This window comes from Achroia grisella, unplaced genomic scaffold, assembly GCF_030625045.1.
Source record: "Achroia grisella isolate CSIRO2021 unplaced genomic scaffold, CSIRO_AGI_Agris_v1 utg1064, whole genome shotgun sequence".
Lineage (NCBI taxonomy): Eukaryota > Metazoa > Arthropoda > Insecta > Lepidoptera > Pyralidae > Achroia > Achroia grisella.
This window is the reverse complement of record NW_026712568.1, coordinates 1,020,350-1,154,573: the sequence shown is the minus strand read 5'-3', so window position 1 is coordinate 1,154,573 and position 134,224 is coordinate 1,020,350. Positions and strand designations below refer to the sequence as shown.

The window sequence follows — 134,224 nt, the reverse complement described above, 5'->3', positions numbered from 1 at the left end:
AGTAAAATTTTGTCAATAACATAATAGCAACTTAAACATTAAATCTCGGTATATCTATAGACTAGCTGGCCCCAGCGACTTCGTCCGCGTGAAATTTTATTTTATTTTTCTAAAATAACAGTAGCGTAAGTTACTCCTTATTACATCAGCTACTTGCCAAAAAAGGTCCCGTCAAAATCGGTCCAGCTATTTCAGAGATTAGCCGGAACAAACAGACAGACAGACAGACTGTACTATGCTATACTATGTATTGATTGATATACCTAAAATAAATATAATATCTGAGGTTTGAACAAAAACTCAAAGGGTAATTTATTTTGAAAAAGTATTTTGAAAATACCTATTTTGCTTTTAGTGTTATAGTACTTTAACTGTTATGTTTTAAGTAACAATGTTTAATTATAATTAATACTACTGCACCAACACTCCGATCGTGCAAAAAAATTTGCTGTTTCATTATTTTTTAGTTCAATTAGTGGTCTACCTAAGTTCTGGGCTAAGGGGGGGGGGAGTCATGACGCCCCCATGACTCCCATGACCTCCATGACGCTCCCCCCTGGATCCGCCGTTGCGTCTTCTCTTTATTCGCTCAGTAACGTTGTTACAAAAGAAAAGATTCCCATCCAAAAAATAACAAGTATTGAGGTTTGATCTGGAGTCACGTTACTCCAGACTGATTTCTATAAATATTTAGATTAGGTAGACTATTATTTTTGAAATACTAGCTAGACATTATTAAGTTACTGTAGCCATAATGTAGTAGCCCAAACGTGCCAATGAGGAAGCCCTTGGCAAATGCTGCACCCTGATTGGCCCGTTTGAATTGGATCAAGAACTGCTCGTATGCCAAAAAGGTGGATTTGTATAAAATCGTGTATAAATCGCTTAATTATTATTATTACTCGTCGTGACAGTTGTGGCTCAAAACGGATCAACATTTATATATGGTCATCTGGCATTAGATCAACAAAAGGCCTCCGGATCAACAAGTGAAAAAGGATCAACAAAAAACTACCTATACGGCACGTCTGAGCCACAAAGTGCCCAAGGGGATATTTATATATATATATATATATATATATATATATGTATATATATACATTTATATATATATACATTTGTCTTTAATTCAAAGGAAATATAAATAATGAACGCATCACATTTAAAACAGTATAAATAGTTAATAATTTAATAATAAGTTAATAGTTTAATAAGTACGTACGTAATATTATCACATGGTAACAGCACGTATTATGGCAAAAATAAACATCGGCTGATTTGAAAAGATTTATTATAGTAATAATAGTAATCTCAGGACAATTCACACAGCTTCATCTAGACCAAAGTTAAGCTAGCTGAAGATTATGTTATGGGTACTGATATAAATACAAAGATTTTTTTCGTAAATACATATATATTATCTATACATAGAAAACACCCAGACCGTTACAAACAATCATACTCATGAATACAAATGTTTGCAGCGTGCGAGGAATCGAACCCTCGACCACCAAGCAGGAATCAAAGCAGTGTGCTAGCTAAATCGCTAGACTACCGACAACTAGCTGTACACGCGACTTCGTCCGGAACAAACAGACAGACAGACAAAAATTGTAAAATATGTTATTTTGGTGTATGTACCGTATTTATATTCATATGCAAGTAGTAAAAAACGGTTATTTCAATATTACAAACAACAGGCTTCAACATTCTCAAGTACCACAAAAAAGATGTTTTTTTATCAAATAAACAGTTTTTATTAAAAACAAGCTGTCCCCGCGACTTCGACCGCGTGGAATTAACTTTATTTTTCTAAAATAAAAGTAGCCTAAGTTACTCCTTATAAATCAGCTACCTGCCAAAAAAAGTACCGTCAAAATCGGTCCAGCCATTTCAGAGATTAGCCGGAACAAACAGACCGACAGACAGACAGACAAAAATTATAAAAATTGTTATTTTGGTATATGTACCTTATATATATTCATATGCATGTAGTAAAAAACGGTTTTTTCTATATTACAAACAGACACTCCAATTTTTATTAAATGTATAGATGTATAGATTATTATTTATTTATTTATTTATTCATCCAAAATAATACAAATTGTGTAGGATAACGTAATAGTAACATTACAGTAAAATTTTGTCAACAACATAATAGCAACTTAAACATTAAATCTCGGTATATCTATAGACTAGCTGGCCCCAGCGACTTCGTCCGCGTGAAATTTTATTTTATTTTTCTAAAATAACAGTAGCGTAAGTTACTCCTTATTACATCAGCTACTTGCCAAAAAAAGTCCCGTCAAAATCGGTCCAGCTATTTCAGAGATTAGCCGGAACAAACAGACAGACAGACAGACAAAACTTGTAAAATATGTTATTTTGGTGTATGTACCGTATTTATATTCATATGCAAGTAGTAAAAAACGGTTATTTCAATATTACAAACAGACACTCCAATTTTATTTACATGTATAGATGTATAGATTAAAAAAAAAGTAACAGTCATAAGGCTAGTCGTATGCCTAATATATATAATAATGTAATAAATTCATTTAAACAGAAATTGCGGGAACATTATTTAAATTTGTAACTTTTTTACTGTCCTTCTCCTTTTTTCACATCTTTCTGTTATATCCATATAGTTCTCTCTATATTTTCTGATTTTCTTACTTTCAATTTGAGACTGTACTTATAATTTGATTATCGGATCATTATGTATTTACTTATATATAATATTTATACATTTATGGGTTATACTTAGATATATATTTATGTATGTATATTGTTATTTTTTTATAGAAATGTATATTTTGCTTATCTTTATTATCTTTATAAATCTTTTTTTGACATTTCTTATTTATATTAGTGCACCGCCAATAATCTTTCGCTGCACCACTCATGGTTGCCTGGTAAATAACGCGGCAAAATATTAAGTCCGCCACATGTACAAATTTTTTTGTGCATTAAAGTTAAAGAAATAAAAAAAAATACAATACTGTTTAATGAAAATGCGTGTTGTCTAGTGCTTTGAGATGTATCAAAATAAGGTCAACAAAAAAGTCCGTGATGGTATATGTCTATCTCTTAAGGATAACCAACAATAACCATTTTTTATCTTTTATATTTTACGGGATTTTTTTTTATCGTATGTTTCCCTTAAAATCATGTAAACTATGTTATTATGTCATAATCTAAAGAAATAATAATATTTTATAGTGACATATCCACTATAAAATACCAAAAAGTAGCAATGTAATTCGTTACGCGCGAATCAGGTGTTATAAGGTCAAAGGTCGGTGCACCCCGCGTATTTGATAAATAGTGCTTCTCTGGATGTCTTTAAGAGAAAATGGCAGTATGTACGTGTATATGTACAAGTCCTTAAGTGTTAAGTTTTTCAAATGTACATACAGTAAAGAATAAATATTTTTAAGTACAGTACTTACGTACATTAATATAATACCTACTTTTTACTTGTATCTATTGTTATCAAAATTAAATTATAAGTTCTTAACTTGACCACGACTATGTGACCCTCTCTTGGCGCCAAAACGAGTGAAAAAATGAACAGCATACGACGACGACGCAGTACCTATAGAGTGGAGCAACTGCTTATTCAGTTTTATTCAACTATTTAGTCCCTCCACCGTTACAATGAATGGAGGCGGATATTACAATGTACGTAGCATTGCGAATATAAAATATCTAGATTAGGTATAATAAATTCATAATTCATAGGCCGTTACGGTATCAGAGCCAAAGTCTTCTTTCTTTGTTTATGTACTGTTAGATGCGACAGCGACTTTGTTTTTATATTACTATGTAATGATTGATATACCTAAAATAAATAAAATATCTGAGGTTTGGACAAAAATTCAAAAGGTACTTAATTTTTAAAAAGTATTTTGAAAATACCTATTTTGCATTTAGTATTTGAAATACAAAACACAAAACTATTTTTGTTTTTAGAGTGACATTTCTATGAATTCACTGTCGATAGCGAGCGGTGCGATGGAAAAAGATAACCGTTTATAAAAATATAATAAATAACCCTGGACAATTAACACAGACTGATACTGAACTGATATAAATAGATATTTTTATTTTGTAAATACATATATAATATACATATAAAACACCCAGACCGATGAAAACAATCGATGACCGATGAGTACAAATGTTTGCATCGTGCGAGAAATCGAACCCGCGACCATCGGATGTAAAGCGGTGTGACCACCGAGGCAGTCGAAATATATAAATAATCTTATGAATTTAATTTATTCTAATTTGTTTATGTGCGCGGGGTGCGGTGTACGGTGCTCCCCCCTGCCTCCACCGTTGCTGGAGCTTGCATGTATGGAGCATTGCGAATATAAAATATGTAGATTAGTAAATTCATAATTGATAGACCGTTACGGTATCTATATATATTCGGATTAAAATAAGTATCGCAGTAAGGACCAGTATATAAAGTGATCAACACAATTAACTGATTTTTGAAATATATATACAGAGCCAAAAAGTCTTTGTGTATTCAAAAAATATCTAATTTGTTTGTGTGCGCGGGGTGCGGTGTACGGTGTGTGTGTAGGGGGGACCCTGCCTCCACCGTTGCTGGAGCTTGCATGTATGGAGCATTGCGAATATAAAATATCTACATTAGTAAATTAATAAAGTCATAATTGATAGACCGTTACGGTATCTATATATATTCGGATGAAAGTAAGTATCGCAGTAAGGACGAGTATATAAAGTGATCAACATAATTAATTGATTTTTGGAATATATTCAGAGCCAAAAAGTCTTTGTGTATACCAAAAATTTAGCCGTTCGGAGCCATTCAGTCACGAATTATTAGTAAAAAAAGTGTCGAGTATATCGTACTATCGACGAATATATATGGCCACATCGCAAAATAGAATGCGACGTTGCCATACCGCCTGAGATATACGCGATAGGAGTCAAGTTATTCAGTGCAAAAGGTGGAATCAGCAAGTGTGTAGGTTGTGGCGTGATCAACAAAGTGCCCAAAGAGGTGTTTATATATATATATATATATATATAATACATGTACACCCGTGCGAAGCCAGGGCGAGTAGCTAGTTGATTATAAAAGTAAAAAACTTCTGAAAAATACCTTAATGCAAACGATTTGAGAACATCCTTTTAAACGGAATAAGTTGAATTAAAGCAAAAGCACTTAGAAACATCGCTGGTTCAGTTTATACACTGTATAGGTACTAAATACGATATACTTCAGTATTAGTTAAATCTGGTTATGTAAATCAAATAAATAATACTTAGATAAAGCAGGTAGGTATGTTAATTTAGAAAATATCTAAGTTTGTTACTTAATTAAAAGCAAACTATTCTGGTGACAATAATAATAGCACTTAGGTAATTGAAGTGATTTGTGTAGGCTACTTCAGATTCGATACCTCTATCTAAAAAGGTATTTCACCATTTGATATATACATTATTAAAATTATAATGTATAATATTTACAATAAATTGTAACGTAACTCATAGCGCTGTCAATATTATATGATTGCACAAAAATCGAGTGCGTAACAATTTCTATCTTGATTGTCCCATGCCTAATTCTTGTTAATGTGTATTTACTGAGAACAACATTTATTTAAAAGAGTAACGCAGAAGTTTCTTTCTCATTCTTCTTGTTATGGGTGTGCATTCAAGATGAATGGTAAAATAAAAAAAATATGACTATTCAAAAATGCTTATGTTAAATTTTCTTGTATAAAGATTATTTCTATCTTTATATGAACAGACTGAAGTCTGAATGGGTCGGAATAATAAAACATTAATATTGTAGAATGTAGAAGAAGAGACGTCCTTTTCCACAAGTATTGTAAAAAGAAGTAACCAGTTGAAAGTTAACGGTTAATACCATCACACACATGTATGTATGTATGTTAGCCTTGCTTTCAACGCCAATCCAAATCGCAATGTACAAACATTGAAAACTGGTTTTGAAAAACAATTACAATATTATCGAATTTTGTGAAGGTTCTTCCAATTAATTGCGAAAGTCGTGCTAACTGAATATAGATAATTTGAATTGCTGAAGTGGACTAATTTGATTCTAGAAACAGTATATATATACGTACATATATAATGTATTTAAACACAGACTCCATACTAGCATTGGTTACGTGCGATGGTCTGTTTTTTTTAAATAGAACATGGTTTCTTAAGGCTACGCACGCGTGATACCTTTGCTGTTGGCTGTGTTTTCCATCATCTTAGTATAAAAATATGTGTGTTATTGTGATACCTTCACAAATATTTTTTCATTAAAATCTGGTCAGTCGATTTTATGTCAAAAAGTAACAAACAAACCGAAACATTCGCATTTATAATATCTCTACAAAATATACGACGAACTAGTAGGTATATTTATGGTAATAGTGCAACGTGATACCTTTTTATTAAACCTGCTGTTTCGATTTAGAAGCAAGTGGACGTAATAATATTCATTCACTGTCGTTCATTATACAGGATGTTTCGAATAACAAATTAGGTTGAGCAACCCAATAGTTGCAAAGAAAGAAGCGACCTGATTCCAAGATGCGATTGTTTTACCTCATCTCTGAAATGTTTCTCAACTGATTAATATTTGATTATACAAAACGGTCGAAAGTTGACAATTTAAATTCCCTTGCAGATTTACATGTCATGTTAAGGGTAAGAACACATATTGTGAAGTCCTGTTCGAAACTGGTAACTGACTATACATTCTTCAAGAAAGTTAGTTCGAAACTTGAAAATAAGGTAGCAGTTTAGGAAATACAATGCATGCATTCGTAATTACAAAAATTAAAGGTCAAGATAGTTTTATTATTTGAAGGTGAGAGGATACTGTTGGTCCTGGTGAAAATATATGGAAAACTACAACTACATACAGTAAAAAAACCATAGAGGTAAAATGGAAATAAACAAATAAAGTAGTTTATTGATGATCGAATATGTAGATGATAAGAAAATTACAAGTAATGATTTATAATAGTAAAAATATAATAGAACATTTGACTGACATCAAAATAGATATATATTTTTGTAAAATTATAACTAACTTATCTATTGTTTTTACAACTTTTAAATCATCTGAATTTATTAATAAAATAGTGATTATAATTATACCATATACTAGATTAGGATGTAACAATATGATAATCTACCATAGTACTAGGTAGACTAAAACGGTCTACACGGGCCACCTCAGTCTTAATTATTTCAGCTACTTTGTATTTTATTTGTACATTGCAAGTTAGGCCCGGAAATTAGAGGATAATAGGCATAACGTTTTAGCCCTCCGGAATGGCATCGTATCTTATGAGTAATATCACGGGTGTATCGCATAATAACATTCGTCCATTTACACAAAAAAGGTATATTAGTATTTTTTAAGTTTATTATTGTAAACAAAGTCATAGGTCACTGGTAGTACCCAATCACACCACTTTATTGTAACTCAATTATAAAATGCAATCTCGAACTTTATAGTTGACCCAACAGAAGCTTTTGCTTGGATTATAACTCTATTAAAACTTCTACAAGAGTAACAGCTTTAACTGGATTTATAGGAAAATATGTAACGTCATTTCCGCATGTAGGTCAGGCTTGAGCCCTTACGAGAAATAAGGTCATCTAAGGAACAAATTAGGTCGAACAGACTCGATGGATTTTGTTCCTTATTTATAGCATAAACCAACAACGTTATCTGCTTTAGTAGATTAGTATTTATTTATTCTTCTGTTATCATTCACTATTTTATATGCGTTATATATTTAATAACTATAAATCACCAAATATTGACCGCGTGGACAAAAGTTGTGATTGATTGATGGGAATAAAATTTTAATTCAAGCTTATATTTGCGAAATAATATATGTATTAAATTTAAAATTACGTAATCATGTCTTTTATCAGACCAACACAGTACAGTGAATGCTTTCGGTAAAAAATATCGAAAAAATATTGTAGCAGTGAGTTGGGAAGCTTCCCCTTTTTGAATTTAAAACTGTTTTAATAAAGTGTGCCCGCTATGTTTTAATATCGATTTCAGAAGAACCTACTCATACAACCGAAGAAGCACATTATACACAATAGTTCGCTATATTATTTTATTATTTTTTATTGTATAGAGTCATTAATATAACAATGGAATTCGATCTTTATAATTTAAAGAAGAAATAAAAAACTGTGTTTTCAAGAAACCTTATAAACAATATCAGGTACCTATAATTTAACTTGACGCTAGATCTTACGTGATCGGCAAAGCGCTACTAACCTTACTCTCAACTACATTTTCTTTAGTAAATACAACTAGTCTCATGCATGCACGCGGGTCCCGGAGACTTGACTTCTCCATTAGATAACTCAATCAATCTGATCATTGTACGATCTTTATATAATAATTTATTGAAGTAGTTATATAGGATGTTCCCAATAGAACAATATTGTTATCATTTTACGAAAGAGATGCTAAAATATAAGTTTTATTTGTTTGGATAACATTGGTTCAAGAGTGGTTAATGAAGTTTAGTCCCATAGTTACTATTATTAATTATTTTGAGGTTTTTATTCTCATTTTCATAAAAAAATCGACTTTATTGTTGATTATAATTGTATATATATTGAATATCTTAGTACTTACCAAATGTATATTAAATAACAATTATAAGTAACTAGTAATAACATATAATGTTTACAACATTTAAACTCCTTGGCTGCTTAGCTATGGTAGCAGTCCACCGTAGTTGCCGAGTCAAAAATATTCTCTTGACTTCCTATAACAACAATGTCTTTTACCGGAGCATTTGTATTGAGAAATACGCACGTTCCTATGCACGTTTTAAGTACAAGTTGTTGGGATTTTATATATTTTATTACTTCCGTATGCTTTATTTAGTATTACTTCCGTGTTGTAACTGGGAACACGCCCGCACGAGCAGGGGTTATGTTTGAAATCCTGTCAAAACGCGCTGCTACAACGGAACATTTTCTGTCTAATATGTCGATATTATTACAATGTTGCGTAGGTACTTGCTAGAAATTCCGCAATTTCCAATGAAGCATTACAATAGGCGATATTTCTAATGTACCAAAAAACGGTTCGTCTCCAATACTCATGCTTAAAACAAATATTATTTGTATTGACTACATTTTCAAAGTTAGTCAAAATGTGTTTATTCATATAGGACAAATTCAACCAAGTCCACTTACAGCTCTAATGCATTCCAAACGTCATTTGTATTATCTGAAAATCGAGCAAAACATATATTAAAAGTATTAAATAAACTTTCTCAAGAAAGTTTAGTAATCGATAAAAAAACCTCGAGTACACAACGTGTCCCATTTATTTGGAACTTACGTTGGAAAAATTGTACAATATTACCGTAACATGTTATGTTGAACAATTGATTAAGTTAATGATGCCAGTTGTCATTCGTACGTTGTTTACAACGTTTTACAATTTAGGTTGTTACCGTTCTTTGTTTCTTTTATCTATTTATTTTATTTTTATATATTTATACAATTCAGACTACTAATGGCTCATATTATAAATAACCTTACAAACTACCATACATATGAAAGATTATTTAATAATTTAATAGAAAATATAAAGATAAATTTATATATACTAGAGGTCGTCCAATGGTCTAAATGTGACCATAAAACTAAAAAGTACAAGTTATATTTAACATTATTATATTTCTATTACCAAAGACTATGCGTGTGTATGTTAAAAAAATAAATAAATAATTACACGCACTACGCGTGTAGTTATTTATTTATTGATTCTTTTATTTATTTGACGCATATTTAAAAGAAATTCTGCACTCCTTTTCCATAAAAACTATAACTCTGCGAAATTTTATAAGTCGACTACTTATAAAATTTCGCATTCCATCTGCTTAATCTTCGTATAAAGAGGTACAAAGTTTTTGCTTCACGTATAATTATTCGTATCTCGTATAATGATTTAATTTTGTGTGTCAGATTATACTATTAAGTACAGTTATTTCAATAGAAACAGTTATGGCCCTAATATCCATAGAAATTCTATAATTGCGAATACTCAAGTTAATTAGTGCAAATTAAAAAAAATAATTGAAGGTATTTAAAAATGTAAATCATTAGAAGACTCTTTAATCGACATTAAATTATAGTTTGATATGCATTTGATAGACAGTTTCATTAATACCTGCGCTCGAATATTCACATACGAAATTTGTAGGGGTTGTTGTTGACCCCGTGGCCTACTGCACTTGACTCAATAACCCGAAAATCCGCCCTCCCCGCACCTCAACCACCCTTCGTGTATATGTAATTGCACGTTTGGCCGAATTTTGTGCCCTATATAACTTTGTCAATTGGTGAGGTGTTTGAGGTCTTGAATAATTTATGTGGCGTCGTTCGAACACGTTAACAAAACTTTTCGGTATTATGTATATTTATTGTCATTGAATTTATAGGTACAGAACCACAGCGACTCAGCAAAAAAAAAAAAACTTCGTTATTAGGTTTACATACTATGTAAAACTTATTTGATATAAAATAATATTGTGTCATTATACACAAATAAAGGTGTGCGTTAGCGGCAATACTTCTATATTTGTATACTAGCTGTATCCCTCGGCGTGGTCTGCGTACAACCTACGTCACTAGGTGATAAAGTAGCTCTTCATAGGTAAAAAAAATATCTGAATTTGTCTATTCAACAGGCATACAAAAAATATTTCCTCTTTAAGTTCGTCATTGTTGCTCCTCAGAATACATAGTATTTATCTTCTCTCTTCATCATATTAAATATTTTTTGTTACGAGTCGGCGTGTGCTCTCTTTACCCAGCTTGCTTTTATTTTAGTTATTCAATGAATACGTACTATTATAAAAATAAATCCGTCTAAAGGACATATTTTATCAGACTATATACTTGATATAGCTTGCTCTAACGGTCAATGTCTTTTGAAGACTGTGATATATATATATATATATACATTTAACAAGAGAGTAGATACATAACTAGGGTACCTATAATATCTATTAGATTTAGGTAAAAAACAGTTGTTGTACTCCAATTCATTGTGAAAGAAAACCTTAATGTGTAATGTATAGGTAGTTAAAATAACTTTAGCCTTTTATTAGGGCCAAATTAATATATTACTTACGACTTAAACTGTATATGTAAGTATTAAGGACTAAAAAAAATAAATATAATTTTCCTAAATATGCAATGAAAGATGTAATAATAAAAATTTTATTCATAAAAGATTTTAAGTACAATACATATATGATGTTAAATAAAAGTGGCCCTTGCAAAATCTGCTTATATCAAGCGTGTGTGAACACTTACTTAGAAATTATTTATTGTATTGTTTTGTTGTATATTCTTGTGAAATTATTATTCACATCCGCTGTTGTGTCGAAAATCATTGTAATCTTCCGTGTCGACATCTCTAGCACAAACGATTTTTGGTCAATTATATTAGAAGGTTAAGGTGGCAATTCGAAATAATCGAAAAGTTTACAGTAAAAAGCAAAGCAGCATTTATCTATCCTCTATGTATTTTCATACAAGCGAGCCTAAAGCCATATGGAATTTATCAAAGAAATACTGTATAGGTGTCATCATATATACATATATCTTGCTTATACTTTTGAGTTGGTTCAGAAACACTGACGTTCCACTGCATCCGTTCCAAGTAGCATCTGTGACTAAGTACTGACTTACATTTCTCTTCGCATGTTCTAAACTTGTATTACAAAGTTCTGAGGAAATGTTTGACGTCAGTTCCAACTTAATTCAGACATCCTAGTGTAGTTTTAGACATGTTTCCTTCAGCACACAGTCCGGTTGTGGAATAAACTTATTCAAAGCAAGTTTTCCTTAGAGCAAAGGCTCTTGAAGTTATTTCATCGTGCTTATCTCACTTTGAGAATAAATTATTTTCTAGCCCTATTTTGAGGGACATAAATAATCAAATTACATACATAAACACCGTCACATCAAATATTTACTATAGAAAATGAGTGATGAGAAAAAGCCGATGCGATGTAGATAATAATGTCATTATATTGTATGTACAAATTTATTATAGAACAACCGAAACAAGTTACTATAGCAAAAATGAAAAAATGTAATATACATTATATGTAATAAGAATTAAAATGTACATTACATGCAAAACGTATAGTCCTATATATTAAGACTATTATTATAAATTAAAAACATCATAAACTGCTGAATAAATATTCATGGATTAGAATCAAACTGTATCAATCAATTTTACATCAACAGAAATAACAAACTATGTCCCGCATAAACAATTCCATGTTGAACGACGTTACCAAGCCGCGCGATAAAGTCAAGCACGTCTATTACTAGTTATATTACATTACGTTACAATGCGTTACATCAACATGCGTCATTGGATATGGAGAAAGTGTGACGTCACTTGCGCGTGTGCAAAGAAAGAAATGGTGCGCGTGCGACTCCGCGACCACTTTTGCTTTCGTAGGAGGCCGCGACGTCTGCGCGATAGCGAAAACGACATACTTCGTGAGTACACAATATTGCTGTCGCTTTTTCATCCGGTATTCAGGTCTCGATTATGAAATCGAAACTATTGAGTCATATTGTATTCCACTTTTCTTGTACAATACAAGGAATGCTTTGTATATAATGTTACCTTTATAGGCTACAAGACCCATTATAGCTATCGTTTACTAGATAGTTCTTGATTATTAAAATTGATAAAGAAAATATAAATGCATTTTGATAAGTAACTTTAATTGAATCACCGATCACCGCGAAATTTATCATGTTCTCCACCTTGACACAGATAATTTTGTAGCTCTGAAAAACGGTAATTAATATAATACTTATTATACCTTGGTAACTTATTTTTTAGAATATAATTAATTTAATAATAGAGCTATTGCGTTGTTGCATGTACCTACTATTTTACGAAATCGTGGACAACAGCTCAGTGGACGCATGTCGCTTAATCCTCCCTAAAGTGGCGGTACATATGTATTGTATTGTTACGTCGTTTAGTGTTTTAGGAATAGAATCACATTACACAGCGAGTACAAGGCTGTTACTGACAGTCACTCGGTCATGACCCGTTGACTGATTTTAACAAAATCCAGGTCAAGATCTTTAATTTATTTCGGTTTTGATATTGAATAGCACTCATATTATAGCCCAAAATTGGCCGTTTTTGTTTCTTTTCTGTTTTTATTAAGTGTTAATTGCAAATTTGCTAAAAATATGCTGCAATATTATTCAAAACGCTGTGTCAATAGTTGTATTTGTATAATCAACTTAATTATTTTTCTACTTAAGTTATATTGATATGTCCAACTTCATCTAATTGACTGATTCGGGTCTATATTTTCCGCAGATATTATGTCCTCTGTCCTCATAGCTACAGGTGTGGTAGATTAAACTTTAAGAAACTGATGTACTTTCTTCGCAATTATCACAATTGCTTGCTTGATTTAGTTAATAATAATCACACTTTTTGGTGTGACTGTTATTTAATATATATAACTGTAACTAATATAACTGTTTATGCTTTATTATACTTTAGTCTACTCAGAATCACAATTTCACTAGTAGAACTTCTTTTTAATATATCCTATTCATATTATTATTGTCTCCTTTTATTATAGGAAAGTAAGGATATATGAAATAGTTATTTCGGTACCTAGTCAATAGTCCTTGCAGATGCTCGAAGTTTTTTGTTATAATTGGGTGTTCATTGTAGTAAAGGTGTTGTATTGTTTGTCCTTGGTGTATATGTACACCAAAGATGCCGATATTTCCTTTAGCGATGTCTGTTGATTGTTTTGTGTCCTAACGGGATGTATCCACTGCCTAGTGTTTTTACGACTTCTTTTGTGAAAATTTGAGTTGCATTATATATTACGCTACTGCGTTTTAAAACTTTTTGGGTTTACATTTTTAATTTTCTTGTATAGTTTAAGGCAATTAAGGGTTTTGTTTATGTATAATAATTTATAATCTTCGTCGGTATTACCCTCATATTTTTTTAAAGCATTGATGTATACGTGGTTCTATATGTTTAAACAGTTACTTTGGCAGTTTAAATTTGTGTTATTGTAGAGCTGCAATCATATCTATGGAATATCTCATGTTTAGTATTATAAGGAGGTGGATCAGTGGCATATTGCGCCGACGCAGCCGCTGCGTCATTGGCGATAGCTCCATCCTTACATTGCGCGTTATTAGCGAACGAATGTCGTGCGAACATAAACACAAGCTCGCTGTTCGCGGCAACCCTGCCCTGCTGCGGCACTGCGCGCAACTGGGTCAGTGGGCCGCCCCCCGCGCCGTCCTCCCGCGCGGTGGCGCAACCGCGCGAACGCGCACTAACATAGACCTGGATCGCGGGAAAGTGGGTCACCGACTCACTTTCACTTATTACATGGGCTCCTAATCGTTTTCCATTGTGCGAGCGGGCGGGGGCCCGCGGGTGGCGGCGGGGCGCGCATGCGGGAGGCGCCGGCACGCGCGCTGTTGTCGCCGGCCGGCCGCCAGTCGATCGCGAAACGTCTCTCGAGCGGCACGTGTGCCGCTGTTGATCAACTCTCAACACGATCGTAATATCACGCGCGCCATCAACATTTCTAAGAACAGTCGGCAGTGGCTGAAGGCGTTCAACGCCTCATAGTTTTTAAACAACACACTATTTGGACAAAATGTTCTGGATTTATGTGTCTGATTATATAGTGCTTGAACAGGTGCAGCCCGCGAGCGGCAGATAGTGTTGCGGTTAGACCGCTAGTGAACTCGGTGACTGTGTGAACGTTGTCGCGGTTGGACGCCGCAGTAGGGATTTGTAACAAGCTGCCGCCCTGTGCGGCTGAGCATGACGATGGATCAGCAAACAGGCCTCATGTCCCTTAACATGTCCCCGTTTGATTTGAGTCCAGGCCCAGAGGGATCTGGCTCAGGCGGTGGACCTTCAGGCGCTTCTCAACCTTACGTACCCCAAGGCACAGCATATCAATGCACGCCAGATCAACAATCATTCGGTTATGCCAACTTGGATGCTTCGTATCTATTTCCAACAGGCGCTGCTGGAGAACCAGGTGCATACTTGCCTGCAGCCGGTACAGTGTGCGATCAAACTGATACAAAGGATGTAATCGAGGAGCTGTGCCCTGTGTGCGGGGATAAAGTCAGCGGATATCACTATGGACTCCTCACATGCGAGTCCTGCAAAGGATTTTTCAAGCGGACGGTTCAGAATAAGAAGGTGTACACGTGCGTTGCTGAACGAGCTTGTCACATAGACAAAACGCAAAGAAAGCGCTGCCCGTTCTGTCGCTTCCAAAAGTGCCTCGATGTTGGGATGAAATTGGAAGGTGAGTACAAAAAATATTTTCCAATAATTATAACAGTTCTCTTTTAGTGCTCTTGGATGAACTCGATAATGCTATGGCGTGCGTCACAATTAGAGTCGCCAACATGGACTTCACCTAGCCACCAGTGAACATTACGTCATGAGTAATAAATGCTATTTAAGCGCTGATTTTGAAATGGTCCCTCGTATGTTATAATCATAATTAACTTTACTAAATAGTCTGTATGATATAAAACAGCCATTTCTGTAGACATACTTTATGATAAATAAAATAAATATACAGACGTTACCGCAAAAGTTAATAATAACATTTAGATCTCAGCCCCACTAGGTTAAATCAATTGCCACAAGTTGATACCTTGTACCAATTGAGATAGAACATTTGGGAGAGAATAGAATGATCAACATGACGAAATCATATGAATAACTTATTATCTAAGACGCATATTTATTGTAGCCTATGTTATATAAAGTGAGCATTATTCAATTAGAATATCTGGTACTACATTTCAGTAACATTAGCTATTATATATTGCTGAAATCGAACCATTATCGAGCAAAAAATTGACAAAATAATGGCACCATGTTGATCTTTGCATCCAAAATTAATTTCCCAACGCGGCGGCGCCGTCAGTATACTTACATTGCGCAAATTGAATAATGTAATGCAGTCTAAAGCCAGTCAATCAATAGTTATAAATACTTGAACAAATATAAAAAGAAAGTATACTGCGAATTAGAAAACATAGTTTATATTTTTTTGTGTCAAGTTCAGATATAGCAAGATATCAAAAAACTACGTATTTAGAAACTTGTGCATTATCTGTGTTTAACACACGGTTTAATCAAAATCATAATCTTGAATACAATCGATACAAAATAAAACGTTAGTGAACTGGATTTAAGACATGTAAATATGTCTGAAATAAACCCCAGAGAATGCTTTATAGGGCATAGTTTATGCGATGAATGGATTTTGATTTGATTGATTGAAAGACAGCTGACGTGTAAATAAACTAATAACATACAGGTAATTCATTACTAAATTATACTCTAGTATGATCGATTACATAGAAAAGATTCATTCTAACATCTTTTTTAATTAAAATAAGTAGTTCTAATAAATATAATAATAGTAATAATCTCAGGACAATTCACACAACGCCATCTAGTCCCAAGTTAAGCTAGCTAAAGCTTGTGTTATGGGTACTAGATAACTGATACAAATACATGATTTTTTTTTTTGTAAATACATACATATTATACATAGAAAACACCCAGACCGATACAAACAATCATACTCATGAATACAAATGTTTGTACCGTGCGAGGAATCGAACCCGCGACCATCGGTCGTAAAGCGGTGTGCCAGACCGCTAGACCACCGAGGTCGTCAAATTTCTTTCGTTCTAATCTATCATTATCTACTGTAATGATTAAAATAATTAGATATTCTGACCACAAATATTATCAATCGAATGATGAATTTGTGACCCTAAAATATTTTTTTTATCAACCTTGATGTTACGAATTTAAATTTTTAGGAATCTAACTGTATTATAAGCGGATAATGCTAATGTCCATGCCTACCATATATAACTTTATAAAGAATAGTTACGTATTTATTCATGTATGGGAAGGTAATCCATTTTGGCGTTCATATATATATAACATCATTTATTCGTTAAAATGCAATGTATATGTAGGAAAGCAATCTATATAATTTCTTATTCATATATATTGACATGATTGTCAAGTTAAAAAAAATCGAGATATATAGATTTTAGATTTACGTACACCAATAGCAACATCACCATGTAAACAGAGGGAGAAGACAGTGCAACAAAACGTTGCTGCTGCTGCTGTAGCTGAAGAGGAAAGCTGGTGATAATAATATTTCAATTTCAGTTGAAGTTTGGAGTAATCATATAAATTTTGTAATAATACTGTTATGTGTACGGCTTAAGAGTAGTTACTTGCCTATTATGAAATTGTGAACATATTTTTTAGGTTTCCTAAACAACAGTAACTGATTTTCTAACAAGATTCAAATATGAATATTTAGATTTAATACCATTATTACAGAATCCAATAGAAACCAAAAAATGGTAACTTCTTTAATTAGTCGTTCGCAAAAAAAATAAATCGTTCGTTAAAATATTTCTACCCTCTCATACAATCTACTATTTTTCTATTAATGAGAATTTGGTTATAGTACTAACCACCGTGCTCTAAGAACAAGTGCAGCTTTAAATTAAAACCGTGGATGACTTCGGAGACTTTAACTTTACTATTACTAAGATTTAGCAAATCTAATACAATGATACAATTGAATTAACTTTGAATTCTTTAGATTTCGATAAATGTTTAAATATTGTATTATCTAACAACAGACATCTTTCTTGTGTGATATTGGAATCCTCAAGGCAAGGATTTTAGAAAATCCACTAATGATGAAAAGGGGGAAGAAGGGATACAATCTCAATAATGGGAAAATTCTCAGGGAAAGGGAAGAATTAAAAGGGATGAAATCTCATAAGAGATAAAAGATCAAGAAACCCATATTCCAGGGATTTTGAACATAATTGTTCAAAATTTTACTAACAGTAATCATAATTGATTACTGTTAGTAAAATAGGGTATGAAAGATATATTACAGTGTCATGTCAAGCTTCCAATTCCATAGCATATTTAATGACGATTTCCTTCCGATTAGTATTTAATAACTTATGGACAATGAGTTAATATCCATCCATTCCTGCGATATTAGCAAATTTTGAAAAAAAAATGCAACTCAACCACACCATCCATTGATTTTAAAATGTATGTGATATAATTAATAAGAATTATGAGAAAAGATTACATATTGTCCTTTATGAAAATGCCCTTTGGCTAGTCAGTTACACAAACTAAATCTTGCCAATTAGAACACCTCGAAATAGACATGCATATTACAATTATATTTGGAGGTGTCATAGTTGGTTCTGTATATGATGGACTCTGATTATATGATCGTTCAAGGGTGTACAGGTGAATGTTTTGAAGGTAAATAGGTACTTTGTCTCATAGTTGGTAGTTAGGTGATCGCGTGGGGGCGGAGCTTGAAGCTCAGATCGTTCTAAATTTAAAACGCGCGCGGCCGCAGAGCGCCCTGACCTACTTGCGAGCGGGGCCGCGATGCGGCGCGCGCGCTGCCTGTTGTGCGTGCATACACATACGCACCGCGAATTTGCCGTGGTGTGAGTTACACTTACCATTCCGCGTTTCGCCAGATGCTGCTGATGTTTGCAACATCCAGTACTCTGAAATTTGAATAAACAACCCACAGTTAACTAAATTATTAATTGTCTAAATTAATGTTTTGTACCTATTACCTGTATGTGTAGCTACTTATAGTTGATGTCATAAAAATATTAACTAATACAGATTGGACAATACTATAGCGGTAGAAATTTCAATTTGTTTTTAACATTTGTAATTAAAAATGAGACTGTTGTAAACTACTATATTTATTTTTATTTATTTATTTAAACTCTTTATTGCACCAGACAAAGAAAACACACAAAATGATATAATACATAAACTGATACAAAAGGCGGTCTTATCGCTAAGCAATCTCTTCCAGACTACCAGTAGAGAAAGTAACATTAAGATAAGAAAATAGTAGGTGGTGCACGTAATGAACATAAATATACATTTGTACATAAATATATCTATTAATATATATAATAAAATATAAACATACGTAAACATACATATACTTAATAATGCACATATCTTCAGAAAATATGAAGGGAACTATGAGAAAGAGGACAATATGAACTTAAAGGGAAAGAAAGTGGGATTTGACAGAGACTTTGAAACTAGCAAGTGACTGAATGCTCCGAATGCAAGGGGGGAGTGCGTTCCATAACCTGACAGCCTGGACAGAAAAGGATTTAGAATAGAAGGAAGTGGAATGAGAAGGATATCTGAGAAGGAGGTTGTTAACATTACGCGACGGATAGCTACTGTTCTCACTGAGAAATGTGAAACTGTCTTTTAGATAATCAGGAGTGTGGGGGTTAAAGAGAATGCTGTAAAGGAGTGAAAGGATGTGTAAGTTGCGACGAAGACGGATAGGGAGCCACTTGAGTTGAGTACGATAATGGGAAATATGATCATATTTGCGCAGACCAAATATGAAACGTATACATAAATTTTGAAGTCGCTCAAGTTTATTTAGTTGCTCTTCAGTGAGATCTAAATAGCAGGAGTCTGCGTAATCGAGGATAGGAAGAAGTAAGGAGTGAGCAAGTGCAATTTTGGTTTCAAAAGGGAGAAAGTTACGCAATCTGTTTAAGCTACCTGCTGCCGCAAACATTTTTTTGCTGACCTCGGAGATTTGATGAGACCAAGACAAAGTACAGTCAAAAACAACGCCAAGATTTCTTACAGATTTCTTGTATTCAATAAGGACCCCATCAAAGACTACAGGTGGAAGGTCATTCCAAGATATTTGCGAAATATATCTGGAGCTACCTATAATGATGGCATGTGTCTTCGAGGGGTTCACAACAAGGCCGTAAGACTTACTCCAGGCAGATATACGGGCAAGATCATCATTAATTGTGGAAATGGCTTGAGAAATATCTACCAAGGTAGCCTGAGTGTAGATTTGGAGATCGTCTGCATAAAGATGGTAGGAAGATTGAAGTGTAGAAGTGATAGAGCCAATAAACAAAGCGAATAATAGAGGAGATAAGACACCACCCTGAGGCACGCCAGCTGACGTAAGGCACCAAGTAGACAAAGCGTCATCTATGCGAATACGCTGCCGACGCCCCAACAGGTAACTACGAAACCATTCAATTGCCGTTGGAGATATGTTGAGAGAGGACAACAAACCTAATAGGATATCAAAATCCACAGTATTAAAAGCGTTACTGAAATCAAGTAATGTGAGAACAGTAAGCTGAGAGTTCTCCATAGCAAGACGAATGTCGTCAGATATTTTCATAAGAGCGGTAGTCGTACTATGACCAGGGCGGAAACCAGATTGTAAAGGATTTAAAAGGTTATGTCTGGTTAGGAATGAATTAAGCTTTTGTTGGACTAAACGTTCAAAGGCTTTGGATAGGAAAGGGAGAATGGAAATAGGACGATAATCTGCGAATGAGGTAGGAATGTTCTTTTTGGGTAGGGGAATAATGTAAGCATCTTTCCATTTGGAAGGAAAGACGCCGGAGGATAGAGATCTATTAAAAATAAAAGTAATGGAGGGCAAAATGATATCAAGAATAGGAATGATCATATTACGACTAACGCTATCAGTTCCCACGGCATTCGAAGAAATTGAAAGCAAGCTCTTCTCAACATCACAATCGGTCAATTTATCAAAGAAAAAAGGAGAACAGTCAGGGGTAGAAAAAGATGAAAGAGTACGTAAGGTATTTATTTTTCCAGTGATATCTATAGTAGGACAAGAACAAAAATGTTGATTGAGACATTCTATATCAATAGCAACAGGATTATCATGATGTTTTTTACCAACCCCTAGTGACTTAAGAAATTTCCAGACTTTAGCTGGATCTCCATTTTCAACGGATTTATGAATGTGGCGTCTTTGAGCTTCTCTACACATCCTATTGCAGAGATTCCTGGCGTTGATGTAATCATTTCGAAATCTGTCGGGGTTCGACTTGAACTTTGTCTTGGCCCTATTCTTCCTCAGTATTACAGTCTTAATCTCATCTGTGAGCCAGGGTGCAGGCAAATGCCTAACTCTAACAGGGCGGATAGGGGCATGTCTATCGTAAAGATCTACAATCAGTTTATTGAATAGATCAACTTGTTCGTTAACGTTAGGTAAAGTGCTGATAGTTGACCAATCACAATTTGAAGCGTCTTTGCGTAAACAATCCATGTCCATAGAACCAAAACTGCGCTGCATAAGGATTTTGTGTTTCATTTTAGGTGGGCGAATTTTATAGGAAAGGTAAATGAGGTTATGAAAGGAGAAACCATCTGCAGGGAATTGACCAAAATGGGCAACATGGTCAGGAGATGAAACGAGGATTAAATCGAGCAAGGAAGGATTGCAACTAGGGAAGAAATGGGTAGCGCTAAGAGGTAGGATATTTAGGTTGCAGGCGTTAACTACAGACTGAAGACGATTTGCCCGGTAGTCATTTTTTAAGAGGCAGGTGTTAAAGTCACCCATAATAATGGTATGACTATAGGACGGAATCAGGTTCTCTAGGAGCTGTTCAAATATGGAAAAATAGTCAACCGAAGGTGATGGGCTGTAAAACACTCCTAGGAGAATTTTGGAATGGGAAAGCGTGACTTCGATAAAAAGGTGCTCAGGTTCATAGGAAGGGTTAGTGCTGACGGAGGAGTTAATTAAAACGAAAGGGATATCGGAGCGCAGGTATATGGCAACACCACCGCCTCCCCTACCAGTGCGATCACATCTAATTAGACGGAAACCGGGTAAAGAGTATGAGATGGAAGAAAGACAGGGCTTCAGCCATGACTCTGAAATGAAGATGGCGTGAAGATTATTAACTTTAAATGTCGCTAGCATTTCAGGAAAATGTGCTGGTATACTTTGTGCGTTAATATGAACGGCATTAAAGTTCTTAGGTAGTTCTGAAAAGGTATTATTTAATATTTCATCTAAAGGAAGAGATGCGCTATGAAAACTGTCATCGCTGTTAAGAGACGAAGCAGAATTAAATGAGTCATCAGTATCACTATTCATAGGCGTATGTGCACAAAATTAATATATAAATATAATACAAAATATGTATATAAAAACAACAATAATAATATACAAAAATTACAAAAATATTTTATCTATGTATCTACCTGCAAGTAGTAGGTGTTAAAATTAAATAAATTATATCTTTTACAACAAAAACGAAAACAAAAACAAATATAAACACTCAGATTGAATTAAGGTGGCAATATTAAAGACTATGGCTGTATGAATATAATGCCAAAAAGTAAAAAATTTGCCATTTTGGCCAAAATTACCATAAATACGTATTACATTGTCAGATCTGTCAAATGTCAAGTCAGTCACTGTCATAAATGCCAAATGTCATCAAAGTGAAAATAATTAATTATATTTGTTTTTAATGTGGGTTGGTAATTGTATAAAAGTATTTTTTAAAAAAACAAATGAAAAACAAATGTTATATAGTGTGCTACCTACGAAATTTACCTACCCACAGAATTTTGAGAATAAGAAAGACCACACGTGAATAATACTGCCACCACAACCACTTATTCAGCTTAGGAAGAGATTACTTTTTTAAAACACGTTTGGAGCGTGTTACACCTGCCGTGTCCAATGTCTTCGGGGCGATGGCGGGCTGGGTAGTTGCTGGGAATGTCGTATTGTCGCTCGTAACACTCTGCGTCAAATTAATGAGTCGGTTAACCTCGGCAACTGAACTGACTTGATGCTTTTTACCATCAGACCCGACGATCATCACGGCACCATTTTGAGTCCAGCACTTGGAGATACCGAAGTGTTTCCGAGCAATCATAAAAGCGTCATGTCTAACTTTAGTGAGAAATTCGGACAATGTGATGCCACTGCTTTTAAATCCAGTCTTCGCTATCCAAACTTTATGACGCTCCTCAATACCATGAAATTTTACAAGGACGGGCCGAGGTTTTCCTCCGGTTACACGACCCATACGATGAATACGTCTTATGCTGTGTAGTGGAATGTTTACCTTGAGTTTCTCAGCAAACATCTTAGATACATTAAGTGTCAAGTTGATATCACTGTCTTCAGGAATCCCATGTAACAACAGAATCTTGCGTCGACTGTGCATTTCAAGGCGATCTTGTTGTTGTGCCAAAACCTGAACTTGATGTTGAAGATTAAGCAGTGAGTCTCCGATCAAGGATTTAAATTGTGAGAAGTCTGTAGCAAGTGAAGCCAAGGTAACTGGAGCAGCACTGGCTTTCTCAAGGTTGTCCTGGAAGGCTGCCATCCTTGTATTGAAGTGCTCCATCATCTGCTCCAATGACTGCTGTATTGTTTCCATTGTTGTAATTTAAAGTTGTTTAAAGTGAAAGTGCAAAGGAGATAACACTACTGCAGGTAGATCACTACTATACTTATACTTTATGCATAAAATATAGTATAAATATTTTGTAAATATAAAATTAAACAATTAAATAATCAAGAGCTAAGTTTCAATATGTTCACTGTTTCACTGCTACCCACAAAAAAAAAAAAAAAAATATATATATTTATGTCCAAATTTTCCGATAACATAGAGAAACATTGTAACGACGTAATTGAAAATTGGATAACGTGGTGTTAAGCTGTTGTTGACATCTTCGAACGTACTTATAGTTTTATATACTTATTAGAAAGAAGTATATTATTCTGATAACATTATTTTGTTATAGATATCCAAACACCCTAACATTTGCCTATTCATAGGTATTTAAAAATCTTATAAACCTATATAGTCGAAGGGCTTCTATTGTACGTAATACATTACAAAAACAAAGAATAAGCAACGTTTACAGCAAGCATATGTCAGATGACACAATTCACACAAATCGTTGGTTGACCCGAATAGCGACTGTTGCGAGAGCCTCGCACCGCCTGCCCGACCTGCAGCGAGCCTTGTGCAATGCCACCACGAAAGCACTGGCCCAACGGATCTAGAAACATTCTAACCTCATTAAATAAACATGTTCGAAACAAAATAAATTTCCCTGTTAATTATTGTCAGTAATTATGTTCCATAGAGTATCTATATTGTTAATTATTGAAGTAACAATATAAGAAGGAATTGTTTGGAAAATTGAAACTAACACTATTTTCTTCTCTCCTAATCAAAATTATATTAGGGGCAAAAGTAATCTTCTGCCCCTAATATAATTTTGATTAGGAGAGACCACATTACTTCTTTTTTATCATTTAAATGTACGCGTTCTATTAGGAAATTCATTAGAATTTATTTTTAATGTCACGCAGTTGCAAGCATTGTGAAGTAACAATTTCGCTGGCTGACGAAGCGTCCCGTTTAACAAAATTACTCTAATAATGGTTCATTACTGTGCACTATCTATGCAAAATTACCCATGTGTTACGTAAGCAGCTTCTATCTCGGTAACGCATAGCTAGCTAACAATGTCTTTAAAAAATTCACTACTAAATATAAAAAGTTTTTGTAAACAATTAACTTCAATAGAGAACCAATAACGGGTGAAATGTATTTATAGTCCATTTCTATTGAAGTAGTATCGATGCCAGAAATGCATTTAGTTGGTTTTCATCGGTTTAAAATTATCATTTGCTAATCTATTAATAAATATTAATAGATTAGCAAAACAACAAAAATAATTAGAACTCTATAAAAAGTAGAAATACATTAAAAGCATGATTAATTACTTTGAGTAATTTTCTTTCTAGCAAGATACCTCTTAGAATATTAAAACTAAAAATAAAATTGGATATGCAGAGAAAAACGGGTAGCCCTCATTAATGCAAATTTATAATATTAAATCATTGTGTAGGCTTTTTATTAATTTAATAGAAAGATTATGCAGTACAGTTTTCAACTAATATACTATGCAATATACCTAAGTTTTCTAGTAAATCTTTCTATTAAATTCTCTGCATCTCCCAATTGTTTTTAGTATACATATATATACATGTTTAGGAAGACTATACTTTTTTGTTAAGCATATATATATATCTAGCTAACACAAGTGAGGGTTGTAAACCTGCGACTACGCCAGCGACTGTATCGCAGGTTTCGACACAATCACTCGTAGTAGTCGGTGGGGTGTGCTGCGCAAGCGCCGTTTCATAAGACGCCTCGCTCGACCTGTCGCAATGGACCCAAATGTGACCTGAACACGTATCGCATTACACGTCTGTATATAATGTGAGGCGAATATTTTGTTTCATCAGATTCTGTCAAGAAGTTCTTCACGAGAGCTGGTTTTTTATATATTTTTTTTAAATATAGGATCAAATGCCAGAGACGTTTTCATGGGGATTATTTTATATCATAATTATTGACTAGCAAATTGAATTTTAGCTAAAAAATACATTTACTTAAATTCACGTAAACAAAACACTTGAAATAATTACAAGACAAAGAAAGCGCTTTCAAATTATATAATTACATAGCAATTCCCCGAATTGTTGTTGTTTGTATATTTGATATTGATTTGAAGTGGTGGCTGTTACATGTATAAGGCATATTACGTATCTATAAAACGCGACCCTGGTAAAGAATCATGGATTATTTGAATAATATTTGTTTTAGGCTTTTACAGGTTGAAAATTCCAGAAAAATTAATCAAAACCATCATGTTGTGGTCTTGCTGGACAAACCTAGCAAGCAACAATTTGTTTACCGTGCGCCGCGCCGCGCCGCAGCGTAGCGATGGCGCGGCAGACCGCTGTCAAACAATAATGATTGTTGTTACACGGACCGTTACCCACAGTGTGCACACTGCCATATGTAATCTAAAGCCATAACGATATAGGCATAATACCAGTTCTATGTAATATTCGAAAACGACGGCTTACCATTATTACTTAATGTCAACTCTGTTATATACAGATTCTATTAGTATTATGTGTGAAACGGCTTGCAAGATTCTCCGATCAAACGAGATATCCATACTTCTTAACTAAATAAATAATGCTTTTGCATAACCAAAAAAAATGAATATTCCGCCATAAGGATCACTCGTTCGAATGATTATTGATAATCAAGAGTCAGTGAGACATATGTAGAATACATATGTAGACGTGGTATTATTGTACTGATTTAATTCTTTCTCCTCTAATTCAAGTTCTTGTGACAGATAGATGAGTCCGTTATAGATGACATCCACTACCAGATATTTAGAGTAGGTATATTGTATACTATGGATGTGTGAGCCCTAGCTTCCGCTTTTGCTGCATTTGTCCATTATACATATGGTATCAACTAATTTTTACACTCAGGCAATCTGGCAATCTGTTAACTCTTTTTAGTCCAAACTTTTAGTAGTTATTCTAACCATGTATTGTAACTGTAAATTTTAGATACATATATATATACATATATATATATATATATATATATAAACATATAATATATAAACATATATATATATATGTTATATCCAGTTAGTGATGAGCCTAATTTCTGAATTTATCCTAATATATTCTATCCCAGCGCTTTATTTTGCATATAAATAGTTAACGTACGTGAAGTGTCTACATTAACGGTTTGCGGTTGACGCTTTTGATTCGCTGTATTATCTCGAATTCTAGTTTTTGCTTGATCCCCTGAGAAACTCTTCATAGCAAGCGTCCGTCATTATTTCTTTATGGTTACAAAGTTTAAGAGTCTACAACATTTATTGTTATTACAACATTTACATTGAACGTGCTTGAGTGCTAAAATTCTACATTATGAGTAAACTGTTTTTTATTTTTGATTCAATTTTAATCAGAGCGCCACTGCCACCGCCATATAAGTATATCCTTTGAGTTTTGTAGACTTTGGTGACATTTTGAGATGAAACCTTATTATTCTCAAATTCCAATAAGAATCTTTTAAGATTTCTTTTATGGTTAATATAATACTGCATACTTATTAGAGTTCTTATTCACAAAATCTTATAATGCATTTGACATACGAAATTTACAAATTCATTATTGAAAAGCGCAGGGGTCAGACGCTGCGGGCTGCGACAGATGTTAGAGTACAATAAAAACGCGCGCGCCACTCGACTATTTCGGCGCGCTGCCTTGACCCGAATACAGTGTTTCGACAGAGCGGCCTCGCACACCGGGCCTTTCTATTTTTTAGGCATTACCTGTCGTATTATTACGACAGTGCTACAGACGCCGCCATCTTGGAAGAATTTTGGTGCTTGGCACTTCATTTAGGTCGTACTCCCGCCTTTATGGCACATCAACTGGCTTTAGTGAATGCATTTATTATGGCAGAAATCCTACTGCCTAGGAACCTTAAATGCACCTAATGCTAATAAATACCTATTTTTCTTATATGTAACGTGGATTGGCATATAAATATTAGTTCAAATATTTTAATTAAAATTATTAGTCGATTTACTATTGCAAATATAAATAATCAATAAAAATTTTCGTGGCAGTAGTCTAATACGATTCTCATTAGCGGTAACATGTTTAATGCATAGAAGAGATCTTGACATAGTTCGATGTATCATCACGGGTGATGATTTATCTCGATTGTGTAACGATTGGACTGCCGCTATCTGGGCGCGCTATAGAATGCGTGCGGGCGGCAGGAGCTAGTGCGGCGGCCACGACGGTCGGTTGCGCTCGGGCAGCTCCGGCAGCGTTCGGATGCAGGAGGGGGACGGCGACGCCGTCAGCCTTGACCAAGTTTCACCGGCTCGTCGGTACAAGGAGCGATCCCCACCTCTTCCCGTCCTTTCAGTGCAGTACATATTATTTTTTATCACGTTGACATGATTACTTCATTTGATGGAGCGGCCCTGATTTAGATGCCAAGGTCAGTCTCTTCGTCTATGATAAGCACGAATTTCGATACCTGAATTAGTTACTTGTAAATTTCAGCGTTACTATCCAATATCGAGAAGAAATTTGTAAAGATTAGTGTATCCCTCTTAACCTTGTTACGAAGGTCGACCTTGACCCATCTCTTACAAGTGGGCCACAGCCGCAAATAGCTTCAGAATGCGAGGTGAACTCATACGTATGTGTCTATTTCTGCACACCGGCTGTTTGTCACCGAGACGTATGTTTTTGATTTGTAAAAATGACCTTGACCTTGATCTAGTTTAGTCGTGTAATAAACGACTGACCTCGTTTACCACATTATCGGCTACTATCGAGTGCTCATTATAATAACATTAGATTATTAACTGTGTTGAAATTAGTGCTATCATTATCAACCCTATTATTCAAGCTTATCCTTCGATTAAATAATAATAAAACATATCTGTTGAAATAAGCACACGAGTGTGATATGTTAACAATGTCATCACAAATAAACGGGAATTTGTAATCTCGCATAAGAAACTTATTTCATTCCATCTTCTAGGGTTTGTACAACATATTATGTTAACACGATGTATAATTCAACATAATTTCGGCTAAATCATGTTGATCATATGAATAAAAATTCTGTCATTTGAATAAAAGGATCGGCGCACATGATTTAGTACCTACTGGAACCTAACAAAGGGCACGTGAAACAGGCCTGTCTAAGTAGTCGAATCCATATGTTAGTTTTGTGACGGTCCTATCGGACCGTTTGTTAATCAACAAACTAGAACAGCGACCAGGAGTAAGTTAAATTATAAATAAACAGTATTGTCGTAAGCTGAACCAAAGTTTAGATATATGTGCAAAGTTGATGTGTATGAGCACAATGCTCGAAGTCAATCCGACAGACTTGATCGAGCAATTTAAATACATATATAACAAGAGAAGAATTGACCCGTTAAGAGGTTACGGTATTGTAATTATTAAAGAAAATATATCAATTTCTCAATGCATTCGAATAGTAACTTATAAACTTGTGAACATAGCACAAATTGTCAAAAACTTCCCAATCCCCAATCCCAACTTTAATCATGTTGTTCGTTAGCCTTAGAGTACCTATATATCTACTCACAAAATTATAATGAAAAGAATTGGTATATAGTTATTATAGTAAAAGTCAAAACTGTACTAAATTAGGTAAAAGTAAAAGTAAAATCTATTTTTATTAATTTTCACGAGCAAAGCCGCGGCGTGCAGCTAGTTTTCATAAGTTGTGTGATAGCCTATAGGCCCCCACTTGTTTCAATAGTCGAAATGTCCATGACACATTATTAGCCCCCACCGGATGCACTAACGCACAGCGGCGGCACCGGTGCAAGTGTAATCGGCACTTGCATATTGCAACTGACGCGTCCTCTTTTTGACGGACACCGACGTTTCATTTAAATTGAAAAATATTTTCTTAACATCTGCGGAGGAGTACCTCATCTGTGCAGTGATTTATAGGTATAATTTAGTAATAGTACAATTATATCTTATTATTAATAATATTATAAACGAAAGTTTGTGAGTATGGATGGATGTTGGTTACACTTTCACGCAAAAACTACTAAACGGATTTTGATGAAACTTTACAGTAATATAGCTTATACATCATAATAACGCATAGGATATAAATTTCACGCGAGTGAAACCACCGGCACAGCTAGTATTATAGTAGTGTATTTCAGTAAATTTCCAATTCAATGGACTCGATAATTGATGCACTTTTAATTATTATGCTGTGCAAGCCGGGTAAACTGATTATACGAACACTAAACGTTGATGTCATCTATTCGGTTTTTGTCATAAAGCATGACTATTATGACTTTCCGTCGATTTTACCGTCGCAGACTATTCCGTTAAGTAAAGTTATGAAGGAATAGTGTGCTCCCTACATATAAATGTATGTATAAACCCTAGATTCACATAATTAAGTTGGCAGGCTGATTATTCTTATTGTTGACTTTTATACTAGCTGTTTCATCAAAAAAAAAAACCAAACTTATCTTATTCCGTTCCGTTCGCTGCTCTTTGAATTCAAATTAAGTACGAAGTTGAGTTAAGACAAACTTCAGCTATTTATTACATCTCTACACCAACTTCTCCCATTACTACAGTAACTGTTGAAGTTTCCCATGTATCTCCTAAATACATGATAGAGTGAATAATGTAACACTACTATTAACAGTAATAAATCGAAACTATTCAGTAGTAATGGGTGTAGCAGCTGGTGGGCAGCAAATCAGGTAGTTACATACCACCATTTCATGTTTTTATGTGATTATCATTAATCACGTTCTAACATGAAGTTAATCATTACATAATTTATGGCAATGTCATGAATATGTGCCCATGACAAAATATAGTTTCTTATAAGTGTTATAATGCTATTTTTAATACACGGTATAATATACATACTTAATATTATAATGTATGTCTGTTAGTTACTCGATGCCACGGCTGAACAGATAATTCAATCTGCCGTAAAGTTAATTTGGTAGAATGAGCCTATGTATAGACTACAGATATATAAGTTTCTATAATCATGTAACAAAGTGGAGGGTAATAAGTGGTACCAAATAAATTATAATACGGTTATGGGACTGTACTACAGTACCTAATATACGAATTTGACATTATTAACTTAGACTTTAGTGGCTACATTGTAGATATTACTGTTGGAATGAATTTACTTAACACCGCACGAAGTTAGATTGCTTCAAGCATGAATAGACGAGTGCAGGTAGAAATTAAAGTAGACAATAGGATACATATCAAAATATTACACAACTTACAAGGTGGAAACAAATTTAAAGAACTTGTTCTAAAGTGTGTCAAGGATCACATTGATTTGTTGATTTCATGATAAATCTATACGATTGTGATTATGTTAAAAAACTAGTTATTGATGACAACCTTCACGTAATATGGAATCTGATAAATATCTGCATATGAAATTTTTGTATTTTAGGAAGAATAAGGTTTTACAGAGATTTTCATTGTCACGCCTTAAACTTTGTATTGGTTTAATTTTAAGTTTTCTATAATGTTATAAAATAAATAAAATACAGCGAATGTAAACCGTAAGAAGTGGTCACTAAAATCTCTGTGAATGTAATATAGCATCTATAAACCAAATGTGATTACGCCTATTGGCTCCCGTGCGGATGAAGTCATCTCGTTATCTATTCCCACGAGAGAACTGTTAGGGTCTAGACAATTTAGGTACATAGATATAAAAGTAGTTCTTTATTTTCAAAAGAATAAATATTACTACTACTTAATATCGGTAAATACAAATAATACTTACTTTAAGTATTATTTTAATACCACGTGACAGGTAACTAAGTTACAAAATCGTCTACCGTGTCTGTGGTTTTGTACAACTTGTCTGTCGCGAACTGTATCTAATTGGAAGAGTTTTGTGTGACGCAGCAAGAATGCGATGTGATTCGTTTTTAAAGTATAGCTACAATATTTCAGTGCAATCACTGTTTTTTTTTTGTAAAACATCTTTACAATAATAAATATTCATATATAATTCAATTTTTTATAGCATTGGCACAAGTTCGAAATAGAGTTAATATATTTATGTACCTATCGACATAATCTATCGATGCTTAGCAACATGGCTGAATAGCGTGGCAAGCAGGTGTTTATTTTACCTATGCGGTAAAACAGAGGCATTTGTCCAAATATAATCAATGCTATCGATTAGTATGTCATGGTTAATTAATTAGAGAAATGACAATCCTGTAGTAACAGAATATTTTGTAAAATATTTTTTACCAATTATATCCAATATTGATGAAGACAAGGAGTGTGACTAGTTTTCTATTGTATTAGAGTTGTCGAAATTATTAATATTATACTCTACTTATAATATGACATAATCTTATCCCTACCGGGACGGTTCTCACAAAGTCCCGTAGCCAAAATTAATACTAATCCTCCTCATAGGACTCAACGCGATATTTGAAAAAGTAATCTATGACCATCTCTACCTGTTATATGGCACCTATACGAAAATTCATGAGAAATTCAGTAAAAGCGTAAACAAACAACTTATCAGTTTAAAATCGTTTAATGGTACGTGTGTAGGTCATTCTACATATATACGCGTAGACGTTCTACGCTGCGCCGCCGCGCCGCCGCGCCGCTACGAGACAGGGTTGACTATATCGATATAGGATAGCTTTAAAAAAATTAAAATGCACTATTAACATAAATAATTATCTTAAATATACGATAGAAAATTATAAAAAGCAATGTATATTTTTTTTATCTGTAGGATCATGGCGTAAATATTGAAATACTTAATTTCAATGCACGATGCAACCTGTTATTGTTCATACTAAATTTACCAACACTACACGATTACTATAATTTTGAGCAACATTGTAATACTGTTATTTAAACTGAATAAACAAAGTATTGACTATTTGCCAGAATATGACTACGGGCACTTAATTTTGTGCAATAACAAACTTTATCGTACTGTCGTAGTTGTCCTACTAATATCATAAATGCGACAGTAAGTCTGTACGTCCATCAGTCGCTCTTTCAAGCTAAATTACTGAACCGATTTAAATAAAATTTTGTACACAGATTGATAAGTCTAGACCCTGAAAAAAGACAAGCTACGTTTTAATCCAAAAAAAGGATTGTAAGGGGTTCAAACAACACATGGTTGTATGGAAGTATCATAATTTTAAAGCTTGTATGTAGCTTGACACATTTTAGGCTGTTAAGTAAATATAAATAAGTATGACATTCAAGTTTGTAAAATTTTTACCCTTAAAATAAAATAGGGCATGAAAGTTCGTGATACTTTAATGTACAATAATTACGTTCTTAATTCAGAATTTTATTAAACAGAAGCTATCTTTAATCTAAAAAGCTACACGACATCGCTAGTTAGCGACACGGGTGTTATATTAATATATATTCTGTATAGTATTACTACTAAAACTTTATCTAAATCAATATGTATTATTAGTAGGTACCAAAGAATAATTTCTTTACACTTATTTTATACATTGATCTTAACTGCTTATTATACTGTACCTAATAGTGTCTACAGGTCTATTTTGATTTAAGCATATTATTCTATGACCCAACTATTTTATTTATTTCTTTTTAATTTATTCATTTGAAATTACAAAACATCTTTATGTATCTATGTGTACGTCATGTCAAAATGACAATGAACGAAAACGTTACTTTGAAAGAATACCAACGACCGACGTATGTACCTACTTTAGTAGTAATGACGTCTTGTCAACGCATTTACTTGGCTTCCTTCTGTTTACGCCAGTTTTTATATATATTATCTGCATATATCATACAATAATGTATATACATAACAGACACTAAAACTGATTTATCAGAGCGGGGGCAAACATTGTGATAACAAGAAAAAAAATCCAATTAATTTTCTAAAAGTAAATGATTTAGTGTAAAATACTGGAGGGAAAGAGTGATTACGCTCAAGTGATTATAGAAATTAGTATCAGTATAAAATCTATGTTGCTTATTGTTTTTAATTATATGTTTTAGCCAACATATGAGGCACTTTTAGTTTACATTAGATAAACAGTAAAAATAAATCATAAAACAAATGTATAAATTACCTATTATATTTTTTGTGCAATCGTCTTTTATATATACAGAACGGGGAATAGATAATAATTTATTTTATGAAATGGTTGTAATTTGTTAGATAATCGATTACTATTATTATTATTGACCTATAATACCTACTGACTTTCAATGCTTTCGCCCACCTCTGTGTAAGCAATTATAAATTTGTTCCACTCGCCATCTTTTTAACGCAGCCTTTTACGAAGCCCTGTAAGTCTGTCCTTATCGCACTAGGCGAACTTGCCACAATAAAAAGTTATTTTTAACTTGTGGGCTTGTTCTAGCAACAACGCTCGGAAAACCTTTTTGTTCAGCCAAACTTTAGTAATATAAACATAAAAGAACATTAGAAGCTAAAATATTTTAGAAAAAATAAAATGCAATATGTTACTTAACCATTCGGGGCTTATATATGTATTTTAAATGTGTTGTATATATGTTATTACTAGGGAATTAAATTCATTCTTGAAACAAACAATATCAACAATCTCTAGAATTAATCATTTATAATATCAATTTAATATTAATTTAAGATAAAATTTAAGGAAATATTAGTACCACTACGCTCTGCTCGTTCACAATTATGACGGATGATCAAAATCACACAGCCTTATTATATAAATCCATATTAACTAAACTTAACCAATCCATAGTAACGTACCAGGTGGAGGCAAATTGTAAGGAGCTCTTTCGCCAAGGACCACAACGATACCATATCACAAAATATACCATCATGAAAGCCACGACTACTCTGCCAAGAGTGAACGACTGAAGAAGAATATTAACTTAAACTACTGACTTTACATTTACAAGCCAATACTTGTATATTTTAGCGAAAATGACTTACTCAATACTATACTACAACTACGTTTCCTCTACTACGTGACAGTCATAGTATTTATTAATTGCACAACAAAGTAGCATACAGTAGATAAGCTGTTTGCTCAGGATAATTGTAAATGAAATTGCTTAAAAAAATATCAAACAAAAAAACATTTTATAAACTTTATATTCCTGCAAAAAGTTAAAACGAAGTATCTAAGTAATTTAAATGATAGTATTTTTAAGTAAGTACGCAATATACCAGTTTATTATCTTTATATCAGCCATTAGTAAAATTCCGAGACTGGTTAATCATACTCTATATAAAAGGGAAATGTAATAATGTAAATTTCGGGACTGACATTAAAACTTACCTCTCAATTGTATCTATCCAAACGTTAATAAGAATTCAATTATATTCAACTAAATATAGCTAGACAATGACCTGGTATGTAGTATATAAATCATCACAATATATTTGACTTTTTGAAAAACACAAACATTACAAATAAGTTATTCGCAAATATTTAAGTTCAATATCATAAAGTATGAGAATAAATTGTTGGTATGGCGAAGAACGGGTGCTTGCTGGTATTTGGAATAGAGCCAGAATCATAAAGAACAGCGGAGTTCGTGTGTTATGGGCGCGCCGTCCTAAATTTCATGCCCAAAGTTATTAAATATTTATTGAAGAGCACCCAGTTAACCTACTTATTATAGTGACGCTTGAATAGCAACTTAGATTTGTCGTCTTATCCTTACTAGTCTGTAAGCTAATATTTAAACGTCTTTTAACGCTATTCTGCTGAACGATCGAAGCTACCTATTGGCGTGAAAACAACTCAAAATAACAAACTCGATCGCGAGATCAAAATCGCTTAGATATTCGTAATCAATCCATAACCTATTACCACATAATTGCTTAGCTTTCAAACATATTGTTTAAAATAAAATATCTTAATTTTTAAAATCAACCAAGCTTAATTATTTCATAAACGAATATGATATTAGAGACCTTTCAATTGATTGTAAATTGTATTTACAAAACTGTTTTTGTTTGAGTAAATAAATCTTCTGTCCGTACATTATTTTATTTCCATTTTATATACACTGATTAATGTACTTATTTTGTTACAGCTGTAAGGGCGGATCGCATGCGAGGTGGGCGCAACAAATTCGGCCCCATGTACAAACGTGATCGAGCTCGTAAGCTGCAAATGATGCGACAGCGACAGATAGCTGTGCAAACTTTGCGCGGTTCGCTTGGTGATGGCGGCTTGGTGCTCGGATTCACATCGCCATATGCCGCAGTGCCCGTGAAACAAGAGATTCAAATCCCACAAGTGTCGTCATTAACATCGTCTCCTGAGTCGTCGCCGGGGCCTGCACTGCTGGCTGCTCAGCCGCCGCAGCCCCAACCACCGCCGCCACCTGCTCATGATAAATGGGAGGCGCATTCACCGCATTCAGCATCGCCAGACGCCTTCGCATTTGACGCGCCGGCCACCACAGCTGCTACACCATCCAGCACAGCAGAGCCCACCAGCACTGAAACCCTCCGACTCTCACCTATGATTCGCGAATTTGTTCAAACTATCGATGATCGCGAGTGGCAGAATTCACTGTACGGACTCTTGCAGAGCCAAACCTACAATCAGTGCGAGGTTGATCTCTTCGAGTTAATGTGTAAAGTGCTGGACCAAAACTTGTTCTCTCAAGTGGATTGGGCGAGAAACACCGTGTTCTTTAAGTATCTAAAGGTGAATTTTCAGATAAGTATAAGATCCTATCCCAGATCCCTAAAACCTTATCCTGGTGTACACCAACTTTGCTGGCGAATGTACGCATTGCGCTGCTTTGCGATGTTTGTTCTTTGGGGTTGACAATAATGAGGCTTTGCGATTGTTTGTATAGTTCTGTACGTGCAGACAGTAGTTAGGATATAGTTGTGTGAGTAGGGGCGCGTGTGACGCAGCAGGCGACACGGTACTGCTCGCAATCGATACACCGCACCGCCCGCGCCGCGGCACACCAACTGGGTCAAGTTCCCACGACAAGCGCGCCGAATGCCGCTGCCGCGATGTCGATGTTCCTCGTCACTATTCTATTCTGTGTGAACTTACACGAACACACATACTGGACGCGACTGGTCTATTACGTAAGCAGTTTAATGGACGGTGTTAAGACATTGAAACTAGGTTTACAGAGTTATTCCGAAACATATAGTATTCTAAAATAAAAATTTACAACGAACTTATTTTCGATGAGACGTTACTTATACATTACATATATTCGAAAGCTTAATTAAAATAAACAAATATAGATGACCTGTCTTTTATTAATGAGAGTATGGATGTCGTCTAGTAGGCAATTAGGTGTCGAGCGGGAGTTCAATCAATCAGTAAGAGTCAATCTACTAGGAACGGGAGCAGCTTTGACGGCGGTCGCCGCAGCGTGGTCGTCGTACATTTACGCAAGACCCGCAACCGGTCACGTGGGCGCGCAACGTTGCCACATTGATCTCACGCTTCGTCTCTTTCTCGCGGACAGCCTCCGCTCCGCAGCTAGCAATTTTTGTTTGTACTGAAATGACGCAGCTTAGTTACGGCCCATTCTTAGAATTAGGACAGCGTTGAGATGATTCTATGTCGTATACCTACGTATTTTCCGGAAATATTGACCATTGATAACAACAAGATATTTGGGTTTTTATGAAACATTTCTAGTATTATTAAATCATGAAGAGGATATCCAAGAAGTTCCACGTTATTTTTACGTATAAGGATCTATTTTACATTCATTTATTACTGTTGTTATTATACTAAAACAGATTACGCTTGACTGATTGAGATGTTGATGACCTACGCTTTCTCCAGACGGATGTGATGTAACGGTTTAGTGTGCGGGACGGCAACGCTGCACTTTCGTCGGCGCACTTGACACAGTGCCCGTGGCCGAGTTGCCGCGAGAAAGTACTTTTTACCTCGGCGCGTAACCGCCGGTAACGGAGACGTAACGAGTTATGCGATCTTTCTTCGCTTTCTATTACGTAATTTCGTGCTATTAGTCATACAATGACATGATGAACTTGAACGGTTGATGACGTCGTTTTGTCACGTCAATATATCTATATCTAGTGTATATATATATATATATATAATATAGGTACATTGTTTGGTAAAATGTAGGTACATTGTCAATTTGTAATATGTAATGTTCAGGTAGTTGATCATCATAGTAGTTATATTAATTTGTACAAATTCAATTGTTCCGGTATTCTTTGGACTTTGTTTCCCCTCATTTTAGCTACACCACTGTCGCATTCGCTATTTATTTTAATTAGTTGACGTTACCAACTGTAATTTTTATTTCGTAATGTATATTACATTGATTATATATCTATATCTTGCAAACGATAAAGATGGTAGTTTAGTGTAGACAATATCAATTCTGTTGGAACACATGGTGAGGGCAATTATTTTTGTCTCGCATGTCTCATTGTGTCTGTGGTTTTGTCGATTTCTTTTGTCTTTATATGCGGACAATAATTAAGATACAATTGGCACAATAGTAATAGTCAGGGAATTATGTTCTTCTTGCATAAACATTGATTGACCATACATTGAAAGACTTATATTCATCTTTAATTGGACATTGTAGGGTCTAACTGATATAAACTAATTAATTTCGGTTATATACTGAAAAAAACACAACAAAAATTTGGTAATATTATGCTTAAGAGACGTTGGCATTTTAACAACTTTGCAACTTGCAACTGAGCAATATGTTATGAATACCAGAAGTTGTGGCCGATCATTAGAAATATTGAAGTCACTCTTTTCGTTCATAATTTGTCAGTTACTATAACATTAGAATTTTATTAACGTTATCATAGTTATATAACGGCAACTATCAAATAAATTCTATAAACTTCCTGTTGTGCAAGTTTTCAGGCACGCCGCATTTCGAGGCGACTTTGACCTACTTTACTCGCTACCTAGTACCGACAACTCCAGCCAAGATGGCCGCCCAAAGGGAATGCTATCCGTCGTAAACGTCTGAAAAGGTCACATATCTCACCGCTGCTCAACGTTCCTTTCCCTACTTTATGACACTAGTAATAAAAACTATATTTGCTCTCGTTTTTACCGAGTTGGTGGGCAGTCGTTGATATTATTAGGATTGATATTCTCGACCGTGACGACTTACAGCAATGAAAAGCAACGATGTTCCTTTGAGGGAAATCAGATTTGTATTAAAATATAATATTACGGATAATGAACTACAACTAATAAAATACTACAAAAGAATGTAAATTCATTGTATATAGTGTATTAGCGAGTTACATTTGTATATAACAATATCGAAATATCTTATTAACAGAACATACAAAATCTCTGTTGAATATCTAAAATGAGAATCTAGAAATGAATGATCGGTCTGATAGATATGGTTCGGTACTGATTTCATCGGACCGATCTCGATTCATCGCGTTGAGCAAGCAGTATGCGGTGTAGCAATAACTCGGAGCTCTAAAATTCAGTTGTAACATTTCGTAAACGGCAAATTTAACGCGCTCGCGTACCGCCCCATGTTTTCTAATGCAACTCAATAAAATGTAGGTCACGAAACGACGCCGCGAGTCAGTCGAAACTTGTCCGATAGCAATAGGGTTAGAAGCGTACGTGTATTCTCAAACGTTAACATGTAGTCCAAAATTACCTAAAATATTCTTTATTAGGTCAACGTCACACGCTCTACTATCACACAATTATTATCAGAGCCATACATTTTGCCGTTATAAAATTTAAATAAATATAAAGCACACAAGAAATAAACACGAGTTTCTTGAATAATGAGGCAGTTACCCTGTGAATTTGTTAACAAATATAGCAAGCAACTAATGGCGAACTTTAACCAAGGAGCAAATAGCAATAACTGCTTCATTACTCGCCTCGTGTTTTGTATGACGGCAAAATAATCCCTCCTTTCAAAAACGCTGCTATAAATTACCGAATTATATATACACTGCACGTGTAGAAATATGTTTGTCCTTTGTTTCAGGTTGATGACCAAATGAAGTTATTGCAATATTCGTGGTCAGACATGCTGGTTTTAGATCATCTTCACCAGAGAATGCACAATGGGTTGCCTGATGAAACAACACTACACAACGGACAGAAGTTTGACTTACTATGTCTCGGCCTCCTTGGCGTCCCGACTTTAGCTGATCATTTCAATGAGCTCCAGCATAAACTAGCTGAACTCAAGTTTGACGTACCGGACTACATCTGCGTTAAATTCTTGCTTCTTCTTAATCCTGGTCAGTATTGATATGATAATCTTTATTTATACTTATTAAATATTATGTCCTTATGCCTCTGTTGCGAATGATTTTCATGTATATTATTTACTGCTTTTCATTTTTTGTTTCCGATGTAATATTTTATAATAATTATATGCAAACTGATTCAGAAATGACAACCTACTTTGTGTTTGTTTTGATGATTCTCTTGGGGTTTCAGAGGTGAGGGGCATCGTTAACGTGAAGTGCGTCAGAGATGGCTATCAGACGGTGCAGGCGGCACTTCTTGACTACACACTCACCTGTTACCCTACGATACAGGTAAGTGTAGTATCAGTTTATAGAAACTATAATCACACTTTATAATTCATATATGAAATTTTGGCAGTTGTATCTTTAACATGCTCTCTAGTACTAATCAAAATAGTCGATACAGCTATTGTCAATAGAGCTCTGTTAATTTAATCAACTAGCATTCTGTCAATGTCTGATATACTAAGTTCGAAATTAATACAAATGCATAATATGAATATAAATGTATGAATAGGCAAAGTTATATCCCCGAAACTACCTGACTTTAGACACATTTTGGATACTCTAGGTATCCAAAATGTGTCTAAAGTCAGGTAGTTTTGGATAAACATTATTCCATAACAGTAGGTCTAAAAGTGGACGTAATGACAATCTATAATAATGATCAACAAATGTCACACTTATAACGACCGTAGTTGCAGTTTACCGATTGAAACACAACTTGAAGTTGACAACGAATGTCTCATGTCTATCTATTGTTAGACTGGGTAAATCTAACCTCCACCGATAAGTATGCCGATGTTTATGGGGGAATGTAGAGCAGTATATAATGAACGTGTGAATCGACCCCTTGCTTTCAATTTTAGAAAATGATGACAGTTGTATGTCATCATAGGATAAATACAACAAAAAAACTTTGACCTTCCAACTCGCTTAATTGGGTCTAGTTGCAATAAAATAGCTATATGTACATTGTGTTTTGCCATGTCTATAGGGGTTGGTCAATTATTTGCCGTGTAAAGTATATTGAAATTATTTGTAACATTTGGGGTGTAATTTCCAGGATAAATTCGGCAAACTTGTGCAAGTAGTGCCGGAAATTCATGCGCTGGCTGCGCGAGGCGAGGAACATCTGTACCAGCGGCATTGTGCAGGCCTAGCGCCCAGTCAAACACTTCTCATGGAAATGCTGCATGCTAAGCGCAAGTGAGTACCAGTAGACTTATATATTTGTCTATAAACACGAACATGGAATATATTTATTTTATGTACTACTCCATAATCACAATAATTCAACATATTATGTGTATTTAACAACACTCAATTCTATTCAAAGTTATATACTTAGATAAAAATGGAATAATGTGTCTGGTTCTAGGCCGAACGGAGGCGAAATGGTTAACCGGAGTGCTGAACACACGTCAACTCTAGACCGATTGTACGTTACTCTGTATATATGCATTTATTCTTATAATCATAACACAGAAATCATCCTATTATTTCAACATAATTATATTTATTTTGTTACTAAGCTCCATAGAGTTGCCAGTATAACACCAATATTGTATTCAGACATTTACACGCGGTAGCGTCATTATATTGCATAATATATTTATTTTGATAAATTATAAATAAATATTTACACTCCGTATATTGAACACTATACATATTACCACAAGTAGATGATTAAATCTGGCAGCTCTAGGTTTGTTTCACAACGCATTGCAGCGTTATCATTTGGTGCACTGTTACTATTCTTTCATATGCTTTTCAAAGTTTTGGTATTATTTTATTCATTTTGATGCACTAAAGTTTATGTATTTTTAAGATATCGTTAATATAATTATTAACATATAAGCACATTTTCATGGGGAATTCACCCGTTTATATATATGATGTTAATTTGAAGAAGTTTTTTAGCAACAGGCGTAACACGTCGTACTGGCAATTACAGTAGGTTGGATATTTTTGCCAAACGTGTACTCTAAAGTTAACCAACCCGTTTTAAATTGGTTGCTTAACAAAAGTTAAAAATAATTAGCAGATAACAAACATAATTAGATAGTCTTTTAGAGTCTGGTAGTTAAGTAGTTAGCTTGAATTGGTAAGATTTCCTAATTGCCTAATTTGTCGAATGTAGGGCAGATTCTAAAGAGACCTATAAATAATTGCAATCTAGTATTGCATCTCGATGTTCGAGGATGAAATGTAGTAACAACTACGTTGTTTTTTAAATATTCGAAATTCATAAGTAGAGCGTTGTAAAGTAAAAATGAGGTATTTAATACGTTAATTGTAGCTAGTGTAGCCGAATTTATTTGTAATAAACGTAGCATCAAGTGAACTACCGTAGTCTATACATGAAATAATATTACTCTATTGCAATTATTTCCCATTCATTGCTCTCATTATCGCATGCATACTGTATTTTGTATATAATACCGAGACTCGTAAAATTCTAAGAATTCATTCATTTTCAGACATAAAATGTTATCGTTATGTTAATTTATTTCTCAATATGGAGTTTTTTCCTAATAAATAATAGACTTGTGAAATATCATAGTACATGCAGTAATACATTATGCACGAGAAAGTTACAGTTTGAACAATTGTCTCCGCGGGATCCCTCATTCAATATTTTCATTACACATATTTTGTGGGTCTGTAAACCATTGCAGTTGTATACCGCTAGTATACAACTGGAATGGTCATTAAGCAAAATATAGAAATAGCTTTTAATTATGATGTATTTAAAGAGATTTATATGCGTCATAATATCGCGCCCTCTGTGTCACCCCACCTTCCGATCCAGTACATTCAATAAATCTTCTCTGACCCTTTTAAGTAGGACAACGTGTAACTTAAAATATATTCTTATTATAGACGTTTTTATTTGTAAGTGCTTTATTCGCATAGTATTTGAAAAGGGACTTATTTCCTTTATTGAGAAGAACTTATTCCCGGTCAATCAAATTATCCTGGTCACGAGGAAACGGTTGCGGGTACAAAATTAACAGGGTGTAATAATACAATCCGTCAAACAATTGAAGTAAAGAAACTAATCACAATAATAATAAAGATATCATACAATAGAAACATATCAGATAACAATCAAAGTGACCCAATTTTGTAGCGATAACGATTTTTGTTCTTACTATGTATAATCCGATAGTAGAAATATACGTTGTACGTCATATGGGTACTTTAAATGTTCGTCGCTTACTGTATTTCATATCTTCTCATTGAATTGGGAAATTAGGTTACATTAGATAAGATATCGCAAAAACTTAGAACGAAAAATTATCAATACATAACTACCTAGGTTTATCAATCGCGTTAACAACAGAAAGGTCGTAAAATTCTCAGAAAAGTGTTTGCAATGATTTTTTTAAATTAATTAAAGCCAGACGAAACATTTGTGGATATAGAATACATACAAAAACTAATTTTCTCTTATTAATTTCATTAATGAGGTTACTTTATTTCTGTTGTTAGATTTTATTTTTCTCTGGGATAATGTATCGTCGTGTATATAAAAAGATTCCTACGAATAGGCCTATTGGTATATTATTGTATGAAAGTTTAATTGCCACATCAATCAATATTTCTCGTCTACTTCACAAAATTTAGAGATAGTTTTTCGATACATTGTAAAATAAATGTATCACAAGTTGAATTTGTAGTATTTGAAACTTGTAGGTGAAAATTAATAAATATTATTGCACCCTATTTGATGATGATATAAAAATTTCAAATTTTAACAATGTTGAGAGAGGTTGCGTAAGGCTTATTAGCGGCCAGCAACTTAAATATTCTGAATGCTTATAATCGTAAACAGAACGATTATATTATAAAATTATGACCACGACGTAAAATTGTAAAATTATATCTTGATATTATGATTTGTCCGGCGTAATTGTCAATATTCTCATCGAATTAGCTAAGCAGTGTATTGATTCTATTTAATAGGAAGATTTACGTTCCAGACCGGTGAAATACGGTTTTACTACTAGTTCTGCGATACTGCTACTACGATATCTTCCGTTTAACGATTTTCTTAATGAAAGGTTCTTATTCTTTACCGTGGTGGTAGAATATTATACTCAATACTTTATTGCATTTCGTTGTTTGTACTAATTTATTTAAAGTAATATTTGTTTAATATATTTATTGCAATATTAAATATCTATTAATTATTTATATCTACTATAATAAAAATTACTTAATGATCTCGTATTACTAAATTTGGCATTCATAGTTTATGATATCGTAGATAATTTTTAAATATGAGGTAACAACAGTTTAACTATGTATCGAGATGACATACAATAAAAATACTGTCCTCAGTGAAAATATTCGCTGCTCCAGTTATCTCTTTTGCGTTGTTTATCTGTAATATGTTTCCATATTTCTTGATAATTTTATATGTAAATTTAATGAATGCTCGGATTGAAGTTAAATATATAATTTTATATCACAAAATCACGGTGCCTTAACGGCTCAACGAATTTTAGGTAAATTTGTTATACCTACACGTATCATACTATTTGAGATAGAGGAATATTATATATTTTTTATCTTGCCGGACAAATTAGCGAGTAAAATGTTTGGGATCTCTCATACAATTCGTAAGAAATAAAATTCGACGTCACTTTATTCTCAACAAAACTGTTTGCCCTATGGCACATTGACCGTAATGAATAATACTAGCGACAGAATAACACCATAAAATGTTAAACTTTAACTCGCGGCACCCCGTTGACAGTGAGCATCTTTATTTTCCAGAAAGAGACCTATACAGATAAATCTGAGTAGGTATATTTAAAATTGTTATATTTTCCTTTGTGGCGTTACTTCATCGGGTTTCACTATCGACATTTATAACAATAATAGAATTAGTATTTTTTGTAAGGATTTCAATATTGGTCAAGATGTTTACAACGTAGGTAGCCTATACAAACTTTTCTCACATCCACCATCCACAATTTAAATCTTGTTCTGAAATTTAATTACATATGTAATTGATAATTATTTAACTAAGGAGTTATTTATAGCCTAAAAGATGGGGCTAATGTGAGGTGGCGTTGGCATCGTATTGTCTACTGCGTATGTGTACTAAGGGTGTAATCTGTGTGGCAGGTGCGGCTTCCTGCCAAGCGACACGATTGAGCCGCATTCGCCAATATAGAGTAAGCATATATTTAAGCGCTGTATTTTGAGACCACTAGCTGCCACTTGCACATTTTCCTATTTTTGCTAAACTTCATATGGCACTATCACTTTGCTACTTATAAATCTTGGTCTGCGAACAATTGACCTTCTATAATTACACATGGCACTATTCATTTATAACTGTTACTTATTTATTGCCAACACTATTAACTGAAGAATGCGGCTTGATCATTTTCTATCCTAATATTAAAGAGTTTATTTTTCTAATCAAAATTAATGTAACATTTTTAACTGTATCACACTTTATTCGCTATTATATAATATAATAGTATGAATTTAATGTCATGATCACAGACTTGCGCCTTTTTCTCTTTTGAATAAGCAGTGACTATAGAACGCCACCTGCTTCTATATCGCGCACTTTCTTTGCTTACTTTATATTTATTCACGCTCGTATGCACCGCTCAATATTGGTCTGTTAATAGGTTTTCCTTGGTTATCAATGTGCGTCAAGTATGTAAATAATAATCGCCGTTTTTTCTGTTTTTTATTGTATATACCAGCGACATTTGCTAAATTGTGTTTAGATCTAAAGAGTATGAGGGCCAAACTTTAGTCACGGGGAGTAATAATTAATGGATATATTATATTATAATATAATTATTTTTATTTGTGTTAATCTTGTCTATAATTATTTTTCAAAATCGTCGTCTTTATGACCTCAACCACATTAGACGTATAAAATAAAATAAATACAAATCTTATGTACAGATTGATTAGGAAGAAATCCATGGTCGAATTTATATTCTGCTAAAATGATTTAAACTATGTGAATAAATTATTTATAATTTTATAAGTATACCTCGATTAGATATATTCTACTATGTTACTACTGAATGAAATAATGAATATAGCTATATTTATACAGACAGACCAGGCAGACGTTGTTTTGCTCGATCATTATTATTCGAAATAAAAAACAACCGAGGGTAATTTAGTTACTTAACACTCGCTTGTTTTTAAAGATAGGATATTTGGCTTTCCGTTGAATAGAAACTATCCTATCTTTTAATTTCGACTAAATTATAAACAATTGGCCAAATTTCATAGTAATTGGTTAAGTAGTCGATGTTTACCATAGACAAATATTATGACATGAAGATTTTATATCTATTCTTAAAAAAATAATTATCTATTTTAGGCTCGCACTATTTCTCGTTTAGTATATTAATGTGATTAACAGTGCAATGTGTGAATATATGTCTTATGTAATTACATACACACGATACGATTTATTCTTGTTCTGTTTCCATGAACGCTGCCCCTGGTTATGCTAAACAATTGCGTTAGTATTAATTTAATACCTTGCTGTAATATTGTACGTGCACGGATCTCTATTCTAAACTTCTATTTGCTTTTCTATGAATCTGTTCACATTATAGTCGATGCTTTCTTCGTCAGAAGTATTGCTCATGGGAATACATGAGCTTGTGTCTAATATTTATTGGACATGTCAATGGACATTAAATCAGATTATAATGTGCGCAGGTTATAAAAATACAACTATTGTAACTTGTTCTGGTTGATCTAATCTGACAGTATACATTGTGCTAACCATTGTTCTAATAACCTAATCATCCAATACGAGGACATTTAATAACCAGTTCCTATGTTTAATATACAGGAATATATTATACATAGGAATATATTTTCTATGATTTTAAGTTTGAGTTTTAATTGTTGGGTGTTTATTAGTTATGATTTACGTTTACTACTACTCGTACATTTCCAGTTGTAAATAAATTTTGCATAAATGTTTAATGTATAGTATTTTTTGTAATGGCTTTTTACTATGTTAATTATTTATTTGAAATATCAACCTGTTGCAAATGACGTTTCTATTTTGGTTTCAATGCTCGTATGCATGGAAGGTGTTCGTGTGTCAATTGCAAATATAATCGTTGTCCATGTTTCTGTCGACAGATCTTGAAGTCCCAGTGAAGAATAGAGGTGGAGAGTGATGTTGCGCCAAGCGCCCCCGGCACCACGAATAGTATATTTTACAACAAATATTACTTATTAATTAGCTTTAGTTTTAACTTGGTGTGTGATTAAATTTAATAAGTTATTGATTTCGCCGAGCGCCGGCCGGCGGTGCCGTGCGTGCCTAGTCCGAATACAGATATAAAACAAATATTTATCTACCTAATATCTGTAACATAAATATACAAAAATATTATACACCAGTCTTGTGTAGCTACGGTTAATTTATTTAGCAATCTACATTGTTTAACTTCAAAATTTATTAAGTACATATAAACTAGGTTCTCTTTATCTCCGGTGCGTTAGCGAAGAGAAATATTATATTACAATTCATATTTTAGGAAAGCGTCTGTGATTATAAACGAAGAAATTTGATGAAAACCGTTTTTAATGTTAGTTGAGATGAACATAATGTATAATAATTTAGTTATATTCCTATAGCTACGCATGTTGCGGGCTCGTTGACACCGCAAGTCTGGCACCTACGAAGCCCGCTTTTCGTGTTCGTTACACATAATATGTAAACAATGTTACTTGTTCATTTCAAGACTTTACATTGAAGCACTTTAAAATATTATTAACTATCTCACTGATATATTTCTCGAGGGACTTGTTTAATAATAATAATAGCTTATCTATCCCAGCGGTATGTGAGGATGTGGACCTTTTATTGGTTCCTGTGTGTGACAAGTTGCGAATGGTGCGCGTAGTTATTGGCTTCAAAAATGTTACAGATTTTATCGAGAGTTGATAGAAATAATAAATTGTCTATGTATACATTGTAGGGTAAGACGAACAACTTATTCACAGTCATGTTTAAATTTTACAGTTGTTCTCTGAAAATGTTTATCTAAATGTTGTATTAAATTTATCAATATTATTTTTATTGGCCATACCAGTACAAATGAAATTATATCCTTGTAAATAACATTAGCACATTTTACAGTGATTTAATTCTACGTATAGTGTAATTATGTAAAATATTTCTCAACATACGTGCAAGAAGCCTTAAAAATCATAGATTTTTAAAAGATATGGGTACTAGCATCTACTGGCCAATGGCTGAAGAAAGATGATGTATTTTTATAAAACATATTGTTCTTTATTAACATATATAATATGTTAACTGAAAGTACATGATTTCGTATTTTTCTAACATAATTAAATATTGTAGGGTACGTAAACAAGTGTAATGATCAACTTTTGAAGTCGAGAAATTATTATGTATACATAATATTAAATTTAATGTTATCATTGTATGTAGTACCTACATAACGTTACAAATTTGATTTGAAAACGTTTTATTTTTGTAATTATTATCAATGTCAATTTTGTAGTAAAGTTGGAGCTCCATGCGTAAGATGCCAATTTCTAATCACATCAATCAGACATCACCTGCTACATAGCACAGAGTTATAGATTTAAAGTCTACGAATTATTTACGATTAGTTTTATATATTACCTTCACCTCCGCTGCACACTACGCAAAATAAGCTTTGAACAAATAACCACGAATCTATTTTATTGTAAATAATGTGTGATTGATTGTTTGGGACCGTATGTAGCGGTTCGTTAAAACGAATAAATACTTAACAATGTGTTGAATGGTCGGAAACTGAATCTTATGTGTTGGGCACCAATCGAACTAAACTGGGGTATGAAACTGATGATTTTAGTTAATTTATATGTGATTGACGGTTTGTGTTAAAAGTGAATGTTTATAATTATAATTAATTAATTACATATTATTATAACGTCATCACCGCACCAAGTGCGAATGTATAGTGGGCCGCATCAACGATTAGTGTATACATATATATATATATATTTACGAATGGTATTCTTTCCATTTGTTTGTCTTAGCGGCTCTTGTAGATAAGAAAACTAATGATTTGTTACAAAATTGTGGCACCGCGTTTTGTCTATAATACCGTCCAGTGAGCACAGTAATTTTATTATCATGACATTAAAAATTTAATTGTATATATTATTATTTTGGAATAAATTGCAATTATAAACAGTCATATATGATTGATTGATATTGTTCGGTCGATGGGCCATAGACGTACCTAATAATTACTAGGAAAATTACAGTTGCATTGACAATAGGAAAGATTGGTACCTGCTTTTTAAAATTGACATATTATAGTACACTTTACTTGAACAGAGTTCCTTGAAAGCATGTTGTGGTACAATTTTTAAATATACTTTAAGTATATCAACTAAAATTATTTGTATGCCGCAAATATGAATGATTTTTAAGGATAAGACTTGTCACCTTTAAAATTTTATTATCCACTTAAATCAATATAATATTATGTACACTTTTTATAACATGACGTATGATCATAACGAATAGTTACATTTAAACTCCATATCTTGTCTCATTATTTCTTAAATCATATTAAAATATAAATTTCCGCGGAGCTGCGATATCGAAAATCTTTGGATTAAAAGATATTTTGTTTATAGTTAACTAATTACTGCGTTCATTCAATACTGTTTTTTACAATGTCCTTTATTCCAAAGAGTCATTGTCATACTTCTACTGTCGTTGTCGCATTGGATTTAAATATTCTGTGTTGACATAATAATTCAATATAACAGCAACTCTGATTACCCCATCCAGGTATGCTGTCGTGAGCATAATTCGTTGGTCGTTTCTTCAATTAAAAATGTGTGACTAGTTAAAAGAGTATATGATTCGCAGCTTCACGAGTTTAGACGCTTTATGGAAGGCAAAGCTGATCTGTGATGGTACGACATAGTTAGGTACATTAGGCTGTGTGGGTCTTACTTGTCCGTATTGTAGGGCACAACGACGATAAATTGTGACAATTTGTTTTAGAGATCACCTTTTTCCACTACAGCTTAGCATTATTTTTGAATCGTATTCGAGGTTTTTATTAGTCATACCTTTTTAGAATTCAGAGTTAGTTCACATACCTCGATATAATTCCTTTTATTAGTTTTGTGCATATGTTTTACCAAACAAACGTTACCATTTTTGCAGTATTTTATAAATCAGATTTTAAAATAATAATTCACTTTTTTTATATAAAATACTAGACAGTATTATTATATAATTAATATACACCTTATCAATTTTCACTCTTCTAATAAAAGGAAATGCTGTATTTTGCCCTTATAAATGTTACTAGTACAGAACAAGATGTGTTTTATCTAATATTAAATGTACTCAGGGTATAAGATAAAATATGTACCTATGTATTATATGTATCATATATAGGTATAAGTCTATTTTAACAACCACGTTTTCATTAAGTACATTTAATTTTATGTTATTTGCAATTATTTTAATCGTTATTTATATACCATAATAATCATGTTATATTTTATATGAAATACCGTGTTTAATAATCTATTTCTGCGATATACTTGAAAAAAGTAATTATCTTAACAATGGGCTTAGATCTGTTGAGTGGTTGCAGAGTGGTGTCATCGTGTGCCATTAGATGAGTGTTGGTACAGGGTTATAGCAGTGGGCGGCGTCGGTGCAGCCGGCCGCCTACCCACCGACCCATCGAATACAATAAATACTTCAGTTTAGCGCGATATTACAAGTTCTATTACTTGCAAACACAGCAACAAACTTAGACAATAAACGTTTGTTAAGGTGCCAGTGTTCGTAGTTAACTTTCTGCAGTCGGTTATTAAGAACGTTGCGTCATTATCCGTCACTTTACGTCAGTCTAATCAACAACCATTATCATATAATATTTAATGTTTTAAATATAAAATTCTATACATTAAATCTAAACCTATTTACTTCATAAGGTTAGGTTGTAATATACAGCATAAAGTTGTATTTTTAGTGTTTGTGTAAGTAATATCTATATTTATGAATTAAACATATAAGTATTTTAATTAATAAGATACACAATGAGTGTTCTATGTAAATGTACATTTTGAGTTCAATTAGATAATAAGAAATGTTGATAAATAGGTAGTTTTAACAACTGCGTGAAGTCAGGCGGAGGAGCTCGTGTGAGCGGCAACCGGTCGTGTCCGCCGATCGCACTTGCGCGCCGCCCGGCTTTGTTCGGGTACTGTTATTTCGCTCAGATTCGCTCGCGCAATGTAACTTCACCCCGTCTGTAGTTGGACGCACTCGTCCGGTAGTCGCTACGGACTACGGCGGGGCCCTTGCAGTAAACTGTCATTATCATGCTTCACTCGACGGTAACGGTGTGTTAGGTGATCGATTGACTTGAGTAGAAAGATATTATATACGCGTCGCACACATTCCAAAACAACGCTAATCGCAACGCTACGCGGCGCGCGTCGACGGTCGCGTTGAAACTTGTAAGTTAACCACTTTGTTGTTCATTAACGATAAGTTAGGTTTAATCTCAGTCGATGTTTAACTTTAGTCTGTGTATAGTATTTTCTCGGTTAAGTTTATGTGAGAATGTGAATTTGAGCGAATCGACATGCCCCAGCCTGAAGGGTTCATAATAGCTGTAAAACTAAGTACCTAAGCGAATAATTCTGTTGCACCTAACTTTATTTTGCGAGCTGCGTTAGTTTATTTTATTAATTGTACATATAGGTAGGGCGAGGTATACAGTTTTCATTCAAACTTAGATGGTTATTGTTGAATCTGAAAATGTGGGGCTGGCAAATACCAATGCAATATTGCATTTGCTGTTGATAAATTTAAATAAATTGTTTATCTGATACCATAGATATATTAACTATTTATGTGTTACTGTTGTTTAGACGGTGGTGAGGCTGCGCCTTGGGACGTAATACTAATCAAATCTGCATGTTAATGTTTCGACGTCCTTAATTGGGTGTGATCACTAAGTGGCAGCATGGTAGTGCTTACTCTAAGTGCCCATGCTCCCGAGGCGCGATGGACCGAACGGTCCCGCGCCACCGTGGAACACATCCCTCGCATCGCGGTCCTCTGACCAATATATATATATAAATGTAAATTTAAAACCTAAGTACACCCAATACGTTTAGCCGAATGGCCTGTGAGGCTGCTTCTATTTTAACTGAATCTGAGTAATCACCACAATCAATAAGTTTCTTAGCAATAGTAAACGCTACATCACTGCTGACATCACTACATAACGCGACTATTCGTGAATTAGCAAGTATTCTTACCTGTTGCCAATTTTTGTTGTTACATAACACTGATTGCTATTTTACCACCACATTTTGAAAGCAGTGTTTCTAATTAGAGAAATTGACAATGGCCCAGGAATCCTAATATACATGTATCACATTATAAATGCTAAATTTATATTGTTCAGTTAGAGTGAAGCATCCAGAATTGTTTACCGCAGCCACATAAGTACCGTGTCATTACCTCACATTATGTCTTTTATAAATACATTATGAAATAGTTATTGTTGTCGCTAAATCTTATTTTTATTGTCAATACCTATTGTTTAGAGGTGTCTTTAAGTTTAAAGCTATAAACACGATGATCTATTTTTAGATGGCAACCTAGATACTTGTATTTGGCGGTGCGAGTTGTCGCCCGTGCATCGTCAGTGTATTTATTTTCAATGGTGATTAATAAATATTGTGAGACGCACGAACGCGTCGGCGGCGGGGACAAGCGACCCAGCCGCCGCTCGTTATTGTAGAAATAAATGATATTTTCGTTTAAATAATTGCGTCTTTATTTTGTACATTGTACACTCACCTATTTCTTTCAATAAACAAACATTAAACCTGTCATACGAACAGGGTGATATAATGTTTGGAGATTGGCCACTAATTTCCCGATAAATTTGCTGTCTATAAAATACATATATATAGTATAATGGTAAGACTTGAAATTGATAGTATTTTGCACACATAATGGTGCGAGCGCATTCCATGTTGAAAAGAATACGGTAGCCCTAAAATAATAGAACATTTATTTCAAATCAAAGTATACCTACACATAGAAATGAATAGATGGGCAGTTAACTATTTATCCGAGTGAGTATTTATAACTAAATTAAAACATACATCGGCACAACATGTCTACTAAAACGGAATCGTATGAATGAAATATGAGATTTATATTATGACCTAATGTCTAGACTACACCATGCCGTGGTTGCATAAACAACTAATTGCACCAATTCTATTTTTAATACAAGGATACTTTGTATATCCACCGCATTACCATAATTTAAAAAAAACAATAAATATACTGTCTAACCCTGCATCAGCTATGATGCATTTGCAGTAGCGCATAAATGTGTAAGAATAACTCTACATTTACAACTGCTCTAAGCTTCCCTTTCGAAAAATATATATAATAAAACATTTTAAAAACGATTTTCACAGCGTAGGCCAACTATAACCAGTTGACCTACGCTGTGTTCGTTTTACTATTGTAAATATTTAGAATAATATAGCTTAATCTGCAAAACCGTCCTACACATTGGACACCAAATCTAATCAGCTGTTTTAAATTAAAAATTCACAAGTGCTGCATCGCAAGACGAATCATATAATACGTACCTACTTAATCAGTCTTTATTAATCACGGAAAGATGGCGCTAAACCTATTCATAGATTTTTCATGATGTAGCTTAACCCTTCGAACGTTTTTACACAGATCTGTGCACACCTCTTATATCGTATTAGTGTTATCACAGATCCGTGCCCGCAAAACCGTGACTTCTTTTTAACCAATTTTATCCTTATTTAAAACAAAATAGGATTGAAACGCATTTAAAAAAATACATGGCGCCGCATACGTCCCTTTCATTTTCGATCGCTGCGACAGACGACGGACATTCGAAAGGTTAAATTAAGGAATATAGTGTAGTAATAATAATTAATTTGTTTCAAAACGCTATCTCTCCTATATTTTAAAGCGTGTCTTATATAAAAATAAAAAATAACAAACATCGACGCAAAAACTGATCCACAAAATTAAGATTAGTTAAATGTAAAAAGTCCTTTTATTCTAAAGTCATATATGACATAATGTTTGTGAAAATATTCTAGTATATAAACTGTACTACAGCTGCAAAAGTCTGGAAAAACTACTGGAATTAAATCTATTAAAATAAAAAATAATTTTATTACATCTATTCATATCAACTACATAAAATGTATATACTAACTACTAGAATCTAATAAGTAACTATTATACTACAAACGTTTAAAACTACAACTGAATAATGAAAAATTTTATTTACAATTAGTCACTACATAACAAATGTTTGCACCCGTACCCTGCTTTTAAATATCCATGTTAGGGCTGCATTCTTAGTGAACCATCCAATCGTATAGTTTCACCATTCAGCATAGGATTCTGTATGATACTCTGGACAAGCAACGCAAACTCCTGAGGGTGCCCCAAACGCGATGGAAAGGGTACGGTTGCTTCGAGTTGCTTTATCGCAGGTTCGGGTAAGGACTGCATCATTGGTGTACGAAATAGACCTGTAATATACAAATATACAAGCTCGTAATTTGATTAATGTCCGCATAGTATGTGTATTGGCTGTGAAAATTTTCTATCATTTGAATGCACATGGCATTTGAGTTATAGAAATAATTTAAGGCCAATATGCATGCATTTAAGTATAATGTTCTGGAAATTTCTCAGTCTTAAGACAACTAGGACATATGGACAACTTGTTACTTAATATATTTCTACAAGCTGTTAAATGTAGTTCAAGGAGCAAAGCTAATAGTAAAATAAACAGTGGATTTTCTTACTTTTAGCTTTTCATATATATCAATACTTTGTATTTTTACTGTAAAATTGTTTAATTGAGACAGAATAATTTATTTATTATCATATTAATTATACCTGGCGCAATCGTCACCACCCTGATGCCTTGTTTCGCAAGATCCCTGGCAATTGGAAGGGTCATGCCTACAACACCGGCTTTAGACGCGGAGTATGCTGCCTGACCAATCTTTAAACAAAAATAGTGAAGCAATATTTAATATAGAGAAACAATATATTTAAAATCAACCAATTTGATGATATTTTACTTTAGTATTATTATAAACGCGAAAGTTTGTATGTATAGGTATATGGATGTGTGATACTGTTTCACGCAAACACTACTCAGATTTTGATGAAACTACAGTAATATAGCTTATATTATTTATTTATTTAATTAACACAATATAAACTTACTTATATTATACATTATAATAATACATAAGCTATTATTTTAAAAGATATTTTCTAAATTGGGTGAAATATAATGATAAATGTCAAGTAAGTGTGATCCTGACGAAGTTGTGGGTCAACTAGTTGTATTATAAAAATGCCAATATCTTAAAAACATAACTTGTGTGTGGGAAGATGTAAATCTTTTAAATTTATACAGACCATTATAAAAATGATACACTATCACTAATCACTTGAACTATATAATACAAGCACTAGGCAGTTAGAACCTCTTCAACTAAATCAATGTGTGCTGAAAGCTAAAGTTTTTAAGTAGTTTTTTATAGGTACTCTTAGCAGGGTAAGGAAAATAAGCTGAATACAATACTATACTTACTATTGAAGCATTAGATATACTAATACATATTTACCTGTCCATCGAACGCTGCAACACTGGCCGTATTTATAATGACGCCTCTCTGTCCATCAGCATCAGGTGCATTTTTGCCTATCATGCCAGCAGACAGCCGTATCACATTAAAAGTACCTATTAAGTTGACCTGAAAATTGAAATAAAAAAAGACAATTATTATTTTGATATTTTAGCAGTGCTAGAACCTTAACATATGCTCTGCTTAGCTTGGGAATGAATAGCATTATCTAACTTGTTCAGGGAAATTATTCATAACAAGTAGATATTCCGAAGTAATGTATATATTCTTATAAATATCTATTTGACTAATTGACAACAAGATAAATAGACATTTAAAATACATATATTTATATTCAATTATTAATGTATTGTATGATGTGAAAATCCAGAAATTTTTAATTGTCACACACATTTTGTCATCGAATGAACTATGTCACAGTATATTTGCTATGTTAATTTCCTATTAATCTTCAAGTAAAAATAATTACGTTTCTTGTCTGATATCACAAACCTCAATGGTTCTCTGAAATAATTTCAGATCAAATGGTTGTTCCTTTTTGAAGTTGTAGATACGAGCAGCGCTTGCAACACCTGCACAGTTGACGGCTACATCGAGGCGGCCAAACTTGTCACGTGTTGTTTGTAATGCATTTTTCAAATCTTGCTCTGATGTTACCTAGAAATTACACAATAAAGTTAGTTATAATTATAATTTGAATTTATAAACATCATACAGATCTTTACTACTCATCATTATCTGCTGCATTTGGGGTAGGCGTAATAGATCTTTACTACTAATTATATAAATACCTATACCCCATGAAATTACATATTATTTGTATTAAGAATTTATATACATAAATAACATTCTCAGTGCTAAGGAGTATTAGTATACTGTTATACCATTATTTTAATCCAGTTAATTGTAAGACGTAGGCTATATATTTATCTTAAAATCATAAAGAAAAACCACTGAAAAACTGTATAGAATGAACAATACATAAACTTACTACTTGATATACATTATGAAGTCTAATATAAAGTTTTCTCATCATACCCCATCCGTTCAGATAATGTAACTTATTATATACTTACATCAACAGGCACAAATGCAACATTTTCACCGAGTTGCTTAGCTGTTTCCTGTCCAGTGCTAGAAGGCAGGTCACATATAATAACTCTCCCACCTTGTTTCAACAACTGTTCAGCAGTTGCTCGTCCAAGACCAGATGCGCCCCCCGTCACTAAACCTACGAGACCCTGGAAAATATTAAGCACGAATTTATTAATAAACACTATTAAAGTCCAAACAACTATTTATATATTCAAATAGTGCAAATCTTTAGTTATTTTGTCTAATCTTATGAGGAATATTTTAAACTCACCTTAAACATTTTTGTAAGAATATGATAAGCAGCTAGTAATCAGTCTTTAAGATGAAATAAGTTAATAACCTTTGTTCTTAACCTCAACTTGAATTGATAAACTAGTATTGCAGCATACAATATTTTTATCTAAAGTTTTGTAGTAGACATAATACGATAAGACGTACTGTTGCGATCAAATGTTAATAGAATTAATTGAAAATGTAGCATATATCACAACGTTATAATATAAATGCAAGCGAACTGAGCATTCAAATCTTTTATTTACATACTTTTTCAAAGTGATCAAATCAATATGTCATTATCACAGGTCAGCATAAATGACATCGGAGCACAGATTAGACCATCAGATTGTTGTTTGACATAATTATGACATATGACAACTGATTCACATGTCATTCATTTCATTCATTGTTATAGCGGATAGGTAGCCTTTTAAATTGTGAACAATAAGAAGAATATAATCAAACTTGCGCAGATTATAAAGGAAGCGGATAGAGTTGTTCAGAATATAATGTCAATTATATAATTATAATATTTGTATAAAAGATTCATGTCAAAGCAACACACATATCCCTATAGGGAGGAATTTTTAGAATTGATGAAATCACATAGCATAGATAACATGATTGTTCCAACTGAGAGCACTGTCCATCAATATCTCGAAATTAAGGGATGGGATAGTAATGGTATGTATAGTAATATTATCTTATCTGTGGTAAAAGGACTACTGCCCCATTTAATCTAACAATATACCCTGTCAGGTGGACCTCCACGCGGTTTTCCCTGGAAAACGATACGGTTAAATATAAATTAATTCAACATTAAATGTAATAATAATAGAATATATATACGACTAGTAGGTTAATCTGACATGGAAGACACTAAAAAGACTTAGGTACTAGAACTGCAGACTGAGAAAAAGTGTCTAAAAGTAAACATGTAATATATCAGATGTAGATAATCTTCATCAATTCTCGATGGATCTTATAATGATTCTTGTTCCGTTGCGTTTCAAATATGTGAAATAAAATCATAAATTATAGTTTCAGTAAAAAGTACATAAAAGTAAATGAGATAAAAAAATAACAAGCTAGCTAGCTATCTCTTATACAGTCCAATGCACGGATGATATTTAATAATTAAACAGTAATTGTACTCTTAAATGACAATGGAACTGCCTTACTTTGTTGCGATGTTTCTATAATAATTTGGACTTATGTTAAACATAAGACTGAAATCACGGAAGTCATTGCTGCTCGTATTACCAAACGACGACACATCTTTTGCGAAATGTGGAAATGTCATATTATTGTGCTGATCGGCATATTTTCTACTGCAATGTCAAAGAGGGAAATTAAAAGGGGACATTTGGTAAATAATAAACAAGAAGATTTAGATTCCAAGAAAATTATACCAACCACCACTTCCCGCTCAAATAAAGGCGACGCTGTTGTGGAAAAATTTGTCGAAACCCTTATGTCTAGTGAGAGGTATCTAAAAATGGTAGAGACAGTGGAACGGAAGCTGACCCACTTGGATGCCACATTCCACGAGAAGACCAACAGTATTCTAAAGCATTTGATTGAGATGCTGAGGTTGGTAAAGTCACCTCCCACCGTTGAGTTGGAGAATGCTCTGTATTCCGTCAAAAGTGATTTGGATAAGCTGAAACATTATCTAGCGGAGCGACTACATAAACCACATGTGCGAGGTAATTTATAATTTTACTAGCTGTGCCTGTGGTTTCACCCGCGTTATGTTTCAACATATAAATTTCAATTAAAATTATTCATTCTGATGCATAAGCTATATAACTGTAACATTTCGTTAAAATCCGTTCAGTAGTTTTTGTGTAAAAGAGTAACAAACATCCATACTTACAAACTTTCGCGTTTATAGTATTATTAGGGTATAGCATATTTTAAATTGAAACTGAAACTTTTTACTTGAGACTATTGTTTACAATTATTGTTATTTGTAATAAATAAAATTTACACATATTCACACTTTTGCTATTATCTACCTTACCTTTTCCTATCATTAATCTTGCAAAATAAATAAGTTTTCTTCAAAATTATTAGCAACTGCGGTAGGTATGTATGTAATATCAAGTGAGTTAGAGACCTATATATATATATATAAAGTCGCTTGTCCTGATTGATAGGTCAAAGTATAGTCTATATAAATCACAGGAACTACTAGTAGATGCTTAAATTTTGCGAATTGATGCATTTTATTACGAAAATCTACTCTAGGAAATAATTTGTCTAATTCCACCCCAAAAAGGCTAACACTAGAAATGAACGTACAAGTTGAAAAAATATCTGCTAAGAGGGTAAATTAAGGGTAAATTTATATAAGTAGGTACGTATTTTAAGTAAATTCTAATTAAGATAATGGAATTTTATTTTAAAGCTTGTAATGAACAAAATTCCACCTTCAAAGGATTAAATCGAGTGATAAATATAAATATTTGTCAGACAATTAAAATTGTGAACACCCACAAAGGAAAGATTTTTTTAAATTTGTCTATCCCCGTTATAGGAGTATAAGGGATGGCCTAGTGTATGAAAACCCATAATATTTAAAGTTAGAAGAATTAAATATCATACACACAGTAGCTTATTGTTTAAAACACATAAATACATATTTCTAAGTTTTAAAAAATCTGTACCTTATAATCATGAAATAGTTTGAATGTTAGTAAGGATAGTCAGTCCAGTGTATATTATTATATACATGGACTGACTATCCTTACTAACAATTTGTTTTCATTGATAACTTCGAGATACCTACAGTTTATTCTCGATATGGCATTAACAACAAAAAATAAATTTACACGGCGTTTTATTCAAAATAAAATTTACCGCGAGCATCGTATAAAAATTTATTAAGATATTAAAAGTTATTGAGATTCTTTCTTATTCTTTGAAGGAATGCCCTTGCAGTTTTCTTTTAAAAAGAAGTCTAAAACTACAATTATTTTTTTATGTGGTACAATTGTACTACATAAAATGAATATAGGTACTATTTAATTATATTATTGTTTATGGCCCTTAAGGGCGCCGCAAAGAAATATTAAATATGTAGGGGAGTCGCAGTATAAAAAGTATTGGGAACCTATAGCTAAATACAAACTTTAATAAGCAAACTTTTTTAGTTAGGTAATCATAATATCAATCATCTATCGAATCTATCTATTATATAAAATTCTCGTGTCACAGGTATTGTGTTTATACTCCTCCGAAACTGCTTGATCGATTTTGATGAAATTTTATATGTATATTCAGCAGGTCTGAGAATAGGTTTATAACAAATTTTATAACCCTAAGTGTAAAGGGTGGCTCACCCTAAAAACTTTTTTTCCTTTTTTCGACAATTATGTTTACTTTTATTTTTTTATTATGTGCCATTAAAAATACATACAGTCTTATATTTTAACCCTTTACCACCAACACCTATTTTTTAATAGTGATTATAATTTATAGGCCAAAACAACGTTTCCGGGGTCAGCTAGTAAATATATAAAATTAAGTAAATACAATGTGATAATTTATTGTTGAATAAAATTACTACAAGCTAAAACGGTAGATACTGTAAATGTCCAATTAGAGAGAAAAAAGGAAAATCACTTACAAACTATCGCAAAAAGTGGAACCTTATATACGTACCTCATGTTTGTTTGTTCGTATTATATAGGTACAGGTACCCAAGATGTTCAATTGCTGTTTGGGAAGAGATATGTACGTGTATAGGATAAGTACAAACAATACCTATTCTCAATGACTTCACAATGAATAACAGCAAATCAAGATATATTAAATATCAGCATTTCGAACAATAGTATATATTATAATATGTTTTTTTAATGTAAGATTATGGAATGATGTACTTCCTTGATGCACGCTGACCTACGTTGGCTAGGCAGTGAATAATGATAAAATGAGAATGATGTTATTCCATCAGCTCTTCATGGTAAATTTACCAAGTCGACCTGTCAGGGTATATTACAAGCAATAAGACCCCTACTGCCCATTATTAACAATCACTTTACTTATATATTATATTATACTATAAAATAAGTTTTTGGATTTACCGTGTCATTAGCATTGGTGGCTATTTCGTATTCAAATCAACCGGTAGTTAGAAATAGGGACAGATAAAATTACAGTAAGCTTCAATGGACTAGCTAAATATTCCCTAAAGGTTGTTGAGTTGCACGATAGTGTCAGATAGCCGCAATCTGTACTAATATTACGAGTACCTATATAATAAAAATTAAACATTTCATAGTTTTGTTTAGTTTGGAATAGGATTAGAAATTACTGGATCCATTTGAAAAATCTTGTACTATTAGCTAAATTATCCCTGACGCACGTAGATAGAATATTGTCAATAACGTTAAGTATCTGTATGAAATCTTCGTAAGTAACGCGTGAAAAATTACGAAATAAATATTATGTGATTTGCAGCGAAAATGATTGACAATAGAGCAAAGTGATGTACCTAATACAGTTTTATAGAGGACATTAAACTAGTTATTCATGTTAAATAAGCAGTATTAACGCTGATACAAACCAGACAACATTATTCGTGTTATATTTTTAAAATTTTATTAAATGTACCTGGGCAGAACAAGTTCTGCTTAATATATTATGGGTACATACAGTAAGCTGAAACATCGATTGTTAAAGAACAAAATTCGTAACAATAACTAATTAATAAGTATAGTAACTAATGTAAGGAATGTATTAAGAAATAATTGCTTGCTTTTCCTAGATAACATATTTATGTTAAAAGAAGTGTTATACACCTTAGGTATGTCTAGCCCCTGCAGACCATCGTGATCAATTCCTGATGAATTGGTCACGATGTGCACTCTAGATGACCTGACCTATCATATTATTATAATTCATAGATGTCCTACCAGTGTAAACCGTTAGCACAGGCGTGTATCATGTACTTTTTAGTTCTGGTCGATACTGCAATCATTGACGTTGTGGTAATATTTTTTTTTCAATCTATAGTTTAGTGTTATGTGGTAATGCTGCATGATTTACTATAATACATGTGAAATCCTCATGAAGTATTCAAGAGATTAAAGAAATTACTATATACCAACACACAATTACTGACATTTAATCACGGATTAATGATTCAAAACATAAACAATTACAAACATATTTGTGGCGGTATTTATAACAATTAATATAAACAAAATTGTGAGAGTGTTCGCGTCAAAAGTCACACCGGTATTCCATCCTTTGTTTTTATTTATTTCCAACAGTGTTTGTAAACTTGTCTTCTGACTCTATTGCTGCTGAGCGACACCAGTCGTTTAATGCCACACTGGCGAGTCACATCTCGAAATGTTAAAAAAAATACAAATTATTAATTTCGCTCTTATTGCACTTTCCACTGTATCCTGTGAAGTGAACAGGGATAGAAAAGGAAGAAAGAAGAATGAATACCAGGATCAATCATTGTGGAAAAAAGAATACGAAGACGAATTAACTGACGCGATGCTTTCCACCAGAAGAAGAGAAAATGTGACCCGAGTGGCACAGTCTACGGGGGCGATGGATAATGAGATGGTCCTAGAGAAGTTGATGGAAACTTTGACGTCTAGTGAAAGATATTTAAAGAAAGTCGACAGCGTAGATTTTAGACTAAATCGTTTAGATATAGAAATACACCAAAAAACTGATAACATATTGAAACAACTAATGGAGATCATGAAGTCTGTACGAGGCCAAGATTATGCTGACAAATTAGAAACGGTGCTCGAGTCTCTAAAGACAGATGTGAATCAAATCAAATTGATGATAGATAAATTACATAAATTTGACAACGCTGGTAAATATGGACTAACTTTATTTTACTGTATGTAATATCTGATACCAATTGATCCCAGCACCGAAGTTACCTACACATCTTCCCATTTAACAAATATTTTATACTTTGTATTTCTAAATGTAATAAAAATTATATTTCTCTTTCTATAGAATTTTATTAAATGTTTGCGACACCTTTTATTTTGTTGTACCTACTTGTACCTACTCATCCATATACCCATACAAATGAGTTAATTTGTATATTTGGATGTACATATTTGAGTAGAATTAGGTAGGATCTTTTTTTTATTAATCATAACATTCTTTACCTATATTCGAACATTTATTGATATTTATAAAAGTCATCCGGCATACAAGAACGGCAAGGCATGTACCTACCATCAGGAAAGCTAGCAGCTTGATTATTATTATCACCAGTTACATTAAAAGGAGCAGAGCAGCATAGCAGAGTTATGCATTTATGGAAGTAATTATATATAATATTATTTCATTGGTTTAGTGGATGGTCCCGATTTCCATTCTGAATCTGTATTGGACTCAAGACTGTCTAATTTGGAAAACAACATACAGAATATAGTGACTGGAGTGGAATCTATAGTGACCACCATATCGGATGTCAAGAATAGACAATATTCTAAGCCCTTTTCGAGGTATGTATTGTCTTAATCTATGATAAATGTTGTATTCCGTTATACGAACAATATATTTTATTTCTAGCTTTTCCCCGCGGCTTTGATCAATTTGATTCGAAAAAAATTGATTTAATAAATCATTTTTTTTTTAATAATAAGAATTCTATGTTCATTCTAATACCCCCAAGAACATGTGTACAAAATTTCATGATGATCAGTTCAATAGTTTTTGCGTGTAAGCGTCAAATTTACAATATTATTAAGTATTTATCTTATATCTAATACCAATAGGTATTAGATACCTATTGGTACCTCGTATAATTTATATATTAAGGTAATCTAGTATAATTTCGGGACCCGAGCCAATAGGTTTGAAATTATACTAGGCAAATAAAACAATAATAAAATAAGAAGCGAAAGCAGAGATTCCAGAGCCTAGCAAGCGCGTTGTATCTAATTCTAAAAAGTCAGGCAGTGAACCCTATACTACGATTGGTTATTACTTATTATTTTATGTTGCTTCTTCGTCAAAACTTAAGTACATAGATTATTTATCGGAAATGTTCTGAAGTTCTTACATGTGTAAGTACCTATATCTGTTAGGTTTATGCAGATATGTTATACCTTACAACAACATCCGGAATTCATATTATTTCTTGACATCATGTAACATTTTGTCATATTTCTCATAACAAAATGAAATCTGTGAGAATGTTTAATATAGAAATCAATAGGTTTAATCCTAACTCGTATTTCATATAAAATAGGAGGGTCGATCGGTCGAACTGATCTGTTTTATTCAGGATCCAGATTGGAAGTAAAATTGTATCTAATGATAACGCGGCCTCCCTCTGTATGGAGGAACGGCGGCTCAAGAAGAGCCAAATTATGTTAGAACTTTAGAACGGGTGATTTTTATACAAACTTTTAGATATCAGTATCACGATACATTTGTGGGATGATGATTGGATAGACGTAAAATTTGTCTACTCGAACACAGCGTGCGTAACCCTTGTAGGTAACTGTTACAGTCAGTAAACTGTGTGTTTATACCTATTATATACCTACTTTGTTTCTAAGAGTGACCAAATGACCTAAATTTCGCAGAAGATACTTAAAATATTACTGGAATTCTTTTACAGAACAGAAGCTAGTGGATCAATTGACACGTTTAGTTTGATAAACGAATTCAGAAGGACTTTACATGAACAGAAAACGAAGAAATGCGAGTGCAAGTAAGTTGGTTTGAACATAAATTATGTATTATATATAGCAGAGCAGAAGTGTACAGATGAGATTTTTTATTTAATAATTACTGTTAGCTTATATCTTTTAAATTACGATACGGATTTTAATGCAGTTTTTAGTACTAGGTAGCGTGTTTTAAGAGGAAGATTGAATTGAATGTACAGTACCTACATGCGTATAGAACAAGCCGAGAAATTCATACATTTTTGAGTCATAAAGTAAGTAACAAGTTACTTAATTTTCATTATCCAGAAATGGTCGTGTGGATCGATCTGAACGCTATCCAACTGACTGCCACGAGATACAGATGCAAGGATTCAACGTTTCTGGTATTTATAAAATTAAACCTGAAGACATGGAGCCATTCTACGTGTTGTGTGATCTTATCACTGCTGGAGGTGGATGGACAGTTAGTACTTACATCATTTCAATGTAGCACAAAAACTATCACAATCAAATGACTATAAGACAAATGTGTACACTTATAGTTAATTATTATATAGTAAATTTTGTATATAAATAGTATGAAGTTGCTGTTTCATCAATTTCACTGCTGACGTCATTTAAATAACACAAAGGATTTTTGTTATTTGTCATTTGGAGAAATTCTGCCGGAAAATAATATTGCTATTAGGTATATGTCTGTTTATACATACCTACGGCCTCCATCCCATACACTGTAGATAGATACACCCTTGCGAAGCCGAGGATTAAATTTAATTTAGTATAATAATCTTGAGGAGCATATCTATACATTATTTACAGAAAAAACAATACCTACTCTCTTCCCTTTAGCAGAATAAAATTTATTAAAACGTGTATAGGTTTTTCAAAATCGCTTCGATGGTTCTCAAGATTTCTACAAAGGTTGGTCAGACTACAAGCACGGGTTCGGAAACTTGGCTGGCGAGTTTTGGCTTGGTCTGGAGAAGCTAAGTTATCTCACCAACCAAAAACTGTATGAGCTAAGAGTGGAGATGGAGACAGAACATGGACAGGAAGCGTACGCTGGCTACTCCGTGTTCACTGTCGGACCCGAATATGAAAGCTATAGGATCAGTACGCTCGGATCTTTCTATGGAACCGCAGGTACATAATCTAACTACGTCACCTCGAAGAACTATTTAGGTCTTTATTGCATAGACGAGACACTTTTCTTAGTCGAAGATAAAACACCTGTATTGATTCCTGTAAAACGTATTTTAAAAAATGATTACCATTATCACATATTTTGTAGAAATATACTGTATATGTGGCATACCACACATATCTACAGTTTTTATTTTATACATAGGTATATTAAAAACAATTCATAGTATCTATTCTAAATTTGATACATATACAAAATTTGTGATTTTAAATAAGCATTAGGTTAGAATTATTGCAATGGGGAAGTTGTATCAAAATATAGCAATTCGAAAAATTCTAATATAATCAGCAAATATATTTTTCGCAAAAGACAATATTTAGACGTCTACCTACTGACGTATTGATACCCTAATTTTATCAAATTAATTAGAATTCAAATTCGTACTTCAGGAGATTCACTCTCGTACCATGCTGGTCAAAAGTTTTCTACGCTGGATGCCGATAATGACGAATGGAAAGATGGAGCATGTGCTTTGGAACACGGCGGAGCATGGTGGTACAAGGAGTGCGATAAAAGGTATACCTATATTGTTTGAAGATACATATTTAAGGCACTATAATAATAACAATTAACAGACTTTTTCTGTAAACAAATTGGAAATACAAAATTTTAATTGACACTTACCATAATAGATACATAATTTATTAATAACGGTTTAGCCAATTTAAAAATTACTTATGACCATGTTTCTCGCTAACGTTCACAGCTCTAGAGATTGCATACATATGTATTTAAGTTTCTTTCATTCCATTCATGCACCATCTACGACCGTCTGTCTTTTCTCCTCTACTCAAAGGTTGTGTGGAAGAGATCGCTTAACCGTTAAGACCGCATTTAGTACCTTCATACTCCATAAAATTTGTGTTAATTTTTTTTCAGATAGGATAGGTCATTTTTATTATACCTACATATATTTGTAGTCAAGAATCTTTATGTTATTTAATAATAGGTAATGCCCAGTATGAAATCTATAAAATTGTTGCAGTAACCTCAACGGGAAATATTCGATGTCTGCGGACGAACATCGTGGTCAGTCAATATATTGGATATCTTTCAAGGGTCCCAGCTCGCCTTGTACTAAATCCAAAATGATGATTAGACCGCTTCCTGCCAGCAAACCTATTGACTTCCACGAAAATAACAGGGTAATGTATAGCAAAACACTGTCCATTACGGTTTAAAATAATAATGGGGCAGAAGGGCATTTGTTAAGGTTTCTAGTACGAAAGTCGCATGAAGTAACACTATATAGAAGATTACATCTTTACATAGAATGAAGTCCTTGACACTGTCTGTTCGCTTAGATCTTTTCAACAGCGCATCGGATTTTAATGCATATTTAAGCAATATATAGTGATTCTTGAGGATGGGATTTTATGCATAATACATGCGTGTTATAATATAGAATAATCCCGGATTGGTCGCTAGTAGGTACATCATATAAATATGGACATTATGCAAAATATACTTTACCAAGTAAAAATATTCAGTAGTCTAACGATTTAGCTCATCGCGTATCAATCGCAGTCGATGGTCGCGGATTCTATTCTATTCCTATAATAGCTCTGTTTAGCTTGGGACCAGATGGCGTTGTGTAAAATATTCAGGATTAGGTATTACTAATTTATTAAAGTAAATTTAGACTAAATTTTCTATATTCGTTTAATTTTTCAAAATTAAAGTAGTAAAAATTATCGTCATTTAAGTGATTGTATTGTTTTTATTTAAATGTAAACAATTAGCGTTAAGGATGAACAGCTCATGTCGTTGCAGAAAATTTTAGAAAGGTCGAAATTGAGGCCGGTCCCAGAGAAAATAAAGGGCGTTCATACGAAAGACTTCAAGGCCACATACGACCTTAACCACCGCTCACCCTACAGATACGACGAGCCTCCAAGAGTCGACGCATTATTTCATCACTATGTATAAATTATAACCACACAAGGACAAAATATTATTTCTTGCTCCTCTTTTCGTTCCTCCTACATCCTTCACTAGTTTTTTATATCATGAAACATACACAGTATTGTATGATATCATGAAATGAAGTAAGGCAACAATTAAAACAAAACATTAGTTCTGTTGTAAACAAATAAACTTGTATTATATTTAAATAAATGTTTCTTTATTATTCTTCTCTCATTTACACATATCTACACAAACCTATATATATACATTTCTACTATAGGTTTGATGGCATTGTATTTTGTTACCTTTACAACACTTGATCTAAATTCCTGTCTGGTAGCTTTTTCTTAATTACTTGCTAATCTACTACTAAAAATGAGTATCTTTTTATTCATTCCTTTATATTCCACAGACCAAAATACACCACAGATGGTGTAGTTTTTAATTATTTTTTTCTGAAAACGGTGCGTGACGTGTATTACGTAGTTACTTGTAGCTATTTTTAGGGATTATTATTGTTACCATTTATTGCTATATGTCCACTTAGTGTAAATATATTTGTTATAGGTACAGCCGTTACGTTATACTATACAAATTAAATAAAAAACTATTGTATCAGTCTCGTTCGTTTTTATTTATCTCTAATTTTTGTTGAACAGTTATGAATTAGCGTCTAAATCAGTTGAGCAAACTGTGTTGGACATAACATTAAAATTATATAAAACTGTGAAGTCGCAACCGCTGATTGAGATATTTAAAGCACTGTGTAATATAGTACATGAAACAATGTAATAATTAGATTAATATTATTTTCTGCAACATTTGTGAAGAGTGACAAAATCAGAACATTGTTTCGACAGCTATGACTCCACAGTTCACAGAGTCACATGGCAGTGTACTAGTACTATGCAAATATTAATGATTAATGATACATCACATTAGCTCAAATTACAATACGAAACCTAAAATTACATAATATAATATTTATTAACGGTATGCTCATAAGAGGCTCCCGGAAGGAGCAATAATTGGTTGAAGGAAATAAATTTTATAGCGTATACAAATTATTTTACGTATACAATTAATATCTAAACAAAACGTTCTTTTCTAGTAATAGTCGACTCATATAATTTTGTCACAACATATCATTAACGTAATTACATACAATATTGTAGACCGACATGTTTAATCAGCGTCGGTACATAAAACATTAATTGGTAATTTGGAAAAAAATTTAGTGCAAAAATATAGCCTTAAATCCTACAAGCTATTTAAACGGACTACATGTAGGCAGGTGATTAAAAAAGTACCCTATCCTAAACTCCCAGACTTACAGCATATGATATCATTACTGACCTGTTTTTGGTATCTAACAATTAACAAATTTAATAGGTACAAAATCCAATTGTCTAATATTTACAACGGTTGACATGTATAAAACGTTATAATTACTTAGAAAACTCGTCTAGAAAAGCTAACGATTCCTTACTTTAGGCGATTGTATTTTTATCAATTACTTTCGTAGTTCATGAGCCGAGAGATAACAAAGTATCTTATATAGATATATACAGACCTATGATTAATAATAATTATATAAACGAAATGGCAAAATGAATATTAGCACCATGGATTATTTATAGTCCAATGCTAAGGTGATGAACATAATAATATTGACAATACGTCAATCATCACGCCAACACGCTTCATAAGTATTGAGCCTTAATAAATCCAGATGACATTAAGATATTCACAAGTAATTAGTTAACATTGCACACGGTAATCAATTTTTAAAGAAATTACCACTTCCGAACCTTGACACATTTTTTAACAATTTAAATGGTAATATTTACAGATATAAGGGATTATCAACAAAATAATAATGCAACAATAAAATTACAGGAGTAAACATAAATATTATACCGTTTCGAAATTTACATTTTGTTGCCGTTATTATATTTTATAAAAAAAGAACTATTATTTCTCCTAACAATTTCCTTGCTATATTGATATTATTATAAAAGATTACACACAATAGTAAAGTATATTATTATATACGAAAAATTCTCCGTTACAAAGATTTATGTTTATTAATCTAACATATTACGTAATATTACGATACAATAGAATCACCAAACAAAAAGTTAAATTACTCGAGGAGATAAATTGTTTTAGATATTTATAATAAACTAAACTTTAAAAATAATTTATTATCAATATGAGACAAAAACAAAACAGCCGCAAAAAGGCAGTTTTTGGTTGACCTATTCTACCTAATAAGATCATTGTCCACACTTATGAATTATTGTTATTATTGCTTGCGCTTCGTACGACGGGGTTCATCTTCACCATTACATTACAATGCTATCCTATACATGATGATGAATCGACACAAACACAGAAGTCTAAAATTGTCACTTTATATGTTTACCAAAACGATTCTTTTTACTAGATACTTGTCAAAAAACTACGAAATAGAATGACATCTGTAACTCTACAGTTACCTACTCAGCGAAGGAGTTTATCGACGTAAGCGCAATTACATTCTACTTGACAGCTTTTTAACTAATAATAAATATTCTATTAGATAAAAAATACGCAATGTCCGTACGTACATTAATATAGATTTAATAACAAGTATATTACTAAAAATAAAATAACATTAAATTAGCTGTAAGGTAAGTAGGTATTGTGAATTAAAGTAGTAATTTTAGACTGCTTAACTGTCGTGCCGATTAGACCATTTACGGTTACTTTAACAAAACTAAAAATAAACATACATATATTTTAAGAGCCGTTTCATTATTCTCTATCTGAGATTAAGTTAATAGTATATTACGATATAAGTGCGATATGATGGTTATAACACACGAGGTGGAATTTCAGCCCGAGCCGTAGGCGGAGGCGTAATAGAGCCGGGTGTGTTAAATACGCACGTATATCGTACGATGTTGTTCAACACATTTGATTTTAAATAAACTCGACAATAAAACTGTAATGCACAGTTGCTTTCCAATCGTTTTAGTTTTTAAATCAACGCGCTGCTCACTAGATAGCACCGCGTGGCGGGGAGTTGGAATTTTAATGAAAAAAAAGCAGATAGCGGTTATGGAACATAACTTCATTATTTGCATTTACAACGCAACGCACACGTGTTTTATGAGCTGCTTTATAAATAGAAAACCAATGAAATTAAATCTACTTTACGAGCAAGTGTGTTGAAAAAAATATCATTTACCTTTTTTGTGATTCAAAGCGAGATACAAAGATGGTTATAAGTTGCTTTATACGATGCCGTGATGTTTTTTTAGTATTTTTCATATATCAAACGTTTTATAATTAGTACAATTATATACGCGATCATTAATTGTTACAAACATTATTTTCAGGGTTCCATCCACGCGTCTAATAATTCCACTTTTACATACTTAATTAAATAATGCTTTTTATTAAAAATATTCTTAACGAGACATGTTATATTCTAATGGTGCACCAAACGTATATGAATGAGCAACACCCAATACTCCATCATCTGTGTATGTATTCTACTTAGTTAATAACCATATAAATTGAAAGAAGGATGCCATAGTGTATTTATAAATTCATTAAGTGTACATTTTACGTGTTTAGAAAAAACAATTTTTATAGACCAGTATTAATATTAAAATAAATGTTTTTTAGTTTATGTTTAGTTTAATAGGATTTTTCTAATGTTTACACGATACAAGAAGCATACCATATACTCAAATGTTTTTCTATGCATAATAAAGAGTTATATTATTATTATTCTATACGCAAACGTTATGTTACGGTGGTTACATCAGACGCGCGCAACTATATATTTTATGCCTAAATTTTACTTAATAAAGCTATTCAATATAATATTCATAAGAAAATTTTTACGATCTGTCTCAATAAGTCATGTTTGAATAGAAATATAAAAGTTTTTAATCACACACACTTAGGGAGATAGAGTGTGTACAAAAAAGAATATATTCTTAATACTAAGTAGGCGGCACTTTCGACTTATGTTTTAAGTGTTGAACAGTACAGGGTTGTTGTCACAACAGCTACTCAATATGCAGTTATTGAAATATGAACAAGTGTGTTAAGACATTACATTATCACAAGAAATGGACTTTATATAAAAATTAATTTAAGCTGTATTTATAAATAGTGTAATGATTAAAAACTTTTGATCGCTACGCACAACCAATATATTGAGCTTGCGATTTTTATAGTCACATAATACATATGTACAGTACAATACGTGTGTACAGTAATGTACATACGAGTTCAGTATCTATTAATAGTAATACTATTCTCATTTTGTTAATATGAAACGCTGCAATAGCGAAGTATTTTCATTGTAAATTAAATTATGTGCTGTTGTGTAAACCCACACTGATCGATTAGACGAATTAAAAGAAAAGATACATTAGTGTTAATTACAATATTATTACTAACTAAAGTTTAATATTCTATGTTATTTTAGTAATTTATTATAAATTACAGCAACTTGATGTTTAGCATTTGTGTCGATACAATTCACTGGTAGTTTTTATATAATAATATTTTAATGTAAGGTGGTATTAATATTTCAAAGGCGCTAATTATGAGTAATTACATTAATCAAAATAAATTTTGAAGTCCGTATGCATTGTTAAGGAACGAGATGTAGTAAATCTGAAACACTAGTGGTGCAAAATTGTAAAATCTACTTATTAATTAGATTCCCTCATAATTTCGCTTTCTATTACATCCCGTTTGTACATTCCGATAAACAGGATTTAGATGATTTTCAGTAGTCCGAAAGTTTCTTAAATATTACGATATATCACAATGATATATTTAGATAATGTAGTAAATATGTCTACAACCATAAACCTAAAATATTATTATATATGCTTATCTAAATATTATTTACATATAAATTATATTATGTGAACACTGAAGTAAGGTTAATTCGCCATTTGCCATCTTCGCTATCTTATGTGAATATTCTTATAGTAAAAGTCTGTAAAAAAAGACAAAACAAACTAATTAAAAACTCACCAAGATGTGGTAATATAAATAAATATTATTAAACTAAATTAAATTTTAAATGTCAGGCAGGGTAACGTTCGCTATAATGTCGAATGGATATCAGTTTCTGCTTTAGTATCCGGAATTAAGACTTTGTTTTAACGTAGTGGAGACTGCATTCAACCATGCTAAAGGTAGCAAATACTAGTTCTATCTTAATATATAATCTGAGGAACAATTATAATTATTCAAATTTTTTTGTTACCTGTACTTTAAAAATAAAGAATTTGAATATGAGTACAAATCAATAAGAAATTACCAAATTTAAATAATTACTCCTCAATATCGATTCGTTCATAGTTTCTAATAATTTAGATAAAACTTAATGTTTTTTAATATGTATATTGTTAAGAAAAATTGTGAGTACCTCAGTCGTGATCGTGCGTCGTCTGCTCGCTCTCTGGTCGCAGTGAGTCTATGCAGGCTACAATTTTGAGTGCCGGCCCGAGCTTCATAGCTAAGGCCATCACTAAATGTTCAGGTTTGATCAACAATAACGCCTCCCCGTCCACTTCTTGCATGAGGAACTCGTCAGCATAGCCCGCACAGCCAGGAATATTACGAATAAAGTCGCACACCTCTGCCACCTGAACATAATAAATGATAGGTAATTATCATTATTGTTAAGCATTAAATGGATAATTAGTAAATCCTATTACTAATTTCATATAGTTTAAATACAATAATTTCGGTGGCTTAGAGTCTTTTTATAACAAAAGCTTCTTAAAAGTCAGCAACGGGCACGTGACACTCCTGTTGTTTCAGGCGTCCATAGGCTACGGTAACCATTTACCATCAGACGGGCCGCATTTGCTACCTATGTGGTAAAAAGAAAGTTTGTTCTTATAACAGTATATTGTCTAGTTATAAACAAACATCCACCAACATTTCTTTTTCTTTATAATGCATACATCTACCTATATTTAAAATACGAAAGCATTTCTGCTTTACTGTTTCAACAGCTTTGTAATGAAATTTGATATTAAGATAAGAGATAAGAGAATATTGTATTAAAATTAGACATGTTTTAGAATAGCAATTGTTATAAATAGATTACATACAGTCCACTTGTTAACGTTGGGTAGTTTTGGTTGTGTGGCAGAATCACCGTCTGTGGCAGTATCGGCTGATTCCGCGGCGGCCGCTCCCTCCGGCTTCACAGACGAGTTTTGAGTCTCGCTGCTGCTCTCCATACTTGAGCTGATTCGAGGTAGACTTACGCTCGATTCCATCTTTTGCTTCTTACCTGTATAAATTCACCTAATATATACATCTGATATTAAACAACATTGTGTTTGGGGAAAGCGATTGTCAGTAATGTAGACTGTTAACAACATTGCTAGCAATGTAATCTGTCAGGTTGCCCTCCACGCCGTAGCCATCATGATAAATCATGGTGAATTAGTCACGATGGGCTAACTGACCAGACCTCATGTTAATTGTATCGTCCTCCACTGGTACCCCGCCGCGTAGCGTTAGTGCAGGCGAGTGCACAATTCTATTATAATTCCTTAGAAAAAACACATTGTATTAAAAACCAAACCAAACTATTGAAATATTTTCTATTAAATTTTCATGAAATATACAAAAGATCTGTAATTAATAAGTTTAAAAAAATATATCATTACGTGGAGGTTCTTCTACAGACGGCAGTTTGTTCTCCTTATCCTGTTCTTTATCTCCACCAGCCACCCATTCTCGCAGGGGACGATTCACCTAAAATAGATGGTAATATTACTAACATTATACTAAAGTACAGTACAATAATCAATATTATTTAACTACTTACGTCTCTTACGTAAGTAGTAATATTCATTTTGGAAATGAATAAAATACTTGAAGATGAAGCAAGGTACGTCAGGAATTTAGACAATAAAGTGATAAATAATGATTTAAAATAACAAAAAACCAAATTCAATCATAATTTAGTATTAAACCAAATTAAAAGGATACTCAATCCATTATCAAATGAGGATAAAAGTGAGAATAAGAGTAATTTGTAATTTTATACCACAAAATAAGTTAAATATGCTTATTTCTCTTTAAAGTCGGATTAAGGTAAAACAAACTCACAGCAAACGGTTCGCCGGCTTCCTGTATCACGTAGCCCTCGATCACGTGGGTCAGTATGTTCGGCTTAACCATTGCTTTCGGTAGGCCTTTGTCTGTTCGAATAGTAACAATATATGAAATTGTTTATACAATATAGATATATATACAATTATAAACTACAACAAATAATATTTTTCTTACAATAAATATAAACACAGACAGATGGGGACAGATTTATTACATCCTATGAAATCTGTCCTTCTAATTTATGTCTTTATAATCTCACTTTACATAATACACATTTTTTCTATTTAACTGCTAAGGCAAATAAGCTGTCGGCCCACCTGATGGTAAGTACCATGTACATGAGCAGTACCTCAGACAACACGTTATCATGTGACCATTGTGGTAATCACGTGTTGCCATTTCGGAGGACTAAGAAGTCATGCTTTCGGATTATGTAATTTCACTACATTCCTCACCTTTATAACGAAACATATCTTAAAAAAACAAGCTGTTTGCCAGCTAAAATAAGTGTGAGTAATAATGCTGACTGTCTGTACTCAACAAACATCTGCAGATTTTGTGAAGCTGAAGAGAAAACGCCACTACACATCTTATGTGGTTGTACCCTGAGGAGATAAAAACCATCACTCCTAAAAATATCTTTCAATTCTTGTTCCTGGATAGTCTAGGTAGCCAACTTAGAAGGGCAAGCACTATAGATCTATGTAGGTCTGAAGAATTTGACAAAAGCATCAATAAAATAAAATGTTAATTGAGATAATTACCGTAAAAAAAATCTTAGTTATAAATAGTTTTAATTAAAATATTTTCCACTTTGTTAGTTGATCTGAACTCACCATGAGTGGCTGTTTGACTAATATGTCTGGGCGTGCACTGAGTGCTTTTAAAAAGCGCAGAAGTTCCACCAGAGGAAACAGGCGCTGTAATTGCAGCCGTCATTGTAGCAGAAGATGTTGTTGACGAGGCTACAGTTGTCACCACCTGTGTAGTATAAGATGAGATATGATGTGGAGATAATTGACAACTATCACCAGGCTAACATGTTCTAATTACATATCTGTAATTAAAATAAAAAATAAAGTGTATGGAATATATCGCAAGCATATATTAATTGTATATTTATAATACAATAGCTACAGGAGTAAATACTCTGACATACTTGTAAAATAGTTTAAGATATGTTCTATAAGAGATATAAAATGTATTAAGCACATATCACAATACAACAATAACAATGATAAAGTACTAGCTGTCCCAGCAAATGTTGTTTTGCTATATAACTTAATAAATTAAAAATAAGAGTGAAAAATTAGGAGTTGTAGATGTATTTTAAAATTCCAATGTAATAAATAAAGAAAAGGAAATTCGTAATTTTTGAAGCTAGATCGATGATACTTTTTTTGGGTTAGATTTATTCAATATTTTTCTTTATTTGGTCAAGCCCACTATTCAACGAGGACTAAGTTGCGGGCACAGCTAGTCGTATATATGGGTGACATTACCAGTTTTACCTGTGGAGCGACTGGCGTAGTTTGTTGTGCGCTACTGGGCACTGGCGCAGTCGACGTGGCCACCGTTGCCGTCGTGGATATTGGAGTCGCCTCACGCGGCGGACTACCAGCCGGTTCAATCTTGGGCTGACTTGCTTTTGAGGTGTCAACTGGGGTAGGTGGACCTGGACATAGGAGGTATAGTTATTACAGCAGCTAGTTAAAGTCAACTCAGTTGACCTAACAAGAAGGCACTTCAATTTATAGGACTTCCTGTTTTTATTTGCTTATATTTAATTATAACACAAACACTTAAAACATAGCTAGGAACTAGATGTCGCTGTATGGATCATGAGATATATACGTACCTTAATTTAATTTAAACTATATATTTATATCTCATTTTACTATATAATTTCTTAACCATATTCAACTATATTTATTACTAGCTGTCCCGGCAAACGTTGTTTTGCCTTAAAATAAAAATAAAAAAATTAGGGGTGGACTACCCCTAACATTTAGGGGAATGAAAAATAGATGTTGGCCGATTCTCAGATCTACTCAATACGCTCACAAAATTTCATGACAATCGGTCAAGCCGTTTCGGAGGAGTATGGGAACTAAAACTGTGACACGAGAATTTTATATATAAGATATTTATATTGTCTGTCTATCATTCGTGCACTACCACTGCCCCCGCCAATTACCATCTAAGTCTCAGCGTTAGGTTGGCAGGCAGAGATAAGGACAATCTTTCTCACATTTTAAACAATTATATATTATTTTAAGTGATAAGTGCAATAAAGAGTAGGTATTTAATAATTCCCTTCAGAATATTAATAATTAACATTAAAGTTCATGTGACATGATGTATGATACTTACCGAAGTTAGCTGTACTGGTAGATATAGCAGCATCGACAGTGGTGGAGGTACTGACTGTGGTCGGCGTTGGGAGGGAAGCAGTCGAGGTGAATGCAGGTGTACTAGCAATTGGTAATTCCGCCGATGCCTCCGGTGCGACCATCTGTTGTGGTGCGATCTGTTGCACTACTGGTGCCTGCTGTAGTATTTATTTCATTAATTTAGCTGTCTTACCTAATATTATAAACGCGAAAGTTTGTGAATATGAATAGATGGATGTAGACACGTATGGATGGATGTTTGTTACTCTTTCACGCAAAATCTACTGAACCGATTTCGATAAAACTGTACAGTTATACAGCTTATATATCAGAATACATAAAATTATTTCATTACGAATACCATTTCTTCCTGTACTATGTACATTACCTTCGATTTACTATTGATAATTTTTGAACTTCAGATATACTAAGTATATATAATATTAATTAATTAATTAAATTATATTATCTTAAAGTGTTCATAAAAACTTTTATTAATATAGGTAAAAATTTATACATAGTAAATCACTTACGGGGGGCGGCATTAGTTGTCCTTTGTCATCTTCGGTCTTAACATGTGCTACCAGTGCTGTGGACGGTTGCAGTGGTAGTACGGACCCTTGTACAGGCGCTGCGATCAACCCCACGGTACCCTGCGCCGCTTGCAACGTCAACTGCGGTGAACTCATGTTATTCGCTGACACCTATACCAAAATATTTTAGTATCAATATATTGTATTATGTTTTAACGATTCAATAGTATTGTCAGAATGTCTTTACAGCTTTTACCTCTTAAGCAAGCATGTTGCTTGCGAATAAGTTCAAAATCAGTTGCATTATGATTTTAAATTAACACAAATAATACGAATTCATATTTTGTTAATCAGAAACCTTGAATTATATAAATCAAAAACTTATATAAATAAAATATCTTAACTATCATTACATTTACAAACAAGTCAAACACATGCAATACTAAATTTTCAATCATTTGCACTGCAACTACATGCATTTTTATGTTCCTTAGACATACAATCACTCAATTACAATTACAAAACTTAACATGCAATATCTACAATTCAAATATACGGATATATTTATATAATCAAAACTATACATAAGTAAATTTAAATGTTCAAGTTTACAAGATAATTATAAATGCTTAGGTAACATCTCATCATCATCATCATCATAGTCAAATATAAGGGGTTAATATGTAAACAATTCTGTTCTTAAATTAATTATTTACTTTGAAATCTTAAATACTTATCTTTATTTAAAAAAGATGACCAAGAATATTTATATTATATTATAAAAAAATAACTAATACTTCCGTATTAGGAACGGTCAACAAAATTACTTTATTATAATATAGTGACTGTAATATGCTACATCTTAAAATAAATAAGAGCAAACAAATAACCCAATTCTACATAAAAACCGAAACAGAATTCTGACGATATATTCAAAATTTATTTAATTTCAAACATATTATACATATGGGACACAAACAAAAGAATCTGTTGCAAGGAAGTTGAATTTAGCATAGATAAGGTCATATTAAACAATATCACTCTACTGATTTAATATATCAAATATAATATAAAAACATACGAAACTAAACATCCTAAAATAATGGAAACTTTTGCTATATTCATATTCATTCATTAACATTCAGATTATACTATAGAAAACGCACAAATACATGCTAATATACAGATAACTACTCTGTATACTGAATAGAGACAGAACAATACTTCTATAACTTCTACTACTACTACGTTACAAAAAACATGCATTTTCAGTTACACATATTATTCGTATTCAGTTATTATATGTACCATAGAACATAAAATATAGCTTTATCAAAATGACATATAAATATTCAGGTAGTCCGTGCAATATTAATGGTATACTAAAAGACTATATTAAACATATAAAAATATATTCATTTTTACCTAATTGACATATAAAAAAATATGTTAAATATAATATAATAAGATGGGGTACTACTCGAGGTCGGTAATGAATATAGATTTATTTGATAATCACAATTATTTATAAATAATACTAATGTTGTAAACAACTAAAAAATTAAATATATTTTCTTCATTTTTTTAAAGAAAGTTAACCAATAGTTACAGGTACGAATAAAATACAAACACTACAGAATATTTTTTCATTTCCTATTACAAATATATTTAGTAGTATTAGGGAATAAATAATTAATTAATAAATACACAAAGTATTTTATAATTGTTTTGCAAAATAATTATGGAATTATTACTTGTATAACATTCTATTTTTCTGCGTATCCTGTAATAATTATAGGTTATATTTACCTTTAAAATGTTAGCTTAGCCTTCATTTTCTAAAAACATATTTAACTATAAACTACACATGGTTCTATAATCGAACTATACCTTCACCAGTAAAGGGTAAACCGCCTCCTATTACTTCATTTCATTACAGACCACAAGTACATATAATTTCTTCAATTAATAAAAAAACAAAACAACATCAATTTGGTACCAATGATTATTATTTAAAATAAAAAATCATTTTGTTACTTTCAAGTTAATACTATGATTTCTTTAAAGCAACATTGGAATTTGTATATTATTGAAAGTGGATTTGAAAATGATTGCAAATGGATAATCATATAAATATGTTATTAACTACATACATAGATAATTTTTCGATGCACAATTTAGTCAGTATCATATCAGTTGTTTCTAGTAGATAGATCTAGCTATTTCTAGTAAACTATTAATCTTTTCAGTAAACAGGGTTATTGCCTATAAAAATGGCTATTTTGAAAATAGTAAATTACCGTATATTTGTACTCTAAAATGTACTATATAATAACACTGAAATAATTGTCATATTTCTTAATTATAAAGATCTTTCCAACCGTAATTATATAAGTCAATATGTTTATGAAATGCGAAAAATAAAGTATATTTAGATGACAACGGTGGTAATGTAATATAACAATGTATGATATTAAATTTTACATATTGATACAACGAAATTCATATTGAGATATAATATATTTTTGATTGTTATATTATACACCTGTTGGCAAAAAGAGACCCACACATAGAGACTATTACTCAAGGACTACATATGTATATACTAGCATATAGTACGCTATGGTTTGTCTTATCTTGAAAGTAACAAAACTATATATGGTGACATTGAAAGAACGCTGTTGTTAAGTTTCTACCTCGTGGTGAAGTATTGCCGGCGAGACCTGTACAAGAGGCGCGGACAGCAGCGAAGCACCCTCAAGCGCGAGCCCCGGCTGCCAACGTTACTACCACTCAACTTGATATCCGATAATACTTATACACATTCATGTATACGTATATCTTATACTTATACTATACTTAGGTAGACCGGCAGGAAAATATTAATATAATATGATACATATTAACTTTAAAATTCTTCACTTTAAAGGTATATTTGATGTCAGATAATGTGAGGCTTATTAGGCTATTATAAGTTATAATAATTTATATAAGTTATATGTCATTGGCATCTATATAACAACTTACTAGACTATGGACATTTAACTAACGAAACATATTTATTGAGAATTTGATTAAATATATAAGGAACAACAGGTTTGGTATATAACAAAAATGTATTAATTATAATTATTAAGTACCTATTTATTTACTCTATAAATTTTATAACATATATAGTAGTAAGTACTTTTCGGGGATATGAATAAAAGCAGAATATAGACTATACTTAATATATACTATAAATATTTAAATATCAAGCCTATAAGTTTATATTATAATATAGATATTATTATGTACTTTTTAATAGGATTGTATATAATGGAATATTAAAAAGCTACTACCGCCCTGATATGGCAAAGAAACTATAATAAGTTAAATGAAACATTGTTTTATCAGTAGCAAAGAATAAATTAGGGTCAGTATTAAAAAAATATATAATGAACAACTGTTTATTAATTACAAGCAGTTTTATATTCAAAAATATATTATAAAAATAACACTGTTTAATAAAATAAGAACCAACTATATACCGGAACTGAAATGTACACTAATATTAAAAGATTAAATGCAATTTATGTGAATTTATGTACTACATATGGAGAGCCACGATCTCAGCTATCACGATTTCAGATCTACAACTACATAAACGCTCCCTTGAAACCCATGGTGATTAATTCTTAGTAGATTTGCTACGATGAGCTAATTAACTGTTTTCCCCTGGATTCCCGTCAGCATATACCTTTCGTGTTTAGCGTAGGTGTATGCATGCGTAGTACATGTATCTTGATGGACGGGAAGAGGATTCTTACTAATGGAGTTTTATTAAGTCTTGGTGAAAGCAGTGGACATCTATTTTACCAAATTCCAAATCGATAGTATTAGTATAGTTGTTCAATTTTCTTAATACCAATTATTGTTTCTGTTGGATTACACTCTTTAAGACTTGTTCTGTGCAACATAAAAGCCATATTAGTGCGGTAACTCTTTATTTAGTGTTATGTAGCATATTCTATATGTATAATATACTAAGTACACATACTTGCACACTATCATTCTATTTGTACAAATACCACACACACTCTTTTTAGTTCACTCATAAGCATTTTATAGAGGTAGGTGACAAGCTCTTGGCAAATATACTACTGAGTTATACAAATGCAATTACACTTTCTTTTAAGTTAGAATATTGCAATATTCGACAGGTACTATTGTACTGGAAATATTATACATTATTAGTCACCTGTAATAATTTATATTGAACAGCAGCATAATTGTGTACTAACCGGTTGCATAGGTGTAGTATGGTTCATTGGTGGTTGTTGTTGTACTGCCATGCCCACTGAAGTCTGGACTAGACCGCTTCCTACCAGCGTCTAAAGCGATAAATAGTTAATAAATTAATTAAATCCAAAAGCGGCATTGGATAACGTTTCATTCAATTATCTCCTGTATTTTTTATACTAGCTGCATCAGAGAACGTTATTTTGATTAAAACTTACTTTTCAATATACAATAATATTATAACTTAATTATTGAAATAAAAACTATTTAACTTATTTAATTGGACTAAATTACGCAATTCATTTAAACAGCCGAGAATAATCGGAGTACAACCCTAACAAACATCGTGACGCGAGATTTAAAGCTAAAGACTAAGTTTATAAAGATGGATAATAAAATCAAATCAAATCAAATTTTGGCATTTTATTATATTGGTAGTTGCACTAGTGTTACCCACTTACTAATAACTATACTTCTATGTTGGGTTGACTGGTAGAGATCTCTTTTAGAGATAAGTTCATCTTTGCTCACTTTGTATATAATTAAGTTTACTGTATTTAAAGGTGCAATAAAGAATATCATAAGTTTCTGGTTAAAAACATACTTGGGGCTGCTGCTGCAACGTTTGTACTTGAGCCAGGGATGCGTTTTGCGGTTGTTGCGCAGCATTAATTTGACCCACCAGGGTACCAGGTTGCGCCATACCACCAAGCTATATAAAGAGGAACAAGTGAATAAAAATAAAGCAAAAAGAAAAAATTGTACAATTATAAGTTACTTTGCAAGGCATATTTATAACATATTATCGTCCGGTGAACAAGTAATACATTTCGGATAGAGTACTTTAATTATGATTGAAAGAGATGTGATCATTCTTACTTACCGGATGTATTTGTTGCACCATCGATATAGTTTGCGGCATCCCAGTCATAGGCAAGGACTGAGCCACCGACCCCACTGGTAGAGCCCCTTGTTGCATACCCAACGCCATTCCTAATGGATATTAAAATGGAATTATAACAATTTTTATACAACTTCTAGCTGTGCTCGCGATTTCAGCCGCCATAAATTGGAATAAAAAAATGTAACATATGTGTTATTGTAATACACATGCTATATTACAGTACAGTTTCATTAAAATCCGTTAAGTAGTTTTTTAAAGAGTTACTCTTTCAAAAACTTCCATACTTACAAACCTTCGCATTTATAATATTAATAATAAAATATACAAGTATTAGCGACGTCCTAACAAGAGAGAAACCCAAGTTCATTTCATTGTTAAGTTACACAGGTAAATAATTATTTACTTGTGTAACTTATTATACAATTGTATATCGGACAATAATTGTAATATAATAGACTAATTCACCTTGTTGGTAATGTTGAACAATTTGTTGTGTTTGCTGTTGTTGTTGTTGGTGCAGTAATTGTTGCTGCTGTTGTTGTTGTTGTTGTTGTTGCTGCTGCTGTTGTTGCTGTTGTTGTTGTTGCTAATGTAACAGGAAAATAATAAATCAAAAACAGATATCTATAAGAAATTAATTAAAAATGTAATTATTGAAGAAATTAATTTTAAAACCTATAATAACCGAATGTAAGATAAACAAGGCATTATAGCAAGTGTTCCATTTATAAATCTATATGTTTACTAGATACTAAATACAAATACAAATATCTTTATTTTGCCTGAAAAGTGGTTTACAGGATTGTAAAAATTATAATTTATGTATCACATTTTTCACCAGAAACTGGCATGCAAAAATTAACAGTGTCCATTTATTATTATTATTATACTAGGTACTATATTACTAAAAACGACATTTAATGAAATTAAAAGTTGTGCAGAATGAGGAACTCATTTCCACTTTATTTCACCTGAATATGAAAGGTGACGTGAGACGCAATTAGCAGGGCGTCTATTTAATCTGGATTATTGAAATCTTAAAAAGATTGAAATAATCCAGATAAAATAGACGTACTTAAAGAAAATAAATAAAAACTATTATTTAGGATATCTTTGTACCTGTAAAGCTTGTTGTTGAAATAACGCCTGCTGCTGTAGAGTTTTGTTAATAGCTTGCTTGTCTTGGACGCTCGTAATCATCTGCCCCGATGCATTCATCACCAATAACCTGAACACAGTTGTACGTAAAATATAAATTATGTTTAACATTAATTTATACCATTAGTATAATAAAAAATATATTACTGTTGTTTAGGTTGTTGCATCTGATGCTGCATCTTATTCGTCTGATTAGCGGCATCCTGCTTCGATGCGGGTGCAGGTGACCGTACACCAGGCTTTCCACGATGTTTCGCCTACAAGTTACATAATGTTACACATTATTAAAAAAATATTTAATTTAAACTAAATTAATAGTCATAATGGGTGGTTATTGAAACATACCTGATTTTGAGCCTGGTTCGCACTGGTTTGGGTAGAAACAGACGAAGCTGGTCTTATTCCCGCAGAGGGCAGTATGTTGGAAAGCGGCCGTGGCGGTTTTGTCATCGCATCCGCGGAAGCCCGAGGTTTTGTCACCGTACCAGTAGCGCATGCTACGCTGGCATCTGTAAAACAATAGTTAATTGTATAATTATGTCAACATCACAATAATTATTAAAAAAAAATTAAGTGCATACAATACGACAAGAAAAGCATAAGTGCATATCTGATGGATATATATAGTATAACATGCGTATATGTTATATAACTTATACAGAAATATCTAGAAAAAAATTCGCGTATGCAATAAATATACAATCGCTAGGTACAACAAAAGCAGAAATAAGTTAGTAAACAAAATGAAATCTTAACATCTATGTATTAAAGTACAATAATTATAGATACTAACTGTTATGCTGTAAAGTGTTCTGCGGTGAATGCTGAATAAACATAGAGGGCTGAGCATCGGGCTGGGTGCCCCTTATGAAGATAGGGTTGGGTGCAATAAGACCGCCGGCAGGCAGAGTACCAGTCTGGAGACCCCCAGTCCAGACTTGCGGCAATGCCCCAGAGAACTGCCACGGCGCTAACTGCATCGTTTGACCGCCAGTCTGTGCCAATATTAAAACACTTCGATCACTCGTTATTCGCGTTAGTTTCTATATAAAACTAGTAATTTTATTATATATTGGTACAAACACGGCTATATTATTTGAAATATTAAATTCCAGTACCTATATTTGTCCATGTTTTTATTCATAAGTATAATAAAACAGATATAGAGAATTGAGAAAATAATTTCTCTAAAATAAATACACAGACAAGTAAAGAAATATTATTTAACATATTTCAAATTATCTATATGTATATTATCTATAGTAAGCCTTATTGGACACAAAGTATTTTTGTTACAGAGAAGTATTTATTTTATTAATATATTTTAATAAAAGCTAAAGAAAATGATAAATAAAAACTAATAACAGCTTAAATCACATAAACACGAATAAAGTAAACGATATAAAAATTAAAATTTTTAATATCAATCAAATCACATTCATGTATCTATTATGTATCTATATTCTTTTCGCATGCTATACAATGGAAAATAAAAAATAACAAGTTATTTTTCATATATTTATTGTTATATTCAAAACACAGGAGTTATTTAAATTATTCCATTCTTTGGAATATCTTCATGTACTCGTTTTTTTTGTTGGCAATGACACTAGATAGTAAATTTATGAATAATCTAAATAAAAAGTCCGACTGGTTTCTTCAATGCTAAAAAATTTTACCAACAGGAAAAAATAGAACGATTCAAATTTATTGATCTTACCTCAAGACAGAATCATCTTATTGTCATACAAAATGCAGAACTATATTTTAAAATTTATAAGATGATAATGTGGTCCAAAAAAATAAACAGATAAAACAACTTTATTACGCAGTCACTTCGCTTTGTGAGACATATTCGCAACAGGCGCACATTACAAATTTATTTAAGTGTTACAATTATACTTTCATAGTTATTTAAATTTTTATTATTCCACCATTTTAAAATACCGTACATACTGAAAATATTGTACATACAATCATGATTTGGCGATTTAATTGATATATAACATGCAACGATAAAATAAAAAAAATTAAATATAAGAAACAAAGATACATATCTTTCAATGATAATATGAAATGAGAATTTAAAATTATATTATAAATAAATATAAATGTAATAAATTTAGTGTTGCAATAATTATAAAAAAATTATTCAATAATATGTATATACATAAGTATGTGTATAATAATAGTATGACGTGAGTACACACCTGTAGTGGACTAATGATCTGCGCCTGCGCCGGTTGTTGCGCACTAAGCACGGGCTGAGAGACTTGCACGCACTGCGCCTGCACGGGCACAGTCTGCGCGTTGGCTCCATTAGCAGTACCCACTTTGTTAGCAGTGACTTTGCCACCACTCATTACCTACAACAACACGATTTCGTTTAACTTTATAATATATAAAATAAATCAAATAAATAAAATCAAAATTAAGTGTAGTCATCCTGTAGTATAAATTCGTTTCACACTTAACCGATTTTCTGTCAATTCCTTGGTATTTTACTACTTATAATACTATATATTGTTTTTAATACTTACTTAGTATTCTTTCAATGTAAAGGAATTGACAGAAAGCATGGCTGAAGAATTTAATCTTATACAAATCAAAAACAACTGTTGATGCCTTCGCCTGAACTAAAAATAACTGGTAATATATGTAAGCGTACTTATAAGATTACCTTGTGCATTTCAGCCGGCTTCTGCTGCTGACTTATTCCAGAGACGGTGGGCTGCGAATGTGCTGGCAGGATGCTTGGTTGCGAATTTATCACACCCAAAGGACTGAACACGAAGGTTTGATTCTGGGTAGTCGGTATCGCTGGGATTGTGGTGTATCCAGGGAATGGAGCTGTTTGAAATTTTTTTCATATGTAAAATTAGATTACACAAACCACACATTACGAAGCTTACTAGGTAGATATTAAAATTGAGTTGAAACTAGACAATCGACGAATCCCTCGCTGCTCATGCATTGAAATCAAACCAAATATACATATATAATTATTCAGTATATGATAGAGATTAGATTTCTTTATTTAATTCTTAGTCAATACCAGCCAGTTATTTGTTTATTTAAATTAGCCCAATGACAAATATTGCGGTGTGGACTATATATACTCTGAGTGCAAATGGCAGCTCACATGGTAGCCGTTGTTATAAAAACCACACCATTTAGTAAAACGACAAAAAGCTGTTTAGACTTCAAAAATCTAAATTAGTATTAGAGTGCAAATTTATTATTTTTGTAATGTAACAACATTGTAATGTATTATATACCTATAACCCAGACCGTGCTATTATGAACTATATCTTCTTTAATATAAGACTAATATTGGATACCAGTACGATATGGTACTGCACCAGGTTAGTAATTTTTCAAAACGACGTTTATAAATAGTTTAGTAAAAGTGCATTAACAAATAACTCATGCATTGAATGTATCAAAAAGAATTTCAAAGTAATAACTGTCGTTTAATATCTATGTATATTTAGCATTCGGAATAATTGTAAAGGAATTAACTCTTCCAATGTATTTTCTAAAGTGTGTTACAAATGTACATATACATATATCATGCCATAACCATAAAAAAAACTTGTCAATGTGCTTTCAAACTAGTGTACAGTGTATATAAATTATTATGTTTTAGATCTTAACAATAATACTCTACTGACCTTTAATATTTTTTAATATACGTATGTATATATTTTTATATTCACATGTGCTATGCTGACTTTAATTTTTAATAGTAATTGAGATCTCATTTTACGTTTGCGTCGGTGAAAATAGGTTAAGTTTCCATCAAGTGTTACGTGCAACGATATGATTGAAATGCGTTAAAGCTAAACAATAATAAGCTGCACTTGCAATGGATAATGTGAAAAATGATATTTTAAAAAGCGAATGGCTGCTTATTTTTGTACAGTTATATCTAAAGACTTCAAAAAAGCTTTAAATGAATCCCAGACGAAATGCCAATTAAATTAAATTTAAACAAAGAAAAAAATATGTCCCCCAAAAATAAAGTCACATTCACGTAATCCAATCACGAGACCGGAAACAAATATAACAATTCAGTCTTAAAAATGTATAAACCTTGCTCCTGATATGTAGTGAGACCTGCAAAATTTACTGAAAAACTAAATAGTGTTGAAGTTCGTAGCCCTTATTCCATAGAAAATATTTTTAAGTTTTAAATATTTTTGTGATGATCTGGTTTAATGACAAAGTTTAATTCAGATTTTTTATTATGTTAATACAGTTGTTACAGCGCTTTAAATCAATTGTCCCAAGGGAAATAAGTTAGGAATGAATTATATTTGTATTCGCTATATTTTCTCAAAATAAGATCTAAAAGCTTGTGTGTAAAAGGTACATAAAAATGACATGATGTAAAAATATTACACAAATATTATTAATTGCATAGATATGTATTATTTTCATAAACAATAAGTGTGAATATGCAAATGTGATGGTAAATATATTTTTAAATCTAAGGTAGATATGAGGAAAGGCAAGGGGAATACTTCATATGAAATATAGCATTAAAAATTGCACATTTAAGGTATATAATATAATCATATTTAATAGACGTCATTTCATTTATCAGTAATTTGTTTAACTAATATAAAAAAAATATTTACTGTAGTTGGAAAGCGGTCAACATATCCAATATAATAAAATTAGATTATGATTATCTAGAATTAAATTAAAAATAAAATCATTATACTTAATGAGATACCAATATTTATATGTCAAATCAGATGGCAAGCTGGAAAGACTAAAAAAATTAACATATGTGATATTCCTACCCCATATTAATATTAAAATCTATAGTCACAAAGATGATGTCCACTTTAGTCTTTTGCAGTGGTCATATAGCCTTATCTTTGTCTTATATATAGAAATCTTTATGTCTTATATATAGAATTAAAAAATAGAATAGAATATTGACTGTAATTTGTAGACCGCAGACCACTTTAAATTTATTTTTATTAGATCATTTTATGTATGTTAATTCGTAGTTAAAACTCAATACAATTTGTTATCAAGAGACAGACAATACGTGACGTAAGATACACCATAATGGCAGCTAAATGGTGCTAGTCCCTGAATACTAGATTATTGCACAAGTAAAAATTAATAAATGAACTTACCAGCTTGACCCTGAAGTACTTGTTTACCCTGCGTAGTCAGCATGTGAGGTGCAAGTTGATTACTTTGGAACGGTTTGCCGGCAGCAATAACCTGGTGTGGAGTCATTTTGTAATAGAATGAACAGGAAGTAAATATATATACCTATACGTTAATAAATTGTATTGAAACAGTTCGAATATTGAAACTATCCTAACTTAAAGGCTTTATAATATTAGTATTATATTCAAATTTAATTCATAATATGTATACAAAATGAAACATGAAGTTACATTACAGATTATAAAATTGGTTTAAAAAAACTATAATCATTGCAAATGATGACAACAACAATGCAAAATAAATTAAAATTAATTACAAGTATTTCAAATAACATACTTTAAACTGAAAAATTAATTATTCACTGTATTTTTTATCTCGAATGTACCGTATTCGATGAGCATCTAAATGCAATGACATTCTTTATAGGTTAATATGTGGATATCATATTCTTGATTGACCTCTACACCGAGCTGCCTACTATGTTGCTGTATGTTGTTATGTAAATTCACTGATATCCAGTACATATGTACTAACCTGTATCTGTTGTGAGTTGATACCAGGATGTAGCGGCATCAGTAGCGGACCCTGCGCATTGTATAGCTGTTGCAGATACGTGTTGTTTTGTAGCGGCTGCTGAATAACTTGCACTCGACTGTGACCCCATTCAGCACTGGCGAACATTAACAATAATTTAGACTCAAAAATAATAAAATAATAGAAACCCTTTAGAAAAGATACGAATGGACAACTGCCAAAGTCATGAAATATTATTTCTTAAATACCGTAAAATATTCTTTGTAAAGAAAGCAAGAAAATATTTTATTGATAACTCTCATAAGGTATACAGAAATAAACATGTATATTATAGCATTATCGTTATCTTATGGATGACTTTATTTCAGTGTCAGAGTTCAAGAATTGCCCAACAGTGGGGTTTTAAAATAAGATTTACATACTGTAATTATATTTTGTATTAAGAGTCAGAAATAGCATATATCTGAAATTAAAAAATTGTATCGATTTATATTCAGATCTGCTTTAGATACTGTTTGATGGAAATGAAATATTTTAAAGATTACTCTTTATTTCTTAAGATCGTTTCTTAAGATCTTAAAACGGGCCTCAACATTTTAAATTATTATTCTACTAATTTAAGCAAGTATCATATGAAAGTCTTTAACTTCTACATTTTATACTTGCTTTCATTATAGTGGTATTGCTTTAGAGTAGTAATTAAAAACCATCCACATCCAAAAAAGTATCTGTAATAAATATCTGTGCAGTACGAGTACGAGTCGCACTTTACTGATCGTCTATTTATTTGTACTTTTATGTGACTCACTAAATTTATTTATTGTTACCATGACACTGCAAATCGTCGGTTGTTATATTTAAAACTGAGTCATACAATAGACATACAGAGATTGTACTCTCTGACTTCGGAGACGTAATATAGTATATACGGTACAGTCCTCAGGACTGACAAGGCACGAGTGATACTATCTGTGTCGGTGTATCAAACAACTAGATTGACATATACATAATAAATGTAACGTAAATGAGATAAACATGATCGCTCTTCGTTATTAGCTCATTGGTAAAGTGCGATAAAATACAAAAAAGTATTCAAAGGAGAACCACTTAAAACGTTTCCAGACGGCGATAAAGTTCGGAAATCAGACCGTTGACTGGTGATAGCCTTCAACTTCTCGTGATAAAGTCTTATCGTCACATTTGTAAAATAGCAACAGACTTTTATTAAGTAGGAATCCTTTGAAGGCCTCATATACATAAAATATTGAGGAGACAACATACAGTACCTACTCTCAAATAGAAAAACCAAACCAGCGAGGAAAATGCGTTTAAAATTTATCCACTTTCCTTTTTTTATTTTTGTGTATTTGTTGCTGACACAACATTCTTTAATCGATCGAAAATTACTTACGAAAACTACGTCAGCAAAATGAGTTGTTTTTCCCCCGATCAAGCATATAAGTGTATACTATATGAATGACCAAAACTATGTCAACGCTGACAAATAAATTAATGTCAGTAAATTAACTAAATTAATTATTTTTCCCAATTTACAGATAATAAAACGATAATAATGTACCTATTCTTATAATATAACTATCACACAAACTGCCTGTAATGATAAGATCATAAGTAAATGTATATTCTATGAATATGAAATGGCGAAGTCAGGTCAGTTAGCCACCATGTCGAATTATTTAAATAATTGCGTCCCCCCCCCCCCCCCCTGGAAACCAACATGATAAATTCCTGAAGAATTTGCCACTATAGATTAACTGACCTGATCTCATGCATATGTTAGCGCAGGCGGAAGCATCATTTCATCATCAATTAAAAAAATAATAGAGAAGTATGTAATATGAACTTAGATAAAATATAAAGGAAAAGTACTACCGAATGAACGAAAAGATGGATAATGTGAAAGATGATATGCATAAAAGGACAGTAGCCTCAGATATGATGGCCGATAGAGATCAGTGGAAAATGCCCCAATAATGGAATAAAGGCAAGGCAATGCTGATGATTAAAGTTGTAGTAATCATACCTAATTTGCTGCGGATGTTGAGCGGTGGGTGGTAGACTTTGTAACGGCGGCATAGTGGAGATGCCAGCTCCTGCTTGCTGCTGGATGCCAGCAGCTGTCGGTTGCTGCTGCTGTACCTAAACGAAACAATATGTTTTAATTTAAAACGTTACGACTGTAATAGACACGGTTTGATATAAAGTTTATACAGATTCAACATTGGCATTTAAAAATGTACAAAAAAGGCAAACATGCATTTCTTATAGAAGTTATCAATTTAGCTATTATTGATCTAATGTATCTATACATATCAGTACATATTCGAAAATAAAAATTAGCTAACTAAAGATAAAGAAAATACCAGATTGTTCCAGAAACAATCATTGGATTATAAGAAATAGTGATCGCCCAATGGACATATATCGACCATATTTTATTTAAATAATTGCGGTCGCTTTTTGAACATTATTCAGGTTCTATTGTAACACTTCCTTTACGTATCAATATATATATAGATTACTTTGATAACAGTACAGAACCAAAACTCGATTGTTCTGTTTTGAGAATTAACAATATTGACATTATTTGATATTGATGTTTTGTTATCAGTCGTGTAATATAATGCAAGTGATTTAATGTATTTTAATGCATAATTTAAATAATATATTAGGATTTAGCACTCCTTCCCTATACAGCAATTTTTGTATAATGATATATAATGAAGAAGGTATAGAATAATGTCGGAACAAGCAACAACAAACAATAACAACAACAAGAAGTACATCAATTTTAAATACTAGTAGTCACGCGTCAACGATATAGCCCGTCAACTGCATGATACGCGGTGATGTGATAATGAAATGAGGATGTGAAGTAAGCATAAATTAAATGTACAGTAACATACTACTCTTTAATAATAATGAAATTTTACATAATTGTTAATTAGAATTCCTGCGGATATCGATATTAGACAGATATGAAAATAGATAAAATATATTGTACCTATAGTTTTCTCACGTTGTTTTCTTTGTTGCCTAGTAATTTGATATCGTAACGACTAAATATTTGATAAAATATCACTATTAGGTCAGCATGAATTCAAAACATAAAAAAAAATATTTAAGTAATGTTGTTCGAAATCATATTATAAAAGATATTGAAATACTTAAAGACGAAGTAGATTTTCGGTTTATGTACTTTTTAATACATCTCTCCTCTCCTTGTTGGAGATTGCTAGAGCTACATGTAATAGCTATTATAGTTCTTTCGGCAGTCAATACACTGATTTATTTAAATTAAAACATTATTAATAAAAATGTAGGTATTCTTGACTGGCGATGCTTAGTAAATTGTTGAGTCTCATATGAATTTCATTAACATTAAGTAGTTCTGTATTGTGGAAATAATTTGAAGTCAGCACAGTATAGTTAACCGATCAACGCATTAAATATTGCGTAAGGATCCCCTTGTTACTTAATTAAGTAAACAGTTTTATGTAGTTACTCATAAAAACTAGACAATACTAACTTTACATAAAAAAATACTGATGCCCAAAAAGACTAAAAGGACCAATAGCTAAAATAGATATATATGATATGATATAATATGTATTTTATTATTGTCCATACAAAATGTATTTTATATTCTGCCAAAATTATCACTATTGAAAATTATCAAGAAACCAGTGCTACTCACTGGCGCCCATGCCTTACTTCCTTCTGTCTCGGAGTTCATAATACCCTGCACAAAGTTTATATCAACAAAGAGTTTTTAAATATTTACGAAATAATCCCAACAGCTATTAATAACAATAGAATGTAACAAACCTGATGTTGTGCCATGCTGCTTGGCATGGATGACACGACGGTGACGGTCTGATGATGCTGCTGGTTTGGCTCGTGCTGTGCCATACTCATCTGTTGCTGTACCACTTGAGTTTGTCCGTCTACTATCTGCACATATTATACATATATACAATTAGTATATCACACATACAACACTATTGCGCATTGTACTCGTAGTCTTTCTAAGATTATTTCGCATAAATTCGAAATTTTCCAAGGAAATTAAAAACAAATAAAAACTATCTAGATAATACATTTAATTATAAATACTTATATAGTAGCGTCACGATTAGATAAATATATAATATAGATATAAAAACTCCCATATTACCTGCCCTCAAATTGAACTATACCGTTTAGTGTACTATGTCTTAGTGCCAAGACAACCGTGTCGCGTTAATAGTAAAACCTACATATACAATTATAACTTATACATATTATTACAATATAAGCAAAAATCATTTTGAAAGTAACGACAGTATCGCAAATTACAAAGTGACAAGTTGTGTACGTGGTGCGTTAAAGGAATTTATTTTAAATATTCACTTTAACTGAAATTCATTGATTAATAAGAAATGTATTGAGTTAGAAACGATAATAAACTTTCATTGTAAACTGAAGTAAAACTGAAAATGTATAATAATAAATGAATATATATATAATAACAAAAAAAGGCGTAAAAATAAGAAGAGACTAATTCTATTATTGAACTCCAACCGTAATGGCGGAGGTCGGTGATTCGTTGTTAACCGCTCCGATGCAACGACACAAGTGTCACTTCAACTGTATTTTCCCGTTCCAATTACCCCACCACCTACCTATGATGAGGAGTGGCTGTGCCATAGACTAACCACAGACAAACATCTTCATTCTAGAGTTGTAGTGTAAAAATATGAACCTTTATTTCTAAAATATTATGGCACTATTATCATTGAATACAATGAAACCACGTCCGACCACCCGCGTGTGTACTTAAACAATGAATATATTGTGGCATATGTGCATCAAGAAACAAACACAGGATCCAGTTGTTGTTTGATTACAAAAACTGCTGATTAACGAATAAATAATGCACTGGGGTTCCATTAAACGCAGTGTAAAGGTTATACTACACAGACCGAGTGCTATTCATGTAGGTAATAAAAAATATTCTACTTTTTTCGCCACTCTATATACTGTGCGATTTTCAAATGGATTTCTGCATTCATGTTTATTAGGATACCTCATCAAAGATTAGATATTATTTATCTTTTGAATTATTCACTTCGAATTGGTATAGTATTTTTATTGTATTTACTTGTGTTTTATAATTATTTGATTTAATTCAATAACACTTGTATACCGTATACAATAACGGATTTAGCATATATATTTAGAATTAATAAATGACAGTATAATATAGTTTATATAGTTCATAATATTCATAATAATGTATAAAGTTCTATTTTCTGGGATGATTCATCACTCTTTAATGTCTTACTTAAAGCAATAACAAATATGTATATTTATAATAAATTATTTACTTTTAATAATTACTTATTGTAAAACAAAACTACTATGAAACTAGAAAGTTTAAAATGATAATTTACAATATTAGCGTAAATCTATACGTCTCTAGCGTCTCATATCCGTATATTACAAATTATTTGGTATCTATTTGCGTTGGTCTGGGTATTTCTGTATTTATAAAGCCAATATTTTTGTGTATGTCTATAAGTCATCTAGAGTCCATATAATATAAAAGCAGAACTTGTACAGCTATGTTAAGTTTGAGCTAGATGGCGCTGGATATTATGTCTAAGTTACTTATTTTATATACGGAACACCGAGCTAGGCACTATTCGAAGTCACGTCAAACTAACCGGATACGCAATTATCTAAATACCAAACGTTCAAACCGGATGATACACAGCGCACACCTTACACACGGCTCTAATGAAATATATGTAACTAAACTTTGTAAACAACATGAATTAACCCATTATATTGTGTACGTGTACACTACACAATCAATGTGATTTATAATTCTACCAGCTGTGCCTAAAAAAATAAAAAAAAAGTTACATCGTTATCCAAACATGTTCAAATGTCCATACAAACTTTCAACTCCTACTTTATTTTACCCCCTTAAGGATAAAGGATAACCCCTTAAGGATAAAATTTTTATAAACTATGAATGTCTATATTTAATCAACAGCTTAACAATAAGTTTTAAGCGCCTAGCTTTAAAATTACAATACTTCCATAAAACCTTTCGTCTCGTATTTCATGCCCTTAGAACCCTTTTTTCGAACTAAATAGTAGACTTTGTCCGTTCTGGATTATCAGTGTTCCAAATTTCATGTAAATTGGTATTTTTTATTCATCCGTGGGAAGGAACGATATACCGGCGCCTCTGTGGTTAAAACAGAACGGAAACGGGGATCGAAATTACGACAGCCTGAAATTCGAACTCCTTGTGGAGTCCTCACAATAAACAACTTGTCAGGAGGCTGTTGACCTTCAGTTACTCCGTAACTCCTACCCCTTTGTGTGCCCTCTGCACTCGCCTCCATTTAGTTCAGTGTCCCTTTACAGCATTAAGTTGTAACTTTCTTTTTATTACCATAGTAACTATATAAGACGTACGTACTACCTACCTACGTCGGTATAGGATTGTATAACCTATTTCCTTTTAAGAGCTGGTGATATATTAATACATTTAAATTGATATTTTCGTCACAAGTCACTATCATCTAAGACTCATGGATAGATATTATGATACTCGTCATCCAAACTTAAATATAAAATCCTGTTACGCTTTCAAGCCTAAGCTGCCAAATCAACTATAATGAACTATGGCACAGAGATAGATTATATAACCGACACTTATAGACCGTGGGTGCGAGAATGTTATTTATTATACGAAACATTTAATAATTCGATATGTTTCAAGTTTGAAGAATTACCTGTGTATAGTTTATAATTGACAAAAACAACATTAACTACCGCGGGTAATAAATAGCTAGTACTATTAGAAATAATAAAGCAAGCTTTGTTACCCTTAGAGGTATTAGAAGTCAGACGTGAATCACACGTGGAGGGGACTAGGGACAATAATATTTGAGCCTTGGGGGGTGGGGCGTTAAATTAATGACATTGGTGTGACAGAATTCATAGACGGCCTGTTTCGGCAATCAATCGTCATGTAATTTAAGATGGATACGTAACGCTACAAGAAGCTAGTAATAATGCAAATAAATTTGAATTTCTACGGCAAATGGAGTCATCATTCCAAGTTGCAATATATTATAAAATCAATAAAATATACTTAACATTCTTGCAGCAGGGTAATAATGCACACAGTTATACATTTTTAGTACGTTTTTAACACAGGATTATTGAGATAATTTGAACAAACTTATTACTGTATTATTACTGAATAAACCGGCGTAACTCGCACAAAACTGCTTCAACAGTTCTTTCTTTTTCCTTTCTGACCACAATAAACGCTTACATTGTTTAGAATAGCGAACATCGAATTTACGTCAGACTGTAATATGAAACTGAGGTGCGACTACATACATCTAGTTTGCATTATTAGTACTGCTAATGCAGCAATTTTGAATGTAGCGATAGCCAACCGTATAACAATGCAGCCGCGTGGGTTTAATATATCCCCATAGGTATATAACACTTAAATTGTATACTTTTCAGTTGCTTATTCGTCAATATTAAAAGCATAATTATCTTGTAATATGATAAATTATGCAACGAACATTTGAGGATACGACTAAAGTCAAACAGATCAAAATTGGATAGTATTAATTGAATTAGCAATTCTCGGTTGATATTTAGGAATATGTACCTAAATATACTAGATGACCCTGCAAACATTATATAGCCATATAAATTAAAATAGCTATTAAACATAGGGATTGATAGTAGACGGATGAAAATTCCACACAATTTTTATTCCACATTATAAATAAATTTAAAAAAATGTTATGGACAACCGTCACTAAGTGAAGTGGGTATGAAAAATATAATAGATATTAGCCGATTCTCAGACCTACTAAATAAGGATATAAAATATCATAAAAATTAGTCAAGCCGTTTCTGTGTAGTATGGTAACTAATATTGTCACACGAGAATTTTATATATAAGAAAAACAAGATACGTCATTTGTCAGTTATAAGTAAAAGTAGCTGTACGATTTGCAATCAATGAATTGTCAATAGTACACAAAGAAATCATCATTATTTTAGATGTCATTCATTCTCATTCTTGGAATAACAACACAGATGACCGGAATGTGTTCCGTGTCTCTGTGTGCCTAGTACTCTGTACACGACAAGGGGATACAAGCGCTTTCCGCTGCATCCAATTTCAGGTCCCGACGGATGCAGTCTAATGCAGATGGATGCGAGCGAATAGATCTATGCAAATTTGAGTGTACAGACAGTAAATCAATTTGTTGGTACAGTCAGTAAATCTATATGTTTTAACTAAAATTACTGCAATTAAAAAACAATATTTTTACGTAACTGGTAACAAGCTAATGGCCCACATGATGCCAAGTAGCAAACACATAACGTATTTTTTTTAACGCATCATAATGGTAGATATGATTCTCTTGCATACGCTAATGGTTTACGCTGGCGGGACACTACTGGAGGATGATAGGATATGTATGAGGTCAGGTAAGTTAGCCCAGTTGGTAAATTAATTTATCACGATGGTTTCCAGGGGGAATTGAGTGGAGGTCAACCTGAAAATGGCTGGCAATGAGCCATCAATGCACATAATAATTCCCTTCCCCCAGGACCATTATTATGTGATACACATGAGGATACGTGAACAGTGGCACTCGGCATTTATCATACATGTATAGTGGAAAATGTCATTACCATCACAGCCAGCCTTTATTAATGTAATGCCAACCAAGTTAGCCACCAGTGCAGCACTACAGATCTGAGATAATTTTGCCAGCGGGCGGGACAAAGAAACACAAGCGATATACAGTGTCGTTTCGCTTCGTTCAGCGTGAGCTACACTTGACGCATTTGACAAATTAAATTTCACCACATACCTATTAGCACTATCTTTTATTATATTTGACACTAGCTGTACCCGCGACTTTGTCCGCGTGGAATTTAATAAAAAAGTTAATTAGTTTTACTTTATTGTTCTAAAATAAAAGTAGTCTAAGTTACTCGTTATTACATCAGCTACCTACCAATATGGGTAAAAAAATCAAATAGACAGACTAAAATTGTAAAAAATGTTTATTTGGTGTATGTACCGTATTTATATTCATATGCATGTAGTAAAAACGGTTATTTCAATATTACAAACAGATACTCCAATTTTATTGATATGTTTAGATTACCCTTGAATGCTCAACTCTAACTTTGTGGAGTGCAAGCAATCCACATTTTTACTATCAATGTATGTATCAAAATGCGCGCATGGATGCATACGCGCGTTCTACGTTTTCTACGTTTATGGTCGGAAGAAGCCTTGTTTGTAAACATCATACTTCTGGCAACACCTAGAACTACAGGTATTTTTTGTCAATAAAAACTGATATCATATTAGGTGAGTGTTTTTTAATCCCAACTTATGGTCTAACTCTAAAGGTAGTACTTTGAATAATCTGGTATTAAAAATATATTTATTTATAATTACACAAAAATTAGTAGTCTAAATTTATGATTGTGACTTACTCTTCATTTTGATTTTCATTAATACCAATAATAACTCCATTGCCCCGTCTTATGAGGGAGGGAATTATAAGCAATGGGTAGTAGTGCCTAGCGACCCATTGTGAGCTTTGTAGTATCATGTTAGACCAACTAAAGGTACATGCTGTTCCACTTCTTTATAAAAATAATGTCCGCGGTTATTTCTATCTATCTTCAATTTTTTTTAACTATTTAAAGCAAATATTTTATTAATTTATGTCCTATTAGATCAATCATTATTTAAAACTAACGAAAACTTCAAATTGATGTTTTATAAATATAGTACTGTGAGAGTAGTCAGAGTACTACAAGGGTCGCACTATAAACGCTCTAGTTCGGAAGGTTCATTGTTCAGCAATATTGAAATAAATAACACCCTAATAAGTTGTGCCAGAATGTTGATGTATACAGATAAAATTAATCGGCGAAGGCATTAAATTATTACTTTTTACAACATGTGATGGTGTTAAAAACAATGACAGCCTCTACGGGAGGTAAATGTTGTAACTACATATGTTTACTTAATATCTTGACCTATATTTAACTGAACTGAGTTTCAACACTTGGTCAAAGATTTTCACTTTAAATTTAACATCGTTTTACATAAAACGATAATCCACATGTAGACAAACAAACAATAGTGAAATATTCCAAAAACCGTTCTACATTAGATATATAGAAAACTAGCTTATAAATCACATTTTCAAACTACTGCATTTAAAGATTTATTTATTTTGGTGTTTTTAATGGTTAAATCTGAAAATTTATATTTTATACCGATATAAGACGTTACTAAATTTATTAGTTTAAATAGAATAATGATAAGGAAACATGAATTGCACTTATGATTGCCACTCGAAGGCGTTAGAACTGTCAGATTTCTATTAGGAGGACATTGCACTTCTTCAATGTATAAGTGGAGAATTACTTGCGAAAGGAAACACTTGATTGTCAATTGAAGTACAAATTGTCTCTGCGGTTTATATGCAGAGTCAAATTGTGTATTGCAGTAATGCTTGGTATCTCTTTGCCAAGGAAGCTCAAATACTATTTTCATATTCGACCTACATTCTAAAATTACAGACTTGATAAATTCTATTAATGGTATGTAACAAAAATTTGATACTGACTTGTTGTGGTTTAATCTCGCCACTCATGCCGGTCTTATTCTTGTCAAAAAGCAAGTTGGTCGGAGGAGATGCCAGAAAACTTAGGTTGATCTCTCCGATGCCTGGTACGTTGAATTGTTGAGTGTGCACAGGCTGGAGAGAAATACGTTTATTTTATATAAATATATTTGTTTTTATACTATAAAGCAAATATATATATATATATATTACTTGAAATATACGACAAACTATTTAAATTTATAGAATTAACAATACACTCTTTATATATTATAACAATATATTATTAGTCTTTGAATTCTCTTTCAAAATTTCTCTCTGGGTTTTTTTTTTTTTATAATTCTATATACTAAATATGTAATTTTTTTAGTGACATACGTAACTCTACAAATAAGTGCCGACCTATTACACAGCGCCATCTTAACTCAAATTAAATAGTCTGTGCTGTAGGTACTAGCCTGATAGACATACTTTTATACACAGAAAACCAGACCATTATAAAGGCAAAATTATCCTGAATAAATGGAATATATGAATAACTAGTCGCCCCGGTCACGCGTCATTGTGGCTCACTGTATTTTTAATATTGAGGTCAATAAAACCTTCCGTATATTTAAAGTTGAATAACACACGGTAAACCAAATTTCACAACGGTTGGTAAGTAATCAGTAAGGAAACAAACATTGTGCCGCGAGATTTATAGACTTAGATGGATCATTAAAACATAATAATTATCATCAAAAACAATTCTATTACTTTAGCCTACATACAATGAATAAAATAAAAGATTAATATAATATTATAATTAAAAAACCTGTAAAAATTTTTGTTGCTGCAACTCTGGTTGCTGAGACACAGATTGTAGTTCAGTTTTCTGTTGTTGTTGTAGTTGTTGTTGTTGCTGCTGGTGTTGTTGTTGTTGTTGCTGCTGCTGTTGTTGCTGCTGGAACTGTTTCTGCAACTGAATATATACAACAATGTAAAAACGGTGTATTGAAATAAATCCAATATAGACACTATTTACTTTATTTATTCTTAATTAATATGTGTATAATATAATCAATAATTATTATCATCAATTAATTAACTTTTCACATATTTGCTAAGGGCACTATTATCATATCTATTAACAGTATAAATTATATCTCACTAAATCTTGCTGATCTTGTTGATTTTTAATATGCTGCTGTAAAGCCTGATGTTGTTGACGCTGTAAAGCTTGTTGTTGCAACTGTTGCAGCTGCTGCTGTTGCAATTGTTGCTGTTGCAACTGTTGAAACTGCTGTAGTTGCTGTTGTTGTTGCTGCTGCTGCTGTATTATTTGCTGTTGAATCTGAGTCGAAAGAAATAATTTTAAAATGATACATCATCACAAAAAAGTACAAGTAAGTATATTTATAGAATAATCAGTATACAAATAAAAAAAATCAAATTACCTGTAATTTATCATCCTCTTCTTTCTGATTCCTGTATCTATATTCTTCAGCTTGATTATGGTTTTCTGGTTCAGATTTAGGTTGCTTTAACTCTGGTGGCCTCCTGTAAGTGCTATTTTGTTTGTCCAAAGCAAGTAACGTATTTGCCGCTTCGTATTTATCTTCAAATGTAATACCCGCTTTTTCAGCGAGTGTTTCTAAGCACTGTAAAGGTCTCTTCACAGGCTTTGATGGAATTTTACTCTTATCAGATTGACCATTCCCTGGTGATTGTTTTGGCACAGTTCTAGTTATAGTAATAGTGTTTTTATTGTTATCATCCTTTTTATCATTTTTGGGTTCTAATGTGAAATAGTTTTTGGGAAAATTATCCTTATCCTTATCACCATTAAGATTGGCGTTCTCAATTAAAGTTATCGTAGTTGAGTTGGCTACTTTTATTGTTTTGTCTTTAAGATCATCCTTTGTTTGTACAGTTTGGGCTGAACCATGAGTAGGGGATAAAAGCTGCTGCGCAGGCACATGCTGAGTCACAGGTGTACTGACATTTTGATCTTGACCATGTAATTTATCTGTAGGCTTAGCAATTTGTGGCTGAAAACTAGGGCTCTGTGGCTCCTTATCTTGGTCTTTTTTCTTTTGAATATTATCTAGGATTTCAGACCTGTAATTATTAAGAACAAAAATTAAGAACTCATATAATTCTAAAGCTAAATTCAACTTATCATTATTTAAGTAACATCTTTACTTATTATATTACATTTCATATTGGCATTTAGATTATGCAACAATTTAAATACCACACACAACATTAACTGGTAAATACAAAAGTAATAACTCATTTTTAATATTATAATTATAAAATGGTTCTTTTAAAAACTCATAAATAATCTTACTTAATAATATCGAAATATGTATAATTGATTGATAAAAACAGAATAGGTCAATATTGACCCTATTTTGATAATCAGTTTTATACTTAATTATTTCAGTCAGGGGAAGGTTGGATGTTTTTTTTTTGTTAATTACCTGTGTATTTTGTTTATTTCTAATAAACAAAATACACAGGTAATTCTTATAGATGTTTAGAACTTAAAACTATGTGAAAGAAACCATAGAAAAACTGTATAGGAAAAAATATACCATGTACCTAATCAGGATTCTTCTGTTATAAAAGTGACAATTTAATATGTTATTATTAACATATGGGTACTGTAATTTTCATTTATTTCTTTTGTTTTTATTTAAATCGTATACAATGCTCTGGAGATGAGCTTAAATAACTTTTTATAAACTAATGTAGTTGTTTACATTTAACATATTATTGTTATAACTTTGTTTTTGGTTTAAATAATTTTTTAATTGTATTATTTAACAGTTTTAACCATATTCTAAATTGAAAGATCTACATTGTTTATTTACAATTACAAATTGAATTAAAATTCAGTGAAAAAAATAACATCTTACAATATCATACCTATATAATAATTATATCTTAAAACACAATTGAAAACATACCAATTAAAAATCTTAAAATGTGTTGGGAAGGGCATTGTCATTTATTAAATAATTTTGTTATGTTTGCAATTAAATAGTTATTTTTTGTCCTTTAATTCCATTTTTGTCCCAACATAGATCTCTGTCTCATCTCTCCATAATACACATTGATTTTCCCTAACTGTGTATCATTAAGAAGTAAGTAAAGATATAATTCTGTGGTATACCTACAGGTATTGAAATAAAAACATACATTTTTCATGTTTGGTTAGGAACCTTAAAATATTTTAAAGTAATCATTTTACAATATGTTTATACTTGTAACATACTGAAAATGGTTTTGTTCTTATTAATTAGTTTTGAACAAATATAAAACATATGATATGGTAGGGGATAGTTAGTAATATGGATTAGTATCCTGATTCAAACCATGTTGACCTTTATGCAATTTCCTGGAAACCATCATGGTAAATTCCTGGTGAAATTGCTATGATGGGCTAACTGACCTGACCCTATGCTTATCTTATCGTCCTCCGCTGACGCCCGCGGTAAATCGTTAGAGCACACGGGCGCAACATTTCATAATCATAAATAAGAGAAATTCATTATGATCTGATTGTATTAGTCATAGGCGTATAAGCAGGACCCACGCTATTTATTACAAATACATACACAACTATGCTCATTAGAAAATGTTGTGTAATACAGTAATTTTTAGTTTAATGTATTTTGTAACTGAAAATTCCCTCAAGTTTGATACTGTTATTAGTAATTATAATTAATATAAATCTTGTATGGTGCTAACAAACCTATAACCATGATCCACCAGGGCATCCATGATAAATGTTGTAATAGATTTCGTTAATTAAAGACAAGCACAACTACTCAAACAATAAATTATGGACAAAACAAACAAATTATTTAAAAATTCATTAAAATTGTATGAGAACAATTTTGATATTATAATTGCTAGAAATTATTTCACGAAGTTAGCTTGAAAATAAATTAAACAAATAGTAGTATTCATTAATGGTTAAAAAACTATTAACAAAAACAAAGAAACAAACGAAATTTTTACCAGTCGGTATTTAACTTTTTTTTCTTTAGTTTAATGGTTTGACACATTGGTGCATATACCAAAGACAATTTGGGAAATGGAATATTATACTATGTGCGCTGTAGCATGGTGTGGGTGACAGTTCCTAATTCTAAATTTGACATTTAAGTGAATACAGTTATTAATGATTTAATGATATATTACGAATGTGGTACAGCTGAAATTTGTAAATCGCGGCAACTTTTAACAGTGAAATGAAACATGCTACACCATGCTACAGCGCACATGAATAGTAAAAAAAATTGTGGAAACGGAATTTACAACAAAGAATTGATAGAATTATAAGAATAGGTCTTAGGCATTAGAACTGGGAGACGAAAATATGTAATTTTTGTTAATATTAATGATATGGAACAGAAGATATATTTATAGGTACATACACCTGTACTTAATTATGATACCTATTATAATAAATTATTATGTACATTTTCAGTTTTATATTTCTGTTCATCAAAAATAAAAATTTGCTTTGTAAACATCCAAATTATTTAAATATTTGAAATAATGAAGTAGAAATAGATTTAACTGTTGCTGAAGATAAATTACTCATCTCTTATACGTTAGACTGTATAGAGGTCGATAGTACTTGGCAGGTATGTTCTGTCATAGAAGAAGGACCTGGTGTACAGAATGAAGGCATATTAGTATGGCTGCTATGGCTGGCATCAAATTTTGTAGCAAACTGTGAAATATTACCTTTTTATTATAAGGGTTAAAGCGGATAACTTATCCGCTTTGCCCAAAACGTGTATTTCTAAGCATACCTACTTTTCTTAATATTTCAATACAGGGTCAATATAATATTAATATCACAAATAATACTAAATACATTGTTAATCTGCTAAACTAAATTATTCCTCTATTTTTCTTACGATTTTCGATCAGGTTTATTCTCATTTCATTTGTTTTTACTGTTATTATAACAGAACACTCAATACAATCTTTTTGTCACTAGAAGAAACGAATTGCACCAATTGTTTTGAATCAACTGTCATGGCGTAGTCAGACGGGTCACTTATCTATGTAGCCGCAACTTGTAACACCATATCTTAATGTTTTTCAGAAACATCACTTATTCGCTTTACCTGGGTTATTCGCTATGCCCGGGCTTCCCCTAGTTTAAAAAAAGTATTCGTAAGTTATTCTCTCAATTATCTCAATATTCTAATGATATATTTGAAATAAAATTTAGAAAAAAACAAATAATTACTGTTAGAAAAGTAGTGATCAAGAAGCAGATAAATGTCCGATAGATACTGCAAAAATGAGTGCTTATGTCAATTTTTTTACGATAAAATGTTTATCTTTTCTTTTAGTTTTATTGGAACGGAGTATGTAGGAATCCGGTAGAAAAGGAGAGCATAAGAAATCAGTGAATGATCATAAACAGGTTATATAACAACTTGAAATAAAATGATTTAATCAATGAAAGTTGTCACAGTCAGGAGTAAACATCATGTAGGTATGTATCAAAGATGTATTCCTATAAAAACGTTTTTTTTTCAATGCATCAGAAGATTTATATGTAGAATTATTATGCAATGTAGGTATAGATTTTCAATTACACTTTTATTTATTTAAATAAAAGTATGTTCACACACATATATACAAGTATTCATATTCGCACGTAATAATACCTAGACTAAAAATGTTAAGAAGCCGTGTTTGTACTTTAATATTTAGAAATAGGTAATATCATCTGAACACTGGTATAGGTACTTGCCTATACCGAAGTACCTAATATAGTAGTATTTCTGATTTCTATGTTAGGGAATCTAAGTATTGACCGATTTGAATGATAATGGTTTTGATAAAACAAGTTTCCCCTAACATTTTGTGTTTGTATGTTCACAAAGAGAAAAGCAGCCCATTGTTATTACCTATAAGCCGTGTAGGAACAAAATCGTTGTTAGTAGGTAATAAGGATTAGTGAGACCCTCTCGCGGTTCCCCCAGGAAATAGTCGCGGTTAATACCTAATCGCCGCCACGGTGAGCTAATTGAAATTGACTTCATTTTCCTCTTCGACTAATGCTCCACAAGCGCGGATCTAACGTTAGCATGAGTTGAAGCACTATTCTGTCAGGTTTTCCTAAAAAAACTACAAACAACTATGGGTACGACTGGATGGTGAATTCGTGACTATTTCTATAAGATAAGAGTACTTACCAACTTAATCCTTTTTTAATAAGTTTACTTGTAAACTTAATTCATTAAACCACTTACCTGCAGTAAACTACCTACATTGAAATAAGGAAATTTCAAGATTGAGAACAAATTTTCATAACTTTATAAGAGGCTGAGTAGGTATGTGCCTACTTATTATAATTTAAACTTGGTCATGGGTTAAGTAAAGATGATTTTCTTATGTTGGTACCTATTTTATAATAATAACCAGGGACAATTCACGTAGCCCCATCTAGTCACATGCTTAGTAGAGCTTGTGTGTATTAGATAAAGTTTATTCTTTATTTCCGGTTAAAAATTTTTGTTACTTTCCAGATTTTCTAATCACTCTTCTATATTATTTTTAGAGCTCTCGTTTTTGATATATCTACTATTACTACCTCTTTTCCTTCATAATTATTGTGTAGAAAGTGTACGGATTAACCGTGAACATTTTAGCTTAAGATTATTAAAGGCATTCGTAATACGTCAATTGAACTCGTTTATGTGTTTAGTTTTGTAAATGTTCTATACTATTAATTTAATAATAAGCTAACAACCTATGTATATACTCAGAGCGTATATGAAGTACTTGCGTTCTAGTTCTACTTACGTTCTTCTAGACATGAACAATTCATAAGTTATCAATAATGAATATGTAATGTGACAGTAATTATGAATAATGGCACACAAAGAAAAGTTATTGTACAGAACAGGATATTACAAACCCCTAAGAGCAATATAAAGTTTTTCTTTTCTTATAATTCTGGACCAAGGTGTTGACAATTAGTGCCATACCTACCTACGCTATTTTCTTACCTAAGAACAATATTTAACGAATAGTTCTTAGAGCCATTATAAAAAAATAAAACAAAGAATTAATTAAGTCGCAAATTAGACGCAAAGTTAATACATTAACTTGTCAGCAAGACGTCAAATTTAATATCTATACATATAAATAAAATTGGAGTGTCCGTTCTTAATAATGAAATAACCGTTTTTTACTACATGCATATGAATATAAATTCGTTAGGTACATGCACCACAATTAATTTTTTTTTAATATTTGTCTGTCTGTTTGCTCCGCCTAATCTCTGAAATGGCTGGGCCGATATTAACGGGACTTTTTTTTTTTAAATAAGGAGTAACTTGAGCTACTTTTATTTAGAAAAATAAAGTTAATGTCCACGTGGACTAAGTAGCGAGTACAGCTAGTTAAAAATAAATTTAAGATTGAACACTGCAATTTTTAATAAAGCAGCTTATAAGTTTTGTATTATGAAACATGTGCATTAATTATTTGTATTATAAAGCATCCTTTAAGCTAGGTCCCAATTTACTTAAATATATATTGGAGAAAATCAGGGCACATATTATTATGTTATACCTATGAAGTATTTATACATAGTCATCGAAAAAAGTTCAAGAACGAAAGTTGCACGTCCAACCGGTCTGAGAGCACTTGAAGAACTAATTTAACTTCAGGGTTGACAATATTAAAAGCGTCGCAGGAAAAATTAAAAAATATCGTATATAAATCCAACTTCACTTGTAAATCATAGTATTGTCACTGATTTTCGTAGGTCTATCTATCTATCTAGCATAAATGAAAGCAATGAATATCCCGTATCAGTATCCATATATGATTAACTTTAAAGCATTTGAGCCGTCGATCGTACCAAGTAACGAATATTTTATTAGATTCAATTTTGTTATTGTGTTAAGACACCGTCCTTTGCTACGAGAAAAAAAAATTAAACTCTTCTTAGAATTAACAAATGCTAAGAATTTTTAATAAGTGATTACATTGCCATTGCCTTATGGCAAATAAATAAAAAAAATGTTTTTAACACCAAGCTTGTCGCGCTAATTTAATCGGATGACTGTGTTCAAATCAATTGCACTTCGTTAGTCTCGTTACAATGTTAAAAAGTTTAGAATATTTTTTTATTCGATATATGTAGGTAGGTACCTAATAACTACAGAGTTGGCTTATTGCAACAAAAATATTATGTTGCCTTACATTAATAATAATAGTAATAGAATAGGGCATAACCGGCTAGTACAGGGTAGTAGGTATTACGTAAAACCGGTTAGTATAAAATATAACAGACGAGAAGTGTAGGAGAGAAAGAATAGGATGAGATTTTGAAATTCTAAAGATGAAATTGAGTGATAGCAATTAAATGCTTCACTGTTCATTAAAATTACGAGATGAAGGCAAACTATCGTCTAAGTCCATCAAAATTTATAATAAGTCTATGTGGTAGGTAGGTGTAACGAAATTCACAATGTCATTCATACATTCACATATCACTAGACGTTTGTGTGTGGAATTCTCACAGAACTTTTTTTTACAAAAAGACCTTACATACCTACTACATGCAACAATATGGAAATAGTACCCACTATTTCCATATTCTACCAAAGGTAATGACAGAAACATTACAATAACGCTATTGTAATGTTTCTGTCATTAACTTTGGTAGAAGGGTGTTAGATACATATTTCCAAATTAGAAACTAACATTTATAATATCGGTATTAACTACATAGGTATATACATATGTTTTCACACTATTGTAATATGAAGCCTTATGAAGATAAAATATATTATTTGGAAATTGTCAAAGACAATTATTAGATATTTTGTAAATAATCAACAGTTAGTTAATTTATTTATGTACTCAACTTATTTCAGCCTATTTATAAGAACGAACACAACGATGCTGCCTTAAACAAAGTAATAACTGTTCGGGAAGAAAACTTGTTTAAATGTTGGTTGTCTATGTTGTTGAAATACCAGGGTATAAGGACTTGACAGACATAAATTTTTACTGTAGGTACTTGTAACATTTAACGCATCACGTTGGAGTACCTAAACATTTCAATAGACAATCTTGCAGTTGTAGAACGTAGGTATAGGATTTTCCACCGAAATACGTGAGAAGTGTCACCCATCATCGAATCTGACTGCTACGAGAAGGAGATTATTAGTAATGTGAACTAATAATCCCATTGCTAGAAATGTGCCATGCCAGGTTGAGTTCCACGCGGTTCTATCTGGAAACTGACATGGTAAATTGACATTTGCCAAGGTGGGCTATGGAACTCATGCTGATTTTATCATCCTCCACTGGTACCCCGCCAACGTATACTGTTAACGCATGCGGGAGCATCATCCCATTATTATTCAAAAAACCATAACCGGCAGCAGTACACACAAGATACGTACGTTAATAATTGTCCCACGTCTCGAGTCATTGTATCTCTTGTGCTCATTTCTCGGTAAGGTCTAAGTTGCTGACGTGTACACAGAACACTTTACCTTCTATAATAAATATAATTAGAAAGTACCAGCCTTTACATCGTTAAGTAGATATAGTTTTAGTAGATATAAACGTAGTGGCTGCAAGTAATTGTATATGTAGTGTAAGTAATTCGTTTATGTAGTCTTTCTATTTGTTTAGTAATTATATTAATTTAACAAATAAATAGAAAGACTACATACACGAATAACAAATAAAGTCAGTAAAGTAAAGAGTAAAAAGTGAGATCAATGGGGTAGGGTGGCGGCTAACGGGTAGCGAAGGGAAGTGTTCATTCAGCGCCTTAGTATCGTGAAAGAGGCCTGTTTAGCTGTGGTGTGTTACAAATTAAATTAATAATATAAATACTCTTCTATTTTTACAAAAAATAAACACTGAAAATAATAACGAAAAAAATATGTTCGAGCTCAATATTCAATTTTTCGCGCGCTTCTAACGACTACAGACTGTGTGGATCTGTCATCCGCAGCGTATTATTATGCGCAGAGTATAGTAAGTGACACCTAATAGGTGTATTGTTTTATGGATGACGTACATAATATAATGTATAGGTATATTGTTATTTTAAGTTTGTTAGAAATCATATGAAACTTAGACAGAATAGGAATAGTTACTTAATTCAATAAATTGTTGCATTATCCAAATACGTAACTATTACTTCATTACTTAAATCTATAGATAGCACTAAAGTCATTGCTAATGTCATTATGAATTATCATAATTATATACTACACTACACATCTGAGTGTCTAGTTGTGTATAAGTAGATCTAAACCAGCATATTAGTAATTATTAACCATAGGTAGTATTAGCAATATAAAATTCCTAACTTTAGTAAATATATCAAAACAAGCATATTAGTACAAAGGAACAAAGTTAGTTCGTTTTAATCATAATAAATCCATGCTCACTTTCTTTGGATATACTTACCGTCTATTTAAAACTATATATACAAAAGTTATACACCTATTCTAAAGATACCTAAATACAAACAGCTCGTCTGACATTATTTCACAAGGGGAAGCAAAAAAATAATGAAAACGTGCGACAGAGATGGCATTATGCGGTCGCGTGTGGCGTGTAAAGGAGACGTCTGAAGCCCACTAGGGGAGTCAGAGCGCGAACCGGTTCTGCATGTGTGCAGACAGACGGCGCCCTCCCTCCCCTCGGCTGTCGACCCTCGGGTGCGAGGGCCCCACATTGTCGGCTTTTCCCCGAAGCGTTGCAATAATAATACTAACAAAGCCCTAAGCTGCTGGGCTACACCAATATGACTCAATGGAATAAATAAAATACCATAGTTATATGCTGTTGGTTAATATATAGTATCAAATAGCACTTCATTCCTCAAAGTTGAGTCCTTTCTCTTTCACTAATAGTCATTTCAAGTATATTGGCACTAAAACTGTGATCTACTGGATACATAACACCTCATCCACCATGCTTAGCCACACGCGACACACATCTAACCACATCAGATCGCGGTGGTAAAGTAAAAAAGAACATAAAATACCTTTTGGTGTAAAAACCATAAGAACAACGTTCCATCGTTTCAAAATAAAAGGTTAACTGAAACGTAAGCGCCGTCCCATGCGGCAATGATTAAAAGAAAAAACAAACAAAAAGGTAAGGATCGAGACATTCGCACGGGAGAAAGTAAACACAACACTTATTATCGACGAAAACGACATACAAACACACTTTATCGACAGTCCGATGCCCGTCTCATTGTAACAATAACCTTCTTTGCGAGTGGCAAAACACGACTGTGTGAAGAGCGCGCGTTGCCAGCGCGCCGCACCCATACCCCGCATCGCAAACGTTCTCCATCGCGTGTCGCCAATGGTACGCCCGCTGCCAACCGGGGCCTCTCATTGGTCGATTCATTTTACGACCGTTCCACAAACAAAACCGGTTGCCAAGAACGGCACGAAAGGGCGCGAGGAACAAAATTAGCGTTTCTGCGATTATTATTATTGCTACTATATCTTTCTCTTACTAACTTTAAGTGTGAACTGAAAAGGAAGATCTAAAATATTGCTCTCTGTCAGAGTCGGACGTCGTACGGCACCTTTCCTTTCTGTCGACCGTTTTGGACCTATATAATAGAAAGACAAGAATTATCTATATGTATAGGTAGGTAAAATTAAGTAGGTACCTAGACTATTTGATGGGTGCTGCAATCGTCTCCTATCTTATAAATATAAGTATGTACGTATATATTTATTCACATTTATTTATCTTTCATAATTATTTATTTATACTTACTTAAAATTTTAGTACTTACACATAATATATTTACAAATAATATGATTAGGTATACCTAATATATTGCCATAAGAATACTAATTATTCTTACTTTTATCCTATCTAAGAATGCACGTAAGTGTAAAAGGGTCTGTACCTACCTATAGATGCGTACAAAATATTCAGTGGTTAGCCAGGCAGCAATTCGTCTGTATGGCTTCCCTAACCCACCCTAATGGTATGGCTTTGATAGGGTGGTTATTTCCCCTCTAATCTGAACTGCGTGATTAAACCGTCCCTACCTACTTATAATAATGCCATACAATATCTACATAAATAAAAATGAAAATTGTTATGTTGCAGTGTTTACCTACTATAAATGGCTAAGAAAAAATAAAATAATAATAAATTGTGTTTCTAAAATATTTTTTGCCTGATTTGGTAGATACATATTTTCCAATTTGGAAGTCTCTAGCACCTGTGTACCTCGTTTATAAGATATCTGGGAGAGTTTTATATAGAACTCGGTACCTATGACTCTTACTTTAAAATTACTATATTATTATGTTTATAAAAATCACAATATATATATATGTCGTAACTATATCTAAAAGTATTTTGTAGGATGTTGAAAGTTATATAGCGCCATCTAACGTCATTTGACAACATTTTTAAGATGATGCTAACAGCGCCATCTACAAAGATAAGTATTAAATTAAAAGAAGTGCAGTCCCCCATATGTAAAAGTAAGTAACTTTTTTTAATATTAATTTTACGACACTGGATGCAGAGTATGTATGCACTGCATGACTTGAATATTATTTCTGAATAGTTCTTGCATAATCCGCGTGGTGACTGGTGACAGTGACAGAGTAAGAAAATAAAGTGTCACCATTACTTTTCATCTTTTATTATGATGTATTTATCTCTAATAAATTTTATTTAAAGGGATATATCTACATATAGTTCATCTATACACAACAAAATGTTTTTTTTAAACAATTTATGTGGAAATGTTATACAGAACCTACTATTTATTATTGACTAAATATTTTCTCAGCAGTAAAAATAGGTACCTACAGAGTAAGTACATATATCCACTTTCTAATGTTAGTGTCAAATAGGTCGTATCGTCTAGAATGGGTAACATTAGCATAAAGGGGTGCAAATTCTATTTTATGCAATGTATCTACCACAGCACTTAAGTTGCCAGACAAGACAGTACCTATCTATCTACCTGTTACTGTAAAGCAATAGAATTAATATTTCTTTTCTATACCTAGGTACATAGACGACTTTTGTGATGATTATGGTAAGTTAAAGAAGTAAGTAGGTTCATAATAGATAAAGCAGTTTAGGTAGGTACATATTATTGGCTATAGTCACCTACCAAGTTATGAAAATTACCCATTAGTGGTTTACGATTATACCTAACCACAAACTGCGAGAGAATGTCTATGACTGAAGCTTGGAAAACTTAATATATGTATGATCTATGACTGACAAATATTTAAATATCTACTTAGTCCGTGCAATCGTTACTGTACATCAGGTCCTAAACACTCGATTTTATACATAGACTAGCTGTACCCGCCACTTCATCCGCGTGGAATTTAACAAAAAAGTTAATTAGAGATTTGTTCTAAAATAAAAGTAAAGTAGCCTAAGTTACTTCTTATTACGTCAGCTACCTGCTAAAAAAGTCCTGTCAAAATCAGTCCAGTCATATCAGAAATTAGCCGGAAAAAACAGACGGACAGACAGACAGACAAAGATTGTAAAAAATATTATTTTGGTGTATTTAGGTACCATGTTTATATTCATATGCATGTAGTAAAAAACGGTTATTTCAATATTACAAACAGACACTCCAATTTGATTTGTATCTATATATTTGACATGTCTTAAGAGACTAATAGATGTAGATACATGTAGATATAAAGATATAAAAGTTCATTTAATTGTTAACTTTTAAAAATACGTAAGAAATTCAGTAGAGTTTTATCTCTTTTCGTGAACTTGAGACTTCGTAGATATCACGTGAACAGTCCCTGTCTAATAGGTAGGTACTTCTACTTTCAAGAAAGTACCTGCATTCCATAAACTCTATTAAATACAAAAACCTCCAAACCACTTGTAAGAATAGTTCAGTACCCCACTACCTAAGGCAAAACCCCAAAATCATAGTTTAATGAACAGAAAACCATCGAGTCAGGTATTATATGTATCTAATGAAAACTTACAGGCTGCACTACAGTGATCGAACAAATTAATTTAAAGGTCCATATAGAGTATTCATACTCTACCTACTATTTATTGGTGGTTCTCCCCGAGAGAACCGCGTGCAGGGTAATCGCACATAGTATTATGTAGTGGAGGCATTAGTCGATATTACTAACTATCCTTTTCTCGTTGGAGTTATACCTTATAAGAAAAGGAGAGAAATATTTAAAAAAATGTGCAGAATTACGATGAATGTAATAGCCGTAATATTACAGACTTAAAAAACAATATTACGATACCTACACGATTTTCTAAGACCAATTAGTACAATGACATGAATGAGGGTGATCCTACAAACAACTGAAAATCAGCACTGGCAACTATGTTTCCAGCATTATGATGAGTTATGGTATCCATTAACTCTGTGTTGTAATGTGTGTAAAGTTTTGTTTAATTTTTTATCTCGTTATTGTTGTGTTGGACTGAATAAATTCTATTCTATTCTACGTATTGTACAGGTGTGGTTGTTGAAATAAACTGAAACATTGGTAAATACTTATATAGTACCTACCTATGCGTGAGATTTGATTAAAGCGTAAAGTAAAAATATTAAATTTCAACCATATTATAAGGAAAAAGCAGGTACGCTAGTAGTCCGTTGTCTAGCATGGGATCAGCATGTTTCTTAGTTTTTAAATTATCTTGAACCTTATTCCTTTCAGTTACAGTTCATCTTTATACGACACAAGCGTACGTGTTTGCAGAAATTATCCTTAATCAACCCCTTATGTTACGAGGGCGAATCAAATGTAAACAGGATTTTACAATTATGTTTCCCTGTTAATTACAATGTCAGTGTATCTTTTATATTTTATAAATTAAAATAGCAAACACCATGGCACACTTAATTAAAAATGGCAAACGTGGTCTATATCTATCTATATGTAGCACTACGGTGAGATACTTTATGAATTACCAAAACAAAGGAAAGTACCTAAGTGGTCTCAGTGCTCCGTATTCTGTTAATTCTTAGGATAATTATATATTATATTATACATATTTTCATAGTACTATACCCTACAGTGAAAACTTCTATTAAAAACTTCCCCTGTATCAAATCGCAGTGGGAGCGTAAGAATTAAAATAAATCTAAATATATACGTATAAAAAAAAGAAAAAACTGTGAAACAAATAAAAGTAAAAAAACTGCTTTCTACGCCTTCTTTAGACCGAAATGCTGCTAATGAATGCAAAATGCTTGAATGCCGAAATGAGTAGGTGTACCGTGTACGCAGACAACTTCCTAAAAAGTCTATCTACCTCGCTAGCTCGATTTAAGGGGGTCTTCCTATGTGACGGCCTGTTTTTTAGGGATATTTTAGGATTTTTTTTCTACGACCAGTAAATATTTAGAGCTTCAAGTTTTTTATCATTTATTAACACATATTTGGACAGTATAAATATAAAATTTCAGCTAAAAATATTCAGTCAAACTAGAGTTACAGCGCTCTGAACACCCCCGCCTCGAAAAAAAGAGCTCCCACTTCCTCCACGATTCCGGCTGATCGGCTTATCTGAAAAAAAAAAAAATTAATTAATTTGTAGGCTTAAAAGCACGGAATGACCTATAATCAAATGAATATAAAAAAAATTGGATTTTTGATAGACATTTGAAATAAAAGTTGCAAATTAGGCGTTTTTTTTTTTTTTTTTTGCTATAATAAAATCGAAGTTTTGAAAATTTTCGATTGATAATAGTTCATTCCATGCGTTTACATATATTGAGTGTGCCCTGTAAATTTCAAGTAATTCGGTCCAGCCGTTTCTGAGATACAATGGAGGAAAGTTTGAAAAACACAGTTTTGAGAAAAACGCGTTTAAAGTTTCAAGTCCGTTAAAAACTATTAAAATATCAACTTACTCTCAATCGGCGATGCCTGGTCCATAGAGTATTCCTTCCTCTTCCTCGTGAAACTCTTTTAAAGCAGATTGTTCAGCTCTTGAGTCAATCCTGGCTTGTTTAACGACATCACTTACGCGCCGCTCAGAGCGTAAGATTCGCTTTTCATCCCGTTTCTCAACATACGCTTGGGCTTCACGACCAACAGGGCATCCCATAATCGACATAACTTTTAAAATACCTTGAAAACCTTCATTAAAGATAATAACTGCTAAGTAGCTAGCAATTTCAACAACTTTGGGACCAGAATGAAGATGTTTAGGAGCGAAAGTCCAAATCAAAGAATTCAAAGATTCGTTATTGTTTTGTGTCTCTGCTCCTAAACAACGAATTAATAATTCGTCTTTCGATAAATCTTCGAAAACCGGTTTGATAGCTTCTTGGACTTGCGGAATTAGAGGTGGTTTATCGTGATGAAATTGGTCCAGTTCATTATTAGCTTCAGCCTTACGCCATTTACACCAACTGTCTTCGCCTTCTGGACAAAATTGATGCTGAGGGTTTTCATCAGAAGAACATTTGTGATAGTACGTTGCCCAAACTTCCTTTCTCATATCTTCAAGCGAATCTGGATGGCGTCGAATTGCTAATCCGTAGAATTTTGTAATTTCTTGGATAACTTTATCAGTAAGTTTACCTGCTCCTTTTCTGTTTAAGTCTGTAGAAACGTGTCTAAACTTGTATAAACAAATATATTAATAAAAGGGAGGCCAGGTATAAAGCCGACGGTACACAATAGGCCCGGTCTCTAACTGCCAACTCACCGCTCCGAGCCGCTCTTTCTTTTACCTGCTGTATCTTTAAAACGACTTCGAATTTTCTAAAGTCGCTTTACTACCGTATTCTAGACATGTTAAGGGAGCAATTTATGAAAAAAAAAAAATCGATTTTTTCAACCCATCACATAGGAAGACCCCCTTAACTAATATGTGACATACTCGATAAATCATGGAAAAATTGTGTTTTTATACAAAAGGTTCGTGTGGAATTGTACAGTACCTGCTATGTTTGTTTAAATCAAGTAGGTACGTACCTATGCTCTTTACTAGTATTGAATTTTACCACATAATGTAGTGAAGGACAAAGGCTACTTTTTACAGCGTTGGTGCGATCGGTTCCCATGAGATTAATGAAGAATGTTAAATTGTTATAACCAAGTAGACATATAATGGAACAATAGAAGTCATACAGTAGTACCTACTAGGACTAGGTACTACGTACTACAATAAAATAATAAATAATAATATCTCACGATAATTGACTTAGAGTCATCTAATCCCAAGCTAAACAGAGCTTGTGTTATGGGTAGGTACTAGAAAACTGGTATAAATACATAGATATTGTAATTTTTTTTTGTAAATACAAATTATTATCATACATTGAAAACACCCACACGGTTGTAAACATACATACTCATGAATTTCATCGTCTGATGAGTCGAACACACGACTATCGTAAGTAATGTTAAATCGCTAGTCTACTGAGGCCATGTAGAATACCCATGTAAAAGGGATATACAACAAAAAACAACCAATTACTACCAATGACGCATGCGTTTTGATATACGATTAAGACAAATAATATACAAAATAAGTCAAATAATATACAAAATTATCAACATGTTAAGAAATGATATTGTAACTCTGGCAGTATTGTAACTTGTAATAATTATTGTTCATGTCAATTCTACAATTATCTATTTTTCAGTGAAACTGGTATAGCAACCTAGTTCACGATCCACCTGATCGTACTTACATTGCAACCGTATTCTATAACTATAGGTACATGAACAACATTATGGAAATGAATATTCCATCATATCATTTGATGTTCATGGTACCCTTTGTGGCAATATTAATATTATCACGTGGCAACACTGTTACCGTCGACTTTCGACTAAATACCATAGCCACCACTGGATCATCATTTCAACTGCCTCTTCCCTGCTGCTGCTTGTAGCAGTCGAATACTGGATATAAAATAATGAAGGCCCCATCATAGCTTCTAAACCTTATTGTGTTGGCATTTCATAGTGGCTACTATTATGTCATGATTTGTATCCTGTAATTTCATTATCTTATTATTTGAGAACAGTAAGATGTGACTCCCTACCATGACCCAGAAATGGCGGTAATGTCTTTTCGTTTTTCTAATATTTAACACAGGATTTTGGATGGTTAGCTTCATATATTCAGAGAGCTTCTTGCTGCATTTTAAACATTGATTTTATAGGTTTTGCTTTATAGTCGTCTTTCAACTAAGTCTTTATGATCAGAATAGAAGATAAACCTATTAAAACATGGCATCACATTCCTAACTTAAAAAATAACATAAAAGGTATCTCATGTACCTAGTTTATTTAGGTTGTGTGACTTTATACCCCTTTTATGTAAATTCCGCGAACAGAGGAGTATAAAATTTCGCTAAATTTGTAGTTTATATAGAGAAGGAGTGCAGAATTAATATTTTTTTTAATTATGCATATCAAATACCTACTATAAATACCTACTAACAATACATTTAAAAAAAATATGCTACTACATACAAACACTACCATGTACTTTTTTTTTTATTTTCTATTTGTTAAATTATTATTGATGGTTCTAAGATCTTTTGTATTTTTATCGAATGTCGATCACTGGGCGATCACTAGAACTGAAACTGAACTGTAAGCAACTGAATTTTTTCTCTGGAAAGATAGGTACATAGATCGAAATAATACCTAATACAGATTGCAGCTTGAAAGCTTTTAAGCATGAAATATTAATAGGTCCATTATGCTCCAGAAATCAAATGGAAAGTTTTAGGAACCTATTCAGGTTTAGTTGTACTACAGATGAGAGAATATTATTTAGTGGAAATCTGTAAATAACATTTGAACTATGGTATATTAAATTGATCTCGTAAGCACAATTTGTATGAAGGTTTTATAAATTATATTCAATTAGGTCACCACTTTTTTAATTGGTGAGTGGTTCAGTTTTTTTATTATTCTACCTAGCTTTTGGCAAACCTTAAGATTTTTTTGTCACAATTACCTAACTATACATACCATTTGGCTACTAGATACTATATTAATGTCTAATAATAATTTTCACATAGAGTAAATATCGTCAGTCAAGCCAACGTATTGTTCACTAATCCACGAAGCCGAAGTTTTTCTAATATCCACTCCGTAGATCTTTTTACGTTTCGGTTCTATTTATTTCCTCCCTCTCGTATTGGGTAACTTGTTCCTGCTTACTCATCCGTGTGGGTGAGAACGCAACGGTCACTGAACCCGACCCTACAGCTGTTTTTTGGGAAAAATATGACCGGCATTGTATAGAAATATGTAATTGTAAATACTGATAGTTATATTTTAGTGGTAGATATGTATATATCAAAATTACTATTATGATTTTAAATCATACAAGGTGAATATTCAGTTTTTTTGTCTTAAGGGAATATCTGTTGCTTTCTTTGTGGCGACATCTTTTTGGCCGGTGTTATTATTATTATTATCCTGTATGTGTATTCCTAGTACTTTTTTATTTAGCTACATATTGAGATTGAATTGAAAGAGTAAAGAAGTATTACAAATGAATATAACTCGGCGTTCGAACCGTTTCTTTTGTTTTCAAATGTTAGAATGTAATTAAATAACTTAATAAACTGTCTTTTTGTTTTAATTACTCACAAATATTATTTAGGCTCTGGCCTTTGACGTTCCGTTTCAGGTTACTCTAAATGCCTCAGATAAAGAAACATTAAATAACGATATGTATTGACTTCACTTCATCATTTTTAAGTAATGATGCCTCAGACCACTGAGACGATAGTTAGCATGATCAATTACAATAACTTTCCACTGGTGTACCACCAACCCGTGTTTAATCCGCATTTCGAAACAATTTGTTGGTGCCGAACGAATATTAAGTATACCTAAATATATTTCTTATTTTATAATAAATTTAAATGTGTTGTGTAAAAACCAAATGGGTAAATGGTTTATTTAGAAATTGCTTAATACAAGTTGGTCTATATTTACTATGTTCTGTAAGATAACCTTCACAAAATACTATTCATGTTTCAATTTTGACATCTAAATGAGTCGAAAGTTCACAGTAATAATAATTAAAATTACTACTTTTACCTAACTATTTAAAATTCGAACCTCTATGACAGTAGGTATGTTAGATACCAGGTCTATGTCTTGCTACTAGGTAAGTACTTAGTAGCATGGTACTATACTGTACTCAAGTGAACAACTATTTATCGGGACTTACTACTTTAGCAAACTTTAATGTGTGGGAATTCTCGGCCATTTTGTTGACAAATTCCTGTGTCGTGTGGTAGCACTAAAATTCTATTCATAACTTCCTGCTTGAAACTAATCCTTCCAATTACCGAGAGTCATAAATATTTAATTTAAAAATTGCTGTTGTCATTGTTAAAACACTTTCGTATGGCGATTAAAATTAATTAGTAAAAGAAGCAATAACGATAACTTTATTATTATTTTAGATTTTACCTTTACGCTTTCTGACATGTTATATGTAAACAAGACTAACAAGCCGAGGGTCTATCTGATACCAAACATCCATGTATCCAGTACATAGATGAACAAAACAACGAATTGCTACGTAGTACTGCCACGTATTACGTAGCAACTCGTTCTGTTTTGATCGAAAATTCGTGACAATTAGACTAGAGCAGACGCCAGTAACTCTTTAGCTCATCCAAAATTAGTCTGTGGTTAAGGATTCTTGTAATAACTTACCTCAAAATATGTAACATGACACATCATATACTTATAGCCGATAGATGGTCTGCACATTATAGATTCATTATAGTGTTTCCATAAAAATACTTGGTAATTATAAAAAAAAAAACAAAATGTATTTCCTTATAAATACTTCGTATGGTATGCACGTGGCTGCGTGGCTTAAGTTGGTCTAATCGTCGTGCACGCATAATCATCCCAGAAACGTGTTCGTCGTGTCTGTGGGGCTGCGGGGAGCTCGATCGATCGAGGGTGGTTGAGCCCTTGTGGGCTCACCCCGGACCCCGGGCCCCAGCCCCCGCACCGCGCCGCCACCGCGTCCCCAAGTTACGTAAATGCATTAAGCTGAGCTCGTAAAATGTCGTAAAGGACGTTGACCGAGGTTATCAGACGACTTTGAAAGTTGAACCGATCCGTTAACACTGTTTCACTCGAGCGCAGCGAAAGTTTTCTGATACGTTAACTGTGGCAAACAGTTCGAATTGATTGATCAATAGTCCCAAATATACTGGATATATTATCTGTATATATAATCTACAGATAATATACCCAATATATTTGATTAGGTACAATGCCTCGATGGTCTAGCGATTTAGCAGTTGACTTTACTACGATTGGTCAGGGATTGCATTCCTCGCACGTACATTTGTATTCATGAGTGAGATTATTTGTATTGATCTGGGTTTTTTCTATGTATAATATGAATATATTTACAAAAAAAAACGGATTTACGTATTTGTATCAGTTGTCTAGTACTTTACCCATAACACAAGATCTGCATCTGCAAGATGGCTCTGTGTGAAACTGAATGGAGTCATCAGGTTAGTATCTATTATTATTATTCACCTACATACTTTTTAGTTTTAATCATCCTTTTGATAGGGTCATAGAATCGTCTTTGCTTATGAAAAGCTCCAAACAGTGACAATAATAAAAGAAATATTTATATTATTTTTAAAAGGTAAGGGGATATAGAGTTGTAATATTTACAGATTAGCTAGATAGAGCTAGATATTGAAATGATACCTGTAGGTAGATGAGATAATAATTGCCATTTTGTTTTATGTTATATTGCCAGAGCTTATATTTTTTATTATTATTATTATTATTATTATTAATTTCTTCTTACGCGATATCTTCTTTTTGCGGGGGTAAGTCTTATTCCTGTGGCAGTCTGCATCTCTGGTTGATTGTATAGAAATTGTGTTTCGAATAATACAAATATTTTTATTTCGTATACCTATTTGGCTCACAAATATAAGCCTTTTCCGGAGACTTTTGTTCAGATAACACACAATACATCAGATAGGATAAAGAACGGCTCCCCATATTCCTTCACCTTTCGCTTTCGCATTGTTTATCTTTGATTTATTATTTTTTCTTCATACCAGAGTATAGGATCTAGTCTAGAGTGCCGATTCTTAATTTCAATCGACAGGCAAGGGGGGTAAGATATAATTTCATCTATAATTTACGCCAAGAATTATTCGCTAAAATAAACCAATTTAAATAATCAATCTCACATCGACACTTAAAATTAAAATGCTGGCGCACGATTTTTGTATTACGAACCGGGTTTATCAGCCTTTAGCGACGTTACTTCGATCCGAGCCCTTTCTTTAGGGTCTCGGGCTTGTAAGGAATGGATGAATAGTAATATTCGTATCTGTATTAGTCGATTTTTGGCAGAAATAGATAAGCATAAGCACTATCCTATTATCAATATTGTCTAATCCTGATCCTATACATTTAGGTAACTAGTTAATGTGTGCTATATTAAATAATAGAACTTAAATTCATTTGCGACACCTAAGAGACAATGTTTTTACAACAATTTTCATTGATGTACCATCAATTCATCATCAACACCACTAGTAAGAATGATCAGAAAACACTCAGACCAATACAAAAATCCATTAATACAAATGTTTTCACCGTACTAAATTGCAATATGCTCAGTGAGCAGGTACATATTGTCCTAATGGCCCGTCAAGTGCGGCATTATGAAAATGTTATTGTAATTTGCAAATCTTTGACTAGTTGATAAATCTGTGGTCTTGACATGAAAAAACAAATGCTCATTTCCCATGAGAATGACGTAGGTACCGTATAATAGCTTCGCGTTGAGTAATTAAATTGTTCTAAAATACCTACTTGAATTGGTAGCTAAAATCAAATCTTACATGTGGTAAGGGATATCCACCCCTAAATATATTATTTATATTTTTTTGTCCTAATATTTTATTTTCATTTTATTATAATTTAGGATTGAAAAATATGTACAACCCTAAATTTTCACCCTTCTAGCATCAACCCCTATTTTTTAATAGTGATATTAGTACTTAAATATATCCGGCAAAACAACGTTAGATATAGCAAACAGCTAGTCATAATACAATTTTTGAAATTGTAATTGATTAATATCTAGTTATTATACTTATTAGGTACTTGCCACGAAGATCAAATAAGTAAATTTTTCTTTAATCGGCTTAAAAAGGATTATAGAAATTTATCACGATTGAACAACCACTTTCCCCCAAGAAGATAAAGTATGAAAATAGATATTGAACTTTTTGTTCAATTGAGAGCGTGAATTGAAGTGCAGTTTGTATGAAAGTTTTGTTTTAGATACCACAGTTGTTGGTTTAATAGAAAGTTCTTTAGTTTCTAGATATACCTACACTGGCGGGACTCTAGTGTAGGATGTTGGGATAAGGATGACATCAGGTCAGTTGCCTCGTCGTCGTTAAGTTATAAGTATTTAACACGATGGTGATGATTCTTTAGGTTTTTGTATAAAAATAAACATAAGTAGGTCAACTATATCTAACCTCATTATGACAAAACTAAGAAAATAATTAAAAATTAATTACTAGCTCTGAGATATCTATGTACCTACATATAAACTGAATTTTATTAGGTAACGCACACAAATACAACTCATCGGAGATGGATGGACTCTGAATAATATCCACATCATATTTGTTAATCTCAAATTTGAATAAATAGTTCCCTAGTTTCTAGCATGAACCACGAGTTGTTACATTGTTAACAATTGGGCTAGAACCTATTACAAACTATCCCGTCGTTCGAATTACAGCGGTTCATAGTTAGAACAGATTATTCTGAACACCTACGGTTATTTAGCAGCTCGCTTAAATAATTAGACTTAATAACTTCTGAAAATAGTTATTATAGTGTTCACTTATGTCAGTTGACTTTGTCAGCGAGTTACAGTGACCTTGGCCAAATAAAGAAAAAATATACAATAACCTAACCCAAAAAATGCATATTAAAAGTTTTATCGTTCTATATACAAAAATAATAATTTTCCATATAAAAATTTCATCACCTATTTTATTTTACCCCTTTAAGCGTCATATTTTTACAAACTTTGAAGGTCATATTTATTTATATTTAATCAACAACTTAAAAGATATGTTTTAAAATCCAAGCTTTAATAATAACGATATTTCCATACAATCTTTCATTTCCTCTTTCAACTCTTTTTTTGCATTAGCCTATGTCCTTTCCCAGGGTCTGTCTATGTACCTTTTATTTTTTGTATGTGTGTAAATTTTATTCAAATCGTTTAGTAGTTAGATGTGTACAGAGTTACTTTCGCATTTATAATATTAGTAATATTTTTCTTAGATTATTAGTTGTTATCGCCATAGTATTGGCTTGTTAGCTACAACACCACGTCTTTACTTCGCAGCGTCTGCGCGGGGAATATATCTCCCCTCTTGCGCCACACGGAGCTTGTGCGCTCGGTTCCAGAGTTGACGAATTAACTCTCCAATAATATTGTTACACATATACTACAGTTATATTTACTTATAAATATATATATTATATGCTATGTCCATTATATATAACAGACGAGCTATTCAAATATGAAATGAATCTTGCCCATTCATTCATTATCTAGATTCTACATAAATTTCACATATTTCATGATTTTATCGAAACAAAACGCTACTGGACTGAACTCAATGGCCACTTGTGTTTTTAACTCATTTCTCAGAAATATTATATATACCTACCTATAACGATTCAGCATCCTCTTACAGATTAGCAGTTACATTGACATCAAAATATTAATAGTTATTTCCGTACAGTTTATTGGACTTAATTTAGGTATATTTAGCTGACTTTTTAAATAAAATATTGTGTCCCATATACACAAATCAAACTATGTAGATAGGTATGCACTATCATGTTGTATGCTTGAATATACTTGATGTCAGAAATCTAGGAATCACATATTACCGACAACACCCATAACATCCAGACAAACCAATTTAGAAACATTTTTTTTTATTTACCTTTATGATTTTGAAGCCGTAAACCCATTCAGACAAAGCAACATGCCCCGTGCCTTTTTACGTACTACACTGGAAATAAATTATTACTATTAATACCCACCCCCATGTTAAAAAGTAGTAGGTCGAAATCGAATAGGCTACATTCGTATTAATATTAATGAGTAGACAATGATTGCGAGTATGACATGATACACTGAAAAGTCATATCAATCAATGAAAAGTTAAAAACAAATAATAAACTTAATATATAATTCTCGGGTCGAACAAAACAGAACTCTTCTTGTTTATGGCATATTAAAACAGTTCAAAAATTGGCGCTAGAAACTAGCTATAACAGTACAACCACTAAATATATAAATAGACCTATAAAATTATCGATATTCTCTGAACCAGTATTCCCAGAAAAAACTATGGTTGAGATAACAATAACTATAACAGGTAAAAATCTGAGTCCCTTTGAGTCGCCTGTTACAACATTTAGCAACGTTGCTCGTGGGCCCAGTACACGGGTAACCCAGCTAGATTGAGCGCGCACATTTTGTTACATGTAGAGCAGAAACTGATTTTAGGTTAAGTTTAGTACGTATTAATAATAATTTTATTTGCCATATTGTTCCAAACTAAGCAAAGCTTGTGTTATAAATACTAGACAACTGATAGAATAAATTTACAGTTACAAAATTGCTAAACTACAAAGTTCATAAAAATATTGATGTGCACAAATTAATACGAATATGTGGAATAAGTGACTATTAAGCAAACATTATTATACTTTTAGGATATTATGCAACTTTCCTAGAATATCACCAGAACAAGAAACATTAGATAGCGGTTTCCGCGAGTTCACAGTAGTATAATCATTATTCTACATAAACATCTTTATATATACCTACCTAGCGAAATCGTAAAATTTATCTACGTATTACGAGGAAATAATTGACTGTGTGTTTGTGTGCGTTAACATTTCAACATACAAATAGCTGAAAGATATAGGCTGAAATTTTAACAGAATACGTTGTGAAATGTGACTAAAGTCATGTTAACAATAAACACCCGAAAGAGTACGTTTATATTTATTCCTATTAATTCCATAGATATATTGATATACTGTTATTTAAGTCAGTATTATAATAATAGATGGCGTTGTATAAATGCTTTACTTATATTCGTTATTTGATTATTGTCAGCAGAGTAGCTACCATCAAATTGAAAATTTTCTCTGGCAGTCCTTCGAAATTTATATCGCAAATGTAGCCTACGACCTACCTACTACATGTTTATTTCGGAAACGTATTGTGTAACATTGTAACAACCCCCTGATTTTAGAGATATCAGACATCTCTGGACCCAGTATTTATATCAGTCAAACAACAATACGTGCTTTTGACATTTGCATTTCAGTGGTGACGCGACTCTTCAAACAATATTATGATCGCAGTTTCACCTTTAGTTAGACTTTCGTAAGATATGCCGGCTCTACATTGAGCGTTATTATTACCATGCATATGTTCGTTTGTCTTCACAGAAACCGTACCGTAGTCATTACTACTTAATTTTTTATAGCGACAGTGCTTATAGCGGTAGCAGCGCAAGTATCTACTCGAGCTAGTAATTTACATTGGGGAAGATCGATATTAGAAAAAACATCGTCGTTAACATCTAAAAGTAATGATATATTCATGTTTTCCCTTCGTCTATCGTTGTTATTTTAGACCAGTAGTTTTTTTGTGATATCTCACTTTCTGTTCTTGTTTTTTTTTAATCGCGAGTACTTTATTTGCTTTTTTGCGACGTGCCATTTCATTTCTTTTTTTTTAGATTTCATGTATTGATAAATAAGAGAAAGTAATATAGACATCTAAACAACGAGGTGTTTAACATCGATGAACATCAGCCATTCCTAAATCGTATTTACGGTGCGCATTACGGTGCATTATAGTGCATCGTAGTGTGTCGCTCGCGTGGACTTGATCTAGAGATTACGGCAGCCATTAAATTGCGTGTGTTAAAAAATAATTAACTGGTGTGTGTTAGTGTGTGCCCGTTGCTGTAGACACGTCGCACGTCGACACCAGTCCTTGTGTCAGTGTTATTATCAAAAGCACCGTTTCCTTTACGATTTATTGATAAACTTATGAATGACTGGATGAACTTTACAAAATAAGCAACTCACGTATGTGTTATGTAATTTTAATTACATCATACATATAAGTTAATATTACAAATTACACGCACAATTAAAGTCTACTTGCAAAATGTCAATGCTAATGCACGAAAGGAATGAAGCAGAATCGTTATAATATGGTTAGGTATGTTATTTACTTTTAATCAATTATCACCAACGCACAACTTTTAATCAATTATTGATAATTTGAAGAGGAACAACATATAAAATGAATAAGAGTGTACACCATAACGGATAGTACAAAAAGTAATCAAAATCGCATCGCAAAAGTAGGAAGTATATCGTGTTAACTAAATAAAAGTAAAGTGCAAGTCGAACTCATACACCGAGGGTTCCAAAGTAATACTGTGAACAGGTTTTATTTAGATGAACTGGTATTATATCGACAAGAAATAGGTGTATATATGCCGGCATTAATGTGGTTATAAATCAGACAGAATAAGTTTGTTTGTAACAGCTTTTTAATGATTTTTTATAACTATAGGTACTATTTAAAAACATCGTTCTGATTTACCTATATTTTTATGTATCTTACCTATATAATTATTTTACATGTCAAATGATTAAATGCCAAAGGGCCACATGTCAGAAACGGTAAATTTTACAGGGGAGCTCATCAAAATTTTCACTGTGATTTTTTTACTTTTTTACTAATATACTTATGTGTAAGTGGTGCCTATATCTATATGTTAGCTTTAGAATCATGGGTGTCTTTTTTTAATATAAAAATTAAAACTATTCGGATACCATTTTTAGAAAACAAATAATAAAGTTTTTTGTATTGTGGCCCTTTGGTATTTAAGTAATTTCAAAGGATAATGCATTGCGTCGTTGATTTTTGAAAATTATTACACCGTAAATTGTGTATTAATTGGTTAGGAATGAAAGTAAGAAATTCTTTCGTATAATACCTAGTAAAGCTAGTAGAGTCAGTTAGTAATTACGGTCAACATTTTAGATCAAATTACAGAGTAGCAAGAATTTATTTTTGACTATCTTCACATTCAGTAGATATGATGTTGATGATCATTAAATATAGCTGTATTATTAACTATATATATCAAATATAACTATTGAGTCAACAATATCATAAAATATTATATATAATAAAATATTCTAAATTAGAAGTAAATCTAAATTCCTAGTATTTTAATTTCTGAAATACGAGTGTGTTCAGATGGTAGGACGAATAAATTTACACAATGAGCATTTTTTTGTCATTTTAATTTAGGGCCCCACCGACAGGCAAAGACAAACTTGAGGAAATAAGTATGTAGAACAAAACTGAACCGACAATACCGTTGCCTCGGATGAATACAAAATTGTCTCGATTTCGCAAAGATACTCCCTTTGTTATATTGTCCCTCTTGTTTATAGGTTTTACAGACAAGTACCTATGTATTTATTAACATTGAAGGAAATATAGTAGTTGACTGATCTCATATTATTATTATATTTATGTTAATAATAACTGAAGATTCGTAATTAATAAAGTGAAACTGGTTATAATATTGTAAGTTTTACATTTTATTTCGCTTCGGCCACTGCAATCTCAGCATCGTTCTCTACATTATTATTATTATATCTACAAATATCACTTAGTATATATGAGTACCTACGCAAATAACCGTACAATTATACGTAAATAGATGTAAAAAGCTCTGCGATCGATTACAGAGCGCTGTAACTACTCAGAATTAGATATTCTGGGTAGTTGCAGGTTGCGGTGTAAACCCAGCAGGTGAACGGTAGGTACACCATTTATGCTAATACCTTCCCCCTCTCACCCCTCACTTATAAAATGTTCAGTTTAATTAATTCTATCGCCAAGTTCCAAATGCAAAATCTTTTATAGTCAATTAGATTTGATGGTCTCGGTGGTCTAACGGGTTAACACGCTGCCTTACTCCCGACGGTCGCGAGTTCGATTTCTTGTTCTACTAAAACATTTGTACTCATGAAAGGATTGTTTGTATTGGTCTGTGTATTTCAGATTTTTTAATTATTATAATTTGTTTATATTATTATCTGTATTGCCTACTATTAGTTGTTTAGTTTCCATGACACATGCTCTACTCAGCTTAGGACTAGTTGGTTCTATGTGAATTGTTCTGAGTACTTATTAATCATACAATTATTATTTTGATACATATTTTTTGTCCCTTTGATGTAGTGATAGACTTGTTTTAGCAGGTGAAAATCATCATTTTTTAATTAATTTAAGGAATTGATTAATTAGCAAAACAATTTGCTCAGAAAGACAATTTGTAGGAAATGTTATGCTACTTAAAATATAGTAGGTACAAGCAAGCATTCGGATCCTATAAAAACAATTAGATTATTTGCTAACAGTCCTAGAGTTGGACACGATAGACATGTATTTTTTGTTTATTATATTTCTATGAAATTTTGCACTCCATTTCGTTTTTCTGAACTTGTTACAGTCAATTTAAAAGTACGGAATACTTTTAAATTGACTGTGACAATTTTAAATAGTATACATACTTTATAAGAATTTTATATTGTAATTTTTGAGAATTTTCATTATGACATAAATGCCTAACTAAAATAATGCCAACTAAAATATTATCTTTTTTTTATATAATTAAATACTCATTATTTTAATATCAACCTTAGGTACCTACCAAAATTTTTTGCAATGGATATATAAAATTGTATAAAAATACGAAACTACACAATGGTCGGTGACAGGATTCGACGTTGTAGCGACGATTTGTTTGCATTTAGGTTGAGTCGTGTTCCCTAGTACGACTTTCACTTTCGATCTATACATACAGATGCCCGTAGTGATCCAAAAGAGGGAGTATTGGCTCAACTTTTACGCTTCAAATTGTATTATTATATATAACGGATATTGAGTGTAAAAAGTTTGGCTATATTTCATAAATGGGTAAATATAATTGTACATTTAGCTGTATCTATTGCATTTTTTAGAATACAAATATAGAAACGATGTTGAATAAATCGAGTCATATGCAAGTAGAAATTATATTATACTTTGAGTATATAATATAATTTCTACTTGCCTATTACTTGATTTATTCAACATCGTTTCTATATTTCTATCCGTGTCCTATATCCGTCTTACGAAAAATTATCTAATAAAGTAAAAAGAGTTTTAATTTCCTTAATTTTTTGTATTATTATTTTTTGCAGTTAGCTGCGTAGCTCCTACGCCTATATAAGATCAGGTGCCAAGAGTATCACCAAGAGACAGTTGGACAAAATATTTTTACAAATTCCTATAGGAAGTCGAAGCAGAGATATGCAAAAACCATGACAAGTATGGTGAATAAATCTTAGTCGTTCTACAAAAAAATAGTGAAGACACGACTTGATGAGTAATCAAAGTATTGAAAATAAGAAGTACCTAAGTAGGTACTTACTATTGTAAGTACTAACGAAATATACAGTAGATAATGAATATACTCGTATAGTCATTAATGTATATTAAGATCTGCAATTTGATTGTAAATTAAATGCTAATGAATATATTTCATCTACCTACATTCATGCGATGTTACCTTCGGGCATAGATTTTGAGTGATTTCAAAAGAAGAAAGATTTAAAACATATTACACATCTACATATTATAATAAGATATTATATGTAAATATCCAGTTACCCTATTTCGTTTAGAATATCTGCATTATCTGTAGGTTTAAAACGAACTGATTCTTGAAATATTTGCCTATCGCAATCATGGTATACACAATAGGTTTCTATGGAACCCTAAAAATATCGGGTTCACACTTAAGATATCTTCTATTATTATGATAAGCATTGACTGATAAACGTATCTATTTAAGTTTTATGTATGAAGTCCTACTTAGCTCATCGTGACCCAATCACGTTTTTGGCCTTGATATAAGTATAACAAGCTACGATTTATATAAGTGTAGATACCCAATACACCTGGAGGTATCCTTCCTACAAGAATAGCACAATACATTATGGAGTCTAAATCAGCAATACCCTGAGAAATATCAAACATTTTAGTAACTTTAATATAGGTACCTACTTATTAAAGAAGTTACAGCTTATGTCAAGAAAAAGTACTTTTATAAAATTTAGGTTAAGTAGCTATTACCTTCAGCTTCATTGGAACAAAATTAAGTATGTTGACGGGAGAAACGTTGCTAGGGACAACAAGTATAAAAAAGAGGAAAATTTATTTATGCCGACTGTAACTGAGTCCCTAACAAATTTCAATAAATTCAACTTCAGAATATTTTTGACTACATTGAAAAATATTTGACAGTATTAATAGCAACTGTCATGTGTTCACTATTTGCAACTGATATTGCAAAACCATTAATTTAAATCAATCACAAATAAAAACGCATTTTTGTAGTCTACTTCAGGTAGACTGTAAAATATCGTCATAGTGGGTACCTCAGAGGTATTACACCTTAGTCCTCTGGAATAACAATATCTAAGTGATATAACTAATGTCAAGTGATGACGTGCGTCCTTAATTCTGTCAATATAAGAATATAGACGACAGTTACCGCTTAACATTAGGTGGGCCGGAAGCTTATTTGCTACACCAGTAACATAAAAAAATCGGAATTGTTACCACATAACATATACAGGACATTACTTCACTATAACAGGTACTAACTACTACTACTAGCAGTTTTAACTAACAGCAACTAATTTATCAATTAGACCTTGAATGAAGACAATTGCATAACCAATTTATGGCAGGTGCACAGGTGAAAATAGCCGTTTTGGGTGCAAATAACAGAAGGGAAGAAGGAACTGTAAAATCTTTTCTACAACAGGATATTTAAGACAGCATTAAAGAGCACCCTATGACTTTAGAAATAAAAAATGAGTGGTTAAATAATCCGAGTCCTGCATTTAATTAGCTCTGAAATGATGCACCTTATATGATTGGTTACCCACCTTATTAAATTTTGACTTTATGTACCTATTCCAAATGACTGACCTAGACCAAAGCAACTTAAAAATTCCTCTAAAAATATTTATGTGAGTTAGTACAGTAAGGCGCTTATTGGTAAGATGCACAGTATTGCACAGTGCTCCTTACTGACGTTACAACGATAACGTCAACAAAACTACTAGTGACATTGAGTGTTATTGTGCATTGGAAAGGGGCTCCTTAAACTTTCAGTAGAGAAACTTCGTGCAGATACCAAGACTTGTGACATTCGTGTCACAAGTTTCGGGCTGCTCGAAATTTCTCACCTAGCATGCAATGCACTGAGCGCATGGAATACTTACTTACTTACTTACAGATATAGAATTCTGTCTATATCTGGATAATCGATGGTTCCTAGCATTTGGTGCAACATATAAATACGTAGATCCTTTGGATTAAATTGGTACTTAGATTAAAACACCGAAGAGGGTCGTGCCTTCTTATCTTCAAAATCGAATACTAGGTCTATCGAGTAGCTCTGTGAAGTACCTACCGAAACTATTTCAACCTAGGTATAGGACAAGTGATAACCCACTGATTATCTAGTATTTGTCTCTCTTTCTCACATAGACATATAGGACTACGTACATACGCACAGAAAACATCAATAGATATAGTTTGACAACCAAACATGCGGTATACTTCATTAGTAGCAAGCTGTGTGTAGGAAGATCGTGCTTAGAATCCCAACGCTTAATTTATGCACCACTGGGGTACACTGCCGACATTTCGGTTACAAAACTGGCACTGAACAATATTTCACGAACGTGTAAATATTACGCTTCATAAAATAGAAAATCGAGATCAAAAATATCTTGATCCATGTTGCTCTAATTACAGACACTTCGTCATCATCTCAACCCGGAGGACGTCACACAGACACTTATAATAAATTAAATCTATCATTAGTTCTGAATGTAGTTTTAAACCAAGAACTAAGAGGAAATTCTGCTACTGAGTCTTTTCGATCAAGTATACATTATTAAAACATTGCATAATAAAATTAAAACATTTAAAGTTTATGGTGAATACAGTCACGACAATATTACTAAAATGAAATAATGAATCAGCTATAACCTGAATGGAACAGTCCCCACAAGCAGCACCCGTTTAGTAATATCACACGTTACGTTAATGTCTTATAACACCAGATGGGATAATGAGTTGTCAATGTCGTAAACGCAAAGAACATTTAGTGTAACCTATATTATTAATCTCTCTACCTAAATTAGTTTGTCGTCCGTGGTTCTACCAGCGAGAAGTAAGTATGAAATATTAATTGGCTCAATGTTTTTTGTTAATTTGAACTCACAAATTTTATCTTGTACCCACAAGTCATGTTGATAAACCGATAGGCCATAGGGTCTAAGCATAAAAACTTAT

The 134,224-nt window shown here is 32.5% G+C and overlaps 5 protein-coding genes across 10 annotated transcripts; 2 read left to right on the top strand and 3 right to left on the bottom strand.

Moving 5' to 3' along the window:
* Positions 1–14,661: 14,661 nt before the first annotated feature.
* On the top strand, positions 14,662–48,415 carry LOC131841708 (nuclear hormone receptor FTZ-F1). 4 transcript variants are annotated; one of them, XM_059190027.1, is made up of 8 exons: positions 14,662–15,428; positions 35,598–36,220; positions 39,525–39,783; positions 39,986–40,086; positions 40,862–41,004; positions 41,177–41,236; positions 44,938–44,987; positions 46,954–48,415. In XM_059190027.1, exons 1-7 carry the CDS (start codon positions 14,930–14,932, stop codon positions 44,984–44,986), a joined length of 1,734 nt encoding a protein of 577 aa, XP_059046010.1. In that variant the 5' UTR covers positions 14,662–14,929; the 3' UTR covers position 44,987; positions 46,954–48,415. The 4 variants fall into 4 exon arrangements, with proteins under 4 accessions (XP_059046010.1, XP_059046025.1, XP_059046018.1 ...); XM_059190042.1 differs by lacking the exon at positions 41,177–41,236; XM_059190035.1 differs by lacking the exon at positions 44,938–44,987.
* On the bottom strand, positions 22,598–23,618 carry LOC131841741 (uncharacterized). Its single transcript, XM_059190067.1, has one exon. It carries the CDS (start codon positions 23,473–23,475, stop codon positions 22,720–22,722), a length of 756 nt encoding a protein of 251 aa, XP_059046050.1. The 5' UTR covers positions 23,476–23,618; the 3' UTR covers positions 22,598–22,719.
* Positions 48,416–54,170: 5,755 nt separating the features above from the next.
* LOC131841733 (3-hydroxyacyl-CoA dehydrogenase type-2) lies at positions 54,171–57,233 on the bottom strand. Its single transcript, XM_059190055.1, has 6 exons — positions 56,945–57,233; positions 56,655–56,819; positions 56,071–56,235; positions 55,558–55,686; positions 54,815–54,923; positions 54,171–54,441 (listed from the first exon to the last, which is right to left on the bottom strand). The coding sequence occupies exons 1-6, from the start codon at positions 56,951–56,953 to the stop codon at positions 54,251–54,253; spliced, it is 768 nt and encodes a 255-aa protein (XP_059046038.1). The 5' UTR covers positions 56,954–57,233; the 3' UTR covers positions 54,171–54,250.
* Positions 57,234–58,237: 1,004 nt separating this feature from the next.
* LOC131841834 (fibroleukin-like) lies at positions 58,238–70,710 on the top strand. Its single transcript, XM_059190182.1, has 9 exons — positions 58,238–58,658; positions 62,381–62,803; positions 63,302–63,452; positions 64,577–64,669; positions 64,935–65,091; positions 65,507–65,771; positions 66,222–66,348; positions 66,818–66,977; positions 67,606–70,710. The coding sequence occupies exons 1-9, from the start codon at positions 58,238–58,240 to the stop codon at positions 67,759–67,761; spliced, it is 1,953 nt and encodes a 650-aa protein (XP_059046165.1). The 3' UTR covers positions 67,762–70,710.
* An 18-nt stretch (positions 70,711–70,728) lies between these two features.
* On the bottom strand, positions 70,729–111,776 carry LOC131841695 (uncharacterized). Of its 3 annotated transcripts, none has more exons than XM_059190015.1 (28): positions 111,678–111,776; positions 102,058–102,721; positions 101,772–101,954; positions 101,436–101,582; positions 100,625–100,756; positions 93,750–93,875; positions 91,945–92,060; positions 89,901–90,036; positions 89,327–89,417; positions 86,851–87,020; positions 86,381–86,536; positions 84,964–85,165; positions 84,516–84,679; positions 84,318–84,427; positions 84,132–84,240; positions 83,478–83,598; positions 82,992–83,101; positions 82,713–82,820; positions 82,111–82,200; positions 77,828–77,998; positions 77,275–77,452; positions 76,404–76,576; positions 75,738–75,882; positions 74,896–74,987; positions 74,451–74,538; positions 73,884–74,068; positions 73,190–73,409; positions 70,729–72,754 (listed from the first exon to the last, which is right to left on the bottom strand). In XM_059190015.1, the coding sequence occupies exons 1-27, from the start codon at positions 111,710–111,712 to the stop codon at positions 73,191–73,193; spliced, it is 4,221 nt and encodes a 1,406-aa protein (XP_059045998.1). In that variant the 5' UTR covers positions 111,713–111,776; the 3' UTR covers positions 70,729–72,754; position 73,190. The 3 variants fall into 3 exon arrangements, with proteins under 3 accessions (XP_059045998.1, XP_059046001.1, XP_059046003.1); XM_059190018.1 differs by having other exon boundaries at positions 76,413–76,576; XM_059190020.1 differs by lacking the exon at positions 100,625–100,756.
* Between the last annotated feature and the right edge of the window lie 22,448 nt (positions 111,777–134,224).

Excerpts from the sequence above, each read along its gene's own strand:
- LOC131841733 (XM_059190055.1), bottom strand. Across the intron at positions 56,236-56,654 it reads TTGCATTTGTGCCTGTTGAT|GTAACATCAGAGCAAGATTT; the intron begins GTAAGTATATAA and ends TGTAATTTCTAG. Across the intron at positions 54,442-54,814 it reads GGTGGTGACGATTGCGCCAG|GTCTATTTCGTACACCAATG; the intron begins GTATAATTAATA and ends TGTATATTACAG.
- LOC131841708 (XM_059190027.1), top strand. The coding sequence starts at position 14,930 with ATGACGATGGATCAGCAAACAGGCCTCATGTCCCTTAACATGTCCCCG. Across the intron at positions 39,784-39,985 it reads CTTGCTTCTTCTTAATCCTG|AGGTGAGGGGCATCGTTAAC; the intron begins GTCAGTATTGAT and ends TTGGGGTTTCAG. Across the intron at positions 40,087-40,861 it reads CCTGTTACCCTACGATACAG|GATAAATTCGGCAAACTTGT; the intron begins GTAAGTGTAGTA and ends TGTAATTTCCAG.
- LOC131841834 (XM_059190182.1), top strand. The coding sequence starts at position 58,238 with ATGTGGAAATGTCATATTATTGTGCTGATCGGCATATTTTCTACTGCA. Across the intron at positions 64,670-64,934 it reads ACGAAGAAATGCGAGTGCAA|AAATGGTCGTGTGGATCGAT; the intron begins GTAAGTTGGTTT and ends TTCATTATCCAG. Across the intron at positions 66,349-66,817 it reads TACAAGGAGTGCGATAAAAG|TAACCTCAACGGGAAATATT; the intron begins GTATACCTATAT and ends AAATTGTTGCAG.
- LOC131841695 (XM_059190015.1), bottom strand. The coding sequence starts at position 111,712 with ATGGAACGTTGTTCTTATGGTTTTTACACCAAAAG. Across the intron at positions 93,876-100,624 it reads GCGAGATTAAACCACAACAA|ATAGTAGACGGACAAACTCA; the intron begins GTCAGTATCAAA and ends TAATATGTGCAG. Across the intron at positions 82,201-82,712 it reads CGTTGCAGCAGCAGCCCCAA|ACGCTGGTAGGAAGCGGTCT; the intron begins GTATGTTTTTAA and ends TTATCGCTTTAG.
- LOC131841741 (XM_059190067.1), bottom strand. The coding sequence starts at position 23,475 with ATGGAAACAATACAGCAGTCATTGGAGCAGATGATGGAGCACTTCAAT.